A 120,155-nucleotide genomic window follows, 5' to 3' on the forward strand; every position below is an offset into this window, starting at 1 on the left:
AATGTGGCTCCCCTGATCATGAGAGCAATTGTCAGCGAAGTATTATTTCAGGAAGAAGTTGTAAGCTGCGTAGCATCTGCTTACATTGATGTAATTTTTGTAAACGAAGACGTGGTGCCCGCGACCCATGTAAGAGAACACCTAGCACAGTTTGAGTTGGAATGCAAGAACCCGGAGCGGTTGAAGGACGGTGCATGGGTGCTGGGATTGACGGTCTGGATGGAACACAGTGAACTATGGTGGAAGCGACGATTTCTGGTGGTTTTGGTATGATGTGTCGTCGATTGCATCGGATTATTGCCCCTTCTTCTTTGTTCTGTAGAATATAGGAACGTATTGTGTTTGCTGTTCCAACTTCTGGTTTGGAAGGTTGGGGTTTTTGGCCCATACTGGTGTGCCATTTTCGAGTGGTTTTAGCTCTAAGCTTTATGTGATAGGCAGTGCGTGAGTCGTTGTTGGACCTTCTGGTTCTTTTCCCTCTGTTTAAAACTCTCAAGATCTGGCCATCTTGCGTTTAATAGACCCGGGTGAGTCGGGACATTTGTCCTTGGCCGTCGGCCATTAACAGTTCGCTGTGGCTAAACCCACAGTCCATTGGTGTTGTTCTGTGTGCAAGCAAAGAAAAATATGGGCGTTTTGCTTTTGTTAGCATTCTTTTCATTGTTTTTGCACAAGCTTCTGCAGTTCAATTGCTTTGGGAGTAGCGAGGGCTGTTTGGCAAAGTCTTTTGAGGTGTATTGGTTCCCTGGGTCTGTTCTTAGGATGACAGGTACTCCATGTCTGGCAAAAATAGGTTTGAAGCTCTTTATTATTGCACTAGAGTCATTGATGTAAGCATGGCAATAATGGTCAGTCTCAGCAGTGATGGGATTATGATCCATGTGCCATACATCAATAGTCTATTCTCATATGTGATGCTACCGGGGTAGGCCCAATAGGGTTTAATTGATGCTGGGACATGATCCATTGATAGCCAGCCGTTTCTTACATATTGTAATATGTAGTTGCTGATGTCATCAGTTTTAGTGGCTTCCTCCAACTCTTTTAGACATTTTTGTGTGGCAGGTAAAGACGCTATCATGGTGTGGACGAACGATGTTGCTAACTCTTCTAGGTCCTTATCTTGTTTGGTGGGCCCATTGCCGGATACCGCTCTTGACAGAGCATCAGCTGTATATAGTTCCTTACTAGGAACATAGCGAATTGTGTATGCATACCTCATTAAATGTATTCGAAACCTCTGTGTCCTTTCTAGAGGTTCACTGAGGTCCTTGGTACCTAGTAGTGGCATCAGTGGTTTGTGATCTGTCTCCACTGTGAAGTGTAGACCAACAAGATAGTCTGAAAGGCGTTCACAAGCGCATGTTTTTATTAAGGCCTCCTTTTCTATTTGGGCATAACGAGTTTCAGTTTCTAACATGGCTCGTGAAGCGTAGGCGATGGGGTGTAATTTTGTGTCATCCTGTCGTTGTAATAATACTACTCCCAGCCTGTTAGATCAAGTGTCGCTGGAAACCAGTCTAATTTGATGGGTTGTACAGGCATAACATATGGCTCCAATTTTGGTCTCTACTACTTGTGACATGCGCCTCTGGTAGGTCTCACTCGCTGATGAAATACCAAACGGGAGGCAGTTGAGTTGACATCGTCCAAATGGAGTTATGAACATTGTCAGCGAACGGGATTCTGATGAAAGTGGAATCTGCCAATATCCTCTGTTGGCGTCAAATTTGCTCATGATTTTTACTTCCACTAACTGGGCCAAAAGGTAGTCGACCGTAAGGAGCATGTGGAGTTCACGCTTTATGCACTTATTGAGATTTGTGAGATCTACACATATCCTAATAGTTCCGTTTGCTTTTTGTACTACCATCATGGGGGAACACTATTCGGTGGGTGGGTCAATCTTACTTATGACCCCCAGCTTTTCCATCCTCTGGAGCTCTGCCTGTGTTTTCTCCATTAAGGGTAGTGGTATGCGTCGTGGGGTGGATACTGGATATGGACTCGCATCCGGATGTAAGAGTATGGTACATTCTTCTCCAAATGTGCCTGTGAATAGGTCTGGCATTTCTTTTTTGGGGTCGATTGGTCGTTTTTGACTGCTGATGGTATTTGGGTTGGGGTGGACAGTTGCGAGGTTAAATGCTTTGACAGCTGGCCTTCCTAACAACGGCTCCTCGAGTTTGGGAATAATAAATACCCGCTGTTCTCTTGAAAGCTCTTCATGAAAGACAGTTGCAGTGACCACTCCAGTCACTTTGAATGGAATACGTCTTGGACCATGAAGAATTTTGTAGGTATTCAAGAGATCAGGTAGCTCCCCTCCTTAACTTGTATATGTGCTCTGGAATTGTGGTCACATCTGCCCCAGAGTCCAGCTTGAATTTCAGTGGCACTCCATTGATGACGATATTGGTTCGCCAAAGTTTACTCATGCTGATCTCTGATATCGTCAGAACATGAAGGTACGCATTCTGATCACTTTGACAGTCATCCGAGCTTTAATTTCATGTAATCTTCTCGTGCAGCAGCACTGGGCATAGTGGCCAATCCTACCACAATTGTGGAAGGTGGCTGAAATGGCACGACACATGCGTCTCTGATGTTGGGTTTTGTTACCACAGCGATGGCACTCTGCTTCTGCTCTATGCTACTGCATGCGCTCATTTTTTTTTTGTCGATTCTCATAGTGCAGTTCTCGCCCAGGTCTTGCTATGAGTTTTACTTGACCTTGTCTGCGAATTCTGTTGTCATTACCGTAGTGGACTGCAATATTATTGTCAGCCGGATCTTCACCAACGATGTGTTCGAGACCACTGGAGATGCTTTTGTGATTTTATTGTTTCACTCTGTCGTGCACCTCTTATGCCCTCGTCCAAGGTGATGTCTGACATCATTTGCAGACTTAGTGATAGCTTAGGATCTGTGTAGCCAATTACAGTTCTGTAATGAATTAATTCCTCCTGAAGGTCTCGGAAATTGCAATTTTTAGCTAGTGTGTGGAGATTAGTGATGAATGAATCAATGGACTCACCTTCATCTTGACACCTTCTGTTGAATCTGGCCTCGGCCCTCGACAAACCCGACAGGCTGCAAAATCCCACACCCACACTGTAGAGATCCCTAGATGTAAAAGATCTTTCTACTCCAATAGTTTCTTCCCCAGAACTGCTAGACTTTGGAATTTCATTCCAGGTCCCTGCTTCCCCAACAGTACTGACGTGCAGAAGTTCAAGTGTAACGTGAACCGACATCTTGCTGCCCAAATCCCTACATAGTACCCCAGTAGTTGTTGCCCCTGATAGTACCAAAGTGGCAATTTTCCTTGTTTGGGGTGAAAATGTAATAAAAAAATTAAAAAAAATAAATATTTGTAAATTATGTTTGTGTCGCCTTTGAAATGGTCATTGAACTTTGTTACCACTATATTGAAGTTCTGGGCTTCCTCGGGTGCAATTTTGAATGTGGCAAAAATGTCTTCGGTTTTATCGCCTATACAATATATTAAGGTGTCCACCTGACAAGGACTTGGTTTTTCGTCGTCTGGATACTGTCCAGTAACGGTTGAACTGGCGTATCCATTTTTTTTCCATAACTTGGGTTGTTTGAATGGAAAGGGTTCTGATGGGCTCATATGGCTATTCATTCGGGGGGGGGGGTCTTATGGAATTTCACATTTTTTTAACGACTCTTAGGCTCGGTATTTAATATAAATCTTTCCCCGTATTTTGCTCACATTTGTTTGGTAAATACTTCTGACACCATGTTTTGTTACGTTTCTATTAATAACAAAAGGACAAGGATATATCATCGTTCAGACCAACATGACCGACTGACAAAGTCTCGTTTATTCACGTTTATGTCCAAGAGTTTACATTACAAAACATTGAACAACGGGGGACAACTCCCACCGATCCAAGGGACATAACAACAGGAATTTATTAAAAAAAAATGATATTTAGATGTTTTTTTTTTTTATAGAATCACTTCCGCGTAATCTTATAAATAAAATGACAAACAAATAAAAAATAATTCGAAATGATAAAAATGAAACGATATTAAAATTGACAATAGTAGAAAACAATTTTTTTGACAAACAAAAAATAATTAGAAATATTAATGAAATGATATTTAAACTTGCATTTTCGATTTTTTGAAGATCTAATTAATGTTTTTTTTTATTTTAAAATAAATTAAAATGGTTCACTATAAATAGGCACTAGAATTGTGTTATTTAAATGACTTTAACTTTTTAAAAATTCTTTTACAATAATTAGTTTTATTACTTTTTCTATACTAATATTTCAATTATTAAATACTTAGTAATGAAATTCTTTTACAATAATTATTTTTATTACTTTTTCTATAATAATATTTTAATTATTAAATAGCTAGTAATGAAATTCTTTTACAAATGTTCAATCTTAGAAAACAAACCTGGTTTTCGTATCTTCATATTTTCTTTAAAAATAAATTGTATAAACAAATGAATTTTACAAAATAAATATTTTCATACATTTTTTTATTTTTTAATAAATTGTATAATAAAAAAATAATTTTACAAAACAAATCGAAATAAACCTTAAGTATTGACAAATAAATTGTATTTCAAAAAATGAATTTTACGAAATAAATCTTCAAATTTTTAATTTTTTAATAAACTGTATTAAAAAAAGTGTATCAAATGACTTGCAACAAACCTTAAGTATTGACAAAAATAATCTCAACTTGATAGAAAAACAATTGGGCACACTTAACTAATAAACGGACATTTTTACACGAGGAACGAAATAATGATTACACCGTCTTATGATTTCCTCAATTTTCCATTGTTCCTTAGAAGTTGATTTTCTTTTTAAATAATTTCACGTTTAAATCGTGTTTTTCATCTTTTAATTTCGATTCTTTTATATTTTCATATATTTTATTTCTTAATGAATTGGACACACAAAACAAAAATTGTATCAATTTACTAAAGAAATCTTAACAAACAAAACAAATTTTCTGTTTTGAACACAAAAGAAAAAAACGAATTCATCCCAATTTTTTTAATTTATTTTTTGAATTCCTTGAATGAAAGGTAAGGTTTTCTTTTACTTTTTAACAATTTAAAAATTCAATAACTTTTAAAATAATTTTGAACATTAAACAAACATTCGGTAAATATCCAGATCCGCTACTACAGAACATCGACCACTCTAATTTGTTTTTTTATAGGTAATTGAGGTCGCTGACAACGAATCTGATAGTCAAAGTTTGGGGCAAATTTACCGTTTGCATGGTATTTACCCCTGAACCCACGAACTACTTTCCACCATTTTGCAGCTTCCGTTTACGCTACGCGCTAGGTGTATCAGAATTTTGGGGGAATTTTTGACACCCCTAACAGAAAACTGCGAATAAAATATAGAAAACTCGTAATTTCTCTTTCTAAAGTGGGTTATTTATTTTCTTTATAGAATATACTTCCAAAATAAACTATTTAAGTTGTTTAAAAAAATAATAGAAATATTATTTTTCATTTTTTAAAAAACAGTGTTTACAAAGTGCGTGCGTGCGCTCAGGCAGCCATTTTGTTACGTAGTGAAATCAATTGATTTTTATGAGATGAATATTTTTCAATTTTTAAACTTTAAAAATCTATCAAATTTTCCTATTCGTTCGATTGTTACGTTTTTTTCAGGGTGAATGTAAAATTTTATGCTCTTTCCGATAAACTGAATATAATATTTTAGACAAACGTTGTTTTATAAATTCACCCCCCCCCAATTTTGAAATGTCTATGAGAATTTTAATAATTAATTTTGGTTCACACGTTTTATATATCACAAATTGAAGATAAAACATCAATAAATAAAATACTCAAATTTAAAACAAACAAACAAAAAAATATCACTTATCTGTAAATTTACCGGTAAAGTCCAAAATGTAAATCCTTCTTTTTTCGATAACCACGTGTTTTTTTTTTTGTTTTTTTTAGTGGAAGCTTAATTTTTGTTTAGAATTTTCCAGTCAATATTTTTCGGTCAGTGTATATTTTTATATTTAATTCCTGGTTTCCTTTTTTTCGATATAAAAAAAAAAGACGATACCCTATAATGCAGATTTATAGTATAATAAATAAAAAATTCAGGTATTTCTTTAAGATATTAAAATAAAAAAATTGCATTTCATATGCTCGTTATTCCGTAATCCGTGTAAATCCAAAAATAAAAGATCCCAGTTTTCATGTACGATAGCGTAAACGCGCCAACATTAAAAAAAAGGACGATAAGTTATCTCCCTTTGGTATTTATAAGTCGGACAGAACCATAAGCATTCTTTTAAGCAGACTTATTTACTGTTCATTGCAATGTGGCCATAAAGTGGGTGCCCATTTGACGTCACATCATTATAGAAAAGTGACCCCCCCCCACTTTGTGACCATTTGTAAAATTTCTTATCTTGGAAACTACTAGTTTCGTTTGCCGCATATATAAATGGTTATTTTCGTTTTCAGCGCCCCCGAAAACCTTTAAAAGTGGAAAATTTGTAGGAATATAATCCCATAACGTTTCTGAATTAGTGTTTTTTTACACTTATAGGCTTCCGTAGATAACAAAGTGAGAATCTTAACATTCGGTTTCTTTAAACTTTCTTTAAAGACACGAGTTGTCGCGATATGTGTTGGAAAAATCCTTCCATTTAAAAAATACATAGATTATAATACATAAATATGAATAAATTCTCATATAGGAAGATTAAAAGAAAGCATATCTTACTCATGTGGACCACTGGACCAGGTAAGTGATATTTTGCCAGTTAAAATAAATAGCGTAAGATTCAACTAGTGTTATTTGTTCGACATTCCATGAAATGTTAAGTGAAGAAATCCAAGGAAAAATAAATAAAATTGTTTATTTCTCTATTAAAGCTTTTATGATATTAAAATTTGGTCTTTGCTCGTTTTATTGAAATAAAATTTACGGGTTTAAATTACGTTTTCATATTGTTATAATCTGATAGACGGATAGGTGTCTATTCAAACAAATGTTTCTTATGGCGACTCGGCTGAAAATTCTGATACTGCTAACTACGCGCATGCACGCTGTAGCATAAACGACGGCTTCACCAAACAAACTAAGTTGGAGGAGGGGATTTTTTTTTTTTCCAGGACATAGAATTTTCTAATTTTCCAAAAATACATTATAGCACTTTTTGTGTGGAAAATTTAAAATTAGCTGAAAAAGAAATAAAACAAGAAAAGGAAAGCACTCCAAGTTGGAGTGGGGGGGGGGTAATTTATCTGTTTTTTTTTACCTGGAACATAGAATTTTCAAATTTTCAAAAAGTAACGCACCGACATTTACCAATTAGAACACCATTTAACATTTTCTGAAGATTTTACTGTTTACATTGGGCGCGCGTGGCCCAACATTACATCTGCCCCCCCCCCCCGCTCGTGTCCCCAATGTAAACAGTAAAATCTTCGGAAAATGTTAAATGGTGTTCTATTTCATAAATTTCGGTGCGTTACTTACGGAAAAACGTTTAACTAAACTGCAAAAGCACCTATTAAGCCACATAAGTTCTATAATTGAATCCCCCTCCCGCAAAAAAAGAATGAAAAACATAAAGATGTTTGGTGCTTATGTTTTTGTAAACCACATAAAAACTACGTGAGATAAAAAAAAAAAGTCCCCCAATTTGTTGTACTTTTCTTTAACTGTAAGTCATTAAAAAAATGTCAGTCCGTAATTTTTGGATTGGTACGCCATGTGAGAAGGCAGTTTGTTAGGTGAAGCAAGCCGTCATTCATGCTGCAGCGCATGCGCGTAGCGTAAACGGAAGCTGCAAAATGGTGGAAAGTTATTTGTGGGTTCGGGGGTTAATACCATGCAAACGGTAAATTTGCCCCAAACTTTGACTATCAGATTCGTTGTCAGCGACCTCAATTATCTATAAAAAAACAAATTAGAGTGGTCGGTGTTCTGTAGTAGCGTATCTGGATATTTACCAAACATTTTTATTGCAGTCCAATTAAAAATATGAAAAAATTATGAACACTCATCGAATTGAACAACTGTATTTTTAGTAAAAAAAAAAACAAGCATACAAAAAAGTCTATCACTATAGACTACAAATGTTGGTTTAATGTAAACTTTGCGTTCCCAGTGTGTTAACTCTTCATTGTCTACTCTATGACATCTAAGAAAAATGCAATTTTACCTAACTTTCCGAAAAAGTTACTTTTATCTATAAATAACTTTCGAAAATAAATAAATAAATAAATAATGAAATTAGAGTTAAGTATGTAATAATATTTTTGCTTAAAAAGCCATATGTTTAGAAAACGATCTATCGACTCTATTTTTAAGAAACATAAAACATCTCCTATTATTTAACCTGACATTCAGATTTTTAATTTTTACTTACCAGAACTCGATGTGGAGGGGTGAAGCAAAAAATTCTGTGTGGCAGTCGTTCAAAAAAAAAAAAAGTTTTAAAAATGCTTGGTCGACTGATTTTATAATAGTGTTGGTTTGTTGTCCACTTACGTGACAATATTTGCAAAGAATCGACTAGTTATAAAAACACCCCTATCGTCGATATATGTTGTTGGTCTTTTGTTTAGTCCAGTTATACGTTTCGTAGTAACTTTTACGATCTGTCGTTGTAAGCAACGAGGCAATTCATTGCAACTCAAGTTAACCGAGAAAAGCCGTGAAGGATTCACCACGCGAGGTAAGAGTTTCATTGTTTTTTTTCTTTCTACGTCGAGTTCAGTTTAAAAACGTTGACTTGCATAAACGTCTGCCCCCCCCTCCCACTTTAGTTGGTTAAAAATGTGAGACTATATATATATTTGTCTACATTGCCTATTATTTCGTTGTAGAATTCCTTTCAGTTTTTTTATGTTTTCTCCAATATTTTAAATGTTAGAATGGGGATCACTTTGTTTTATAAAATTTACATAAATGAACAGATTTATTAGACATCACCAACTAGCATAAACTTAATATAGAAAAAATAGTTGTAAAAGCTTACAATCCAACCCAGCGTAGTTTACTCCTTTAAAAAAAAAAGTTGACTTTATTTTGGCACCTACGTTTTACCAGCTTTAAAATATCCGCGAAAAGAATAAAATAATAAATATCTAATTTTTTAAGGTGGGTAATCACTTTCGTATATAAATTTAACGTAAAATGATCACCCATTTCATGACCAGTCAGCAATCAACAATATCTGTATTTTTTTTGTTTGAGGGGACGAGAGTGGAAATCACACATTAAGTTATCTATGATACAGAGCTTTCTCTGAACAATTCATATAAATCACACATTAAGTTATCTAATATACCAAGCTTTCCTCTGAACAATTCATATAAATCACACATTAAGTTATCTAATATACCAAGCTTTCCTCTGAACAATTCATATAAATCACACATTAAGTTATCTAATATACCAAGCTTTTCTCTGAACAATTCATATAAATCACACATTAAGTTATCTAATATACCAAGCTTTCCTCTGAACAATTCATATAAATCACACATTAAGTTATCTAATATACCAAGCTTTTCTCTGAACAATTCATATAAATCACACATTAAGTTATCTAATATACCAAGCTTTCCTCTGAACAATTCATATAAATCACACATTAAGTTATCTAATATACCAAGCTTTTCTCTGAACAATTCATATAAATCACACATTAAGTTATCTAATATACCAAGCTTTCCTCTGAACAATTCATATAAATCACACATTAAGTTATCTAATATACCAAGCTTTTCTCTGAACAATTCATATAAATCACACATTAAGTTATCTAATATACCAAGCTTTCCTCTGAACAATTCATATAAATCACACATTAAGTTATCTAATATACCAAGCTTTTCTCTGAACAATTCATATAAATCACACATTAAGTTATCTAATATACCAAGCTTTCCTCTGAACAATTCATATAAATCACACATTAAGTTATCTATGATACTAAGCTTTTCTCTGAACAATTCATGTAAATCACACATGAAGTTATTGATGACACCGAGCTTTTCTCTGAACAGTTCATATAAATCACACATTAAGTTATCTATGATACTGAGCTTTTCTCTGAACAATTCATGTAAATCACACATGAAGTTATCTATGATACCGAGCTTTTCTCTGAACAATTCATATTAATCACAAATAAGGTTATTTATGATACCGAGCTTTTCTCTGAACAATCATATAAATCACAAATAAGGTTATTTATGATACCGAGCTTTTCTCTGAACAATTCATGTTAATCCCACATGAAGTTATCTATGATACTGAGCTTTTCTCTGAACAATTCATATAAATCACACATGAAGTTATCTATGATACTAAGCTTTTCTCTGAACAATTCATATAAATCACACATTAAGTTATCTATGATACTGAGCTTTTCTCTGAACAAGTCATATAAATCACACATTAAGTTATCTATGATACTGAGCTTTTCTCTTAACAATTCATATAAATCACACATTAAGTTATCTATGATACCAAGCTTTTCTCTGAACAATTCATATAAACCACAAACAAAATTTATAGTGGTAGCTCAAAAGTGTTTATCCAAATTACAATACATGAATAGGAAATAGTCTTGATACAACACCTAAACAAATGTTGATGAGACACAAAAGACCGAGTTGTCGAAACTGTTTTTGTCAGATTAGGGTTGATGGATCAGACAGATAAACTCTACAAAATACCAATCACCAGGTATGTTTCCATCATTCAAACTCACCTTATTTTTAGGGCCAGTCGATTTTGCAGGTGACGTGTTACAAATTGTTTAAAAATTTAATAGATTATCTATGATACTGAGCTTTACTCTGAACAATTAATATTCAACGTCATACCATCATAGTGTGCATGTAATAAAGCACATATAATAATATCCAAGTAATCTCATTATAATACATAATAATATTCAATTTATCTCTTTATATTAATATTCAAATTTTCCCATTATAATAATATTCAAGGTATCTCTTTATAATAATATTCAAGTTATCTCATTATAATATTATTAAACGTATCTCATTATAATATTTTTAAAGTTATCTCATTATAATGATATTCAAGTTATCTTATTATAATATTATTCAAGTTATCTCATTATAATGATATTCAAGTTATCTTATTTTAATATTATTCAAGTTATCTTATTATAATGATATTCAAGGTATCTTATTATAATGATATTCAAGTTATCTCATTATAATGATATTTATTTCTAGTGATCTAGTTGTATTCCTTAATTCACCATCTTCCAGCAATTCGTTGCTCAAAAACAATATGCAATTCGTACTGTTTTTATTCTCCATGGTCTATTAAAATAAAATAAGTATATTCTGCGTTTGTAAATTATAGATTGTAGATTAAAATAAATAAGTATATTCTGCGTTTGTAAATTACAGATTGTAAATTAAAATAAATACGTATATGCTGCCTTTGTAAATTAAAGATTGTAGATTAAAATAAATAAGTATATGCTGCCTTTGTAAATTAAAGATTGTAGATTATAATAAATAAGTATACGCTGCCTTTGTAAATTAAAGATTGTAGATTAAAATAAATAAGTATATGCTTCGTTAGTAAATTAAAGATTGTGGATTAAAATAAATAAGTATATGCTGCCTTTGTAAATTAAAGATTGTGGATTAAAATAAATAATTATATGTTGCCTTTGTAAATTAAAGACTAGATTGAAATAAATAAGTTTATGCTTCGTTAGTAAATTAGAGATTGTAGGTGAAAATAAATAAGTATATGCTGCCTTTGTAAATTAAAGATTGTGGATTAAAATAAATAAGTATATGCTGCCTTTGTAAATTAAAGATTGTAGATTATAATAAATAAGTATATGCTGTCTTTGTAAATTAAAGATTTTGGATTAAAATAAATAAGTATATGCTTCGTTAGTAAATTAAAGATTGTAGGTTAAAATAAATAAGTGTATGTTGCCTTTGTAAATTAAAGATTTTGGATTAAAATTAATAAGTATTTTCTGCCTTTGTAAATTAAAGATTTTGGATTAAAATAAATAAGTATCTGCTGCCTTTGTAAATTAAAGATTTTGGATCAAAATAAATAAGTATATACTGCCTTTGTAAATTAAAGATTTTGGATTAAAATAAATAAGTATATGCTGCCTTTGTAAATTAAAGATTTTGGATTAAAATAAATAAGTATATGCTGCCTTTGTAAATTAAAGATTTTAGATTAAAATAAATAAGTATATACTGCCTTTGTAAATTAAATATTGTAGCTTAAAATAAGTAAGTATATGCTGCCTTTGTAAATTAAAGGTTTTGGATTAAAATAAATAAGTATATGCTGCCTTTGTAAATTAAACATTGTAGCTTAAAATAAATAAGTATATGCTTCGTTAGTAAATTAAAGATTGTAGGTTAAAATAAATAAGTGTATGTTGCCTTTGTAAATTAAAGATTTTGGATTAAAATAAATAAGTATTTTCTGCCTTTGTAAATTAAAGATTTTGGATTAAAATAAATAAGTATATGCTGCCTTTGTAAATTAAAGATTGTAGATTAAAATAAATAAGTATATGCTTCGTTAGTAAATTAAAGATTGTGGATTAAAATAAATAAGTATATGCTGCCTTTGTAAATTAAAGATTTTTGATTAAAATAAATTAGTATATACTGCCTTTGTAAATTAAATATTGTAGCTTAAAATAAATAAGTATATGTTGCGTTTGTAAATTAAAGATTGTTGATTAAAATAAATAAGTATATGCTGCCTTTGTAAATTAAAGATTGTTGATTAAAATAAATAAGTATATGCTGCCTTTGTAAATTAAAGATTTTGGATTAAAATAAATAAGTATATGCTGCCTTTGTAAATTAAAGATTTTGGATTAAAATAAATAAGTATATGCTGCCTTTGTAAATTAAAGATTTTGGATTAAAATAAATAAGTATATGCTGCCTTTGTAAATTAAAGATTTTGGATTAAAATAAATAAGTATATGCTGCCTTTGTAAATTAAAGATTTTGGATTAAAATAAATAAGTATATACTGCCTTTGTAAATTAAATATTGTAGCTTAAAATAAATAAGTATATGTTGCGTTTGTAAATTAAAGATTGTTGATTAAAATAAATAAGTATATGCTTCCTTTGTAAATTAAAGATTTTGGATTAAAACAAATAAGTATATGTTGCGTTTGTAAATTAAAGATTGTTGATTAAAATAAATAAGTATATGCTGCCTTTGTAAATTAAAGATTTTGGATTAAAATAAATAAGTATTTGTTGCGTTTGTAAATTAAAGATTGTTGATTAAAATAAATAAGTATATGCTTCCTTTGTAAATTAAAGATTTTGGATTAAAATAAATAAGTATATGCTTCATTTGTAAATTAAAGATTTTGGATTAAAATAAATAAGTATCTGCTGCCTTTGTAAATTAAAGATTTTGGATTAAAATAAATAAGTATATGTTGCGTTTGTAAATTAAAGATCGTAGATTAAAATAAATAAGTATATGCTGCCTTTGTAAATTAAAGATTTTGGATTAAAATAAATAAGTATATGCTGCCTTTGTAAATTAAACATTGTAGCTTAAAATAAATAAGTATATGCTGCCTTTGTAAATTAAAGATTTTGGATTAAAACAAATAAGTATATGTTGCGTTTGTAAATTAAAGATCGTAGATGAAAATAAATAAGTATATGCTGCCTTTGTAAATTAAAGATTTTGGATTAAAATAAATAAGTATATGCTGCCTTTGTAAATTAAAGATTTTGGATTAAAATAAATAAGTATTTTCTGCCTTTGTAAATTAAAGATTGTAGATTAAAATAAGTAAGTATATGCTGCCTTTGTAAATTACAGATTTTGGATTAAAAAAAAAGTATATGCTTTGGTAGTAAATTAAAGATTGTTGATTAAAATAAATAAGTATATGCTGCCTTTGTAAATTAAAGATTGTAGATTAAAATAAATATGTATATGCTGCCTTTGTAAATTAAAGAATGTGGATTAAAATAAATAAGTATATGCTTCGGTAGTAAATTAAAGATTATGGATTAAAATAAATAAGTATATGCTGCCTTTGTAAATTAAAGATTGTTGATTTAAATAAATAAGTATTTTCTGCCTTTGTAAATTAAAGATTTTTGATTAAAATAAATAAGTATATGCTGCCTTTATAAATTAAAGATTGTAGATTAAAATAAATTGATTCTCTCTCCTCGTAGCTCGAGCGCGTGGTTCAGTGGGGAAAGACGTGGCTGGTTTCCTTTAATGCATCCAAAACCAAACTCCTGTCCTTACATCATCAACGCTCTGCTCCCCATCTGGCATCAATTGGGATGGATGGCTCTCGTCTGGGTTAGGCCCCGTGTTTTTACAAGCTTCTGGGTTTGACCTTTACTCCTGATCTGAAATGGAACACGTACATCGTCTGTTGCTAAGGTCGCTGGAAAGATGAAGGGATCCTTCTACCGCTCCAGAAGATATCTCACTACTGATGCGATTCTCTGTCTATATAAAAGTCAAGGATGGAATACTGTTGCCATATCTGGGCAGGAGCTGCTGAAAACAGCCTATCCTGCCTTGACAGAGTACAAAATAGACATCGTGGCTTAGTGGGAGATGCCCACGTTGCCAGCCTATCCTTGTTTTATCATTATTACTTCATGTTTTCATTATCATACATTATAATAATATTCAATTTATCTCTTTATAATAATATTCAAGTAATCTCATTATAATATATTCAAGTTATCTCATTAAAATATATTCAAGTTATCTCATTAAAATATATTCAAGTTATCTCATTATAATGATATTCAAGTTATCTCATTATAATTATATTCAAGTTATCTCATTATAATGATATTCAAGTTATCTCATAATGATATTCAAGTTATCTCATTATAATAATATTCAAGTTATCTCATTATAATAATATTCAAGTTATCTCATTATAATAATATTCAAGTTATCTCATTATAATAATATTCAAGTTATCTCATTATAATAATATTCAAGTTATCTCATTATAATAATATTCAAGTTATCTCATTATAATAATATTCAAGTTATCTCATTATAATAATATTCAAGTTATCTCATTATAATAATATTCAAGTTATCTCATTATAATAATATTCAAGTTATCTCATTATAATTATATTCAAGTTATCTCATTTTATTAATATTCAAGTTATCTCATTTTTATAATATTCAAGTAATCTCAATATAATATATAATATTCACGTTATCTCGTCATAATATATAATAATATTCAGGTTATCTCATTATAATATATAATAATATTCGTTATCTCATTATAATACATAATAAAATTCGTTATCTCATTATAATACATAATAATATTCAAGTAATCTCATTATAATATATAATAATATTCATCATCTCATTATAATACATAATAATATTCAAGTAATCTCAGTATAATACATAATAATATTCAAGTAATCTCATTATAATATATAATAATATTCGTTATCTCATTATAATATATAATGATATTCGTTATCTCATTATAATACATAATAATATTCAAGTAATCTCATTGTAATATATAATAATTCCTAGTTATCTCATTATAATACATAATAATATCCAAGTTATCTCATTATAATACATAATGATATTCAAGTTATCTCATTATAATACATAATAATGTTCAAGTTATCTCATTATAATACGTAATAATATTCAAGTTATCTCATTATAATATATAATAATATTCAAGTTATCTCATTATAATATATAATAATATTCAAGTTATCTCATTGTAATACATAATAATATTTAAGTTATCTCGTTATAATATATAATAATATTCAAGTAATTTCATTATAATGTATAATGATATTCAAGTTATTTCATTATAATAGTATTCAAGTTATCTCATTATAATAATATTCAAGTTAAATCATTATAATGTTATCTCAATATAATATATATCATTCACGTTATCTCGTCATAATATATAATAATATTCAGGTTATCTCATTATAATATATGATAATATTCAAGTTATTTCATTATAATATATAACAATATTCGTTATCTCATTATAATACATAATAATATTCAAGTAATCTCATTATAATACATAATAATATTCAATTTATCTCTTTATAATAATATTCAAGTTATCTCATTATAATAATATTCAAGTTATCTCATCATAATACAGAATAATATTCAAGTAATCTCATTATAATACATAATATTCAAGTAATCTCATTATAATACATAATTATATTCAAGTTATCTCATTATAATGCATAATAATATTCAATTTATCTCTTTATAATAATATTTAAGTTATCTCATTATAATAATATTCAAGTTATCTCATTATAATAATATTCGTTATCTCATTATAATACATAATAATATCCAAGTAATCTCATTATAATACATAATAATATCCAAGTTATCTCATTATAATACATAATAATATCCACGTTATCTCATTATAATAATATTCAAGTTATCTCATTATAATGTATAATAATAGACAATTTATTTCATTATAATATATAATTATATTCAAGTTGTCTCATCATAATATATGATAATCAAGTTATCTCATTATAATATATGATAATCAAGTTATCTCATTATAATGTATAATGATATTCAAGTTATCTCATTATAATATATAATAATACTCAAATTATCTCATTATAATGTATAATAATATTCCAGCTATTTCATAATATATAATAATATTCAAGTTATCCATTATAATATATAATATTCAGGTACCTTCTTTGTCAAAACAGTATGCTTGAAAAACTCTATTCAAACAAGAAATTGATAGCTGAAAACTGTTAAGGGACCTTGTCTAATATAATGCACACTTCATAGTGTATTCTTATTACTATAAGAGGAAAATAGTCCTCATACAACAGTTTTGATAAAACGCCTAACAAATGATGGGACACAAAAAATGTCAAAACTGTTCCTGTCAGATTAGTGTTATCGTTGATCTAGTTGTATTCCTCAATTCACTGTTCAGTTATCTCGTTATAATGCATCACCATCTTCCAGCAATTCGTTTCTCAAAACAATAGGCAATTCATACTGTTTTTATTATCAATGGATTAAAATAAAATAAGTATATGCTGTGTTTTAAATTAAAGATTGTGGATTAAAATAAAATAAGTATATGCTGCCTTGGTATTCTATTATATTTAGTTCATGTTAATACTTTTTATATAAAGTAGCTTTGTATATATTCTATAGCGACTTCTATATAAATGATTGAGTATTTACTAATTCTATTGAAGCAATTTTAAATAAGTATTTGCTGCTTTTGTGTTCAATCATATTTTGTTCTTGTTAATAATTCTTATATAAAGTAGCTTCGTATCTAGTCTCTAGTGACTTCTATGTAAACAATTGACAATTAAATTAATGTTATATGTTGCAAAAATACGCAATGCACATGCAAATGTAGACGTCCAGAAGTAATTTTCTTGCAAAGTAGAAGAAAGAACACCTTCTTTCAAGAAATCTTTCTAAAGTTCTGAAATGACTTGACAATTAGTAAACTAAAAATTTGCTCATGCCAATATTTAAAGGCAGATGAAACATTAACAGTTAAACGATTTTAGTTACAAATAATTGTTTATGTTACGATGAATTAGCGATATATTCCCTCAAATGTAGATAGAATAATAGGATGGACAAATATAAGAAAAAAAGAATATCACTTTTCAACTTTTTCAACCTAATTTTTGTCTATTTTGGGTACAAAACAACCAAACATGAAAATATTTAAATATTTTTGATAATTTTGCATATTTATTGTATAATTATAATTATATTTTTATAATAAATATTTATTGTATAATTATAATTATAATTATATTTTTATAATAAATATTTATTGTATAATTATAATTATATTTTTATAATAAATATTTATTGTATAATTATAATTATATTTTTATAATAAATATTTATTGTATAATTATAATTATAATTTTATGATAAATATTTATTGTATAATTATAATGATAATTATATTTTTATAATAAATATTTATTGTATAATTATAATTATATTTTATATAATAAATATTTATTGTATAATTATAATTATAATTTTATGATAAATATTTATTGTATAGTTATAATTATAATTATAATTTTATAATAAATATTTATTGTATAATTATATTTTTATAATAAATATTGTATAATTATAATTATATTTTTATAATAAATATTGTATAATTATAATTATATTTTTATAATAAATATTTATTGTATAATTATAATTATATTTTTATAATAAATATTTATTGTATAATTATAATTATATTTTATATAATAAATATTTATTGTATAATTATAATTATATTTTATATAATAAGTATTTATTGTATAATTATAATTATATTTTATATAATAAGTATTTATTGTATAATTATAATTATATTTTTATAATAAATATTTTTGTATAATTATAATTATATTTTTATAATAAATATTTATTGTATAATTATAATTATATTTTATCATATGTACGTAAGAAGGCAAAAACGTGTATGCAATAAATACTTTCTTGGATGGGCATATGGTAATTTACTTTCATTGTTACATTAAGGTCTATATATATATATATATATATATATATATATATATATATATATTGAAGTATTGTATATATAAATATATTTCTTCTCACTATGATAATAATAAAAGATGAAATATTATTTCCACGAATATGGTATATCTTGTAATATTGTATATATAAATCTATCTCTTCTCACTATGATGAAAACCATAACAAAACTCTAAATATTATATAATATAAATAAATCTAGATGTTGTGGTTCAATCTAATAATAAACAATAAACAGAATACTAATATGTGAATGCAAAGACTAAAAATATTGAATTTCATTATTTTTTACAGATGTTCCTGATTGAACCCTATTTCAATTTTAATGGAGGATCATGATCTTCAAACATTAAGCTGTAAACATTTTATTACTTTATTTGGAACACTTCAACGGCATCTGAACAATACTATTTAATGAATTTTGCTAAACATTGGTGAAAACATAAAACGACATGAAGGTAGTATAAATGATTGTAAAACTATGTGTAATGCTCAAATATAATCAGAAAAGTATATGACTTTTAACAAATCCTAATTTTCTGTAATACCGAAAACTATAGTTCTAAAAATATCTTTTAGAAAAGTAACACCTTATAAACGCTAAATTCTTTAAAAAGATATCTTGGTTAAAATATATGAAGAAGTAGGTAGATGTTTGTCATCTGTATAGTGCAACATCCTCAGCCTGAATAATTAATAAGATACTTAAAATAAAAAAAAGAACGTGTGGATAGAATCGTTTTGTCAGATATGATTGCGTAAAACATAGGAAAAAAGACACATTTTTTGTAAATTTTGTGTATCATAAACTTTAGTGAAAATTCTGACTAATATGAGAACTCACACTGAGGAAAAGCCACATTCTTGTGATGTGTGTGGATATTCTTGTTCTGCAAAAGCAACGTTAGTGAAACATTTGAGAACTCACACTGGGGAAAAGCCATATTCTTGTCAAGTGTGTGAATATTCTTGCTCTCAGAAATCGAATTTAATGAGCCATATGAAATCTCATTCTGGGGAAAAGCCATACTCATGTGATGTATGTGGATATTCTTGCTCTGTAAAATCAACGATAGTGATCCATATGAGAACTCACACTGGGGAAAAGCCACATTCTTGTAAAGTGTGTGGATATTCTTGTGCTAAAAAATCAAACTTAGTTAACCATATGAGAACTCATACTGGGGAAAAGCCACATTCTTGTGATGTGTGTGAATATTCTTGCTCTGCAAAATCAACGTTAGTTAACCATATGAGAACTCACACTGGAGTAAAGCCACATTCTTGTGAAGTGTGTGGATATTCTTGTGCTCAAAAGTCAACGTTAGTGAACCATAAGAGAACTCATTCTGGGGAAAAGCCATATTCTTGTCAAGTGTGTGAATATACTTGTTCTCAAAAATCGAATTTAGTGAGCCATATGAAAACTCATTTTGGGGGAAAGCTACATACTTGTAAAGTGTGTGGATATTCTTGTGCTAAAAAATCAAATTTAGTGAAGCATATAAGAACTCACGCTGAGGAAAAGCCACATTCGTGTGAAGTTTGTGGATATTCTTTTTTTGCAAAATCAACGTTAGTAAACCATATGAGAACTCATACTGGGGAGAAGCCATATTCTTGCCAAGTGTGTGAATATTCTTGCTCTCAAATATCGACTTTAGTGAGCCATGTGAGAACTCATTCTGGGGAAAAGCCACACTCTTGTCAAGTGTGTGAATATTCTTGCTCTAAAAAATCGCATTTAGTGAGTCATATGAAAACTCATTCTGGGGAAAAGCCACATTCTTGTAAAGTGTGTGGATATTCTTGTTCTGCAAAATCAACATTAGTGAGACATATGAGAACCCATACTGGAGAAAAGCCATATTCTTGCCAAGTGTGTGAATATTCTTGTTCTCACAAATCAACTTTAATGGTACATATGAGAAGACATACTGGAGAAAAACCATATGCTTGTCAAGTTTGTAAATATTCTTCCACTTCAAAATCAGACTTAGTGAGACATATCAGAACTCACACTAGGGAAAAGCCACATGATTGTCAAGTGTGTCAATATTCTTGTTCTGAAAAATCAAATTTAGTGCAACATATGAGAACGCATACTAGTGAAAATGATGAGGAGACCAGATGAAGATAGGAGGTGGTATGGGAAAGGGAATATAGGTGGACATTGATGTGAGCAACTGAATATGCAAAACTAAAACATCAAAGACAAAAGAATTGAACAGCAAACTGGAAGGAGATCTTTTTTCATTTTTAATCTGGAAAAGCCAACATCCCTACAGGAAAAATAACGCAGCATTATAACAACCTCAAAATGTTCACCACAAGAGAACTAGACTACATGTCTTCAAAAATAACAGCTTTTTTTGGTGAGCAACAGATGTCTCCTGGAAACCCCAATAAAAATTCCTACAATAGACCTACTCCAACACGTCAAACCACAACCGCCAACCTAACCATCAGAACCCATCCAGCAGGTCCAGCACATGCCCAGCTCTCCTTGAACTTCTGTGCCTCTGGAGTCGCTGACTGACATAACACCTGTTCTCACAAACTCTCTGCAGGGAACCCCACATCCACCGACCCAGAAATCTACATCACCAAACAGGACACCGCTACAATAACCTAGCCCATCAACATCATCAGTTGTACTCCCAGAAGCAGATGTTGAACAGTTAGCTTTTGAGGAGGAGCTCAGCAACACGATTGAGGAGGTGAGGTATATGAGAATGAAGGATAGACCACATTTGTCCAAGATCCAAGCTGCTGGAAGAGCAAAGACTGTTATAGCCAAAGTAACCATTGCTCTCAAGGGGCTAATACCAACAATAGTAACGCTCACAGAACTCAACCATATCACATAGGCAGTTGGCCTTTACATCGACAAAAATGAATCCCTAGACATTCAACCACAATCATCGAATAAGGCCCTGAGTCTCCAGACACACACCTCACTGGAAGACCAAGTTACAAAAACAGCTGAACCTCTGCAGTAAAGAACTAAGCCAAATAAAACAGTTCCTTGCAAATCCCTCGGTACAGGGTCGACTTAAAACTACCATAAAAACTCTGTACCAAATACCAACATGAGAAAATTGAGGGGTTACATAATACAGTTAGGGAGTTGGAGGGAAAAATACCAGCACTTTCCCAGAGAATTAAAAACCAGGAGACCAAGGTCGATTCTCAGACTCAAAACAGGCAGTTTAAAACAAACCAAATGACTTTTTACAGGCAACTTATAAGGGACACCATTATTGTAGATAGTCCGCCTGCAGAGGATGACCTGTAAAACTACTGCAGGACTCTATTTGAAACAGAAGGCAAATATAATCAAAAAGCCCAGTGGATTAAAGATATTATTAGACTAAACGAAACCAAGCCTCAGATGCCAGAACAAGTCATAACTCCTGGAGCGGTAACAAAAAAACTGGCACAATTATCCAACCACAAAGCACCTGGCATCGACAATGTCCAAAACTTTTGGCTGAAACAATTGACTGCACTTCATCACCACTACACTGATTGCTTCATCAGGATGCTAAAAGGTGAAGAAGCAACACCACCCTGGCTGACAGAGGGGGGCACCAGCCTCATACCTAAACCAAGGACAAGGAGACACGATGCCCAAATAAATACAGGGTAATATACTGCCTAACAACTACCTACAAGCTTTTCATCGGTCTGGTAGCTGACTATATTATCACCTATCCTCTGGGACCTACCTTGAAAAAGAGCAGACAGGGTGCAGAAGAAAATGCCTTCGTACCAAAGACCAGCTTTCGATCAACAAGACCATCTTAGAAAACTGTAGGAAGAGGCAAAGAACCTGAGCATGGCATGGATTAACAAAAGGCTTTTGACAGTATGCCACATTCATGGTTACTTCGGTGCCTTGATATATACAAGATCCACCCAGTAATTAGACAAACACTGGCGGCTCACCTTCAGATGTGCAAAACCACAATATCATTAAATCACAATGGAGAAAAGACCATCATTCCTGAAGTAGAAATCAAGAGGAGAGTATTCAAGGTCCAAGGTGACAGTCTATCTCCCTTACTTTTCTGTATGACAATAGATCCAGTCAGCAAGCTCCTGAATAACAATCCGAGCACCTAAAATTTGAGTCAGGTACGCCATCAAGACCCAAGCAAGAGAGTAAACCATCTGCTGTTCATGGATGACCTTAAGTTGTATGCCAGCACTGACACGGATTTGCATCAGCTTCTGCAGGTAGTACACACATTCTCCAATGACATCAGAATGAAGTTTGGCCTGGATAAATGTGCCAAGTGTACACACAGAAAATATGCAGCTTAATGAAAGCATCGACATCAGGGATCTAGAAGAGCATAAGCCTTGTAATTATTTATTATGGCATTGAGGAAAACGAGAACATACAACATTCCAAGATGAGGGAGAAGATTAGTAAAGAATATGTACGCCATGTGAGGAAGATATGCAAAACTCAGCTCACCAATAAAAATAAAATAACTGCCATCAACCAGCTTGCCATGCCAGTAATAACATACAGCTTTGGTATCATCGACTGGCCACAAAAATACATCAACCAGCTAGATGTAAAAACACGGAAGCTACTAATGCTTCATAAATTAATATAAATAAATCCGTATCTACGAAGACTGTATTTGCTCGGGAGAAGAGGGCCTGGGACTCTCAGAGATCAATCAGCGTACCAAGTATTGTCTGGATGAAGAAGGTTCCATAGACTGAAAAGAGGATTGTTCCACTACGACCTTGATATTATTATAATGGATGCTCAAGATCAAAATTTTAAAAAACATGAGTGGTCTAAGCAATGACAGCAAGTGTTTGTTCTCACACAAGTAAAGAGTGTGATCCACCTGACATCCAACTGTAAGGTTCTGCTGGGGATGACTATTGTACGACCCCACACAATGGTGCATGTAAATATCTCCACTGGACGATCTATAAAAAGTTTAATATCGAATGCAACAGCAAATCATGGGAACATATACCAGAAAATACAGTCGGAAATAAGTCATTCACCATCCACTATGACTATTCAATTCCTACATCTTGAAAACGGAGCCTAAAAAGCAGGCTTAGTGATATGAATCAAAAAAGTAAACCTTACGCAAACAGGTCGAATTTGAATGTCTACTAGATACCAACCTTTATTGTTTAATATTCACGATTATTGGTCGTTGACGTCCCTCTTTAAAAGAATTTTACTGAACAAATACGCTTGAGGATACTTTCCCCTACTGACTGAATATTCACGATTACATAATAATCACAGTCGGTGAAAGATTTACCCTATGTAACAAGAGAAAGCTTGATACTCCACTAGACTAAATGAATTCTTGTCTTTGAGTTTCTTAAAACAAAGTAATCACATGGAATTTAAGCTTCTTAAAGCTATGTAAACCTATACTGGTTACAAACAAGTGAATTAAAAATGATTTGTTTTATGATATCTTTTTTTTACATCAATTATAAATTTGTGGTATTATATATTTCAGTTTTAATATTATTTTTAGTCTGATCTTATAATTTCAATTCCGACATCTTGAAAACGGAGCCTAAAAAACTTGACATAGTGATGAGACAAAAAGTAGAAAGAGGCAACCTTAGTAGAAGGTAATGTTCACAATGATGTTAGGTTAAGCAGATGAAATGGAAAACAATGAAATACCAAGGTCTTTTGTATGACATGAAAAGAAACTAGAATCTTAAAACGATCTCTCGGTTGGAGTCTTTGAGGTAGAAGGTGAATGTTTGGCATCTGATAGGATGCTTCATCCACAGCTTGAATAAACTGACAAAAAATTTGTATAAACTGGTAGAACTTGATTGTCTACTAGATACTATCCTCTATTGTTTGTCTAAAAGAACATGCTTGAGGATAGTTTTCCCTACAATAACACGAAGTTGGATACTCCACCAGATTAGATGAATTCTTTTCTTGGAGTTTGTTAAGACAAAGTGACCACAAGAAGTGTGAGCTTTTTAAAACTATGGAAACCTGTACTGGTTACAAACAATAAAATTGAAATGCTTTGTTTTCTGATATTTTTTTACATCAACAATACATTTGTGGTATTATATATTTCAGTTTTGATATCATTTTTCGTCTGCTTTTATTTTTAATTTTCATGACAATTTTCCATTTCTTATTTTCTAATTAATAAAAAGTTAACCACGTTATTTTATTTAAACCAGATTTTGCGTTTATGTCTTAGAAAACAAAATAAAGATTTATTTTGTAAAAGTTGACTTTGTTTTCTGATATTTTTTATATCAACAACAAATTTGTGGTATTATATATTTCAGTTTTAATATCATTTTAGTCTGCTCTTAAAATTTCAAAAATTTTACTTATATTTTCGCTCAGAGTATTTTTAATAATTTCAAAATTTTTACTCATATTTGTGGTGTTATATATTTCAGTTTTAATATTTTTTTAGTCTGCTTTTATAATTTCAAAAGTTTTTACTTGTATTTGTCGTATTATATGTTTCAGTTTAAATATCATAATTTCAAAATTTTTACTTATATTTTCACTCAGAATATTTTAACAATTATTTTCTTTAAAATAAATTCTATCATCTTCATAATTAAATTTTTTAATTTCATGAAATAATTTTCCATTTCTTATTTTCTAATTAATAACATGTGAACCTCAAACAAAATTATACTTTGTTTTTCGCAATTTAAAAAAAATTGTAAAATTTATTGTTTTTTTTTAACAGATTTAATATTTTATATTATTTCGTTTGGACATAATGGTTAGACGAACGTTTTCTTTGATTGATTTGAATTGTGTGATGTCAACAAACACACAACGACAATCTTATGGTTTTGAGTGTTTTTTTTTGCCTTGGAAACCAAATGAAGACTTGCCATTTAAGAGTTTACTTTTAGGTGTATTTCGGTCTGTTACGGATTACCGAATAGAGAAATAGAAACAACGCAATGGAGTTTCATTATATAATAAACAACTTTATTTGTCATTTTCGTTAGTAGTTTTAATTTTATTCATGCTAGTAGTCGTGAAAAGAGTTCATTGAAAGAGAAAATTAATATCATGCCGGCTGGTTGAAGAAGAGAACAGTTCAGTTCCGTTTACACGTGTTTATAGATAGTAGCCGTCGGTACAAAGGAAGCCAGTTATAAGAGAAAGAAAGGACAAAGACTTCAGTGTATTTACGTATGCAAGAGCATGTGTGCATCCAATAGTAGAGACAGGGCAAAGGGGTAGTGTCTCGTGGTAAGAAACAGGTGTGTGTGTGTGTGTGTCCGTGTATAGGTTTTAGCATGACAAAGAATGTTCCTTTGGGTACAGCACGTTGAAATAAATGGTAGAAGTGAGCCATTGTTAGCTTGTAGTACTCACGTTCGACCGAGGGCTGAAGTCCTTGGCAATGTGTGCTGCTTGGCAGAGCCACAAGAAAAAGATTGAGTCGTTCAGATTTCGCCTTTTATACACTTTGTCACATGATAGAGAGTTGGCTTCTGATTGGACAAGCCAAAAGGAAATGGATTTCAAATCTCGAATCGTGAGAATAAGCTTCTGTCTGTGATGTAGCGAGTGTTGGCTGCTACAACACTCTCTGTTGATCGGATCCCTTGACGCAACAAGCTTTTATAACCTTTTGTCTATCAAATAATTTATGCCGCTAAACTACACATTTACCATACATTGTTTATTACTATCTTTTCTGGAAGTCGAGGTAACAAAACTACATAGATTTATCTTTATTACGTTAGGATACATCTAGGGGGAATAACTCATATTATTAAACCTTAGCGATGCCTTAGTTATTAACAAATAATCAACCTCCCTATCAAAGTAGGTGGTAATGCATGGGATGATGATGTAACTCATGAGATTGCGTCGAACAATACATCATTCAATTAAGCAAAATCTGGCAGAATAATGAAAAGAGGAAATATTGCTGGTATGAGAATATAAAACAAGAACAGATACTACACTTTCATTTCACTGTATTGTATCCAGATAAAACATACAGTGAAAAAATAAAATAAAAATAATTTGATCACAAATAACTTTTATTAATTTAAGATTTTGCAAAAATTTAACACAAAGTCATTTAATATGAAAAAGACCAACTTATCCAAACTGAGAAAAACAATGGACGAGATGTTCACGTTGAAAATGACAGTGTAGCGACACCTTGCCATTGACAATTAGCTACTTCCCATCAAAAGAAAGATGGCTGCAGCTTAGATAAGTAGGTCCCACAGACCAGTCTCGTTCTGGCACTCGGAAAAGTTAGGTTAACAACTGGTGAAGCTACCGAAAATTAACCCTTTTAAATGAAGATGAATATAAACAATATTTTTAAAATTATTTTTTAAAATTTTACTTTAAAGCAAAATGTAAACATATATAAACAAAATATTTCAGAAAATAATTTCTTAATTTTAAATAAAAATGATTTTAAAGAAAATGTTTTGAAAATAAATATTGAAAAATATTACAAAGCGTTTACATTTGGGATAATCGGCGACTCAAACACCCCTTCAAAATAAGTCAACAAACGAAAAAAGCTTTAATATTTTTACTATTTTCAAGCGTTTTTTTTTTTTTTAAATTTGAAACACAAGTAGTGGCTAGTTGTTATCTTAGAACAACTGTCGGAAATTTAGCGTGCAGAAAGAATAAAAGAATGGAATAAAAACGAGGGGGGGGGGTAAAGAATAAAATAGAATATCATACAAGGCGAATAGTAACTTAGATCGCTAAAATTATTTGAAACAAATTCATTTGAAAATTATTTGAAATAACAAAGCAATTCATTTGAAAATTATTTGAAATAACAAAGCAATTCATTTGAAAATTATTTGAAATAACAAAGCACTTCACTTCATTTGAAAATTATTTGAAATAACAAAGCAATTCATTTGAAAATTATTTGAAATAACAAAGCAATTCATTTGAAAATTATTTGAAATAACAAAGCAATTCATTTGAAAAGTATTCTGAAATAACAAAGCACTTCATTTGAAAATTATTTGAAATAACAAAGCACTTCATTTGAAAATTATTTGAAATAACAAAGCACTTCATTTGAAAATTATTTGAAATAACAAAGCAATTCATTTGAAAATTATTTGAAATAACAAAGCAATTCATTTGAAAAGTATTCTGAAATAACAAAGCACTTCATTTGAAAATTATTTGAAATAACAAAGCACTTCATTTGAAAATTATTTGAAATAACAAAGCAATTCATTTGAAAATTATTTGAAATAACAAAGCAATTCATTTGAAAATTATTCGAAATAACAAAGCAATTCATTTGAAAAGTATTCTGAAATAAGGGAACAGAAAATTTCTAAAATGTTTTTAAATAAAAGCAGAAAATTTACAAAATACTTTTAAATATGGGGAAAAATTCCAAAATGTTGGTAATTTATCCTTTCAGATAAATTCAATGCGAAACAACTAGCCTGCAGGAAAAAAAAATAAAAGAATGAAATATAAACGAGGGGGGGGGTAAAGAATAAAATGAAAAAGTCTTGTTTTTAAAACGAAGAGGAGATTTTATTCACAAAATGTTGCAAATTTTTCACTTTGCAGACATTAAATACAAAAACAAAGAACGCACAAGTAACAAAATATAATAAAAAAAAACGCTAGTTTTTATATTGAAATCCTCATCTACAACAGGCAATGAATTCACGCCCAATCTTCTCGCCGCATGGATATAAAAGAGGCCGATTTTCGCACTGGGATTAGTAACATCATCATCATAGAGCTAGCCCAGCCCTTTTATTCAAATTAAAGGAGTTTCGCACAAACCCAAAATATAAGAAACTATGTTCCATAAAAGATACGAAATACGGCAATCAAATATAAGAACCAGAACCAAAATATAATAGATATATACAGGTGGATGCACAATTATTGGTACAAAAATTCCAACATGGATGACACCTGTAACTTTTAAAATAAATTTTACTTAGATATACATATACTACAGGATGGACGGTCAGAAGATCTCTAGGAAACACATACGAGAACAAAAAAAAAAAAAGAAAATTTCAAATAAGATTAATCTATAAAAATTCACATGATAACATTCATGTTTTTTTAGGTTTGAACAGAGGAGTACCCAACCAGATTCATAAATTTAAAAACTAATGATCAGATTCAAGGTCGCAACAGAAGTTTGAATGGAGAATATTCCACCAGATAATTGAATATTTACATATAAAAGAGTATAAAAGTCTTGAGAAGTTCACATAATCTACCATCCAACCTCCTCATCCTTATTGAATCTCTGGCAAACACCAAAATATCTCAGCTCCCTCATAACTACAAGAACCCAGTGAGATCAACACCGGTCTACAAGAGGGACAAGTCCACTCAACCCTATGCTTGGATAAGTTCTCCAACTATATAAGGAATTAAATAAATCTGAATCTTGCGCAAAGTATGCAAGGCAATCACAGTTTTAAACGTTTGTATACATATATATATATATATATATATATATATATATATATATATATATATATATATATATATATATATATAGTGTTATAATGGAATAATTCCAGAGGAAATCCGGGTATGAGAGCTCAGTGTGGTAAACAGAGCAATAACATAAAAATATAGCACGGAAATTACATAATTGTCGATGCAATAATTTATTTCAATCTTATGGTATTTTCAAGCATCTAAACTAGACAATTACATTTTTGATACTGAAAGAAAGAAAGAAAAAATCGGGCTTCGACCGTCAAAAAACCAGAGGGGGTGGTAGTAGCAATCCACTTAATACATTTTATAGAGAGGGTATATATATATATATATATATATATATATATATATATATATATATATATATATATATATATATTCTGGAAAATCTACAACAGTGTAGTAAATAATAGACAATCAACAATTCCCCCACTAACCAACAATCACAAGGTTTTTTTGCTCAGCAACCGAGAAGGCTATCATGCTTGCCAGTCGGTTTGCCTCAAACTCCACACTGGACCCTCTCAACAACCCCTACCTGACTTTTCTATGCGGACAGACGCCACGCTAGACGATCTGAAAATCACCCCTGCTCAGGTGCATGCTATCATAAAAAACTTGACACTTCAAAAGCATGTGGACCCCTTCTCATCCCAGCCGTGATATTAAAAAAGTGCTCAGCAAAAGTAGCTCCAGTTCTCTCCAAACTTTACAAATGCCTTAATGAATCTTGCTTTCCGGGCTGTTGGAAAATTCCTTCTATGGCACCAGTATTCAAGAATTCTGGCAAAAGAACGGACCCATTAAATTATCGCCCCATTAGCCTCCTCCCACTTTTTGCCAAAATATTTGAGACCTTACAGATGCTAAACTTCTGACTGACAAACAATATGGATTTAGACAAGCCCGTTCCACAGCAGACTCCTAACTATAATCTCTGAACGTATATACCATGCACTGGACAAAGCCGGGGAGGGTAGAGCGGTAGCACTAGATATATCTAAGGCTTTTGACGGAGTATGGCATGAGCGTCTCCTCAGAAAAATTAGATCATATGGTATCACTGGTAGAATACTAGACACAATCAAGTCCTTCTTAGATAAGAGAAACATCCAAGTTGTCCTCAACGGTCGTACATCTAAACAATATGATATAAATGCGGGAGTGCCCCAGGGATCTATCCTTGGACTTCTGTTGTTCCTAATATTCATAAATGACCTCCCCGACAAAATTGCCTCCGAGATGGGTATATATGCTGATGACACCACACTCTATAACAGGCACGACAGGAAAACCAATGCACACATATCTAAAGAAATGTCAGAAACACTAGAGGATGACCTCGAATCTGTAGTGGAATTGAGACAAAAATGGATGGTCACATTCAATGCCACAAGACTAAACAAGTTTCCTTCAATAATTACAAGAAACCTTCTCTACCACCAATAGCAATGGCCAACGACTCTTTATCTGAGAGTACATCTTTCAAGCTCCTTGGCCTAACGTTCACAGGAAACATTAGTTGGAACAATTATATTGAAAGCATTGCCAGGGCCGCTGCAAAAAAGGTAGGCTCTCTCTACCGTGCTAGAAAACTACTAACACCCGAACGTATCATGTACATCTATAAGGCCACCATTCGCCCATGTATGGAGTATTACTGTCATATTTGGGCTGGTGCATCTGCTACTAGTCTCTCGCTCCTAGATAGTTCAAAGGAGAGTCGTCAATCTGATAGGTCCTGAACTGGCATCTAAGCTCCAGCCTCTGTCCTATCGAGGAAATTTTGCATAATTCTGCCTGTTCTACAAGTATTTTAATGGAGAATGCTCTGACGAACTGCAAGGATTGTGCCCCCACGACATAAACACCCTCAACAAACCCGACTGGCAGCTAAATCCCACCCGCACACAGTAGAAATCCCTAGATGTAAGAGAGCCTTCTACTCTAGTGGTTTCTTCCCCAGAACTACTAGGCTTTGGAATCCCATTCCAGGTCCCTGCTTCCCCAACTCTACTGACGTGCATAAGTTCAAGTGTAACGTGAACCAACATCTCGCTGCCCAAATCCCTACATAGTACTCCAGTAGTTGTTGCTCCTGATAGTAACCCGCTACACCAAAGTGGCAATGTGCCTTATTTGGAGTGAAAGTGTAATAATATATATATATGATAAAACCAAACAAAGTTGTGTGTAGGTGTCAGAAACTCTCCTTTAAAATACGTGCAAAATGTAATATATATATATATATATATATATATATATATATATATATATATATATACATATATATATATATATATATACATATATATATATATACATATATATATATATATATATATATATATATATATATATATTGATAAAGCCAAATAAAGTTGTGTGTAGGTGTCAGAAACTCTCCTTTAAAATACGTGCAAATGTAAAAAAATATATATATAGATAGATAATGTGCCATTATCGAGGATGTCAATAGGTTGAATAAGACATAACGACAGATCAGCTTCTATAAAAATGGCGTCTTTATTTACATCTCCCAAACATGAGTACACCGGTAAGGGGGCGTAACTCCAGCCGGTTAAAACTCTTGTTCAGTCCCTCATGCAACATCTTCCCTTTTCTCAATAATAAAAACAGAAGATAAAGACAAGCAAATAAATAAATAAATAAATAAACACAACAAAAAGTCTGATAAGAATTAAAACAGTCTACAAAACACAGTGATCTAGGCATTCCTTGGACTGACTACCCTCCTACCTAACAGGGATTATTCTGCCCTTTCACTTATGTTGTGAAATCCTTGAATCTCACAGGATCTCTTATTATTCTTCCTGACCGCGTTGTCTGCAACCTTTCCGGACTTGGTTTTGTTGGGGATGGGGTCGGGTTGAGGTTTTCTCTTATTTCACCTTCATGGTTCTGAGTTACATATCTCTTCTGTACTCTGCCCTGTATTCTTGGGTAACTCGCTCTGCACTTCATATGGCTGGTGTATTCCTGATGTGAGTGGGGGTGTCTCTGTAGTTTTCTTCAAATCTACTCTATTCCGTCGATATAAGTCCCCATTCACTTTTACATGGTATGATCGCTCATCCAGTCTCCTCCATACAACAGCTTTCCTCCACTCTTTTGGACCATTTATGTGTGGTTTCATCCGTACTACATCTCCAGGATACAATGGTTTAAGTGGTTTTACTTTCTGGTTGAAAGAATGTTCTTGCCTACTGCGGTCTTGCTTCACTGATTTTCTCAGATTTTTGGGCAATTCTGGCTTGAGTAAATCCTCCCTGGTTGGGAGAAGTGTTTTTGTTCTCCTTGACATCAGCTTTTGAGCTGGTGATAAGAGACCTTTGGCTGGCGTATTCCTGTGATCCAACATTGCTAGGTATGGATCAGCCTTATCGTCCATCGCTTTCCGGAAAAGGTTCTTTGCCATCTTTACCGCAGATTCCACTTTGCCATTTGCCTTGCTATTGTATGGACTGACTTTTTTGCAAAGGTAGAAAATTCCTGGCTACTAAACTGAGGCCCATTATCAGTTACGACCTGATCTGGTATTCCATGTCGTGCAAAATGGTGTTTAAGTTTAGTTATCACTGTCTTTGCTTGTGTATTGAGAAGATGATCGATTTCCCAGAAGTTGCTCATATAATCAACTGTGCACAGATAGTCTCTATCTGCAAACCTAAAGAGATCTCCTCCCACTTTCGCCCAGGGTCTGTCAGGAACTTCATGGACCATTAATGGTTCTGCCGGGTTGGCCACTTCATATTTTCTACATGTGGGGCACTTTGACACATAGTCTTTGATGTCACTGTTCATATTTGGCCAATACAAGCATTCTCTTGCTCTTCTGCAACATCCTTCTACTCCCAGGTGTGTGGAATGCAGCTTTTCTTTCAACACCGCCCGCTGTGTCAGTGGAACCACTACCCGGTTTCCTCTGAAAATTAAACCATCTTGCACCGTCATTTCATTCCGCATGTTAAAATATGGTCTCACCTCTGGGTCAAGATGTATTTTTTCTTTTGGCCATCCTTCCAGAATTACTTGCTGTAACTGCTGCATGCTTCTGTCTTCCTTCGTGGCTGAGCGCAGTTCAAGCAGCCTTCTCTCTGTTACAGGAATATATTCTACTTCCTTGACATCATCTTCATCGTCCATATCTTCACTGCTCAATGCATAAATGTATGCTCTTGATAGCGTGTCTGCAAGGAACATTTTCTTACCTGGATGGTACAGAACTGTAGCATCGTAAGCCTGTAGTCGCATCAGCATGTTTTGAAGTCGTTTTGGGCATTTCACCAATTCTTTTTTCATAATCGCCTCCAGTGGCTTATGATCGGTTAGCACTGTTATCTGTCGACCAAACGTATATTGATGAAACCGTTCACATGTGTAGACTACTGCTAGTAGTTCCTTTTCAATCGGTGCATACCGAGTTTCTGTGTCGGTCAGTGCACGGGCTGCACGGCTGGTATAGGCTAGGGGTTGACTTTCTTGTAGTAGTGCAGCTCCCATGCCCTTCTCACTTGCATCGCATTGGATGACCAAAGATTTCTTGGGGTCATAGTACATCAACACTGGTGCCTCACTCACTAACTCTTTAATTTTCCCAAAAGCCTCTTCATGGATTTGGGACCATGTCCATGGCACATCTTCCTTCACTAAATTTCGAATTGGGGCCATCACATCAGATATGTGTGGTAGAAATTTTGCCAGGTAATTCACAAATCCAACCAATCGTTGCACTCCTTTCACATCTGTTGGACACGGCATCTCTTTTATGGCTCTTACCTTCCCAGGATCAGGAAGTAAACCATCACTGGTTATTATGTGTCCCAGGAAAGATATAGACGTTTGTCGTAAGTTCAATTTTCCAGCATTCAATCGCATCCCGCGATCACGACATCTCTGCAACAGTTTCCTGAGTTTTAGGTCATGATCAATTGTTGCTTCTTCCATCGTTTTACCCTTTCCAATCACCAGAAGATCATCCGCTTTGTTAACCACCCCCTCCAAATCAGACACATTGTTAAAAAGGGTCTTTTGAAATATCTCTGGAGCTGGAGAAATACCGAAAGGTAAAACCTTCCACCGGAACCTACCGTATGGTGTAGCAAATGTTGTTAAGCGACTGCTGACTTCGTAAAAAAAATCAGAACTTTTTAAGATATCAGAATTGGTATCGAAAAAATGTGTCTATTTTCTGATGTCACAAACGATTCTTTTTATTGTTTTTTTTGTTTGATTTTATTTAAAACTTGATTTTCCACAGCTCGTAAATGATAATTATTTATTGATTTTAAACTATCAGTAAAACTAAAATCTATAGATTAACCCAACAAATGTATTCTTACGTTTGTAATAATATATGCACACATTACACAGGTTTTAAAATAAACCTCCTCCACTAAAAAAAAAAATTAAAGAATCAGAATTAGAATCACTAATTGACTCGGAATCGGGAAATATATTTGAATCATCCCATCACTACTAAATACCCAATACTGGTAATTTTAGTAGTTATTTGAACCATGTAAACAAACATTAATCCCAACTTTTGGTGGATTTACAAACAAAATAAAAACAAAATAAACAGTAAATGTTTTTCTATTATATATATATATATATATATATATATATATATATATATATATATATATATATATATATATATATATAGAGAGAGAGAGAGAGAGAGAGAGAGAGAGAGAGAGAGAGAGATTACTGCAACTTGTCAGTTACTATTTTATTATCTTTTAAGAAGGATAATATTTTATAGTAAGGGACAAAAGGTGTGGAGTTGTTTTCTTTTCTTGATTTATTTATATTAGTCATCCTTCCTTCCACTTCGTCGACTGTTTTTACTTTTACGATCAAACTTGTTATAATTAATTTGTTTGTAATATTTATGATTACCCCCCCTTTTCTTCCGGTCCAAAATAAAACCTGGTTGCCAAAGAGCAATGCTACTTCATTCTAAATAATAAGTGACCATACAATTCTCTATCTATATAAAAACCAAGTACGGTCAAGGATGGAGTACTGCTGCCACATCTGGGCAGGAGCTGCTAAAAACAGCCTATCCTGCCTAGACAGAGTACAAAATAGACTCCGTGGTTTAGTTGAGGATGCCCTTTTCTCTTCCCTGCAACTTCTCTCCCATACAAGAGACTTGCGAGCCTGTCTTTGTTTTATCGTTATTTCCGGGAAGTGCTCGTCTGAGCTTCAATCTCTGCCCCCCTCACCAATCTTTCACGATAAACACCCATCTAGCTGAAACCACAGTCAATAATTTTCCACACTCTTTATCTGTGCCTAAATCAAAACGTAGATTCCATGAGCAAAGCTTCTTTCTCAGAAGTGCACGACTGTGGAACTCTCTTCCGTTTGCCTGTTTCCCACTTGACTACAACTTGGATGTCTTCAAGTCCAACAGAAACAAATTCCTGATGAACCACCTCCTTAAGTAAGACTTTATCAAGTCTCCAATACTAACGATTACTACGATACTATCACATTGATTACTGTACACTCAATAACCCTTATCCCTTAGTGGCCTCTGGGCCTTGATAAGTGGTGACCACCATGTAAAAAAATTAAAAAAAAAAAAAAAAAAAACATGCCAGAATCCATCTCGTAGATCCAGGGTAGAAAATACCTTGCTGTCAGCCAGTTCTGGTAGTAAATCGTCCAGTGTAGGTAACTGAAAATTTTCCCTCTTCAGAGCCTTATTCAGTGGTCTTGGGTCTATACATATCCGCAGGCTTCCATTTTTCTTAGTTACCAGTGCTAACGCACTTACCCATGGTGTTGGGTCACTCACTGGTTCAATAACATTCTTCTTAACCAGTTTTTCCAACTCGACTTTTAGCTTGTCTTTAAGTGCCACTGGTATTCTCCGTGTTGCTGCAACATTTGGTGTTACTCCTGGATCCACCTGCAAATGTACCTCTCCTGGTAATTGACCCAATTCTTCCTTGAATACATCTCTGAAGTCATTGATAATGCTGTCCGAGTACTGGGTGCTGGATTCATTCATTTGGGAAACTTTAGCGACCATTTTGAATTTGTCGTTATTGATTGTGACGAGTTCCATTTTCTGGATTGCATTTGCTCCCAGTAAGGGATGGAAATCCTCTTTCACAATGACAAACTTAACTGCATATTTCTGTCCAGTTTTGGGGTTTATCATTTTAACTCGACACTCTCCTAACGGCTTCACTTCTGCTCCATTCCACATGACAAGGGTCTTATTTGAATGTTCCAGTGTTTTTCCAATCACGTGTTTCACATTCAATATGTTCACGGACGCTCCACTATCGAGCTGAAAAGCAATTAGTTTTCCTTTCACCATCATTTCCGCCTTTATCACCTCTTGACTCACAGCATTCACCTTTTCCTTAATCGTTATGTTGTCTACCTGTCCATAGTTTGAACTACTACTGTCGTTTTCCTGGTCCTCATATTGGGTTTTGACAGCCTGCACCTTCTTTTTCCTTGATACTTTGCATTTCGCGGCAAAGTGATTTTTCCCATTACATTGATAACAGGTCTTGCCAAATGCAGGACATAACTCTTTTCTCGATCCATGCCGCAGTGCACACGCCCAGCAATCTCTGTCAGTTTGTGCCGATGTCTTTCTCCTCGGTTTAAAATCAACCTTATTCACTCCTTCAGGCCTTAGGATTCTGGACTGGACCGTGGCATTTTCAGACAGCTTACAAATGTCAATACATTTTTGTAAATCTAACTGTCTTATTTTCAATAATTCAGCTTGTGTCTGGGGGTTGTGTATTCCCAGCACTACCTGATCTCTGAGTACTGATGAAACGCAATTGTCACAAAAAGCCCGAACACTTTTAATTAAAAAAAAAGTTTGGCATATTGTATATTTTTGTCTGCTTAAATCGCATTTAAAAGTGTGTGAATTTTTTTTTTAAGGTGGAGATTTTATTTACAAGAACACGTTACACTTTTTACTAATAATAAAAAGAAAACATTTGTAAACAAGCCTCTTAAAAAAAAATAAATAAGCGAAAACGCGCAAACACCGCGTTTGGAACTGCGAAAACTACAGTTCCAAATTGGCTCATATCGGCCGTTCTAGATCGGGCATGCGCAGAAGCGAACTTCACTAAGAATGTGTAACTGTGAATTTCGGAGCTCCAAGCAAAGTTTTGCTTTTATGCTTATATGAGTATGGGGACAATTATCGACATCAATCTTCAGGATTATATATATATATATATATATATATATATATATATATATATATATATATATATATATATGTATATATATATATATATATGTATATATATATATATATATATATGTATATATATATATATATATGTATATATATATATATATATGTATATATATATATATATATATATAATTAATATGATATATTATCACATAGAAAGAAAAAAAATAAAGGTATTCTTTTTAACGTGTATCGATAATAATGGGTAGAAATGACTTGGGGGTGCTGCTGCAGTTCCACAGCTCCAGGCACGAGCCGCCACTGGCTATAACTTTACCTGCCTTCACAGGCGATGTTCGAGTTTGGTTTGCTGAACTCGAGTCGTATTTTGTGGCAAACAACATCACAGAGCAACGACAACTGCTCATATCTTTTACGCATTCCTTGCTTAGTTAACACCAGTTATCAATATTTTTGATAACTGACATCCATTTACATGCCACCTACGATACGAGGTTCTGCTCCGGACGTCTGCGTCGGCAGAAAAACGTTTCCAGACATTAGTCCATGACGAGCTTTTGGGGGACCACATGCCAACTGATTTGCTTCGGAGAATGAGGAAGTTAGCAGAAGACGTTTCCGTTGAGAGTGCCCTTATAAAGCAGCTCTTCTTTTCGAGGCTGCCTCCGCAAGTAAAGGCGATTTTGGCACCCATGCTGGAGAAGCATCCCATTTATGTCATAGTGCAGTCGACAAATAAAGTGATGGACTTCACTAAGGGGCCTATTACCGCCTCCATCTCCCACCCACAGGCCGCAGATTCTGCAACTGCAAAGGATACAAGTCGAGGCACCACGTCTGTGGCTATACGCAACGCTGTTATGCGTCTCACCAAGGAGGTTATACAGCTAAATGCGGCTAGGTCACATTCGCCCAGCCGCCACTACAAAGGTGATCGCCTTCTCCATTTAAACATGCTAGCACTATGTTTTTACCATAGTCGTTATGGCGCTGAGGCACGGAAATGCAAAAGGCCCTGTTTGTTTATGAATCAAGGAAACTAAGGTCTGGGGAGCTGAGCACGCAGGCTCTACACGGGATATTTCCAACAACCGTGCCTATTTCATCACACTCCCTATCCCAAGCACGTTGCTTCGTTTATACCAGAGCTGCTTGAAGTATGTGGCCACTGAAACGCCTCACCGAGAAGCCTCCAGTGTCACTCATCACACTGCAAGCGGTAAATCCCTCTCTAATCCCCAAGTACGGTCAAATTTTTCGTTCTTTGGACTTGGAATAATGGGAGACTTTACATGAGTCTTTACTATAGCGGATTTACCCTACCTCATACTAGGTGCGGATTTCATGCACCACTTCAACTTGATAGTGGATATGCGCAGATGTCGACTGATAGATTCGAATACAGAACTTTCCATCTCTGGTGTAAAAACAAACACCACCTCTATAAGCCCAGTATTCTCCATTGCTTCTTCCGATAACCCATATCAGACTGTCTTACACTCCTACGCGGAGTTAGCAAATTTTAATTTTTTGTGAGCAAACCTATGCACACAAAAAAAAAATCACATTGAGACCACAGGTACTTCTGCGTTCTCATGCCCTCGCCGCCTCCCTGCTAATAAACTTAATGCAGCAAAGGCAGGATTCAACAATATGCTGTAGTTGGGAATAATACGCTCCTCGTCCAGACCATGGGCATCCCCTTTGCATATGGTCCCGAAACGTGACAGAGATTGGCGTCCAACTGGGGACTTTCTGTTGAAAATGAGTGGAAGTCATTTAAAAAAAATGTGGGGACACATACCTCATCACCGGAGCCTGCGACATCCAGAAAGGTTTTAAAAATTACTATGAACACATTTTGTTTGACGAAATACTAAGACGCATACAATGTGTGTGTATTTTATTTACAACATGGAGAACTGAAGAGTTACAATAAAAGGGGAGATAATCCCCACACTAAAAGGGTTTTGGAAAGGGGCAGATAACCCTATAGCAATTGAATATATATCAACACTATCGACGACTCAATGGCAGTATCTAATCGTTATCCAATCCCACGTATACAAGAATTTGCTTCCCCTCTGCAGGGTTGTAAGACCTTCTCCAAATTAGATCTAGTTAAGGCTTACCATCAGATCTCAGTGAATCCGTCCAACATACCCAAGACTGTGGTACTGACTCCATTCAGAGTGTTTGAATTTTTAACTATGCCCTTTGGTTTACGAAACGTGGCTAGTACCCCCCAGCGCTTTATGGACGAAGTAGTGCGAGGCTTGGACTTCGTCTATAACTATATAGACGACATTCTCGTGGAGAGTGACCCGAAGAACATGTCACTCACCTTTGCCTACTGTTCGAACAATTTCAGCAATACCAGGTGAAGATTAACCCTGGTAAATGTGTTTTCAGTGCTTCGTCACTAGTTTTCCTGGGCCACATTATCAGCCCAGATGGTATATCTCCGTTACCAGCAAAGGTGAAGGCTCTACAAGCCCTTCAACCACCCACTTCACTTTGCCAACTAAGGCACTTTCTCGGTCTGTTAAACTATTACAGACGCTTTATCCCACACTGTGCGGATCTTCTATCTCGTCTTTCCGACCTGTTACCATTAAATTTGTTTCACAATTTACCAGCGATATCCGACATATATCAGATGAGCAGCATGCAGCGACAGAGGCCTTGTCCCGCCTTTCCATTAATTCTCGGTCCTCATCACCAGATACGACTTACAGCAGCTGGCCTTAGACAGCCAAGTCTGGACACGTTGGATCCATCGTCACCTGAATTTGCAACTTGCAAATTCACATACCTGCCTATGCCTACCTCGAACAGGCACATTAACAGATTCACCTCGACCGTTTGTTCCATTGTCTCACTGTAGAGTTGTTTTTTACACCCTACACAATCTGACACACTCTGGATACAAAGCCACAGTAAAGCTGATTAAAGTTATATTTTTCTGCATTCAGCATCCCATACGCTCGGTTGCGCCATGTTCATGTTGACCTGGTTGGACCATTTATTTATCTCCTGACTTGCATAGACCGTTTCACACGGTGGCCTGAAGCCATTCCCCTCACAGACATTTCGGCTAAGTCCGTAGCGCGAGCCATAATATCAGGCTCGATATCGCATTATGGAGTTCCAACCACCATCACCTCTGATCGTGGCGTACAGTTTGAATCCCACCTGTTTCAGGAACTTTCTAGGATTCTAGGGATCCAACGTATTAATACTATAACCTATTGTCCTGCTTCTAACGGGATGATAGAAAGCATCCATCGCCAATTGAAAGCAGCATTACCTGCTTACCCTGACCAACACCGATGGAGCAGTTGTCCTTCTTAGCTGTCGTGTATCAATCAAGGAGAACCTGGGATACTCTCCAGCCGAACTTATCTATGGAGTACCTCTATCATTGCCAAATTAGATGCTGACCCCGATAGATGGTTCACAAACTAATTCAGCTCTGTATGTAAACAGGCCAAATGTTGACCCCAATAGAGTTAACAACGAATTCAGCTCTGTATGTCGACAGACTGCAAGCTTATTTTAGTAAGCTCCCACTGACGCACACTAGGGAACAGACCATAAGATCATCGGCCCTAAACGACATTTCATCTTGGACTCACATTTTTCTCAGAAAGGACGCTGTGAAAGCCCCCCTAACTTCACCTTATACTGGCCCTTCTTGCGTACTTTAACGTACTAATAAACTTTTTTCCCTAGATATTAGTGGTAAAAGAGAATCTGCCTCAATTGGCAGAGGAAAAAGGCCTTTCTTGACACAAAAACACACGAGCCACACATTCCCCCTACTTACACACAGCATCAAAATACACATACACCTGAATGAGTACTCCCCCCCCAAAGACAATTATGTGATCACCACACGTAGTGGTTGTAGAGTACATTTGCCAAAGAAATTATGTAAGACTCTACATTTAATATCCCTTTGTCCAATTTCTGTTTGGATTTAAAAAAAAAATGTAAACAGAACTTTGACATGATAGACATTTTTCCCCCCAAAAGAAATAACATTTTTCTTCTTCTCCAGGAAAATTAGCTTTTCACAGAAAAGCAAGAACATTTTTTCACATAAAAATTGTAAAATAATTGTACTATTTATTTTCTTCTCTGTCAGCTTTCAGCATAAGCAGGGGGTGATGTAGCAGTCACAGAGAACTATTTTCTCTGGTGAATCAATGTCCCCTCTGACCTATCAGCTAACAAGGTACATTGATTCATCTGCTCCCTAAAAAGTTTTGAGGAAATGTCAATCAGAACCGGACCTCCAGCCTAGCAAAACCTGTCGTCTCTTGTAACCTGTCAACCAGACATCTCGTTTTAGCATTGACAGCCTCCACCTGGAGCCAACTGCTATTGACTGGAGACGACACCATACTGGCTGACCGACGACGACTGGAAAAGAACTTTTTTCCTTCTTCCTTTTTCACAGTCCGACCTGCCAATTCCTGCTACAAATAAAATATTCTTCATTGTTATTGTTAAAAAGAGATAAAACAATTATCTCCACTTAAGATCAACTCCTTGTAAATAGAACAATACTAGAAGACTGCAGAAGAAGACAAATAAATCTGTCAATTGCCTGGATTGATAACAAAAAGGCCTTTGACAGGTTACCTCATTCCTGGATACTTCGCTGTTCGGAGTTATATAATGTGCACACAAAATTACATAATTCCTTCAGAAGTACACGACCAAATTACGCTACAGACCCCAAACATTATGATTCAGCAATATTCCAGGGAGACAGCCTTTCACCGCTTCTTTTCTACCACACAATGGATCCATTAAGTAAGCTACCAAACGATCCAATGCTGGATACAATATCAGAATGGACAGAAAGGAAGAGGAAAATAAAAGAGTTACTTTGTATTGACAATCTGAAGCTCTATGCAGAATCTGAGAAAACTTATAAATCATTGGCAAAAAATTATACAGAGGATCATATACTGCATCAAGTTTGGATTCGATAAATGCGCTAAGTGCACCATAAAGAAAGGAAGAAAGACAGCATAAGAATATCTTATTATGGACAATGGCTATATTAAAGACCTAGAAGAAAATGCTGCCTATAAATACAAAAAAGCTTAACCGAAGAAAAAGTCTTGGAAAAAATCTTGTATTATACCTAACAATGTACAATTTAAAAAGTAAGACATTCATCTTTTTTGGTGAAAAAAAGAAAAAATGTTGATATTTTGAAAGAAAGACATAAATAAAAGAAATAAAAAAAATTCAGTTCTTTTAAAGTAGGTTTTTATTGTTTGTATTTTTATATTTCCCCGTTTTTGTTATTTTGAAATTACTCTGCATCTATTACGATGCTCGGCTGAAACCGATAATTCTGGTCTCACCCAATCCATGCTTGATGGAAATTCCTGAGAATTCGGACCAGATTATGCAGAAGTACCTTCATATCGTTTTATTTTTATGGATATGGTACATCCTAGCATCTGCTAGAAAATTACTCACCATTTCAATCATTCAAATTGAGAGATCTTTTTATGTTGTTAAAAGATGAAACACATACTTGACAAGAATAACTAGAAAATTAAAATTGTTGATCTTTTTATGTTGTTACAAAAAGCACACATTTGACAAGAATAACTAGTAAATTCAAATTGTGGATCAAAACAAGTGGAGAAAAGTAATCACAGAAAAACTCAGATAGTTTGGGGAAAATCGTGTTAAAAGTAAAATATATTCGCAGTTTTTACCGTTGTTCAACAAAAAGTTAAATGTACAATATGTGGCAGGTTTCTTCTGTTTAACGCTGTTTTTTTTTCAGGGAAAGGTGAAATCATACAATGTTAGATAAGACCAACAATTTTATAAGAATGTGCTGCCACCCAGACGACCAATGTATTGCCGTAATATCCATGGGTTGATGTGTAAATCTGCAAGTGGTTTAACAAGACACTGAACGGTGCATGATAAAGTACCTCTACAAGCACCAACAAATACTGGCGAGTTCACTGACATATTTACGAATGATTATGCAAGAGTACAGCTGGGCTGAAAAGCCATCTACGTGCACCTGGACTCCAGACTTAAACTTGAATAGATCGAAAGCTTCTGTCAAAAAGTGGAAATTTTCACGCATGTATGTATGTACGTACGTGTGTCTGTTACATGAGTCAATGTTGGATCTTTGATGTTCAGCCATTATTATGTTGGTTTCTTGGATGTTCTTGTCAGGCAGAGTTCAACCTAACTTTAGACGGAGAAAAGTAAATACTAGCACTAAAAGGCCCATTTTAGAAATCAAATTTAGATTCCGAAACACTGGATAATTGATTCATCGTTCAATCTGAAGTATTGACATAAGAATACAATTTTTTCTTATAGTTTCGTCTTTAGAGGTCATGTTACTGAATAGTGACGCTGAACATCTATTTCTTATATCAAACCATAGAATGAATGTTTTGTTTGTAAGGAAAGAAACTATATATGAAAATGTTGGAATGTTTAGTTTCTCGTCAAACTACAGAGCCACAAACTCGGAAGTGCGTCTTTAAAGTGAAGATACGATGGGGTGGGAAGGTGAAATCTGTGGAAGGAGTAAGCATGGTGTGTGTTGTTCTAACTGGAAAAAGAAAAGGTCTGGAAGGCAATTGATGGCTTTTTTTCTAAATTTAAAGTCTTTTAAAATAACTATCCTTCATAATACGTGCAAACCAGAACCATGTAAATAAAGTTTTCAGAAGTTTTCCTCGTTGCGACCAAGTATTCTTTGTCGGGTTCTACTTCTTTGAAGGAAAGGATCAGGAAATGTCATTTCTTCTCCAGGCAATGAATTCACGTCCAATATCCTAGCCGCTGAAATAAAAAAAGAGGCGTATTGTCTGCATAGAGACTAGTGACGTCATCACCAGGGAGCGAGCATTGCCCTTTTATTTAAATTAAAGGAGTTTCATATTAACCCAAAATATACGAAACTAAGATCCATAACAGATACGAAATAGAGAAAATCAAATAAAGAACCAGAATAAAAATATAATAAATGTATACAGATGGATGCACAGTTATTGGTACAAGTACAAAAAAATTCCAACACTTTTTATTGGTTTTGTTATTGCAATATATCTTATTCATAATATGTTTTGTTATTGCAATATATCTTATTCATAATATGTTTTGTTATTGCAATATATCTTATTCATAATATGTTTTGTTATTGCAATATATCTTATTCATAATATGTTTTGTTATTGCAATATATCTTATTCATAATATGTTTTGTTATTGCAATATATCTTATTCATAATATGTCGTATTTATTAATTGAGCAGATAATCAAAATTATTGATGAAGAGACTTGTAATACAACAGTAGAAGGAGTAAGCTTGGTGTGTGTTGTTCTGACTGGAAAAGGAAAAGTCTGGAAGGCAATTTTGTAATCTTTTACTCAGTTTGAGTGTGAGATTGCCTCTGACTGGGCAAGTAATGATGAACCTTACATGCTTGAACCGATCCATGTCGTATTTAGTAATTGAGCATATCTTCAAAATCGTAATAGCGGTTTATTGATGGAGAGACATGACTTGTAATACAACAGTAGAAGGGCACGAAGGTAAATTGCAAGTGACATGTTCATGTGGATTACATTCCAGAGTATTATTTAGTTATATGGTAAAATAAATGATAAAAAATATCTGGAGTTGCATTCAGACATCATAAAGTAAACAAAAATACTAATATTCTAATTCTGTGTATGTCATTAAAATAAAGATTTTATTTTTTAATTAAAATATACTTTTGTATGAATGTGATTTGTCTTGTGTATGTCTTTGCATATGTTGCAACATATTTTCCTTCCGTGAAAAAAACGAGCCACATTCTTCACAAGTATATTGTTTCTCTCCTGTATGTGTTCGCATATGTCGCAACATATGTGATTTATGTGCAAAAGAAGAACCACATACTACACAAGAATGTGGTTTTTCTCCTGTATGTGTTAGTATATGAGTTAACAAATTTGACTTTTCTGTAAAAGAAGAGCCACATATTTCACAAGAATGCGGTTTTTCTCCTGTGTGTGTTCGCATATGTTTCAACAAATTTGACTTCTGGGTAAAAGAAGAACCACATACTTCACAAGAATGTTGTTTATCTCCTGTATGGGTAAACATGTGTCGCAGCAAAGTTGACTTACATGTAAAAGAAGAACCACATACTTCACAGGAATGTGGTTTGTCTTCTTTATGTGTAAACCTATGTCTCAACAAAGATGACTTCCGTGTAAAAGAAGAACCACATACTTCACAAGAATGTGATTTGTCTCCTGTATGTGTTAACATATGTTGCAACAAAGTGTACTTCCGTGTAAAAGAAGCACCACATACTTCACAAGAATGTGGTTTTTCTCCCGTATGTGTGAACATATGTCGCACCAAATGTGACTTACATGTAAAATAAGAACCACATACTTCACAAGAATGTTGTTTGTTTCCCATGTGTGTTTGCATATGTTGCAACATATTATACTTCCGTGCAAAGAACGAGCCACATTCTTCACAAGAATATGGTTTTTCTCCTGTATGTGTTTTCATATGTTGCAACAAAGATGACTTCCGTGCAAAAGAAGAGCCACATACTTCACAAGAATGTGGTTTTTCTCCTGTATGCGTTTTTATATGATTCAACAAAGTTGATTTGTCTGCAAAAGAAGAACCACATACTTCACAAGAATATGGTTTGTCTCCTGTATGTGTTCGCATATGACTCAATAAATGTGACTTCCGTGTAAAAGAAGACCCACATACTTCACAAGTATGTGGTTTGTCTCCTGTATGTGTAAACATATGTCGCAACAAATATGACTTCTGTGTAAAAGAAGAACCACATACTTCACAAGAATGTGGTTTGTTTCCCGTGTGAGTTTGCATGTGTTGCAATAAATCTGACTTACGTGTAAAAGAAGAACCACATACTTTACAAGAATGTAGTTTGTTTTCCATATTACTTTGCATAAAGAAAACACACAATCAAAAACAGACTGAAATCAATGAGAAAGAAAACACACAATCAAAAGTAATTTGTCAATAGTACGTGTTCAAATCTTGCACAATAAAAACGACTTTTCACTAATAAAAACAACCTACATTTATTAAAGAATTTTTTCTTTTCACTTTGCTACTATTTTGGTCTTTGATACAACAGATTTTTACAGAAGTATGTTTCTTGTTTCGCCTTAGACTTCAAGTTTTCTTTTATAAACGTATGATTTTTTGCATGATTATTTTTCATGCATTTTTCCATTTTAAGTTTTTTTTGCAAAAACCAAACTCTTAAACATTAACATTTTTTCACCTTTGTTAGTAAAATATGCTTTCATTTTATCAACTCTAATTTGTACTGATTTTAGTTTTAGCAGATGTTTATTCTGTTAAAATTTTACTTTTCTTGAACATTATAGAGGTAGGATTATTTTTGTATTTTCCATGCATTTTTTACATTGATGGTAATGCAATGTAAAAGAATTAATACACATAACAAGAACAATGTTTTGAACTTCTTTGCATCAAATTTGATGTCACGTGTTTCATAAGTCTATGATTTCTTTGCTTTCTGATATTTTCACAAAATTTATATGTAGACATTTCCAAATATGTTATGAATTTCTCATATCATCAACGGAAAATGAAGATCTATTCTAATCAAATAATTGATTTCTGTTGATTGCTGCAAACTCTGAAAATATAAAATAAATATATATATAAAATAGATTTCATGCGATATTATTTAATTTTTTACATATTCTTATAAAAATGTCAACAAATTAGTTATTGGTAAAAAACAAAATATAATTAGTATTTCTTCATGTAATATTTCTTTGTAAACAAAATAGATTTACAATTCTAAATTCTTGAGATGAGATGTGAATGCTTGTGTTATTTTGACTATTGTTCTTATCTGAGGTGTTATTAGCACAACGTTTCAGTCACTTCATCAGGTGTTGAATGCTTTTTTCTCTACGAATGAAAAGAGGCTCTGCATTACAAAATTTCAAACTGGGGTCGGCAAATCATAAAGAAAGTTTAATCTTTATTATTGTTGATTCTGAATTCTTCTTAACAATCAGCGTTCTATTTCTTCTTCAAACTTTTCTTTATGTCCTCTTCCAAACAGCAAGCTCATTTCTTTTTTTTTTAATCTGACAGATTTTAGGTTTTAATGCAAGCACATCTCTACAGAGGACATGTGCCAACCATTATCGTTTATTGCTGTGGTTCTGCACACTGTTATTACACCCTGCATCTTTGTGATAGTCATTTTTCTTGAATACTCCGTTGCAGAAGTGGGGTTTCCTAGGCAGCATGTGCTTCCACTTCTGCCTTGTGACAATCGTCTGACTCCATTACAATGTCGTCATATATTAACCGCTCTGACCACAACTGGCCCACACTACAATATCAGATGCAACTGGCCCACTACACGCATATGCAACTGGCCCAAGATACTCAACAAGATGCAACATTTTGTATTGCATTTTCATCTAAAACAAGGTACAGTGCTACTTTCGTAGGGGCTACTAACTGAGCCATAAATTGCAAAGTTACTATATAGGGGGTTGAGCAGCAAGATATGTTTTCATTACACTTTAACTTCCGCATGTCAGTACAGTTGGGAATACATACACCTGGAACGGAATTCCAAAGTCTAACAATTCTGGGTTAGAAACTATTACAGTAGAAGGCTTTTTTGCATCTGACGATCTATTTTGTCTAAGGGTAGGATTTAGCTGCTTGTCAGGTTTGTCAGAGGTATTTATGTTGAGGGGGTACAAAGGCTTGTAATTCCTCAGAGCATCTACCATTAATTTTTTAAAACAGGCAGAGGGATGAAACATTTCTTCAATGACGCAGCAGTTGTGGCCTAGCTGATAGGTTTGCAATTTTATTTGAAATCAGGAGTGAGAGATTGCTCATAGATGAGCAAGCCTAAATGTAACAATATTACTCCATACATGAGTGACTGGTGGCCTTGTAGAGGCATAGGATACTTTTAGGAGTAAGTAACTTTCTAGCACGGTAGAGACAGCCAACCTTTCTTGCAGCAGATGTGGCAATGCCCTCACTGTATCTGTAACAGCTTCTGTAAGTTTGAACAATGTGGTTTCAGGTAATGTAAGATAGTTTATGATGGTTGGGAAGGTTCCTTGTAATAATTATTCATTAGGATACTTTCAGGTGTAACTTTCTAGCACGGTAGAGACAGCCCACCTTCCTTGCAGGAGATATATATCTTCCAGCTTATGTTCTCTGTGACCGTTGAGCCAATGTAATGTATCATTAGCTACTGGTGGTTGGGAATGTTTCTTGTAGTTATTAAAAGAAACAAGCTTAGTCTGGCACCATTGAATGTAACTATCCATGTTATCCCCATTCAATTACAAACTAGAGATCTTCATCTATGGTTTCCACCATTGACTTGGCTATGTGTTCATTTATTTTCCTTGTTGTGTCGTCAGCAAATATATCCATCTCAGAGATAATTTATCAGGAACGTCATTTTTGAATATCAGAAATAATAAAGATCCTAGAATCAACTCCTGAGGTACATCCACATTTATATATTATTTTGAGGTATGACCATCGAGAACAACCTTGATATTTTTCTTATTTAAGAAGGATTTTATTATGTTAAGTATTCATCCAGTAATAACATAAGATCTGATTTTCATAAGACCATTGTGTCATACCCTGTCAAAAGCCTTAGATATATCTAGGGCTACTGCCTTACCTTCCCTGCCTTATCCAGTGCATGGTATATACATTCAGAGATTACAGTTAGAATACCTGCAATAAAATGGGCTTGCCTACATCCATTTTGTTATTTCGACAGAAATTTACCAACTGTAAGATGCAATACGAAAGCTTGCTAAATTATGAACTCAAATATTATGGTGAAAAAAGAGAGGCTCATGGAGTGATAATTTTATGGGTCAGGTCTTTCGTTAGAATTATTGTAAACTTGTACCACATAAGCAATTTTCCAGCAGTCAGAAAAGCTAGATTTGTTAACGCATTTGTTAAAAAGTTTAGAAAGAACTGGAGCAACCTCAGCAGAGCATTTGTTTAATAACACAACCGGGATGAGATCAGGTACACATGCTTTTGAGGTGTCTGGGGTTTTATGATATCATTCACTTGAGAAGGGGTGATTTTCAGATCATATGTGTGGTTTCTGTCTGCAAAGAAAAATCAGAGAGGCAAGCACGGCAATCTTGGTTGCCATGCAAACACCTCAATATTGTTAGATAGTGGGGGAATTGTTAATTACCAATTATTTACTACACTGTTTTAGATTTTCTAGAATTGACTTTTGCTCCTAATTTCTGTGGTTCAGTGCGTTTTCTGGTGGCTTCGCTATATTCTTTCTTAGCTGTTGCTATTCTTTCTTACAATTACTTTTAGCTTCTTTAAAGTTTTGAACTTATGCTGGCTAAATCTGCAGTATGCTGTCTGTTAGTAATGGAAGCTGCACAAATAGAAATAAACCGTTGTGAGAGTGGAGTTTGTTATAAAACTTGTGGGAATATAACCTTTTATGTCGGATAAATCTGCAGAGTTAATAAAGGAAGATGCAGAAATAGAAGTAAACCGTTAGCTGAGTTGGGTTTGTTATAGAACTTCTGGGAACATGTGCTTAAATCGTCACTTTGAACAATTCAGCGATCTCATTTGCACTTTGTTCCAGGTTGGTGATCTCTGATGGCATGCCAGTCAGCCTTATTGAAGTACCTTGTCATTTTGAGCAATGGCTCTTAAACTTGGAGTGGAGAGTTTAGAGTTATATTTATCATTGTCGTAGCATGAAAAGCATTTGCAAATGTATGACACAACACTTGTTTCTTTTCTATTTGTTTCTGTTTGTTCTTCTTTGTGGCATCATGTGACTCGTGGACAAACTGAGAGGGAAAGTGCTTAATTCTTTAAAAGCATGCAATGTATGGCAATAAGAATTTAAGATGAGCTGGCAAAATATAATTAAACACTTATTATCGATCGCTACCCCCCTTACAACATTGGTAATTGATTTTTAATGACGATTGAACTGAATAATCCTCTTTTGGCAACCATCAACTTGGTGAACTCAAAAAGGAGGCGATTGAATTGGTATCTTTCAAACGAGCTGATGAAGATAGTGATAGTGTGAGAGTCACTGCTAGTATCGAATTTTGCTTCGTCTAGTTGAGCTAAAAATGTGGTCAAGATGTTTTTCACTTTTGTTCAGTTTAGTTTACTGGTAGAAACGTATTCTGGTATAGGAACTACAACCATGTGTAATAGAGTAAGTGAAACATAATAGTTATCTAACTTTGCAGCTATTCATCTATCTTTCGATCTAGCTATCTATCCATCTCGATATATCTAACTGGAGAGAAAAACAAGAGATGGATATAAAGAATGTTTCCATAAAAACTGTCATAATATAATAAAACAATATCATAGACAAGTTTACTGGAAGATCTAAAAATATCAGACATAAAATATGTGTGAGTTGCATGGATAATGTTAGCTGTAAATCACACAGAGTTGATCTGGGGACATCAGCAGGGGAATATCGTCTGAAAATGATCTCCTCTTGAGAAGGGCTGGAGAAGCGTCTCAGACGTGCAACGTGTAAGAACTGCACCCCTCCCAGGTAAAGATTGTTGATTGCTCATCTGCCCAGAGTAATACTTGGGAGAAAAAAAAGAAATATAAAAACCAACCCCTCATCTTGAGTTAATCGCAAGGGTCTTCTTATCAAGAGAATCAATTCCCTCAAGATGAGAGAAGGATCTCCCAAAGGCTGACAGAATTCAGGTGTGTCTTTGAATACATGTATTTATGCAATACACTGTTGATCAAAAATTTAAACTTTTTTAAACTCTTCCGACTTAAATATAAGACCAGAGACAAAAATTTTATTAAATTGTACAAAAAGTGTATGAAAAGTGTATAAAAACATTCAACAATTAAACTTAATAATGAGTTCTACCTGCACTGGTTTTGATCACTTTAAAAATTCTTTGGGGCATGCTAGAAATAAGGGTTTCCATAAAGGTGTGGTGGATACTGCTCCAGTTTCTGAAGATGGCTTCACGAAGTTCATTTTTTTGTTGGATATTGTTTGCCATTTCGATAAACCTCTCTTGTCATCTATCCCCAAACATTTTCAATTGGGTTCAAGTCTGGTGAGCATGCAGGATGTCCCAAGAGATGGACTCTATTTTCTTGTAGAAAGCTCAAGGTCTGTTTTGCAGTGTGGATTGTAGCATGATTCTCTTGGAGTAACCATCCATCCCCACACAAACGATGACCGTCCATCATCAAAGATGCCTTTTGTAGCATGCTAACATAACCAGCTGCTGTCTGACGACCCTGCCCCACCTGGAGCTCCATTGTCCCTCTGTAAGAAAAGCACCTCATACGATTACGGACCCACCACCACTATGACGTATGGAAAAAATATCAAGGGGCATGGTTTTGCCATGCCAATATCGCTGGAAGCAATCAGGACCATCTAAATTGAATTTTTTCTCATCAAAAAACAGGAAATTCTCCCACTTCTCAACGCCCCAGGTTTGGTATTCACAACCAAATCTTAAGCTGTTCACTTTGTGGTGTGAAAGCAATCAAGGAATTTGTTTACGCTTTTTATTTACCATGCCTTTTTGTTGTGTCATCTGATGGACTGCAATCAGCATCTGTAATCGCCTTAATTTGACTAGAAGAAAGCCCTCTGTCATTCATAACAACCCGTCTGATTCTCCTACTCAATGCAAGAGAAATTTGCTTTTCCATAATTCTCAGTGTTCTTTAAAAAGTTGCAAATAACAGTTTTACTGCAATTTACCTTAGCTGCTATCGCTCACTGTGACAAACCTTGGTTATGGAATCCTAGAATTCGAGAGCGCTCAACTTTGGTTAGTTTTCTTGCTTTAGGCATGGAAACACCTTTGCACAGTGATTGCTAATCTCTAACTGAACTAAAAACATTAGAATTCCCATAAATTTATACCCTTCGTCTTATAATTTTGATCATGTGTAAAAAGCCTAATTTATTAAAAATGCAAATTTTTAAATAAAATTTTTTTGGAATGTACCTTTTTGTTTCCATAACCTTTGAAATTGTAGTATTAATAACCTTAAGCCGGAAAAGTTTAAAATCTATTCTTAAAAAATTTGTGATCTGCTGTGTATGTTGACACCCACACACAATAAAAGAGAATTAAGAAATAAGAATATGGTAAGATCATACACCTAGATGATCACAGAACATAAATAGACGAGCACGGGTTCAGAAAGTATACAAGCACTAAAGGCATTAGTTAAACATTTAGTGACACTTCACACAACACGTAATACACAGATTGAGATGAACTGTCACAAGTATATATCGCTGTATAGTGATATGGTACTACACAAGATGACCCTTTTCGATGTTGTCATGTTAGTATTATGTAACATTACATTCAAGTCATATTACGTTCTATTACATTCAAGTTATTTTACATTTTATTGCATTCAAGTCATATTACATTCTATTACGTTCTATTATGTTCAAATCATTCAAGTAATATTATGTTCAATCATATTGTTCTATTATGTTCAAGTAATATTATAGTCTATTACATTCAAGTCATATTATATTCTATTACGTTCAAGTCATATTACGTTCTATTATGTTCAAGTCATATTACGTTCTATTACGTTCAAGTCATATTACATTCTATTACGTTCAAGTCATATTACATTCTATTACGTTCAAGTCATATTACATTCTATTACGTTCAAGTCATATATTCTATTACGTTCGAGTCATACTATGTTCTATTACATTCAAGTCATATTATGTTCTATTACATTCAAGTCATATTACGTTCTATTACATTCAAGTCATATTACGTTCTATTACGTTCAAGTCATATTACGTTCTATTACGTTCAAGTCATATTACGTTCTATTACGTTCAAGTCATATTACGTTCTATTACGTTCAAGTCATATTACGTTCTATTACGTTCAAGTCATATTACGTTCTATTACGTTCAAGTCATATTACGTTCTATTACGTTCAAGTCATATTACATTCTATTACGTTCAAGTCATATTACGTTCTATTATGTTCTCTTGTCAAAGGCTGTGTTAATTTATCTAATTTTGGGAAAACAATGTCTTCAATGTTTGCTAAATTGTTAAATAAAATCATGTCTATAAAATAGTTTACAATGCGCTATCCTTATATTTAAAATAAATTTATAAAGAATAAATTTATTATTTAGAAAAACATTCGAACATGTGGAGGGGATTTGTAATAATATTTTTGGAGGATTTGTAGAAAAGAAAACATTTCAAGTAATAATAAATATATTTGAAATTAAAATAAAATTCAAAGTTCTACTAAGAGAAATCACATAAAAAAAATTATGCAACGAACTGATTTTCACAATAAACTGTTGATTGCTGAACCATTTCTTGTCTGAAGCTGCAATTCTCTGTCATTATATAATTTTAACCAAACTAATTGTATACAAGTAGTTTAGAATTTTAGAAATTAAAAAAATAGTTGACGGTGTGTCCCTCTAAAATAATTGTACCATCATAGAAGTAGATCAAATAAAAATTGTTTATTGAAAATACGCCCCTCCCACGCACACAGAATACAAAAAAATAAAAATAAAACCAAAAATATTCTATCTAACCCAGCATAATTTTCTCCCTAAATGTTCAATCTGTACTTTTTGGAGGCTTTTATATTTCAACAGTGGCATAGCTAGAGTAAATGTTACCCGGGGCAGTCTGCTTAAATGTCACCCCACTGACATTGTATCACCCCTCCTTTGCTGTCACAGGGACTGTCCCCTCCCTTAGATACGACATTATTAATATATATATATACTAGCATATATATATGTACTAGCAGTTCAGCCCAGATTTGCTTGGGCCCTATTTACTGTTCATAACTTGCCTTGTGTGTGAATACCCTTTATGAAAAATTTCAAACGTTTAGACCAAGAATTGTCTGAGTAATTTGGTAGAGACTGCAGAGACAATTTTTTTTTACTTTGATCCAATTTTGACCTTTAACATTTATTGTCTTTGTCTCAAATCAAAATGAACAGTTTGACCAATCTCCAAGTTACCTACATCTAAAAATTCAAATGGGCAGACCCAAAATTGGCGGAGGAGTTTGGTAAAATTTGTAAAGGTCAACTCTTTACAATTTGACTTTTGCCAGCGAGATTTTCACCTCCAAACCAATTAAAATGCTTGTCGCATGTCTGATTACCCATTATGTAAATTTTAAATGTTTAGACTAACAATTGGCTGAATAGTTTGCTAGAGACTGCACAGGTCAAATCTTTGACCCATGGGAAGCTCAAATTTTGAGTCTTTTATATTTCAATGGCCTTAATATATATGCACTGAAGTAATTAGATATATCTAAGGCTTTTGACAGGGTATGGCATGAGGGTCTCCTAAGGAAAATCAGATCATACGGTATCACTGGTAGAATACTTAACATAATTAAATCCTTCTTAGATAAGAGAAAAATCCAGGTTGTCCTCGACGGTCGTACATCTAAACAATATGATATAAATGCGGGGGTGCCCCAGGGTTCTATCCTTGGACCTCTATTGTTCCTGATATTCATAAATGACCTCCCCGACAAAATTGCCTCTGAGATGGGTATACATGCTGATGACACTACACTCTATGGCAGGCACGACAGGAAGACGAATGAACACATTTCTAAAGAAATGGCAGAAACACTAGAGGAAGACCTCCAATCTGTAGTGGAATGGGGACAAAGGTGGTTGGTCGTGTTCAATGCTGCCAAGACTAAACTAGTTTCATTCAATAATTACAAGAAACCCTCTCTACCACCCATAGCAATGGCCAACGACTCTTTATCTGAGATTCCATCTTTCAAACTCCTTGGCCTAACGTTCACAGGAAACATGAGTTGGAACAATTACATTGAAGGCTTTGCCAGGGCCGCTGCAAGAAAGGTGGGCTCTCTCTACCATGCTAGAAAACTACTAACACCCAAAAGTATCCTGTACCTCTATAAGGCCACCATTCGCCCATGTATGGAGTATTGCTGCCACATCTGGGCTGGTGCATCTGCTACTAGTCTCTCGCTCCTTGACAAGGTTCAAAAGAGAGTCGCAAACCTGATAGGCCCTGAACTGGCATCTAAGCTTCAGCCTCTGTCCCATCGACGAAATGTTGCATCCCTCTGCCTTTTCTACAAGTATTTTAGTGGTGAATGCTCTGACGAACTGCAATCACTTGTGCCCCCACGACGTGAGCACCCTCGACAAACCCGACAGGCTGCTAAATCCCACCCCCACACTGTAGAGATCCCTAGATGTAAAAGATCTTTTTACTCCAATAGTTTCTTCCCCAGAACCGCTAGACTCTGGAATTCTATTCCAGGTCCCTGCTTCCCCAACAGTACTGACGTGCAGAAGTTCAAGTGTAACGTGAACCGACATCTTGCTGCCCAAATCCCTACATAGTACCCCAGTAGTTGTTGCCCCTGATAGTAGCCCCCTACACCAAAGTGGCAATGTGCCTTGTTTGGGGTGAAAATGTAATAAAAAAAAAAAATTAAAAAGTAATATTTTAGATTTTAGAGTAGGAGACCACTTTCCTATATAAATTAAACATAAATGAGCACTTACTTCATGACTAGTCATGCATGTAATTAGTTGCAATTTCTAATTTTTGCAGCAGTGAAGAGGGGGCTAATATATATTTCGGCTTTCTTACGTTTTTTTTATGTTGTCAGAACATATACTACACTTTACTCCTTGCCAAAAAGCTAAGGAATGTACAGTAACAATATTTTTGTTGGCTTTCTTAAATGGAAATATTCAAAATAATATTTGATATTTTTTAAAAAGTGCCTTTTTATTTTGTTTGTTTTACATTCTATAAAAATAAAGGGGGTAAAATTTCAATTTTAAATTCGGGGACATATTTTATGCATTCTTCTTTTTGTTCTGTATTAAATAAAAAGGATATTTTCACCAGTAATTTAATAAACAAAAGATACTGTAAAAATATTGTTGTTGGCTTTTTTAAATGTTAATATTCAAATTTATATTTGATATTTAAAACAAGTGCCATCTTATCCATTTATTTTTTAATTTACATTCTATAAAAATGAAGGAAGTTTAATTTAAAATTTTAAATCCGGGGAGGGGACATTAATTTTTTTTTAAAAAGACACCTCCACTTACCAATAATAATGGTATTATTTAGAAAGCTATTCTTAACATGAGAAAGGGGGTCCTTGCTAACTAATTATAATTTCACCTAGCAACTGAAAAAAATAAATAGGCATTTTAGACAAAAAATAAAAAAGGGGTCAAAATCAAATACATCACCAATGATTATTACCAAAGGCAACATATGTAACTCTTCCACCTATTTGAATAAGTTTGTTTTGTGTTTTAACTTATTTTGAAACGTTTATTTACTTGAAATAATTTGTGCTGAATCTTACATGAAAGTCTCGATAATCATTTAAAAATCAATAATAAAACAAACTACTGGTAGGAAACCACTAAATAAATGTCACAATGACAATTTTTACGGTATCTTTGGTTTATTAAATTGTTAAGTGAAAGTACAGAATAGTTAACAACATATAGGATATAATCGCCATCGAAAAAACACGTAAGAAAGCAAAAACTGATATGAACTTCTTTTCCTCCAACAACAACAAAAAATGCAGATACAGCGAAATAATATATATTTTATTAAATTATTTACTAATCGTAAAAAAAAAAAAAAACACGTAAGAAAGCAAACACTGATATGAGCTCAACTCAACTCTCTTCCTCTCCAACAACAACAACAACAAAAATACAAATATTATTGACTGCTAATTGGTCATGAAGTGGGTGCTCATTTTACGTTAAATTTATATAGGAAATTGATCACCCTCCTTAAAAACTTAAATATTTATTATTTTAATCTTTTTGCGGATATTTTCAAGCTGTTAAAACGTAGTCGCCAAAATAAATCAAATTTTTCAAGGAGTAAACAAGGCTGGGTTAGATTGTAAAGTTTTAGAACTATTTTATATATATATATATATATATATATATATGTTTTTTTCTAGTTGGTGATAGCCAATGAATGCGTTCATTTTATGTAAATTTGTAAAAGAAAGTGATCCCCATGCTAAAATTTAAAATATTGGAGAAAACATTAAAAATCCAAAGGAATTAGCCAGCGAAATAATATTTTGATAAATATTAAATGTCAGATTGAATAATATAATTTTATGAGATTTTTGGTCGATAGAGTCGATAGATCGATTTTTTAAAAATTATGTCATTTTAAGCAAAAACATTATTACATACATAACATTGCGAAAATAGTAATATTTTTAAAAATTATGAAATATATAAAGCAGCCATCTAGGAAGTCCCGATAATCATTCAAAAATCAATAATAAAACAAACTACTGGTAGGAAACCACCAAATAAATGTCACATTGACACTTTTTCATGGTATCTTTTGTTTATTAAATTGTTAAGTGGATGTACAGAATAGTTAACAACATATAGGATATAATCGCCATCGAAAAAAAACACGTAAGAAAGCAAAAACTGATATGAGGTCCACTCTCGTCCCCTCAAACAACAACAAAAAATACAGATATTATTGACTGCTAACTGGTCATGAAGTGGGTGATCATTTTACTTTAAATTTATATAGGAAATTGATTACCCACTTAAAAAACTTAAATATTTGTTATTTTATTCTTTTTGCGGATATTTTAAAGCTTTTAAAACGTAGGTGCCAAAATAAAGTCAACTTTTTTTTTTTTTTTTAAAGGAGTAAACTACGCTGGGTTAGATTGTAAGCTTTTACAACTATTTTTTCTATATTAAGTTTATGCTAGTTGGTGATGTCTAATAAATCTGTTCATTTATGTAAATTTTATAAAACAAAGTGATCCCCATTCTAAAATTTAAAATATTGGAGAAAACAAAAAATCGAAAGGAATTCTACAACGAAATAATAGGTAATGTAGACAAAAAATATATATAGTGTCGAATTTTTAACCAACTAAAGTGGGAGGGGGAGGCAGACGTTTCTGCAAGTCAATGTTTTTACCCTGAACTCGACGTAGAAAAAAAAACAAAAAAACAATGAAACTCTTACCTTGCGTGGTGCATCCTTCACGGCTTTTCTCAGTTAACTGGAGTTGCAATGAATTGCCTCATTGCTTACAAAGATCATAAAAGTTACTACGAAACGTATAACTGGACTAAACAAAAGACCAACAACATATATCGATGATAGGGGGTGTTTTTATAACTAGTCGATTCTTTGCAAATATTGTCACGTGAGTGGACAACAAACCAACACTATTATAAAATCAGTCGACCAAGCATTTTGAAAAAAATTTTTTTTTTTTTTGAACGACTGCCACACAGAATTTTTTGCTTCACCCCTCCACATCGAGTTCTGGTAAGTAAAAATAAAAAATCTAAATGTCAGGTTAAATAATATAATTTTAGGAGATGTTTTATGTTTCCTAAAAATAGAGTTGATGGATCGTTTTTTAAACATATGGCGTTTTAAGCAAAAAGATTAGGTATTATTATACAAACACCGTGACAGCGAATTAGTAAAATCTTTTACGTAGTATTCTGTTACGTTTCGGTGTGGGTGTGCTGAACACGAATCTGAAAACTGGGTTAGGGTTAGGGTACATTTTTGTCTACTAATTCGCTGTCACGGTATTTGTATAAATTTACCAAAGATTATTACATACTTAACTGTAATTTCGAAAATAGTAATATTTTTAAAATTACGAAAATTCATCGAGTGGAAAGTTATTTATAGGTAAAAGTAACTTTTTCGAAAAGTTAGGTAAAATTGCAATTTGCATAGTGTAGACAATGAAGATTAAACACACCTGGAACGCAACGCAAAGTTTAGATTAAACCAACATTTGTAGTCTATAGTGATAGTTTTAAAAATACAATAGCAGTTGTTCAATTCGATGAGTTTCCATAATTTTTTCATATTTTAAACAGGATTGCAATAAAAATATTTGTTTAATGTTCAAAATTATTTTAAAAGTTATTGAATTTTTAAATTGCTAAAAAGTAAAAGAAAAACTTACCTTTCATTCAAGGAATTCAAAAAATAAATAAAAAAAATCGGGATGAATTCGTTTTTTTCTTTTGTGTTCAAAACAGAAAATTTGTTAGGATTTCTTTAGTAAATTGATACAATTTTTGTTTTGTGTGTTCAATTCGTTAAGAAACAAAATATATGAAAATATAAAAGAATCAAAATTAAAAGATGAAAAACACGATTTAAACGTGGAATTATTTAAAAAGAAAATCAATTGCTAAAGAACAAAGGATTTTAGTCATCATAAGACGGTGTAATCATTATTTTGTTCCGCGTGTAAAAATGTCCGTTTATTAGTTAAGTGCCGAATTGTTCTTCTATCAAGTTTAGATTATTTTTGTCAATACTTAAGGTTTGTTGCAATTCATTTGGTAAAATTTATTTTTTTAAAAATACAATTTATTTAAAAAATTAAAAATATGAAGATTTATTTTGTAAAATTCATTTTTCTTAAATACAATTTATTTGTCAATACTTAAGGTTTATTTCGATTTGTTTTGTAAAATTATTGTTTTTATTATACAATTTATTACAAATTTTTAAAAAAATATATGAAGATATGAATTCATTTTTATATACTATTTAGTAAAAAAATTTTTTTTAAATATGAAATTATAAAAACCATGTTTGTTTTCTAAGATTGAACATTTCGACCCTCTTGCAGTTTAAGGAAACTAAAATGTGAAGAAAAAATGTGACATAAGTCGTATGACACCGGTAACAAGAATGTCACTTGATTGTATAGTGAAATTGGCGTCATTTTTTAAATAAAATGAAATATCGAAATTGACAATATTAGAAAACAATATATTTTTAAAAAATAATTTTTATTAAATACAGGATTTAGAAAAAATGATTTTTAGCAGTGTAGATCTTTCATTTCGAATCACTTCCGGTAATTTTTATAAATAGAATGACAAATTAATAAAGGTAATGATATTAATGAAACGATACTGAAATACATATAAAAGAAAAAATGTTAAAATCATATGTAAATAGCACAATTCGATTGGTCATTAAAAGTGAACATTGTATTTTTTAATTAAAAAATAATTAGATCTCCAGTTATTACTATAAAATATTGATAGAATTTAAAAATTGAAATTATTGTAAAAGAATTTAATTACTAAGTATTTAATAAAATATTAGTATAAAAAAGTAATAAAAATAATTATTGTAAAATAATTTAATTACTAAGTATTTAATAATTAAAATATTAGTATAAAAAAGTAATAAAAATAATTATTATAAAAGAATTTAATTACTAAGTATTTAATAATTAAAATATTAGTGTAAAAAAGTAATAAAAATAATTATTGTAAAAGAATTTAATTACTAAGTATTTAATAATTAAAATATTAGTATAAAAAAGTAATAAAAATAATTATTGTAAAAGAATTTTTTTAAAAGTTACATTTAAGTAACACAATTCGATTGCCTATTTATAGTGAACCATTTTACTTTATTTTAAGATTTAAAAAATTAATTAGATCTCAAAAAAAAAAAAAAAAAGTCGAAAATGCAAGGAAGTCGACAACAAATTGCTGATCAGGTATTAATGCATGACGTAAAAATTAAATTTTTTTGTCAAAAAAAAAAAAAAAAAAAATTACGACGTACACCAACGTATTATAAATACACATAGATTCGAAAAAGTTGTTTATTCAGCTCGAAAAACATGGTTTACCGATGTATTTGAAAATTGCAAATGGCGGGGCACTCTCTGGTAAACACGGTAAGCTTGGGAAAATGAGTTAAAACTAAAAAATTAACAAAAATATTGTTAGAAACTCGTTCAATATATGTTACCGTGACATAGACTGACATATATTCGGTGGGTTTTTAACAGTATTCTGCGTATTTTTTTAGTTTTAACTCGTTTTCCCAAACTTACCGTGTTTACCAGAGAATGCCCTGCCCCGCCATTTGCAATTTTCAAATACATCGGTAAACATTGTATGTTTTTCGAGCTGATAAACATGTTACATTAAATAAAAACACTAAAACATTATCCAGTTAGGTAGAAAAGTAACTTATCTTGCCTTCCATAACATTTATTTGTTATATATTTGTTTTTTGACAACTTTTTCGGATCTATGTGTACAGTAATACTAACCCAAATACCCCAACCTCCCCATATTAAGAACGGCTTTCAGAATAAACACCTCGAAAAATAACCTCGAAAGCCGTTCTTAACATGGGGAGGTTAGGTGGTGTTTATTCTGAAAGCCATTCTTAACGTGAGGTGATTGAGGGTGTTTATACTACGCTGGGGCAGGTATTAAAAAATTACGAAAAAAAACCCCAACTATTTACTATTGTCAGTTTAAATATCGTTTCATTAATATTTCTAATTATTTTTTATTTGTTTGTAAAAAAAAAATGTGTTTTTCCGACTATTGTCAATTTCAATACTGTTTCATTATTTTCATTTCTACTTATCTTTATTTGTTTGTCATTTTATTTATAAAATTACGCGGAAGTGATTCAATAACAAAACTTCTAAACTGCTATAAATATTTTTTAAAATAAATTCCTGTTGTTATGTCGCTTGGATCGGTTGGAGTTGCCCCCCCCTTTGTTCAGTGTTTGTAATGTAAACTCTCGGACATAAACGTGAATAAACGAGACTTTGTCAGTCGGCCATGTTGGTCTGAACGATGATATATCCTTGTCCTTTTGTTATTAATAAAAACGTAAAAAAACATGGTGTCAGAAGTGGGATTTACAAACAAATGTGAGCAAAATACGGGGAAAGATTTATATTAAATACCGAGCCTAAAAGCCGTTAAAAAAATGTGAAATTCCATAAGACCCCCCCCCCCCCCGAATGAATAGCCACATGAGCCTATCAGAACCCTTTCCATTCAACCAACCCGAGTTATGGAAAAAATGGATACGACAGTTCAACCGTTACCGGACAGTATCCAGACGACGAAAAACCAAGTCCTTGTCAGGTGGACACCTTAATATATTGTATGGGCGATAAGCCAAAGACATTTTCGCCACATTCAAAATTGCACCCGAGGAAGCCCAGAACTTCAATATAGTGGTAGCAAAGTTCAATGACCATTTCAAAGGCGATATGAACATAATTTACGAACGGACCAGATTCAACCAAAGGTGTATTCATTAATCACTAATTTCCACACACTAGCTAAAAACTGGAATTTCCGAGACCTGCACGAGGAATTAATTCGTTACAGAATTGTAGTTGGGTGAACAGATCCTAAGCTATCACTAAGTCTGCAAATGATTTCAGACATCACCTTGAACGAGGTCATCAGACACGCACGACAGAGTGAAACAATAAAATCACAACAGCATCTCCAGTGGTCTCGAACACATCATTGGTGAAGATCCGGCTGACAATAATATTGCAGTCCACTACGGTAATGACAACGGAATTTGCAGACAAGGTCAAGTAAAACTCATGGCAAGACCTGGGCGAGAACTGCACTATGAGAATCGACAAAAAAATGAGCGCATGCAGCAGCATAGAGCAGAAGCAGAGTGCCATCGCTGTGGTAACAAAACCCAACATCAGAGACGCATGTGTCGTGCCATTTCAGCCACCTTCCACAATTGTGGTAGGATTGGCCACTATGCCCAGTGCTGCCGCACACGAAGGCTGCATGAAATTAAACCTAGCTCAGATGACTGTGAAAGCGATCAGAATGCGTACCTTCATGTTCTGACGATATCAGAGATCAGCATGAGTAAACTTTGGCGAACCAATATCGCCATCAATGGAGTGCCACTGAAATTCAAGCTGGACTCTGGGGCAGATGTGACCGCAATTCCAGAACACATATACAAGTTAAGGAAAGACCTACCAGATCTCTCGGATACCCACAAAATTCTTCATGGTCCAAGACATATTCCATTCAAAGTGACTGGAGTGGTCACTGCAACTGTCTCGCATGAAGAGCTGTCAACAGAACAGCGGATATTTATTATCCCCAAACTTGAGGAGCCGTTGTTAGGAAGGCCAGCCATCAAAGCACTTAACCTCATAACGGTCCACCCCAACCCGGATACCATCAGCAGCGAGAAACGCCCATTCGACCCCCCCAAAAAATGGCAGACCTATTCACAGGCCTAGGCACATTTGGGGGAGAATGTGCCATACTCTTACATCTGGATGCGAGTCCATACCCAGTATCCACCCCATGACGCGTACCACTACCCTTGACGGAGAAAACACAGGCAGAGCTCCAGAGGATGGAAAAGCTGGGGGTCATAAGTAAGATTGACCCACCCACCGAATAGTGTTCCCCCATGATGGTAGTACAAAAAGCAAATGGAACGATTAGGATATGTGTAGATCTTACATGCTATTTACGGTCGACTACCTTTTGGCCCAGTTAATGGAAGTAAAAATCATGAGAGAATTTGATGCCAACAGAGGATATTGGCAGATTCCACTTTCATCAGAATCCCGTTCGCTGACAACGTTCATAACTCCATTTGGACGATACCAATTCAACTGCCTCCCGTTTGGTATTTCATCAGCGAGTGAGATCTACCAGAGGCGCATGTCACAAGTACTAGAGATCGAAATTGGAGCCATATGCATGCAAGATGACTTAGTGTTAGAATATGGAGAAAAAACAACACGAACATGATGCCTGACTGACAAGCACACAACAAAAAATTCAGGCTGCTGGTATTACACTCAATTCCAAAAAATGTGAAATATCCAAGTCATCAATAAAATTTCTTGGACATATACTCAGTACTGATGGCCTGCGACCAGATCCGGAAAGGCCTACTGGTGTCTTCAAATTCTGAACACCAAGGAACATGACGGAAACCCACCGGTTCATAGGGATGGTGAATCAATAAGGAAAATTAATCCCAAACCTAGCAAACCTAAACCATTAAGGGATTTATTGAGTCAGAAATACGCGTTTGTTTGGGACAATGCACAACGGGATGCATTCAGCTCCATCAAGAAAGCATTGTGTTTAGCACCTGTGTTATGCCTGTACAACCTACCAAATTAGACTGTGGTTTCCAATGACACTTGATCTAATAGGCTGGGAGCAGTATTATTACAACGACAGGGTGACACAAACTTACACCCCATCGCCTAAGCTTCACGAGCCATGTCAGAAACTGAAACTCGTTATGGCTAAATAGAAAAGGGGGCCCTAGCAATAACATGGGCTTGTGAACGCTTTTCAGACTATCTTGTTGGACTACACTTCACAGTGGAGACAGATCACAAACCACTGGTGTCACTACTAGGTACCAAGGACCTCAGTGAACCCCCAACAAGAATACAAAGGTTTCGAATACATTTAATGAGGTATGGATACACAAATCGTTATGCTCCTGGTAAGGAACTATATACAGCTGATGCTTTGTCAAGAGCGGTATCCAGCAATGGACCCCCCTCCCCAAACAAGACAAGGACCTAGAAGAGTTAGCAACGGCATTCGTCCACACCATGATGGAATCTTTACCTGCCACAGAAAAACGTCTGAAAGAGTTGGAGGAAGCCACTAAAACTGATGAAACCAGCAACTACATATTACACTATGTAAGAAACGACTGGCTATCAAAGGACCATGTTCCAGCATCAAGTAAACCATATTGGGCCTACCCCGGTATCATCACATATGAGAATAGACTATCATAATTCCATCACTGGTGAGACTGGCCATCATCGCCAAAATCGACTCTGGTCATCAGGAACTTACTAGGTGCAGACCAAGAGCTCGCCAATCCATATCAAATCAAAAGGACTGTGGTAAACTGCCCAAGATGCGCCGAGCTAAGACACTAACCGCGCGAACCCCTCATGGCAAATGAGCTTCTGACAGGACCATGCCACACTCTAGCCTCTGATGTGTTTGAGTTTAAAGGCAGCAGTTATGTCATAGTTGTCGACTACTTTTCTCGATATACAGAGATCGCCATGCTTACATCAATGACTTCCAGTGCAATACTAAAGAGCTTTAAAGCTATTTTTACCAGGCATGGAATACCGGTCATCCTAAGAACAGACGACGGAAGCCAATACACTTCAAAAGACTTTGCCAAACTCGCAAACGACTGGGGATTTCAGCATGTTACAAACAGCTCTTGCTACTCCCAAGGCAATGGAGCTGCAGAGGCCTGTGTAAAAACAATGAAAAGAATGCTAACAAAAGCAAAACGCCCATATCTTTCTTTGCTTGCACACAGAACAACATCAATGGACTGTGAACTTTTAATGGCCGACGCCTGAAGACAATTGTCTCGTGACACGCGGGTCTATTAACCATCAGATGGCGCGATCTTGAGAGTTTTAGACAGAGGAAAAAGAACCAGAAGGCCCAACAATGACTCACGCACTGCTTATCACATAAAGCTAAGAGCTAAAATCACTCGAAAATGGCACACCAGTATGGGCCAGAAGCTCCAACCTTCCAAACCAAGAAGTTGGAACAGCAAACACACCACGTTCCTATATTCTACAGAACAAAGAAGGGGCAATAATCCGACGCAATCGACGACACATTGTACCAAAACCACCAGAAATCGTTGAGGTTCACAAATCGGAATCCTATGATGACAGTCCTCATACACCAAGGGAAGAAACCGGCAGAACAACATGCCTTACCCTCACGTCTCAAGAGTATGCAACAACCTGATCTGGACGTCAGTCAAGACCACCTATCAAGCTAGACCTATAATATATATATATATATATATATATATATATATATATAAAGCTGAACGCGCGTGTGTGTGTGTGTGTGTGTGTGTGTGTGTGGTCACGAATAGGCTCCTATATGGTTGACTATTATAGAAAACTGATCACATATAATGATAGAAGATGTATCGAGACACAGGAATGGGTATGTTTGATCTGGCAGAACGGTGGTTCATAAAAATTGTGGGGTCTGCGTTCCCGCCTGGTACACAAAGTAGGGAAATAAAAAATTTAAAAATGAAAAAAAAACAAAAACGTTTACAAGTGTTTTGATATAAATGTACATAATAATACTTTGATAAGTATGTTTTAACTTAAATAGGAATGGTATAATAAAATTGTGGGGGTGTGCGTTCGCGCCTGACCTCCATAGAATGGAAATGGGCACAAACTTTAATAAAGACTTTTCATATCTATCTGCGTTAGTATACTTTGATAATTATGTTTCAGTTTAAAGAAATATGGTATAATAAAATTATGGGGTGTTCGTTCGCACCTGACCTCCATAGAATGGAAATATGTGACGAAGTTTAACAAGTTTTTTAATATAGATCCACAGAATATTGTGATAAGTGTTTCAGTGTGAACAGGTATGGTATAATAAATTATGGGGTTTATCTATTTTATTTTTACTTTCATCATATTTTGCTTTGGTTTGATACCCCCGAATTCGAAGCTATCACTTTACATTTTCATAACCTATCATACTTTCATAAATCAGAGTCCATTTTCTGTAGGCTGTTTTTGAACCCAGTCAATGACGGGTACTTTTGCTAGTATATATATATATATATATATATATATATATATATATATATATATATATATATATATATATATATATATATATATATAAAATGTTTTAAAAATATATATTATATAAAAAAAGAGATCATATAGCTTAAATACTGAAGGACATTAAACATTATTAAATGGAAAAAAAGAGAAATTTTGTGTCACTTGCATCGGTGGGAGTTACCCTCCCCCTCTGTTCAATGTTTAAAATGTAAACTCTCGTACATAAACGAGAATAAACGAGACTCGGTCGCCCATTTTGGGTCTCAACGATGATTTGTCTTGTGTCCTGTTGTTTACGATAGAAACGTAACAACACAATTTTGTTCAAATTTCAAAAAAATAAATATGGGGAACGCAATAAAAAAATATTTCCATTGATATATTTTGTGGAAACAGCATTTTATATGTAATCTCATTCTAAAATGAATAAGTATCGAAAATTTAACGAAAATCTGACCATTAGTTGACTTTTGCTAGATTTATTAAACATGGGTATGTTTTCACGTTCGAAATGCTTACTACACGTGAACGTCATTTTAAAGCGCTAATTATGTAAACACGTATTTCTTCTCGCAATTTCATTTTTTAAAATTATTACTAGTTTATTTTGCCCTTCTTCTTTTAAAGGTTACAAATGTTATATCGATAATATTAACTTATAATAAAGTTACATCGTTTTACATGGGGGGGGTAATTCTGTGGTGAATTTTGGAGGTGTCTAGAAATCATAAGGGAAGTTGAACTGAATGTTGTTTGATAACAATAAGTTGCAAGTTTCATAATGTAATCATGTGATTATAGTTTAATTTCGGCAGTCTTGCAGTTAAGCCCAGCAAAGTCAAAAGTAGGAATCACCCCAGCATTACCCCCCCCCGCCCGCTCCCCAACATAAACAGAATTTTTGTGAAATGGTAAATGTCGGCGTGTTACTTACGGAAAAATGGTTAATTACACTGTAGAAGTACCTGTTAAACTACACAAGCCCTATAATTGAATACCTCTACCCCCAAAAATGAACGAAAAATATTAAAATATGTTTGGTGGTTATGTTTTTGTAAACCTGTTGTGAAAACCTTTTTTTAGATGAATTAAAAAGCATTAAAACTACGTAAGATAAAATAAATAAATAAACCACTTTAAAAAAACAAACAAACTTTATTTGAAATGACCGCTTGAAGATTCCGGCATGCCAGGATGCCTACGCGATGTGATAAGTGACACTTCACTACACCCGTTCGCACGTAAATGTATCATGTAAGAAAAACACTACCAAAGGCGGTGGTGAAATGGCACAAAATAATCCCAAGGTCCAGGGGGCTCATACCATGAAAACGGTAAATTATCAGATTTGTTGTCAGCGACCTCGAATACCCCTAAAAAAACAACTTTATTTACTATTGGGAAAGTATATATAGAGAAAGTTCGTTTGTGTGGCAGAAGAGAAAGTTCGTGAATGTGTGTGAGAAAAGTCAACGCAAAGAGAGAAATCCACAAAAGGAGAATGTTCATTTGGTTTGTACTTATCGGTTTAGGTGGAGACAAAGTTGGTTTGAATTTACTTCGGTGTCTTCCTTTTCTGGTTGTGTGAATTAGGCAGCATTTAGTATTTGAAGCCATACATGAGAACGTAACCGGCTTCAGTTAACTGGTGCCTCCCCCCCCTTTTTTTCTTCATTATATCTCTTAAGGTTTGGTGACAGAATCCGTCCGTACATTTACTGATGTGGCAGGGCGAATTCCCTTTTCCTCATCTCTTTGGGTTGTAACGATGTTATCGTTTTGTTTCGTTACAATCCTAGTTTTGTAACAACGTTATCATTTCGTTTCATGACAATCCTTGTTTTGTAACAACCACGCATGCGCATTGGAAATAAAGTGCTCCATGTTTTATATTTAAAACTAACAACACGCGTCTTTTCGTTTCTCTCTATTAATCAACCACACAACACAAGCTAACACAGCTTGACATGGTGACAGCGGCGAGATAAAGGGAAAAATAAAATAAAACAACGATAAAAGTAAGACATTATATATATATATATTTTTTTCTCTTTTCTTTTCGAACCAAAACTTCGTAAAACACACACACATGCGCTCGTTGAAGCTCGCAACAACACTACTACTACTATGGCTAATATATCCATACCAGTTCCCATTCTCGACTGGGACTCGCCTAACACTGCAGAGTCATTCAAGATATTCCAACAACGTTTGGAACTTTATTTCACAGCGAAGGGAACTAAAGAAGAAGAGAAAGTGCCTATCATTCTACTCACAACTGGCGAGGAAGGAATTCGTAGATACAACAGTTGGTCTATGTCAAACGAAGACCGGAGAGACGCCAACAAAATTTTCAACGCATTTTTGGAGCAGCTGGAACCGGCAACCAACCACCGTATATGTAGGCTCGAACTCAGTAGATACCAACAAAAACCTACCGAGACGACCGACATATTTCTAAACAGGTGTCGCTTACAGGCGAAGAGATGCGATTTCACAGCCCATGAAATGAACGAACGTTTAGTAGAAATACTGATAGCCAACACGCCCATACCGGACTTACAAAAAGAACTGTTGAACAAGCCGAAGGGCTACACAATAGAAGAGGCTGTGAAATTAGCACGCACATATGAGGCTTCAGCCGTGTATATAAACAAAATACACCAACTACATGGCCTGTCGCAGATAGACACCATAAATTGCGGTGGTCGCAAACGCCAGGAAGGCAACAGAAATACCAGCAACTTGTGTAAAAACTGTGGACAGGACCACCGTTTTGGCAAGGAGCATTGCCCTGCCAAGAACGACATATGCAGCTCCTGCGGGGAAAATGGGCCATTGGGCCAAATCGTGCTTCTCAGCGAGACTCAGACCCAGGAAACAAGAAAAACCCTGGCACAAAAGCCACAGCCAGCCAAGGCACAGACAACATGGAACAGGCCGAAAAGTCAACAGCGTTGCTGAACATGACAACTGAGCCACAACAAAACTACATGCGGCGATGGAGCACCTCACATTCAGCACTATTAACAGTGAACATCCACTGCACAAACAAAAAACAACACAAAATGAAGCGTTTGTCATTATCAACGTTATATTGACAGACCACCCAGGTACGCACAGCCTAAAACTGAAGGTAGACACGGGTGCACAGGCAAACACACTACCTTTACGCATATTCCGCAGTATGTGCCCCTCCGCCATAAACGAAGACGGAAACCCAATACCTGGATCACTAAACCCAACGAAATGCATACTGACAGCATACAACAACACTGAAATAAAATGTCATGGCACCACAAACATCAGGTGCAAATACAAGGACTCTTTATGGCTCAACACTCAATTTTATGTGGTCAACACTCCAGGACCAGCTATACTGGGCCTGCCAACATCTGTAGCCTTCAACGTTGTGACAATGAACTGTGCCATATCCGTTCAGCAACAACCTATCAACAGCATAGATGATCTGATGCGTTTATACCCCGACAGATTCGACCGCATTGGCGAGTTCAAGAAAACACACAAGCTCACTGTCAACCCTAACACTCCATGCCACATAGACGCACCAAGAAGAACGCCAATAGCCATGCGGGAGAAGATCAAGGCTGAACTAGACAAGATGGAGTCACAGAATGTCATTTGTCGTATTGAGGAGCCAACTGACTGGGTAAGCTCCCTTACATATGTAACCAAACGCGACAACACAATAAGGGTCTGCTTAGATCCAAGGGCACTAAACAAAGCCCTAATGCGGCCGTATCATCAAATCCCAACAGTTGAGGAACTCAATCACCGGTTTGCAGGTGCAAAATACTTCTCAAAACTGGATGCTAAGGCAGGATACTGGTCTATAAAGCTTGACCAGGAAAGCTAGATCCTGACCACTTTTCAAACACCATTTGGAAGGTACTGCTTCCAACGACTTCCATTTGGTTTAAACGTGAGCCAAGACATCTACCAGCTCGAGATGGACAGAATACTTAAGAAGTTCACAGGAGCATGCAGTATAGCGGATGATATTGTTGTATATGGCTCAACAGAACGTGAACATGACAACAACCTAAGGCACCTCATGGAAGTCGCCACACAAGAGGGCCTCACAATGAATTCCAAGAAATGCGAGAGAAAACGCCAGGAAATCTCCTTCTTCGGAAATATATACACCCATTCTGGAATGAAACCTGACCCAGCAAAGGTACGCGACCTACAAGAAATGCCAGAACCACGCAATAAAACAGAACTGCAACAGTTTCTAGGTGTAATGACATACCTATCCCGCTTTATTAAGGATTTCAGCTCAAAAACCACTGTATTACGTGACTTACTTCACAAAGAGTCAAAATTCCAATGGGAGCCACACCACCAGACGGTTTTCCAAAAACCTGAAGAGTGAAGTGTCTGAAACGTCCCTGCTTCACTACTTTGACCCCAAGCGCCCAATCTACTTACACTGTGACGCAAGTCTTCATGGAATAGGAGCAGCGCTTCTACAACCAGACTCAGCTGGCAATTTAATGCCTGTCTTATACGCAAACAAGAGTCTGACACAAACAGAGCAACGATACGCATGTATCGAGCGGGAACTACTGGCAATCGTGTTTGGCACACATAGATTCCACACATATTTATACGGTCATGGTTTCCAAATTGTCACTGACCACAAACCTCTTGTCATGATCATTGACAAACCTCTCACCTCAGCTCCAGCTCGACTACAACGAATGCTCATCCAGCTACAGGGATATAATTTCAGATTATCCTACAACAAGGGATCCGAAAACATATTGGCTGATGGGTTATCACGCCTGCCATCACCTGGTAATTCGGACCCTATCGATCTGGATGTTCGAGTTGACACCATTCGTTTCTCTGCTGACCACATTGAAAAACTGAGAGACTGCACAACAGCTGACCCTCTGCTTAACCAGCTAAGAGATACCATTGTCATGGGATGGCCTGAGACAATCAAGCAACTGCCTACCGATATCAGAGAATTCTGGAGCCTAAGAGATCAGCTATCATTTGATGACGGCCTTATCCTTAAAGGACAACAAATTGTCATTCCTCAGGCCCTCCAAGAAGATATCCTAAAGCAACTCCACACCGCTCACTTAGGAAGGAGAAAACCAAACTCCTAGCCAAAGACACTGTCTATTGGAAAAATATAAACAGAGACATCGAACAATTCACAAGCTCATGTAGCATCTGTCAACAACATCAGCCATCACAAATGTCAGAGCCTCTTCTGCAGCACGACATTCCGACAAAGCCATGGGACGTAGTTGGAACAGACCTTTTCGAGCTCCATGGACATCAATGGCTGATCATAGCAGACTACTACTCCAAGTACCCTGTTATCAAACAGTTACCTGCCCACTCACCAAGCAATGTTGTCATAAAAATAATGCAACAAACCTTCGCGGAGTTTGGCATACCATCAAAAGTGGTTAGTGACAACGGGCCACACTTCTCAAGCGCCCTTTACCACGAATTTGCCACAGAATGGGGTTTCAACCACCTCACCTCAAAGACCACAGGGAAATGGTTTCATAGAGCGCCAGATAAGGACCATCAAGACCATCCTCAAAAAGGCCAAGCAATCTAGGACAACACCCGAAATTGCATTATTGCACTGGCGCTGCACACCTATCTCAAATGGTATACCCAGCCCCGCACAGCTACTCCTGGGTAGACGAATCCAATCCCCAATTGCAACAAAAATAGAAAACAACCACCAAGATCAGGATCAAATATATGATGCTTTTAAACAAAGGCAACACAAGCAAAAGAAATATTTTGACCAGCATGCGCTCAAGGAAGACCTACCACCTTTATATCCTGGCCAGAGGGTAAGAGCACAAAACCTTACACACCGAAACTCGGACTTAGCAACCGTAGCTTCTCAAGCAGATGGTCCCCGATCATATCTCCTACAAACTGCAAACGGATATATGCTACGGAGAAACCGGCAGCATATTAGGAGTGCTCCAATAAGGCCAACACCACCACAAACGCCAAAGCATGTAACATTTGCAGAACCACCTGCATGTACAACTCAGTCTCCACAAAGAGACTCCCAACAATACACTCGCAGTGGCAGGATGGTACGACCACCATCAAAAATGAACTTGTGAACATTTTCTAGAGAAGTATAGCAAGCAATTCATGGAGCAGAATAATCCCCTGCTAACCTGCTTCGCTGTAGCTATTCAGGCAGTCTACCCTGAATTAGCCCTTACCTTTTATCATATATTGAATATGCTCAATATCATAATCTTCATATTGGTCAAGAGGGGATGTAACGATGTTATCGTTTCGTTTCGTTACAATCCTAGTTTTGTAACAACGTTATCATTTCGTTTCATGACAATCCTTGTTTTGTAACAACCACGCATGCGCACTGGAAATAAAGTGCTCCATGTTTTATATTTTTACTAACAACACGCGTCTTTTCGTTTCTACCACACAACACGAGCTAACACAGCTTGACATGGGTTGGGTGACAAATTTCGTCCGTACGTTCATTGGCGCACAGCGCAGCGGGGCGAATCCTCTTCTCAAATTTTCTTTTCTCCCACCGGAAGTCCCGCGCTTTCTTCCGGTGCGCACGAGAACTTCGTCTCTGACTGCTGACTTCAACACTTCCGTTTTGTAGTCAACTCCTACCAATTCCCACAAGCGTAAGGTAACATTTAGCATATTTTTTTTAATTTTATGCTTGAAAACTTTAATAATTCGTAATATCGTGATTTTAACGGTGTAAATACTGATTCGACCCTTCTAGAGTTGTCGAACTTTGCCAGGCTTAACTGCAAGACTGTCTTAATTTCTTGTTTCAAATCTAATTTATTTCATTTCATGATTTTGTCGTTTGTGCAATTCCTTTCTTTTATTTGAGTTGTTTTTGTGAAATGTTCAGTTTTTGAAATTTTTATGTGACGATTATTTGGATTATTCGAAATTGAGATGTTAACATTAGTTCGACCAATTTAAATAATAATGAAATGTCCATTGTTCAATCTAAAAAAAAAAATGATTTTATATCTTCATAAATAAACATAATTTTTATATCTTCATAAATGAACATAATTTTTATATCTTCATGAATAAACATAATTTTTATATCTTCATAAATAAACATAATTTTTATATCTTCATAAATAAACATAATTTTTATATCTTCATAAATAATCATAATTTTTATATCTTCATAAATAAACATAATTTTTATATCTTCATAAATAAACATAATTTTATATCTTCATAAATAAACATAATTTTATATCTTCATAAATAAACATAATTTTTATATCTTCATAAATAAACATAATTTTTATATCTTCATAAATAAACATAATTTTATATCTTCATAAATAAACATAATTTTATATCTTCATAAATAAACATTTTTATATCTTCATAAATAATCATAATTTTTATATCTTCATAAATGAACATAATTTTTATATCTTCATAAATAAACATAATTTTTATATCTTCATAAATAAACATAATTTTTATATCTTCATAAATAAACATAATTTTTATATCTTCGTAAATAAACATAATTTTTATATCTTAATAAATATAATTTTTATATCTTCATAAATAAATATAATTTTTATATCTTCATAAATAAACATGATTTTTATATCTTCATAAATAAACATGATTTTTATATCTGCATAAATGAACATAATTTGTATATCTTCATAAATAAACTGATTTTTATATCTTCATAAATAAACAATTTTTATATCTTCATAAATAAACATAATTTTTATATCTGCATAAATAAACTGGTTTTTATATCTTCATAAATAAACCTGATTTTTATATCTTCATAAATAAACATAATCTTTATATCTTCATAAATGAACATGATTTTTATATCTTCATAAATAAACTTGATTTTTATATCTTCATAAATAATCATAATTTTTATATCTTCATAAATAAACATAATCTTTATATCTTCATAAATAAACATGATTTTTATATCTTAATAAATAAACATAATCTTGATATCTTCATAAATAAACATAATCTTTATATCTCCATAAATAAACATGATTTTTATATCTTCATAAATAAACTTGATTTTTATATCTTCATAAATAATCATAATTTTTATATCTTCATAAATAATCATAATTTTTATATCTTCATAAATAATCATAATTTTTATATCTTCATAAATAAACATGATTTTATATCTTCATAAATAAACATAATTTTTATATCTTCATAAATAATCATAATTTTTATATCTTCATAAATAATCATAATTTTTATATCTTCATAAATAAACCTAATTTTTATATCTTCATAAATACACATAATTTTTATATCTTCATAAATGAACATAATTTTTATATCTTCATAAATGAACATAATTTTTATATCTTCATAAATGAACATAATTTTTATATCTTCATAAATGAACATAATTTTTATATCTGCATAAATGAACATAATTTTTATATCTTCATAAATAAATTGATTTTTATATCTTCATAAATAAACTGATTTTTATATCTTCATAAATGAACATTATTTTTATATCTTCATAAATAAACATAATTTTTATATCTTAATAAATAAACATAATTTTTATATCTTCATAAATAAAGATAATTTTTATATATTCATAAATAAACTGATTTTTATATCTTCATAAATAAACATGATTTTTATATCTTCATAAATTAACTGATTTTTATATCTTCATAAATAAACATAATTTTTATATCTTCATAAATAAACATAATTTTTATATCTTCATAAATAAACATAATTTTTATATCTTCATAAATAAACATTATTTTTATATCTTCATAAATAAACATGATTTTTATATCTTCGTATATAAACATAATTTTTTATATCTTCTTAAATAAACCTAATTTCTTATCTTCATAAATAAACCTAATTTTTATATCTTCATAAATAAACCTAATTTTTATATCTTCATAAATAAACCTAATTTTTATATCTTCATAAATAAACATAATTTTTATATCTTCATAAATAAACATTATTTTTATATCTTCATAAATAAACATAATTTTTATATCTTCATAAATAAACATAATTTTTATATCTTCATAAATAATCATAATTTTTATATCTGCATAAATAAACATAATCTTTATATCTTCATAAATAAACATGATTTTTATATCTTCATAAATAAACATAATCTTTATATCTTCATAAATAAACATAATCTTTATATCTCCATAAATAAACATGATTTTTATATCTTCATAAATAAACTTGATTTTTATATCTTCATAAATAATCATAATTTTTATATCTTCATAAAGAATCATAATTTTTATATCTTCATAAATAAACATGATTTTATATCTTCATAAATAAACATAATTTTTATATCTTCATAAATAATCATAATTTTTATATCTTCATAAATAATCATAATTTTTATATCTTCATAAATAATCATAATTTTTATATCTTCATAAATAAACATGATTTTTATATCTTCATAAATGAACATAATTTTTATATCTTCATAAATGAACATAATTTTTATATCTTCATAAATGAACATAATTTTTATATCTTCATAAATGAACATAATTTTTATATCTGCATAAATGAACATAATTTTTATATCTTCATAAATAAATTGATTTTTATATCTTCATAAATAAACTGATTTTTATATCTTTATAAATGAACATTTTTTTTATATCTTCATAAATAAACATAATTTTTATATCTTAATAAATAAACATAATTTTTATATCTTCATAAATAAAGATAATTTTTATATCTTCATAAATAAACTGATTTTTATATCTTCATAAATAAACATGATTTTTATATCTTCATAAATTAACTGATTTTTATATCTTCATAAATAAACATATTTTGTTATCTTCATAAATAAACATAATTTTTATATCTTCATAAATAAACTTAATTTTTATATCTTCATAAATAAACATAATTTTTATATCTTCATAAATAAACATGATTTTTATATCTTCATAAATAAACATGATTTTTATATCTTCGTATATAAACATAATTTTTTTATATCTTCTTAAATAAACCTAATTTTTATCTTCATAAATAAACCTAATTTTTATATCTTCATAAATAAACCTAATTTTTATATCTTCATAAATAAACCTAATTTTTATATCTTCATAAATAAACATGATTTTTATATCTTCATAAATAAACATGATTTTTATATCTTCATAAATAAACTTGATTTTTATATCTTCATAAATAATCATAATTTTTATATCTTCATAAATAATCATAATTTTTATATCTTCATAAATAATCATAATTTTTATATCTTCATAAATAAACATGATTTTTATATCTTGATAAATAAACATAATTTTTATATCTTCATAAATAAACATAATTTTTATATCTTCATAAATAATCATAATTTTTATATCTTCATAAATAAACATGATTTTTATATCTTCATAAATAAACATAATTTTTATATCTTCATAAATAAACATAATTTTTATATCTTCATAAATGAACATAATTTTTATATCTTCATAAATGAACATAATTTTTATATCTGCATAAATGAACATAATTTTTATATCTTCATAAATAAACCTAATTTTTATATCTTCATAAATAAACCTAATTTTTATATCTTCATAAATAAACATGATTTTTATATCTTCATAAATAAACATGATTTTTATATCTTCATAAATAAACTTGATTTTTATATCTTCATAAATAATCATAATTTTTATATCTTCATAAATAATCATAATTTTTATATCTTCATAAATAAACATGATTTTTATATCTTGATAAATAAACATAATTTTTATATCTTCATAAATAAACATAATTTTTATATCTTCATAAATAATCATAATTTTTATATCTTCATAAATGAACATAATTTTTATATCTTCATAAATAAACATAATTTTTATATCTTCATAAATAAACATAATTTTTATATCTTCATAAATAAACATAATTTTTATATCTTCGTAAATAAACATAATTTTTATATCTTAATAAATATAATTTTTATATCTTCATAAATAAATATAATTTTTATATCTTCATAAATAAACATGATTTTTATATCTTCATAAATAAACATGATTTTTATATCTGCATAAATGAACATAATTTGTATATCTTCATAAATAAACTGATTTTTATATCTTCATAAATAAACAATTTTTATATCTTCATAAATAAACAAAATTTTTATATCTGCATAAATAAACTGGTTTTTATATCTTCATAAATAAACCTGATTTTTATATCTTCATAAATAAACATAATCTTTATATCTTCATAAATGAACATGATTTTTATATCTTCATAAATAAACTTGATTTTTATATCTTCATAAATAATCATAATTTTTATATCTTCATAAATAAACATAATCTTTATATCTTCATAAATAAACATGATTTTTATATCTTAATAAATAAACATAATCTTGATATCTTCATAAATAAACATAATCTTTATATCTCCATAAATAAACATGATTTTTATATCTTCATAAATAAACTTGATTTTTATATCTTCATAAATAATCATAATTTTTATATCTTCATAAATAATCATAATTTTTATATCTTCATAAATAAACATGATTTTATATCTTCATAAATAAACATAATTTTTATATCTTCATAAATAATCATAATTTTTATATCTTCATAAATAATCATAATTTTTATATCTTCATAAATAAACCTAATTTTTATATCTTCATAAATACACATAATTTTTATATCTTCATAAATGAACATAATTTTTATATCTTCATAAATGAACATAATTTTTATATCTTCATAAATGAACATAATTTTTATATCTTCATAAATGAACATAATTTTTATATCTTCATAAATGAACATAATTTTTATATCTGCATAAATGAACATAATTTTTATATCTTCATAAATAAATTGATTTTTATATCTTCATAAATAAACTGATTTTTATATCTTCATAAATGAACATTATTTTTATATCTTCATAAATAAACATAATTTTTATATCTTAATAAATAAACATAATTTTTATATCTTCATAAATAAAGATAATTTTTATATATTCATAAATAAACTGATTTTTATATCTTCATAAATAAACATGATTTTTATATCTTCATAAATTAACTGATTTTTATATCTTCATAAATAAACATAATTTTTATATCTTCATAAATAAACATAATTTTTATATCTTCATAAATAAACATAATTTTTATATCTTCATAAATAAACATTATTTTTATATCTTCATAAATAAACATGATTTTTATATCTTCGTATATAAACATAATTTTTTATATCTTCTTAAATAAACCTAATTTCTTATCTTCATAAATAAACCTAATTTTTATATCTTCATAAATAAACCTAATTTTTATATCTTCATAAATAAACCTAATTTTTATATCTTCATAAATAAACATAATTTTTATATCTTCATAAATAAACATAATTTTTATATCTTCATAAATAAACATAATTTTTATATCTTCATAAATAAACATAATTTTTATATCTTCATAAATAATCATAATTTTTATATCTTCATAAATAAACATAATCTTTATATCTTCATAAATAAACATGATTTTTATATCTTCATAAATAAACATAATCTTTATATCTTCATAAATAAACATAATCTTTATATCTCCATAAATAAACATGATTTTTATATCTTCATAAATAAACTTGATTTTTATATCTTCATAAATAATCATAATTTTTATATCTTCATAAAGAATCATAATTTTTATATCTTCATAAATAAACATGATTTTATATCTTCATAAATAAACATAATTTTTATATCTTCATAAATAATCATAATTTTTATATCTTCATAAATAATCATAATTTTTATATCTTCATAAATAATCATAATTTTTATATCTTCATAAATAAACATGATTTTTATATCTTCATAAATGAACATAATTTTTATATCTTCATAAATGAACATAATTTTTATATCTTCATAAATGAACATAATTTTTATATCTTCATAAATGAACATAATTTTTATATCTGCATAAATGAACATAATTTTTATATCTTCATAAATAAATTGATTTTTATATCTTCATAAATAAACTGATTTTTATATCTTTATAAATGAACATTTTTTTTATATCTTCATAAATAAACATAATTTTTATATCTTAATAAATAAACATAATTTTTATATCTTCATAAATAAAGATAATTTTTATATCTTCATAAATAAACTGATTTTTATATCTTCATAAATAAACATGATTTTTATATCTTCATAAATTAACTGATTTTTATATCTTCATAAATAAACATAATTTTGTTATCTTCATAAATAAACATAATTTTTATATCTTCATAAATAAACTTAATTTTTATATCTTCATAAATAAACATAATTTTTATATCTTCATAAATAAACATGATTTTTATATCTTCATAAATAAACATGATTTTTATATCTTCGTATATAAACATAATTTTTTTATATCTTCTTAAATAAACCTAATTTTTATCTTCATAAATAAACCTAATTTTTATATCTTCATAAATAAACCTAATTTTTATATCTTCATAAATAAACCTAATTTTTATATCTTCATAAATAAACATGATTTTTATATCTTCATAAATAAACATGATTTTTATATCTTCATAAATAAACTTGATTTTTATATCTTCATAAATAATCATAATTTTTATATCTTCATAAATAATCATAATTTTTATATCTTCATAAATAAACATGATTTTTATATCTTGATAAATAAACATAATTTTTATATCTTCATAAATAAACATAATTTTTATATCTTCATAAATAATCATAATTTTTATATCTTCATAAATAAACATGATTTTTATATCTTCATAAATAAACATAATTTTTATATCTTCATAAATAAACATAATTTTTATATCTTCATAAATGAACATAATTTTTATATCTTCATAAATGAACATAATTTTTATATCTTCATAAATGAACATAATTTTTATATCTGCATAAATGAACATAATTTTTATATCTTCATAAATAAACACAATTTTTATATCTTCATAAATAAACATAATTTTTATATCTTCATAAATGAACATAATTTTTATATCTTCATAAATAAACTGATTTTTATATCTTCATAAATAAACATGATTTTTATATCTTCATAAATTAACTGATTTTTATATCTTCATAAATAAACATAATTTTTATATCTTCATAAATAAACATAATTTTTATATCTTCATAAATAAACATTATTTTTATATCTTCATAAATAAACATGATTTTTATATCTTCGTATATAAACATAATTTTTTATATCTTCTTAAATAAACCTAATTTTTATCTTCATAAATAAACCGCATTTTTATATCTTCATAAATAAACCTAATTTTTATATCTTCATAAATAAACCTAATTTTTATATCTTCATAAATAAACATGATTTTATATCTTCATAAATAAACTTGATTTTTATATCTTCATAAATAATCATAATTTTTATATCTTCATAAATAATCATAATTTTTATATCTTCATAAATAAACATGATTTTTATATCTTGATAAATAAACATAATTTTTTATATCTTCATAAATAAACATAATTTTTATATCTTCATAAATAATCATAATTTTTATATCTTCATAAATAAACATGATTTTTATATCTTCATAAATAAACATAATTTTTATATCTTCATAAATAAACATAATTTTTATATCTTCATAAATGAACATAATTTTTATATCTTCATAAATGAACATAATTTTTATATCTGCATAAATGAACATAATTTTTATATCTTCATAAATGAACATAATTTTTATATCTTCATAAATGAACATAATTTTTATATCTTCATAAATTAACTGATTTTTATATCTTAATAAATAAACATAATTTTTATATCTTCATAAATAAAGATAATTTTTATATCTTCATAAATAAACTGATTTTTATATCTTCATAAATAAACATGATTTTTATATCTTCATAAATTAACTGATTTTTATATCTTCATAAATAAACATAATTTTTATATCTTCATAAATGAACATAATTTTTATATCTTCATAAATAAACATAATTTTTATATCTGCATAAATGAACATAATTTTTATATCTGCATAAATGAACATAATTTTTATATCTGCATAAATGAACATAATTTTTATATCTGCATAAATGAACATAATTTTTATATCTGCATAAATGAACATAATTTTTATATCTGCATAAATGAACATAATTTTTATATCTGCATAAATGAACATAATTTTTATATCTTCATAAATTAACTGATTTTTATATCTTCATAAATGAACATAATTTTTATATCTGCATAAATGAACATAATTTTTATATCTGCATAAATGAACATAATTTTTATATCTGCATAAATGAACATAATTTTTATATCTTCATAAATAAACTGGTTTTTATATCTTCATAAATAAACATAATTTTTATATCTTCATAAATAAACATAATTTTTATATCTTCATAAATAAACATAATTTTTATATCTTCATAAATGAACATAATTTTTATATCTTCATAAATGAACATAATTTTTATATCTTCATAAATGAACATAATTTTTATATCTTCATAAATGAACATAATTTTTATATCTTCATAAATTAACTGATTTTTATATCTTCATAAATAAATTGATTTTTATATCTTCATAAATAAACTGATTTTTATATCTTCATAAATAAAGATAATTTTTATATCTTCATAAATAAACTGATTTTTATATCTTCATAAATAAACATGATTTTTATATCTTCATAAATTAACTGATTTTTATATCTTCATAAATAAACATAATTTTTATATCTTCATAAATGAACATAATTTTTATATCTTCATAAATGAACATAATTTTTATATCTTCATAAATTAACTGATTTTTATATCTTCATAAATGAACATGATTTTTATATCTTCATAAATTAACTGATTTTTATATCTTCATAAATGAACATAATTTTTATATCTTCATAAATTAACTGATTTTTATATCTTCATAAATGAACATAATTTTTATATCTTCATAAATTAACTGATTTTTATATCTTAATAAATAAACATAATTTTTATATCTTCATAAATAAAGATAATTTTTATATCTTCATAAATAAACTGATTTTTATATCTTCATAAATAAACATGATTTTTATATCTTCATAAATTAACTGATTTTTATATCTTCATAAATAAACATAATTTTTATATCTTCATAAATGAACATAATTTTTATATCTTCATAAATGAACATAATTTTTATATCTTCATAAATGAACATAATTTTTATATCTGCATAAATGAACATAATTTTTATATCTTCATAAATAAACTGGTTTTTATATCTTCATAAATAAACTGATTTTTATATCTTCATAAATGAACATTATTTTTATATCTTCATAAATAAACATAATTTTTATATCTTAATAAATAAACATAATTTTTATATCTTCATAAATAAAGATAATTTTTATATATTCATAAATAAACTGATTTTTATATCTTCATAAATAAACATGATTTTTATATCTTCATAAATTAACTGATTTTTATATCTTCATAAATAAACATAATTTTTATATCTTCATAAATAAACATAATTTTTATATCTTCATAAATAAACATAATTTTTATATATTCATAAATAAACATTATTTTTATATCTTCATAAATAAACATGATTTTTATATCTTCGTATATAAACATAATTTTTTTATATCTTCTTAAATAAACATAATTTTTTATCTTCATAAGTAAACCTAATTTTTATATCTTCATAAATAAACCTAATTTTTATATCTTCATAAATGAAACTAATTTTTATATCTTCATAAATAAACTTAATTTTCATATCTTCATAAATAAACATGATTTTTATATCTTCATAAATAAACTTGATTTTTATATCTTCATAAATAAACATAATTTTTATATCTTTATAAATAAACATCATTTTTATATCTTTATAAATAAACTTGATTTTTATATCTCTATTCATCTTTACTAAAGAAATCTAAACAAACCTTAATCATTGACAAAAATAATCTAAACTTGATAGAAAAACAATTCGTCACATTTAACTAATAAAGGAACATATTTACACGAGGAACGAAATAATGATGACACCGTTTTATGATGACCGAAAGTCATTGTTCATTTTAGGAGTTGATTTTCTTTTTAAATAATTCCACGTTTACATCGTGTTTTTTTTTATCTTTTAATTTTGATTCTTTTATATATTTTATTTCTTAATGAATTGAACACACAAAACAAAAGTTGTATCAATTTACTAAAGAAATCCTAACAAACAAAACAAATTTTCTGTTTTGAACACAGCAGAAAAAAAAAACAAAAAAAAAAACGAATTCACCCCGATTTTTTTTTAATGATTTCTAGGAATGAAAGGCAAGTTTTTTTCTTTTCCTTTTTAACAATTTAAAAATTCAATAACTTTAAAAATAATTTTGAACATTAAACGCATTTATTTTTACTGCAATCTAATAAAATATATTGATTTTGACGTGAATAAAAATGATATGAATCTGAGATTCATTGAATCTCCGATTTTAACATAGAGAGTCGACGGATTGATTTTAAAAAAATTGTCGGTATAAGCATGTCGAAAATATTAATATATTAAACAATTACGAAAACTCATCAAGTTGAACAACTGCTATTGTATTTTTAGTAAAAAAAAAAAAAAAAAAAAAAATTAAAAAATCTATCACAATAGACTACAGATGTTGGTTTACTCTAAACTTTACGACCCGGGTGTATTAAATCTTCATTGTCTATTCTATAACATCTAAGAAAAAAAATGAAATTTTACCCAATTTTCCGAAAAAGTTACTTTTACCTATAAATAAATTTCTACTCGATGAAATTTCGTAATTTTTTAAAATATTATTTTCGAGATTACAGTTGAGTACGTAATAATGTTTTTGCTTAAAATGACATATTTTTTTAAATCAATCTATCGACTCTATTTTAAACAAACACCAAAAAATCCTAAATTATATTATTCAATCTGACATTTAGATTTTAGTAAAAAATATTTTTTGCTGTCCATATATTATCTCGTTGGAGAATTCCGTTTGATTTTTATGTTTTCTCCAATATTTAAAATTTTAGAATTAAAATCACTTTCATTTATAAAGTTTACATAAAATGAACATTTATTTATTGGCTATTACCAATAAGAATTAACTTGATATAGAAAAAATAGTTGTAAAACGTTACAATCCAACCCAGCGTAGTTTACTCCTTAAAAAATATTAATAAAAAAAAAATGACTTTATTCTGACTAATACATTTCAACAGCTGTAAAATATCCGCAAAATTAATAAAATAAATATAAAGATTTTTTTTAGAGTGGAAAATCACTTTCCTATATAAATTTAATGTAAAATGAGCACCCACTTCATGACCATTTAGCAGTCAATAATATCTGTAAATTTTGTTGGAGGGGAAGAGAGAGGGTCCATATCAGGTTTTGCTTTCTTACGTTTTTTTTATGGGGATTAGATCCCATGTGTTGTTAACTATTCTGTACTTCCACTTAACAATTTAATAAACCAACGATACGATAAAAATCATTGGGCATAAAAAAAAAACTTTTAAAAAAATGTCACCGTGACATTCTTTTGGTGATTTTTTATCAGGGTTTTATTTGATTATCGATTTTTGAATGATTATCGGGACTTACTAGATGACTTTTATATCAGCCATTTTTTTCTAATTCTAATTCTAACCTAAGACTCAGATGCTTACAGATGTTTACCTCTCAGAAGAGGCTTAGCTTGTGACTCTGACTCAACACCAATCATCACCATCATCACCATCAACACTATCATCATCATCATCATCATCATCATCATCATCATCATCATCTTTATTTGGACAGTTGACGATGTTGATGTGTGGATGGATGCGTGTCTTTTAATTATATTTCTAATCATTGCTTTTTTAATAAATTATCCAATCCTTTTGTAAACTCAAGTACTGTTTGACTTTTTATAACTGATTCAGGTAACACATTCCACGTGTCACAATCACTCGGCACGGGAAAGAGTTATTTCTCTTGTTGAGTCTTGATTAATGCTTGAATAACTTCTTGGAATGTCCTTTTGTCACACTGTGTTTCCTCTCCACAAACATGTTCTCAGTACAATGTGTATCATATATCAAGAACTATTCCTATTTTATTCATACAATCAATCCAATAACATTTTGACTTGCTGTATTTTTCCCGATTATCTCACTTCCCTCAATATTGTATTCTTACAAAGTTCTTTCATGTCTCATATGTTTTGGGTTACTTTTTATTTTTTTTATTCCATTTTCATCCCAAATAAGGCAGTGCCACTTTAATGTAGGGGGCTACTATCGGGGACATAAATTGCAGGGGTACTATGGAGGGAATTGAGCAGCAAGATGTCCGTTCACATTATACTTGAACTTCTGCATGTCAGTACAGTTGGGAAAGCAGGAACTATGAACGAAGTTCCAAAGTCTAGCAGTTCTGGGGAAGAAACTATTAGAGTAGAAGGCTTTCTTACATCTGGGGATTTATATTGTGAAGGGGTGGGACTTTGCTGCTTGTCAGGTTTGTTAAGAGTATTTATGTTGAGGGGGTACAAGCGCTTGTAATTCGTCAGAGCATTCACCATTAAAATACTTGTAGAACAAGCAGAGGGATGCAACATTACGCCCAAGGTTGAAACTTTGATGATCGTTAAGGACATATCAAGTTGGCGACTCTCTTTTGAGACTAGTAGATGCATCAGCCCAAATGTGACAACAGTACTCCATACATGGGCGAATGGTTGCCTTGTAGACATACAGGATACTTTCAGGCATAATTAGCTTTGTAGCATGGTAGAGAGAGCCCACCTTCTTGACAGTGGCCTTGGCAATGCGCTCAATGTATCTGCTCCAACTCATGTTCCCTGTAAACATTAGGCCGAAGAGTTTGTTCACATTGCATTTAAAATATTGCATTTCGGTACAGTCAGGAAAGCAGAAAACAGGGAGGGAATACCAGAGTCTCGCAGAACAAGGGAAAGAACTATTAAAGTAAAAGGTTTTTCTTTTATAGACATCAACAGTGAAGGTGTGGGATTTTGCTGTTAGGTTTATTTTAAATGTTACGTCGATGATGGTTTTTTTTTTGTTTTTGTTTTTTTTTTTACATAGGCATCACCACATTATCAAGGCCCAGAGGCCACTCAAGGATAAGGGTTAAAGAGTGTACAGTAGAAATTGGACAATATAGTAATCATTAGTAATGAAAATTTGGTAAATTTGATAACTTATATGGAACGGCTCATCAAGAACTTATTTACTTGAAGACAACCATATTGTAGTCAGCCGGAAAGCAGGAAAACGGAAGACAATTCCACAGGCGTGCAGTTCTAAGAAAGAAGCTTTGTTCATGGAATCTACGTTTAGGTTTAGGCACAGATAAAGAGTGGGGGAAATTATTGATAGTGTTTACAGCTAGACGAGTGTTTCTTGTGAAAGTTTGGCGAGGGGGGACCATAGATTGAAGCTCAGTTGAACACTTTCCATGAAAATAACGATACATCAGAGACAAACTCGCGACATCTCTTCTGTGAGATAGAGGTTGCAAGGAGGAGAAAAGGACATCTCCTACGAGGCTACAAAGTCTATTTTGAACTCTATCAAGGCAGGACAAGTCCTTTCTAGCAGCTCCTGCCCAGATGTGGCAACAGTATTCCATCCTTGGACGTACCTGGCTCTTATATAGATAGAGAATAGCATCAGCAGTGAGATATCTACCGGATCGATAGAAAGATCCCACCATTTTTCCAGCGGCCTTGGCAACAGATTTGATATACGTGTTCCATTTAAGATCAGGAGTAATGGTCAAGCCCAGAATCTTGTCAAAACTTGAGGCCTCCTGAAGACGAGAGCCATTCATTTCAATTGATGACAAATATGGATTAGAATGTTGATGATGTAAAGAGAGAAGCTTGGTTTTAGATGCATTAAAAGTAATCAGCCACTCCTTTCCCCATTGTACTACGTGCTCAAGATCAGAGGAGAGAGAATTGGAGAGAACTTGGTCGTTTACTGTCTTAGATGTGGTACCATAAATGGTAGTGTCGTCAGCATAAATGTCTACAAATGATGTAAGGATATGATTTGGAAGATCATTAATGTAGATCAGGAAAAGAGTTGGGCCCAGGATGGATCCCTGAGGGACACCGGCATTAATACTGTGAGCTTCTGATTTTTGCCCCTCAACTACTACTCTTATGAACCTATCAGAAAGAAATGATTTAATAATTGAGAAGACTTTTCCAGCTATACCATAGCTAGCGATCTTATGAAGTAAACCTTTATGCCATACCCTATCAAAGGCTTTAGATATGTCAAGAGCAATTGCCCTAGAAAGATTGCCACCGTCGAGAGATTTGCTAATCCTATGCGATATAACTGTAAGCACATCTGCTGTAGATCTAGCAGAACGGAAACCATATTGAGTGTCACTAAGAAGGTTATTTTTGTTGAGATGGTTGATTACTTCTGTATTTAACACAGATTCTAGCAACTTACTCATGACGCACAGGAGACTTATTGGCCTGTACTGAGAGGGGGATGAGCGATCACCTGAATTCTTAAATACAGGGCATACTGATGAGATTTTCCAGGGAGATGGGAAACTATTCTCCTTAAGACAACGTTTAAACAGTTTTGTAAGTATGGGCGCTAGTTCAGGTTGAAGTTTTTTGAGTACTATAATTGGAATACCGTCAGGGCCAGTTGCTTTACTGGAATCAAGGTTTTTGATTAGCTTCGCAACATCACGTACAGATATACGTATATCACATAGCTTGTTTTCTGATACAGGAGGAAATATTGGGGGTTGGCGGCCTTGGTCGCAAAGGGTAGAATTAGCTGCAAAGTTCTTGACAAAGAGTTTGGCTTTGTCTGATGCTGACGAGATTACCTCAGGTCCATTGATAATAGTTGGGATGGAGCACACACTTCTGTTCAGGATTCTGTTTGCTATTTGCCAAAACTGGTGGGAACCAAGCCGCTGCTCAGCTACTTTGGACTTAACAGATTGAGCATACAACTCTCTTGCGTTCCTTATTACTTTCTTACAATGGTTGCTGGCAGTCCTGAAAACGGCTTTAGTTTCCATACATCTATTACGTTTGAAGCAATGGAAAAAGTGATTTCTGTGCGCAATGGCAGCAGCACATTCTGGAGAGAACCATGGCTGGCTGTTAGGTTTTTGCTGAAACTTTTTAGAGGGTATGAAATGGTCAATACCTACAATTAACCATTCAGTCAGGTAGTGAAGCTTAAACATATGGGCGGAACCTATTAGATTAAAGACTCTTTTTAAGCCTTTTGTCTAAGATGATTGTTATGGTATTTGCAGCCACATATATGCTGCAACAATACTTAATGCATCTGCAAATGTAGATGTCCAGATAGTCACAGTCTAAAGTAATTTTCTAGCAGAAAACCCACCTTCTTTCGAGTTATATGATGAACCAGCAACATAGATTGCAAGAAAAAAGAGAAAGAAATACACCGAAATCGAGATAGACACAAGAAAATAAGGATGGGAACAACATAAAAGAGCAGGAAAGTTCCTAGAGGAGCTTAAACAGGAATATATAGACAAAGATGCTTCAATCCAATGGCTCAAGAGCGGGAGACTTCCATTTGATGAGGAAAGACTCATTGTAGCCAGTCAAGATCAGGGCTTACTCACAAATGGATTAAAAAAAATGACTGACCTACAAGCAAATGGCCAATGCCGGTTTTGCCACTCAGCAATTGAGATCCCAAGCCACCTAATGTCTGCATGTCCAATCTTATTGGCAGATGGCCTTTACACTGCCCGTCACAACAAAGTATGTAAGTACGTCCATTGGAAGATCTGTGGAGAGATGCAACTTGACAGAGCAACGAACATCTGGGAACATGAACCACCACCGATAACATCAAACGGAAAAGTGAGCATGTTCTATGACAAAAACATACAGGCGGACAGATACATAAAAGACAAGGTCATCAAGCCAGATATTTTAATATTGAACAAGCTTTAAGCTCATTATCGTTGTCACTGTCCCAAATGATTTTGGCCTTAATAGAGCTAAATGGGAAAAGATAACAAAATATCAGGACCTAAAAATCATCTAAAACCACATGGTCTCTGAAATAAACATTATACCGGTTGTGATAGGAGAAAATGGCTTAATAAAAAAAGAATCTTCCGAAATACTTAGACGCAATACCTGGAAGCTCAAGCTGCAACAAAATACAAATAGCAGTTATAAAGGGAACAACATCTATTCTTAAAAAAGTCCTCGGATATGAATTTAAATCATAACAGAATCAAGTGTTAGCTTGTTGATCTTTTAAAACTGACTGAAGTTAAATAAAAAAAGAAGTATTCTTTCACTTCAAAATCCGATTTAGTGAGACATAACAGTACTCACAATGGGGAAAATAAAATACCAAAAACTCACAGACAGTTGTAAGGAATGGCAAAAGATTTTTAAGCACCACTGCCCAAACAAGAAGTGGATTGAGAAGGAAAAGTTAACATGCCAGAAATATAATTTTCTGAGAAACAAGGTCTTTTCTGGTGAGCAAATATCCCAGCTAAAAAAAGATGTCCATGCAATGACTCAACATTTGCCCAATCAGCAATCCCCTCCCTATACCCAAGACCTGCCTAACCAAACAAGAGGACACTACAACAAATTCTCACCTGACACAGCTCTCTGAGATAGTACCAAAAAGTCCAAAGCTTAGATGTCTACCAAAACAAAAGCAGAAATATACCCGACATGTCACTCCATCAAATAATGTAACATCTCAGGAATCACTCCCAACAGACCCAACACAATTTAAACATGAGCAGATATACCAACAGTATGTCCAACCTTTACATGTGACATTTGACACGGACCAGTTGGAACTAGAGGAAGAGCTGGCAAACAGAATAGAAATAGCACGATGTCTAGCTGTTGAAGATCGGCCCAGACTGGTAAAAATTAGTATGAATAAAGCCTTCAAGGTGCTTGTTTCAAAAGTCAACGATGCCCTGGAAAGAATCACTCCGATTAACGCAGTATTGAGTGAAATAAATCATACAACATACGGGGCAGCATGGTTTATCCAATTAAAACTCTTACCCAAACACCAGGAGAGTAAAAGAGAAAACATGAAGGCTAAATCATTTAACCCAGGCTGGAAACGTAAACTCCAACAGAAAATAGACAGACTCCGAAAGGAAACTGCCCAGATATATGCATTCCTATCCTGTGAAACCCCAGGCAAAAAAATTAGTAAGAAGGTGAATAAGTTGAAAACTTATTATTCCCTCCAAAACCAAGCACAGCTAAGAGCTAAGTTGGCAGAACATCAGGCTGAGATAAAAGCCTTAGCTGCACAAATAAAAAATAAAATCAAAAACTTTGAAGCAAAAAGGATAAATAAACTTTTTGCAACAAACCCAAGAATTGTCTATAGGAGCCTCGTTAAAGAAGAAATAAAGGTGAGCTCCCCACCAACACAAGAAGAAGTTGAAAACTTCTGGAGGCTAATCTATGAGGACACTAAAGTACATAAAGAAAACAACTGGATAAATACCATCAAAGAGGAGAACAAGGAGAAAGAAAAGATGCCAGCTCTAAAAATTACCAAGGAGGCTGTCTGCAGGAAGGTAGCTCAATGCAGCAACTTCAAGATCCCAGGAATTGACCAAATACCAAATTTCTGGTTAAAAAAACTGAGCGCACTTCATCATCACTATGCCAAGGCATTCAATAGAATCATCAGTGGAGATGAAGAGCCGCCTGAGTGGCTTACTGTAGGCAGTACATCACTTATTCCCAAAAATGAGGACACCCACATGGCTAGCAAATATAGATCAATCTGCTGCCTCACAACAACATACAAGTTCTTAACAGGGATAATCACCGATGCAACATACGACCATCTCATTGCTGGTGATTACCTTGAAAGTGAGCAGAGGGGGTGTACGAGGAAAAAGCTAGGCACAAAAGACCAACTCCTTGTAAACAGAACCATATTAGAAGACTGCAGGAGACGACAAAGAAATCTGTCAATGGCCTGGATTGATTACAAAAAGGCCTTTGACAGTATACCTCATTCCTGGATACTTCAATGTTTGGAGTTGTACAATGTGCACACTGGTATTACATCATTCCTTTAAAAACAAATGGTCAGATGGTGCACCTCAATTACATTACAGCACACGGAAGGAAGGATACAAACCCCAAACATAAAGATCAAGCGAGGAATATTCCAGGGAGACAGCCTCTCACCGCTCCTTTTCTGCCTCACAATGTATCCATTAAGTAAGATACTTAAACAATCCGATGCTGGATACAATCTCAGCATGGGCAGAAAGAAGGAAGAAAATAAAAGAGTAAACCATCTACTCTTTATGGACGATTTGAAACTCTATGCAGAATCTGAGAAACAACTTGTCTCTCTTATAGGCATTGTTAAAAATTATACAGAGGACATCTGCATGGAGTTTGGATTCCACAAATGCGCTAAGTGCACCATAAAGAAAGGAAGAAAGACATCATCAGAACATCTTTATCTTGACAATGGCTCTATTGAAGACCTTGAAGAGGATGCTGTCTATAAATACCTGGGAGTGGAGGAGAATAAGACACTTGAACATGGAAAGATGAGAGAAAAAGTACAGGGAGAATACTTCAAGCGACTTAAAAAAATTCTCTCATCAGAACTATCAGCAAAAAACAAAATTACTGCCATCAATCAATTGACAATACCTGTTGTCTCTTATGGATTTGGCATCATTAATTGGTCACAAAACTGTATCAATAACCTTGGCGTAAAAACGTGGAAAATGCTGGCCCTTCATAAAGTCATTTACAAACATCTGTGCATGGACAGGCTGTACTTACCACAGAGAGAAGGTGGTTCAGGCCTCACTGAAATAAACCATGCATACCGAGCTTCAGTGGTAAGCATAGGCCAATACATCAAATGTTCTTCTGAGTCCAAAATAAAAATGGTGAATGAACATCACACGAAATGTTTGCCCCAGCAGACGTCAACTACAAAGCTCGGTGAAAATTTAAGTGGTAACACACTGGACAACACAGTAGAAGAATATGATAACCCAGCAACCCTAATCGCCCGAAAGAAGAGAAAGGAGTATACTAAAAGGGAACTGAAGACAAGACTAGAAGGATGGCAACAACATAAGAGAGCAGGCAGGTTGATGGAAGAACTGAACCAGAGCTACATTGATAAGGAGGCCTCACTACAATGGCTTAAAAGTGACAAATTTCCATTTGATGAAGAACGATTAATCATAGCTGCACAAGACCAAGGCTTACTCACAAATGGATTTAAGAAAATGGCTGGTCTGCAAAAAACCGACCAATGCAGATTCTGTCACTCAGCTGTTGAAAGCCCAAGTCACCTAATGTCTGGATGCAAGATCCTTCTAGCCAATGGTCATTACACTGCTCGCCATAACAAAGTATGTAGATACTTACATTTGAAGATCTGTGGAAAGATGCAACTAGATAGGTCATCGAACATCTGGGAACATGAACCACCACCAATAACATCAAATGGAAAAGTGGCAGTGTTCTACGACAAAGACATATAGGCAGGCAGATACATAAAAGACAAGGCCATCAAGCCAGATATAGTAATATGGAACAAGCCAGAAAGGACTGCACTCATTATCGATGTCACAGTTCCAAACGACTTTGGCCTTAATAGAGCAAAACGGGAAAAGATAACAAAATATCAGGACCTAAAAAATGATCTAAAAACGACATGGTCTCTGAAAGAAATAAACATCAGACCAGTTGTGACAGGAGCAACTGGCCTAATAAAGAAGAACCTTCATAAATACTTAGAAGCAATCCCTGGAAAACCAAGCTGTAAGGAAATACAGATAGCAGCCATAAAGGGAACAGTGTCTATTCTTAAAAGAGCCCTTGGATATAAATTTAAATTATAATAGAATCAAGTGTTAATCCCAGGAAGGAGCCCCTTGATCTCTTCAAACTAACAAAAGTAAAATAAAATAAAAAAGGGAAAAGCCACATACTTTTCAGAAGTCAGACTTTATAAAACAAGAAAACTGATACAGTCTGTGAATATTCTTGCTTTACAAAATCAGGTTTAGTGATCCATATGAGAACTCATGCTAGGGAGAATTTATATTCTCGTTAATGTGTTTATATTTTTCTATAAAGTTACATTTAATTGAGCTATCTGAGAACTCACACTGGCTCAGAAAAGTGACTGTGTTCTATGACAAAGACCTACAGGCGGGCAGATACATAAAAGACAAGGCCAGCAAACCAGATATTTTAATATGGAACATTATTGTTGTCACTATCTCAAATGATTTTGGCTGAATGGAAAAAGATAACAAACTATCAGGACCTAAAAATTATCTAAAAACGACATGGTTTCTGAAAGAAATAAACATACCGGTTGTGATAGGAGCAACTGGCATAATAAAAAAAAAGAATCTTCAGAAATACTTAGAAGCGATCCCTTGAAGCTCAAGCTGCAACGAAATACAAATAGCATTTATAAAGGGAACAACATCTATTCTTAAAAGAGTCCTCGGATATGAATTTAAATCATAACAGAATCAAGTGTTAGCTTGTTGATCTCTTAAAATTTACTGAAGTTAAATAAAAAAAGGTGAATGTCTACTGGTGAGAACTTGAATGCCTACTAGACACTATCCTCGGGTGTCTAAGATCTCTCTGTACAGGGGTTTGACGGAACAATCTGGCATGAGGATACTTTTTCCATAGAAATAAACCCCAACCAAATATTCTAAATCACATAGCTTTTGCGAGGAATGGTGCACCTTCTCCAAGTGATGTTACCTCGAATAATAGCATGAAGCTGGATACTTCACCGGACTAGATAAATTCTTGTCCTGGAATCCAGTAAGACCAGGACACCAAAACGAAAGACATACTACAACATAAAAATGGTTAATTGGGGAGAGGAAAATTATGTTCTCCATTTCGTTACTAATTCATTCTTTTAGAGATAAAGAACTTAAATTGAACATTCGAATATCTATATATCTCATGCAGAATTCAAGTGTTAGCTCCAGGTTGTGGGCCCCTTCATTTCTGAGAACTTTGACTGAAGTAAAATAAAACAAAAAGGTACAAACAACATTTCAGTCGAGTGTGTGGATATTTTTTCTCTAAAATAAAATTCAGTGAAACCTGAGAACTCATACTGGGGAAATTCTATTCAAGCACTGGTTGAAGAAGCTAACATCACTCCATAGCAACTACTCTTGATGTTTCACTAATCCTTTGATTTGTAAGGAGGCTTCAAAAACATGACTAATAAAAGCCAATACAATTTTCATATCCCATAACAGTCAGGCAATGTGTCTTAGAAAATACAAACGAATATAAAAGCTCTTCACTCAGCTTGTTACACACAACATCTATGAACAATTATTGTCTCAAGTGTAGCTTGAAAAATAACAAGCAGAATGAAAGAGGAAGTGTTTTCCCACCAGTTGATTAACAAGATCATCAATGAAGGTTGTACAAAACAGCAGAGAATTCTTATCTTTGCTTCGATTGATTACCAATGAGAATTCACACTAAACAAAATAATCAAGAGTATTAGTGAACCTTAGACATACGTCTAAATTATGAAAACAAGGGTGAAATGCCAGAGCCAAGAATAACGTCTGGAATGTAAAAGTTGGATCGATTCTAGTATTGCAAATTTCCGACATAGACTGCCTATCAGTCTTCTGACTGAATAAACTCATATCATTCTATAGCAAAAACGAATAAGACACTACGCTATTGAACAATACAGATGAATATACTGTCTCTTTACCAAACGTTGTTTAATTTTCTGACTCCCGGACAGCGGCGATTGAGAAGAATTTTAAAAAAATAACAGTTGAAATTTAGTTCATAAAAATAAACAAAGGACGTGTGAATGAAAGTTAATCAAAATAAAATTGTCAGTTTTTAAAGCTGGGGAAAGACAATCGTAACAAAACAGATGTCAATTCGTCTTTTGTTAAAAGAACTGTCTTACATACGTTATTTGTTGCGGTTGTGAATAGTATTTATATGTGTATACACCCGCATACAGAAAACAGTCGATCATATGGAATAACAAAACAAGAAAACATTATACATACATCAAAAAACACATTTACATGAACACGGTTATATAGATGCTATACAACCTGTCACACACATATATATGCACGTTACATATATGTATATATGTTGCATACTGGGTGTTATATTAATAGGGATGCCATATGTATTTGTTGTTCGTGTTAGAGTGTTCATGTTGGTTTGCAGATATATCGAATATATATAAAGAGACAAGATAATATCTTTTACTGTTCTGGAACTCGCGGCAGTTATTCCTCAGAATCTTGCTTTCAGGTACCAACAATACCGTCTAGCAGTCAAACTTTAGAAAGCGTGCATTGGGCAGACAGATAAACTCAAATTAACATAACGAAAACAACTATTACGTTGAAAATGCTTTATTAATTAGGTAAAAAAATCTGAAACAAAAACAAAACAAATAGTTAAAAGGAGAAAACATAATTAAACAAAGAGAAATAATATATGAAAATAATTATGTTTTGGACAGGCTTCCAAATTAACAGATTCTGGGATATCTTATCTTTTTCAATCAACTGTTAGGTGAAAGTCCGTAACAGTTAGAAAAATATCTTTTTCTTTTTATTAAATCGTTAGGTGAAAGTATGGAGCGGTTAGAAAACGTCTTTTTCTTTTTATTAAATCATTAGGTGAAAGTATGGAGCGGTTAGAAAATGTCTTTTTCTTTTTATTAAATCGTTAGGTGAAAGTATGGAACAGTTATGTCTCTTTTTTTACAAAGGTTGTTATTCTAGTGCGGCGTATAAACTACCCAAGCGCCCATGAAATAAAAATAAGAATAGAAGTCTGAGAAAAGATATAATACAGGAGAACCGACGGCATGTAAGACCCAACAAGAGGAGATTTAGATATATAGATAGATAGACCGAGAGATTGATAGTGATATTGACATTTATAGTGTTTGACAGTTCTGTGAATGGGAGTGTTTCCATAAACATATCTTTCTTTACCTATTTTTGAGATGATGATTTTCACAAAGTTCTTATAATATTGTGTAAAAGAGATTTAGAAGGCTGTCACAATGCGAGGAATGAATTATAGTCGCCGTTGGTAAGAGGAGACGAGAACAAGTGGCGATTTACAAATCAATAAGTACATACATACATATATATATTTTTTTTTATATATATATTTATTCAGTTGTATGATAAAATGTCTTACTTGTAAGTCTATGTGACGTATTCCATTATTAATTTCGGAAAAATTTTCCCTTTTCAAATGGTGTGTGTAACAGGTCGATTCAAAGCATGCTGGATGAAGGGCCATCAAAACCAAGAAAAATATGCACATCCTCCCTAGTTATTAATAATTAATTATTTTTATGTTAGTTTATTAAGTGTTTATATAAAGCAATGTTGTAATTTTTGTTCATTTAGTCATTTAAATTGAATAGTTATTAATGAATAATTATTTTTATCTTAGTTTATTTAGTGTTTATATAAAGCAAAGCTATAATGTCTTTGTTCATTCATTTAAATTTAATAGTTATGAATAAATAATTATTTTTATATTAGTTTATTAAGTGTTTCTAATTTTTTGTCCATTTATTCTTTTAAATTTAATGGTGTTGTGAGGGAACCACTCTCTTAATGGGCTCGACCACCGTCCATATATACTAGAACTTTCACGATCCCAATAAAGGCTCTAATTCCGGAGTTAACCTCACGTTCATTCTGTGGAATGCAAAACTCCTTTTCATTCTGTAACCGTTTATTTGTCTTTTATTAATGCACGCCTTGACTTACACAATTGTTTTGTTTTTATTGTGACTAATTCAGAGCCATAACACTGGCGACAGAAGGATTCGAGAATACGTACTCACACTGAAACTTTAATGCCTTAATAGTCCAGCAGCAATAAACCAGTGTTCCCATAACACTGGCCACAGAGGATTCGAATTTTTTCACACGATAGCCCCAAACGAACAAAATGTCATCTGACGTACTACTACTACTACTACTACTACTACTACTTATGCTTAAAATAATAACAACAATAATAATAAAAACAACAACAACAACAACAACAACAACAATAATAATAATAATGTCATCTGACATAAAAAAAATTAAAATATCACAGAAAGATCCATTGGCATTATCGAGTAACAGTGCCTTGCCTTGCCTCAGTTATTGACTATTAGCTACCTCATTCTGAAAGGAGGAGTTAATGCCTGGGATGATGAAACTCATAAGATTGAGCTGAAGTTACCTCATTCCAACAAGACATGCCTCTAACTCGCCAGAATGATGATAGCAATAAACATGGCTGATATGAAAAAATAGGAACAGCTACTACACTTTCGATAGGTGCTGATTGAATGTTTAACAAGCTTATTAGCAAGTTTTGGTCTGAAATCATAATGAAAGTTTAACTGAATGTGATTTGATAAGAATAAGTTTCAATTTTCATGATGTAATCATGTGTTTATAGTTTATTTTCCTGTTTCAAATCTAATTTATTTCATTTCATGATTTTGTCGTTTTGTTAAATTTATTTCTTTTATTTGAGTTGTTTTGTGAAATGTTCAGTTATGAAATTTTTTTATGTGACGATTATTAGTTTTGAACTTTTAATCGGAATTACGATATTAACATTAGTTCGACTAATTAAAATAACAATGAAATGTTCATTGTTCAGTCTAAAAAAAAACTTCGTAAATAAACATGATTTTTATATCTTTATAAATAAATCTGATTTTTATATCTTCGTAAATAAACTGGATTTTTATATCTTCATAAATATTACTTTGGAATAATAATACACGCAAAATATAAATTTATGAAAAAAAGAAATCCAAAACAAGCCTTAAATATTGACAAAAATAATCTACATTTGATAGAAAAACAATTCGGCACACTTTTTTACACGAGGAACGAAATAATGATTACACCGTTTTATGATGACTTTAAAGCATTGTTCTTTAGCAGTTAATTTTCTTTTTAAATAATTTCACGTTTAAATCGTGTTTTTCATCTTTTAATTTTGATTCTTTTATATTTTCATATATTTTATTTTTTAATGAATTGAACACACAAAACAAAAGTTGTATCAATTTACTAAGAAATCCTAACAAACAAAACAGATTTTCTGTTTTGAACACAAAGAAAATAACGACAAAAGAAAAAACGAATTCATCCCGATATTTTTTTATTTATTGAATTCCTTGAATGAAAGGTAAGTTTTTTCTTTTACTTTTTAACAATTTAAAAAGCCAATAACTTTAAAATAATTTTAAACATTAAAAACATTTTTATTGCAATCCAATAAAAAAAATATTCATTCTGCAATGCTTTATAACAATTAAAAAAAAATCATTGCTAGAGTCGAGTGATCGATTTTTTAAAAATATTTTGTAGTAAGCATGTCGAAAATATGGTAAATATCCAGATACGCTACTACAAAAAAAAAAAAAAAAGAAAAAATTTAAAATGTTAGGTGAAAGTACAGAATACGTTAAATATCCAGATACGCTACTACAGAACACCGACCACTCTAATTTATTTTTTTTTATAGGTAATTGAGGTCGCTGACAACGAATCTGATAGTCACACTTGGGGCAAATTTACCGTTTGCATGGTATTTACCCCTGAACCCACGAACTACTTTCCACCATTTTGCAGCTTCCGTTTATGCTACGCGCATGCACGCTGTAGCATAAACGACAGCTTCACCAAGCAAACTACGTTGGGGGGAGGGGATTTTTTTTTTCCAGTACATAGAATTTTCTAATTTTCAAAAATACATAATAGCACTTTTTGGGTGGAAAATTTAAATTAGCTGAAAAAGAAATAAAACAAGAAAAGGAAAGCACTCCAAGTTGGAGTAGGGGGGGGGGTAATTTATCTGTTTTTTTTTTCTTTTATTTTTTGACCTGGAACATAGAATTTTCAAATTTTCAAAAAGTAACGCACCGACATTTACCAATTAGAACACCATTTAACATTTTCCGAAGATTTTACTGTGTACATTGGGGGCGCGAGGGGCATCCGCCTCGCGCCCCCAATGTACACAGTAAAATCTTCGGAAAATGTTAAATGGTGTTCTAATTGGTAAATGTCGGTGCGTTACTTACGGAAAAACGTTTAACTAAACTGCAAAAGCACCTATTAAGCCACATAAGTTCTATAATTGAATCCCCCTCCCGCAAAAAAAAAGAATGAAAGACAAAGATGTTTGGTGCTTATATTTTTGTAAACCACATTAAAAACTACGCGAGACAAAAACAAAAAGTCCCCTAATTTGTTGTACTTTTCTTTAACTGTAAGTCATTAAAAAAATGTCAGTCCGTAATTTTTTGATTGGTACGCCATGTGAGAAGGCAGTTTGCTAGGTAAAGCAAGCCGCCATTCATGCTGCAGTGCATGCGCGTAGCGTAAATGGAAGCTGCAAAATGGTGGAAAGTTATTCGTGGGTTCGGGGGTTAATACCATGCAAACGGTAAATTTGCCCCAAGTTTGACTATCAGATTCGTTGTCAGCGACCTTAATTACCTATAAAAAAACAAATTAGAGTGGTCGGTGTTCTGTAGTAGCGTATCTGGATATTTTCTGAAAATATTAACATTATAAGCATGTCGAAAATATTAACATATTCAAAAATTACGAAAACTCATTGAGTTGAACAATAAATAACTACTATTGTGGCACAATGACGTAGCCCCTTTTAAGGGAGCTGGGGGCTGCTACATTAATAACCCCTATATCTAGCTTCTAACCTTGTGCCTGACTTTGTGGTGCAGTTATAAACGTTTCATGCAGGTGTTTTTTGGGTTTGGGAACGTTAGATCATGTCGGTTGGGTTTGAGTGACAGGTGTTATGAAACTTTTAAAGGTCAGATTTACACGCGGATATCTGAAGTTGAAAACTAAAAAATTGTGTGAAAAGCATACTTCTCTCTCTCTCTCATTCTCTCACTCTTTCTTTCTCTATTTCTCTCATTGACTTCCTTTCTCTCTCTTTCTTCATTGAAAGAGAGAAATGAAATATAATTTGATTGTTGTAAAGACAGTTGAGATTTGCTCGCCGTACGCGATGGGTCGACTAAATATGTTTCCTAACTTGTTAACTGTTTAATAAATTATATATATTTTTATAAAATGTATCTTGTTGCTGTTTTTATACAAGTGTTCGATTTCAGCATACCATTAATGCCGACGACAGAAAGCTGCACTGAACACGCAACAAGCGACGATGGGAAGATGCCTGCAATGACCACACATAATGCGACCCGTACCAAACAGTTATAGCCGACGACGGATCGACCCGTTATCGTTGTGTTTCCAGCATGTGCCTATCGTTTAGATATTGTTGGATATCGTTCATTCCCCGTGGAGCTGGTTGCATTCCCAAGACGTTCATCAACCAAGTAACCCTTCTGGGGAGCGATAGTACTACACTATAGTAAAAAATGTCTATCACTATAGACTACAAATAATTTGATCTAAACTTTGCGTTCGGAGTGTGTTAAATCATCATTGTCTACTCTATGATATCTTAGAAAAATGCAATTTTACCCAATTTTCCGAAAAAGGTACTTTTACCTATAAATATCTTACTACTCGATGAATTTTCGTAATTTTTTAAAATATTACTATTTTAAAATTACAGCTATCTGATGATTTTGCTTAAAACGACATATTTTTTAAAAAAATATTCATAGATCAACTCTATTTAAAACAAGCATAAAACATTTCCTAAAATTATTTTTTTTTAATCTGACATTTTTTTTCTGTCTCATATCAAGTTTTGTTTTCCTTGTTTTTTTTGGGGGGGGGATTAGATCCTGTGTGTTGTTAACTATTCTGTACTTTCTCTTAACAATTTTATAAATAAAAAATATCATAAAAATCGTTGGACATAAACAAAACAGCAAAAAGTGTCATCGTGATATTTATTTGGTAGTTTTCTACCAGTGTTTTGTTTAATTATCGATTTTTGAATGATTATCGGGACTTCCTATATGACTGTTTTATATCGGTCAATTTTTTCTAATTCTAACATAAGGCATGGTACGAATTTTTTAAAAGTAAATAAATGCTTCAATATAAGTTAAAACACAGAACAATGTGATCCAAGTAGGTAGAAGAGTTACTTAAGTTGCTTTTCGTAACAATCATTGGTTATATATTTGATCTTGGACCACGGTTTTTGTCTAAAACGCCCATTTAATTTATTAAATTATTAGGTGAAAGTACAAATTAGCAATGGATCCCCTTTCTCGTGTTAAGAATAGCTTTCTAAATAATACCATTATTATTAGTAAGTGGAGGTGTCCTTTAAAAAAAATAGAATATATGAGTAAAGAAATGTCTCCTCTCCGAATTTGAAATTAAACTTCCTTCATTTTTACAGAATATTAAAAATAAATAGATGGAATTTTATTTGTTAATATCAAATATGAATTTGAATATTAACATTTAAAAAAGTCACAACAAAAATTTTTTGTTGATTAAATAAGTTGGTTAAAATGTCAAATATTCAAGAACACGTGGGCTTTTATTCGACTTTAAGAAACATAAGAAAGCCAAAACATGTGCCCCCACTAATTGCTGCAAAGATTAGAAACTATGATCAATTAAATGCTTGGTTGACTGCTAACTGGTCATGAAGTAAGTGCTCCTATTATGTTAATTTATATAGGAAACTGAGCTCCTATTTTAAAATCTAAAAAATTTGTTTTAATTTCTTCAGTGCATATGTTTTAAGGGATGTTAAAATGTAAAAGCCTAAAAAGTACATTTTGCACATTTAGGGGGAAAACTGTGCTGCGTTCGGTGGGTGTAACGTGTGTTTGTGACGTATTTGTGTTTGTGACGTATTTACGTTATTGAATGGCACCAAATTAATATATGTTGTGTTGTTGTTATCTATGTCATGCTTATATTTTCTTGTTACTTAATGGACCATATAAATGTATCTTGTACATTGTTTTGTATAACGGACTGTTGTCTTCATATCCTTAATGTCTATCTTATGATCCATGATTCGTCTATGTGTTGGTGCATGCATGTCAGAACATAATACACATAACATATACATGACGACGTACCTGTTTCTGCTGTTGATTTCTGGGAGCTTCTTCAACCATCCTTGGAGAAGCTGAAATCAGTTTAAAAGAACACTCAAGACACGAATAGTTAACAATACGTGGGCTCTTAACCCTCCTTAAGAAATGTAATAAAGCAGAAACATATATTAACCCTCTCCTCACTAATTGCCAATTGGAAACTGTGACTAATTACAGGCCAGGTTGATGGTTATCTGCCATGAAGTAGGTTGTCATTTATGTTTAGTTTATATAGAAAAGTAATCTCCTTGAAAATCTAAAATTAGAAACTGTGACCAATTACATGCCTGGGTAATCTCTAACTGATCATGAGGTAGGTGCTCATATTATGTTATTTTATATAGGAAAGTGATCTCTATTTTAAGTGATATTATGTTATTTTGTATAGGAAAGTGATCTTCTATTTTAAAATCTAAAATATTTATTATAATTTTTAATTCTTTTAGTGCATATATTTTAAGAGCTGTTGAAATATAAAAGCCTAAAAACGAACATTTTAAACTATGCTGGATTAGATAATAAAGATTTAACAAAATATTTTTTATTTCGATTTTTTGTTTAACAGAAACGTGGTGTATGTGGGAAGGGCGTATTTTATGAACAACTTTTATTTGATCTATTTTTATGATGGCATCAATTTTGTATTGACTATTCTTTTTTAATTTCTAAAATTCTAAACTACTTGTACAGCATCATGTATATAATTAGTTTAATTACAATCGTGCAATGACAAAGAATTGCAGCTTCAGATTAAAAAATGGTTCAGCAGTCAACAGTTAATTGCGAAAATCAGTTTCCTGCATGTTTAACACATCTAAAAGTCTAGATCAACAGGTCAATTTTTTAATATGATTTCTCTTACTAGAACTTTGAATTTTATTTTAATTGCAATTAATGAAATGTTTTCCTTCTTATGAATCATCAAAAATATTATTTTTTAGTTTGCAATTAACTCATGCCATCTATCATTCCCTTTCTTTCTCTCCAAATATTTACTTAAATATAAAAGAATTACGTATACCACACATTTCTTTTTTAGCATAAAACTTAAATGGAAAGTTTTTAGCGTTCGATTAGCAAATACAAATTCTGTAAGTTTTAGCGTTTCAAGATTACTACTTTATCTATCATTTGAATTAATAGAATGTTGCTTCAAATATTTTCTTTATCATATCATTTGAATTAATAGAATGTTGCTTCAAATATTTTATTTATCATATCATTTTAATTAATAGAATGTTGCTTCAAATATTTTATTTATCATATCATTTGAATTAATTGAATCTTGCTTCAAATATTTTATTTATCATCATTTGAATTAATAGAATGTTGCTTCAAATATTTTATTTATCATATCATTTGAATTAATAGAATGTTGCTTCAAATATTTTATTTATCATCATTTGAATTAATAGAATGTTGCTTCAAATATTTTATTTATCATATTTAAATTAATAGAATGTTTCTTCAAATATTTTATTTATCATATCATTTGAATTAATAGAATGTTGCTTCAAATATTTTATTTATCATCATTTGAATTAATAGAATGTTGCTTCAGATTTATTATTTATCATATCATTTGAATTAATAGAATGTTGCTTCAAATATTTTATTTATCATATCATTTAAATTAATAGAATGTTGCTTCAAATATTTTATTTATCCTATCATTTGAATTAATAGAATGTTGCTTCAAATATGTTATTTATCATATCATTTGAATTAATAGAATGTTGCTTCAAATATTTTATTTATCATATCATTTGAATTAATAGAATATTGCTTCAAATATTTTATTTATCCTATCATTTGAATTAATAGAATGTTGCTTCAAATATTTTATTTATCATATCATTTGAATTATTAGACTGTTTCTTCAAATATTTTATTTAGCATATCATTTGAATTAATAGAATGTTGCTTCAAATATTGTATTGATCATATCATTTGAATTAATAGAATGTTGCTTCAAATATTTTATTTATCATATCATTTGAATTAGTAGACTGTTTCTTCAAATATTTTATTTATCATATCATTTGAATTAGTAGACTGTTTCTTCAAATATTTTCTTTATCCTATCATCTGAATTAATAGAATGTTGCTTCAAATATTTTATTTATCATATCATTTGAATTAATAGAATGTTGCTTCAAATATTTTGTTTATCATATCATTTGAATTATTAGAATGTTGCTTCAAATATTTTCTTTATCCTATCATCTGAATTAATAGAATGTTGCTTCAAATATTTTATTTATCATATCATCTGAATTAGTAGAATGTTGCTTCGAATATTTTATTTATCATATCAATTAAATTAATAGAATGTTACTTCAAATTTTTATCTATCATATCATTTGAATTAATAGAATGTTGCTTCAAATATTTTATTTATCATATCATTTAAATTAATAGAATGTTGCTTCAAATATTTTGTGTATCATATGATTTGAATTAATAGAATGTTGCTTCAAATATTTTATTTATCATATCATTTGAATTAGTAGACTGTTTCTTCAAATATTTTCTTTATCCTCTCATCTGAATTAATAGAATGTTGCTTCAAATATTTTATTTATCATATAAATTAAATTAATAGAATGTTGCTTCAAATATTTTATTTATCATATCATTTAAATTAATAGAATGTTGCTTCAAATATTTTATTCATCATATAATTTGAATAAATAGAATGTTGCTTCAAACATTTTCTGGAAAATATAAAACGTCTTTATGCAGCATAAAACACCTTGGAAAATTTTGAAAAACATTTTGGGAATTTAATTAGAGTCTATTTTATAGATTATAAAAACGTTTATGCAAGTTTTAAAAAAGTTTCAGTTTTATGTATATTTTTAGTTCATAATTAAACGATCATCCGTTGAATAAATTCACAAAATAAATTGTAAACAGGAGCAGATATGCAGGAATATATGATAGGAAATAACATCGGTCAAACATTGATGTGTAAAATTCCAAACATTAAATTAATAATCTCACAATAATATATCAATTTTTAACTTGTCTTAAATATGCTAAAATGTATTGACTATTGTTTTCTTCACCATTCTTAAAGATCCTGACAACTTGGACCATAAATTTAATTCCAGCAATATTTTTCCGCATTTCCTTAAGACATGATATGTGAAACACATACAATTCTTATTAGCATAACCTCAATTTAATGTTTTCTGACTAAAGTATTCTGTAAAACAACAAAGAGGATAATTAATGGCAATATGGGTTATCAGTTCTTGTTGAATAATGACAGTGTTGATGAGACCATCTTGTGATATGGCAGCAACACTTTTATCCAAAACATTGGAAACTATCCTTAAAAAAACTTGTGCTCTACATCTAATTAAATGACTTCATACGTTCAAGGCTACACCTTATCCACCACAGGCAAAATGAAGTGGCAGCTACACAAGAAAAACTTATGACCCACTTCTAATTTGACGTTCATATCAATTAAATGAACAGATATTTAACGATAAAATGTTCAACACGGTGATAAATTACAAACATGCTATTAAAAATATTTTTAACATTTTAACTTTTTAACACTTTAAAAATTCAATACCTTTGAAAATAATTGATTTTTATTGCAATCCAATAAAAAATATTGATTCTGAAATGCTTTATAACAAATGTGAATAAAAATATTATGCATCATGATCTGACTGTAAAATACAAATGTGACCTTTCTAGAGTTGTTGAGCTTACTTTCGACTTTGCCGGGCATAAGTGCAAGACTGGCCTTATTTTTAACTAAAACATGCAACCTGTCATGGTCTAATGGTGGAACATTTTAGGCCAATGTGAGATTTTCACTTTATATCGGTTTTTACTTGCACGGAAACGGTTCTTCTTCCATTACGCCAAATAATTTTACTAAAGAAATGTAAACAAGCCTTAAACATTGACAAAAATAATCTAAACTTGATAGGAAAACAATTCGGCACAATTAAGCTTTTACACAAGGAACGAAATAACGATTACATTGTTTTATGATGATGTTGAATTCTTTGTTCTTCTGCAGTTGATTTTCTTTTTAAATAATTTCACGTTTAAATCCTGTTTTTAATTTACTGGCCTTAATTTTTACTAAAACATGCATCCCCTCGTGACTGATTAAAAAAAAATCATATCAAGTCGACAGATCAATCTTTTTAAATATTTCGTTGAGTTTGTCTTACAATACATAGACATTCAAAAAAGTGGCCAAAAAATAAAATATACAACAAATAAATGTTACCAGTGACTATTAAAGTTACTTTGCAACCTATATGCAGCATTTGTTGGTGTTTTGAAACATTATTTCATTTCAAATAAGGCTTTACGAGTCCTAATAACTCAAATTCCGGTCATTTTTTGTGATGTGTCTTATATAAACTTTTTTTAGATGAAATAAATGTAGATGTGGTTCAATCCAATAATATTGACAACAATTAACGAATGGAATACTAATATTGCACTTCTATGTTTTACAGATGTTTTGATTGGACACAAAGACCGAGTTCTTGCAACTGTTTCTCTTGATGAGTCAGACAGATTGACTCTACGAAATAGCAATTATTCAATATCTTTCCATCATTTCTACCCACCACTTTTTAAGGGCCAGCCGATTTAGCAGGTGAGTTGTTACAAATTTGTTACACATTAAATAAATTATCCATGATACTGAGCTTTTCTCTGAACAATTCATATTCCACTGATAATATGATGACGTCATACCATTCCAGTCTGCATCTAATTAAGCACATGTAAAATTGTTAACAGCATATCAGAACTGTCTCAATGTCATGGCCATGTGCATGTATTATGAACATTAGGTTTAGCAACATTCACAACTAGTGTGCCTAATTGTATTAACCAAACTCTTCTGTTTTAAAAAGAGTCACGAGAAATACATGAATCATGTATTCCACAGTTTAAAAACCATGCTCACAATTGATTGTAACAGCTCAAAACTGTATAATCCAATGTACAATACATATTGTATTATTATTATGTGAAAAGGAAATAGTCAAATGTTTATATCGAAACTGTTTTTGGCAAGACTCGTTCAAGTTATCTTGTCATAATACATCATAATATTTTAGTGCTTTCTTTGCCAAAACTGCATTTTTGTAAAAGTCTATCCATACCTCCGAAACCTTATAAATCGCATACAAAATAGTGACGGCTCAAAACTCTTAGGGAACCTTGTCTAATCTAATGATCACTTCACAATGTTTTCTTATTACGTGAAGAGAAAAATAGTCTTCATACAATAGTATTGATAAAACGTCTAACAAATGATGGGGCATAAAAGAATGTGTTGTCAAAACTATTCCTGTCAGATTAGCGTTATCGTTAATCTAATTGTATTCCTCAATTCACTGTTCAGTTATCTCGTTATAATGCATCATCTTTCAGCAAAACAATAGGGAATTCCTACTGTTATTTTCTTTTCTATAACTTTGATTAAAGATAAATACTCATATGCTGCCTTTCTGTTTTATCATATTTAGTTCTTGTTAATAGTTCTTTTATCAAGTAGCTTTGTACATCGTCTCTAGGGACTTCTATAAAAGCAATTATTTAATAAATCAATGTTATATGTTGCAACAATACTCAATGCAAATGTAGACGTTTAGAATAGTCACAGTCCAAAGTAATTTTCTTGCAGAATTGAAAAAACCCAATAAATTTTTCTAATGTTCGGCAGCTTTTTTTAACCAATTTTGTGTCCTTTGGGTACAAAGCAACATTAAAAAAATGTTTCAATATATTTGATAATTTTGCATATTTATATATCAGTTATACTTACGTGCTTGAAGGAAGTAAAAATGTGTATGCAATAAATACTTTTTGGATGGACATATGGTAATTTACTTTCATTGTTACATTAAGATACATGTATATATATGGTAGTATTGTATATATAAATACAAATATATCTCTTCTCACTATGATGAAAATCATAACAAAACATTTTTGGAATGTTTCTTATGTGTTTTATATGAATGAAATCTAGATGTTGTGGATTTAATCTAATAATATTTACAAGAATAAAAAAGCGAATACTAATATGTTAATGTAAATACTAAAAATATTGAATTTCATTATTTTTTACAGATGTTCCTGATTGAACCCTATTTCAATTTTAATGGAGGATCATGATCTTTAAACATTAAGCTGTAAACATTTTATTACTTTATTTAGAACATTACTGCCACACCTGTGAGAAAATTTATTATATTGTACAATCTTTTTAATGAATTTTGCTAAACAGTTGTGAAAACATGACACCAATTAAATGTTTGTAAAAATATTCAAATATAAGAAATCAGAAAAGTATGTGACTTTTAAAAAATCCATATTTTCTTTAATATCGGAAACTATAACTCTAAAAATATCTTTTAGAAAATTTGCAACTTATAAACGCTAAATTCTTTGAAATAGCATTTAAAAAAGATATCTCGGTTGAAATATATGAAGTAAGAAAAAGATGTTTGTCATCTGTATAGTGCCGCATCCTCATCTTGAAAAATGAATAAGATAATTTAAATAAAAAAGAACGTGTGTGTGTGTGTAGATATAATCGTTTTGTTAGATACGATTGAGTAAAACATATAGGAACTCACACTGGAAAAAAACATTTTTGTAAATTGTAAAGTGTGTGGATATTCATAAACTTTAGTGACCAATATGAGAACTCACACTGGGGAAAAGCCACATTCTTGTGATGTGTGTGGATATTCTTGTTCTGCAAAATCAAACTTAGTGAACCATATGAGAACTCATACTGGGGAAAAGCCACATTCTTGTGATGTGTGTGGATATTCTTGCTCTGCAAAATCAACGTTAGTGAACCATATGAGAACTCATACTGGGGAAAAGCCATATTCTTGCCAAATATGTGAATATTCTTGTTCTCAAAAATCGAGTTTAGTGAGCCATGTGAGAATTCATTCTGGGGAAAAGCCATATTCTTGTCAAGTGTGTGAATATTCTTGTTCTCAAAAATCGAATTTAATGACCCATATGAAAACTCATTCTGGAGAAAAGCCACATTCTTGTAAAGTGTGTGAATATTCTTGTTACCAAAAATCGAATTTAGTGAGCCATATGAAAACTCATTCTGGGGAAAAGTCACATTCTTGTGATGTGTGTGGATATTCTTGTGCTAAAAAATCAAATTTAGTGAAGCATATAAGAAATCATACTGGGGAAAAGCCACATTCTTGTGAAGTGTGTGGATATTCTTGTTTTGAAAAATCAACGTTAGTGAACCATATGAGAACTCATACTGGGGAAAAGCCATATTCTTGCCAAATTTGTGAATATTCTTGCTCTCAAAAATCGAGTTTAGTGAGCCATATGAGAATTCATTCTGGGGAAAAGCCATATTCTTGTCAAGTGTGTGAATATTCGTGTTCTCAAAAATCGAATTTAGTGAGCCATATGAAAACTCATTCTGGAGAAAAGCCACATTCTTGTAAAATGTGTGGATATTCTTGTTCTGCACAATCAACGTTAGTGATACATATGAGAACTCACACTGGGGAAAAGCCATATTCTTGCCAAGTGTGTGAATATTCTTGTTCTCACAAATCAACCTTAGTGGAACATATGAGAAGACATACGGGAGAAAAGCCATATGCTTGTCAAGTTTGTAAATATTCTTCCACTTCAAAATCAGACTTAGTGAGACATATCAGAACTCACACTGGGGAAAAGCCACATACTTGTCAAGTGTGTCAATATTCTTGTTCGGAAAAATCAAATTTAGTGCAACATATGCGAACTCATACTGATAGAGAGTTGCAACCTTGATTGAAGTGAGTGTCCCTAATGATGGAGGACTTAACAGAGCTGAAAGAGAGAACAGACCAACTACCAATGATATGAAAAGAAACTGGAATCTTAGAGAGATACCAGTTATCATAGGTGCTACAGGTCTTATGAAGGAGAACCTGAAGCCCTACCTAACTAATATTCCTGCTGAACAAAGTGAAAAAGAGATCCAGACAATTGTATTTAAAGGAACAGCAAGAATACTAAAAAGATCTTTCAGTTGGTTTCAATAAAAAGCAGGACAATGTTAGCAGCTGGCTTGGCTGCCCTATACCCAGCATTACAATCTTCAAAGGAAGAAAATTTAAAAAAAAGGAAAAAGCCACATAGTTTAGTGAAACATTGAATGAATACTAGACACTATCCTCGAGTCTTTAAGGTCTTTCTGTACAAGGGTTTGCCAGAACAACCTGGCATGAGGATATTTTTCCCTAGAAGTAAACCCTGACTAAATATTCAAAATCACATTTTGTATTCGCTGTCCAAATAAGATCTCCTCACTATGGCTAACCCACATTAGCTTTTCCGAGGAATGGGGCACCTTCTCCAAGTGATGTTACCTCAAATAATAGCACAAAGCCGGATACTCCACCAGACTAGATAAATTCTTGTTCTGAAATTCAGTAAAACTAAGACACAAAAATGGAAGATATACAACATATGAAAATGGTTAAATGGGGAGAGGAAGATTATGTTCTCAATTTTTTTTATTAACTCGGTGTTTGAGAGATAGTTTAATGGAACATTCAAATATCTATGTATCTCATATAGACTTCAAGTGTTAGCCCCAGGCTGTGGGCCCCTTGATTTATGAGAACTTCGACTGAAGTAAAATAAAACAAAAAAGGGAAAGCCACATTAAAGCAGAGGGAAACTGAATGCAAAAAAGAAATATTACAACGATTTCTCGGTTTAAATATATAAAATCGCAGGAGAATGTTTGCTATCTGGTAAGATTCCTCATCCTGACTTAAACAAAATGATAAGAATAGAAAAAAGAAGAAAAGCCCACATTCTTGTCAATGTCTTTGGAGATATTAAACTTGACAGATCGTTGAACATCTGTGAACATGAACCACATCAAACAGAAAAATGACATTGTTCTATGATAAAGAAATACAACCGGGCAGATACATGAAGGAAAGGGCCATCAAGTCAGACAATGTAATATTGAAGAAGCCTGGACAGGAAAAGATAACAAAATATCTAAAAATGACTTAAAAACGACAAATTGTCATTTAAAGAAATTAATATATCGGTTGTGATAGGATGAACTGGCCAAATAAAAAAGAATCTTCAGAAACAGAAACAATCACTGTTAGACTGAGCTGTAACAAAATACATATAGCAGCCTGATTGTTGAAACTAGTCTTAATGAATATTATCATAATAGAGTGAAAAAGAAGAATATAATACAAGAAAATATAAAATCATTTAAAAAAAGTCTCTAAAAGTATAAGCATTATATCGATTGTTTTGTGAGCAAATAAACTAATAAAAATCTAAAGAAATGCAATTCTTTTAAAGAGTAAACTGTTGCAAAAACAGATAAAAGTTATAAAAGCGACAAGGTTTATACTAAAACGTCTAGTATTTATTTATATCGTAATGTCTGACAATTCCTATTGGCAGATAGTCAAAACAGATTATGTAAATGCCTTAGTTGAAATGTCTGTTGAGAAATGCAGCTAGAAAGATGGTCAAACATCTACAAACATGAACCACCACCAAATACATCAAATGAAAAGGTGGCAGCGTTATATGACAAATTCATCCAGGCAGATACATAATAGACAAGACCATTAAGCCAGACATTGTAATTTTAAAAAACACTGCATTATTGATTGATTCGGTCTAAATGATTATGCTTTTAATAGCAAAATATTAGAAGGATTGTAAACGACAATCAAATAAACATTGTCTGAACAAATTGTTATGAAATCAAATGTAAACTACAGAAGGAAGCACCTTGGTCTTGTTAATTGAAGTAAATTTTTTTAAAATAACGGAATATCTGGTAGATATATATGGTAAACAAGTTGCGAATATTTTAAAATAATTGTGATTAACGGGAAATTATAGAATTTTTTAAATGTCTCGGTTGGGATATTTAAGATAATAGGATAATACTTGGCACTGATTAGAAAATAATACAATTAAACAAGAAACCAAATAGATATTTAATATATCTCAATATAACAAAAACAAATCTAAATGCCTCATCATCACAGCTAGATGAAAATGATTAGAAAATAAACAAGAAACCAAATAGATATTGAATATATCTCAACAAAAACAAATCTAAATGCCTCATCATCACAGCTAGACGAAAATGATTAGAAAATAAAACAGTTAAGCAAGAAACCAAATAGATATCTAATATATCTCAATATAACAAAAACAAATCTAAATGCCTCATCATTACAGCTAGACGAAAATGATTAGAAAACAAAACAAAATTAAACAAGAGACCAAGTAGATATTTAATAATGATATTGATCTAGTTATACATAAGCCAAAACTGCATAAATCCTAAACAGCTGTGACCCTCATGCCACGTGAGGTTCCTGTGCGATTGTTGCAAATCCTCGCTTATTATTCTTCAACTTTAATCGAACTAATTATCTACTCATCGTAGATTATTACTCAAAGTACCCCTTCATCCACAGACCCAGAAAATTCTCCAGCATGAAAGTCATTAACTTTTTTCAAGCAAATATTTGTTGAGCAAGGAGTCCCAGAAAGGCTCGTTAGTGATAATGGCTCACATTTTAGCTCCCAGCATTTCTAAGAATTTGCTAAAGCATGGGATTTTGTGCACGTCACTTCTCCCGGATACACCCAATCGAGCTGCATGGCAGAATGCTGTGTACAGACCGTCAAATCAGCCATGAAGAAATCCATGTTTAGCAATCGAGACATAAACATAAACCTATTGTGTCTCCAATAGATCATGTTATCTCATCCTTGGGAGAATTGTTTTTTAATTGCAAAGTGAGTGAACCAAAATGTCTATGAGGAGGAAATCCAGGGTTGTCTATTACAAAGACAGTTGTCGCAAATGAGACAACATGACAAACATGCAAAGTACCTCCCTAATCTTAGCGCAGGACAACGAGTGCAGATACACGACACGATACAAGACACAAGTAGATGGACTTCAGTTGTTGTCAGACAAGCCTGTGCTGAACTGCATTCCCACATTGTCGATACACCACCATGTCAGATTCTTCAACGAAACCAGATACATTTCAAGAAAGTTGCTCACACCTCACATACAACACAGTCATACATAATACACCATCGCATCATATTCATCTTATATCACCCAACATTTCAGACATATATTCTGCAGAAACTCCCAATAAACATCTGCACGCCATCTGCAGAAACATACAGCTGCACACATAACACAGTTCAGTATTAATAAACGATCTAGAACAATCACAAGATTGGGTCGTGTTGTAAAACCCTTCAAAAGATACGATTGTAGAATAGGTTCATATCCGAAAACTCTTCTAGTAATCCTGCTTGATGATTTCCTTTATGAAAGAGGGATGTCGGGATATGGATTGTCTCATCCTGTTTCGTATTTTTAACTGTACGAGTTACGTCTCTTGGAATATAATAAAAACTGGCTTTTTGTACCTTAAAGACGTCTCGTCGTTATCTCTCCTTTATGTTTACTTATTCATCCTAACAAATATTCAACGGAATAATACAACAACGATATCAATATATAATCTGACTATTCACGCCTTGAACTGAATAAAAAAAATGCTACGAAATCACATTTTCATGTTAGATTAGTCAACAACGAGAAGCAAAAGAAAACGTTAAAATATGTTGTTCAAATATTAACCCAATAAAGAAGTTACACTGTTTTTCTTTGGATTTTTTTAGATTTCGTGAGGCATTATTTAATTTTGTAAACACTTTTATTTTTTGTTGTTTTCTATTGATTTAATCATCGCAGACATGAGCAAATCCCCAACTCGAGCAAAACTAGAAAAAATCAAAGGACTTTAGATCCATGCACAGATATGATGCTCTTACACACACACACACACACACACACACACACACACAATTAATACGTTAAAAAAAGTAAATACGCCCTAAAATATGTGGACGAAGAAAAATGTAAACATAATGGCAAATAACTGCTTTCTTATACTATAAACGTTCAGGGAGCGAGGTAATAAGAAAGAAATTAATTGCTAATAAAAATAAATAAAAATTCAACAATGTATATATATATATATATATATATATATATATATATATATATATTCTTATTTATTGTAATGGATTCTATATTTTTCAATAATAATGTGGGTTTCTCAACGTCTGAAGAGAGGCCTTTCTTGTGAATATTTGCAAAGGATATAAGGTTCAAAATTTTCCGAATGGTCGCAGAACAAAACAAACAAAATAAACTACTTGTTGCAATCAATCCAACCTTTGTTGTCTTGATTTTGTGAAAACAATATATATATATATATATATATATATATATATATATATATATATATATATTATTTTCACAAAATCAAGAATAATGCCCTCATGAACATGAAAATGGGACATAAGTCGTGTTTCACCGGAAGTAAGAATGCCACTTATAAATAAAATGAAATATTGGAATCAATAATATTAGAAAACAATATTTTTTTTTATTGAATACAGGAATTTTTTAAAATAATTTTTACTGGTTAAGATTTTTTTTATTGAATCACTCCAGCGTAATTTTATAAATAAAATGACAAAGATATTGAAATTGACAAAATTAGAAAACAGGATTTTATGTTGTTTTTTTTACAAACGAATAAAGATAATTATAAATTGCATTAATGAAACGATATTGAAATTGACAATAGTAGGAAACAGGTTTTTTTCATTATATGTTTTGTTTTTCATTATACGTCATACATTGCCTGCGGCGTTAATACCTGATCAGCAATTTATCGTCGACTTCCTTGCATTTTCGATTTTTTTTAGATTTAATTATTAATTTTTATTTAAAATAAACTATGTTTTACTTTTAATAGCCAATCAATTTGTGTTATTTAAATATGACTGACTTTATAAAAATTCTCTTACAATATATATATATATATATTGTGTGTGTGTGTATGTATATATATATATATATATATATATATATATATATATATATTTATATATATATTTATATATACCCGTTCACATACACTTTTCACGATAAAGCTAGAACCCAGAATTAGATAGAATCGAGCAATTGCATCAACAATGGACATAATATGTGTAGAAGAAGCAGTTCATCCTTCATAGGGACGTGATGTCCCTCAACAAATAGGTTGTTCTGAAATCGTGTCTGGGGAGTCAGGTAATTTCAGTTAATGTTTGTAGATGTGATATCTACCGCCTGCATATCAGCAGTAACTATCTTATTTGTATGTGATGCGTTGCTTGTCACATCGTAGAATGTAGAATTGAATAAAAATATTAGAATTTAAAAAATCGAGGCATAGCCAATAGATTGCGCTGTGGCCCATATGGTTAGGTCGTCAGTATTGCACACTTCATGCGTGCGACGACCTGGGTTTACACCTATGTCGGAGCATGTCACTAATGAGACGCAGTACATCGAAACCCACTTTGGGTCTGGCGTTTTCTGTTGTCGATGCAATTGCTCAATTCTATCTAATTCTGGGTTCTAGCTTTATCGTGAAAAGTGTATGTGAATGGATATTTATATTTGTTCTTAATGTCTAATATATATATATATATATATATATATATATATATATATATATATAATCGAGCCAGAGATGTCTCATGGTGTGGAGTTCGAATCGTTCAGCTGGTGTTAATCGCGACACCCTGCACTGAAGAATCCCGAAAGGATGAAAAACCAATGTCTGTAGGTATTTAATTATCATAGTAAAAAATAATTATGACAGCCCCTTTAAGAAATTCATTTCTTATCGTTGAGTACTTTCAGTTGAATTAAAGTCGGTCAATTTAGCTCTTACGTATAATGATAGGATCACTCTCTGACCGACGTAATGTACATTTAAAATATTTAAAATTCAACGCTATTTCACGTGGTTAATGGTAGCCGAATGGATACGATCTCCGCTAATTGAGCCAAAGATGTCTCGTGGTGCGGGGTTCGAATCGTTCGGCTGGTGTTAATCATGACACCCTGCACTGAAGAATCCCGAAAGGTTGAATCACTAGTGTCTGTAGGTATTTAATTATTATAGTAAAAAAATAATTAGGACAGCCCCTTTAAGAAATTCATTTCTTATCGTTGAGCACTTTCAGTTGAATTAAAGTCGGTTAATTTAGCTCTTATGCATAGATCATCGTATAACGATAGGATCACTCTCTGACTGACGTAATGAACATTTAAAATGTTTAAAATTCAATGCTATTTCACGCGGTTAATGGTAGCCGAATTGATACGATCTCCGCTAATCGAGCCAGAGATGTCTCGTGGTGTGGGGTTCGAATCGTTCGGCTGGTGTTAATCGTGACACCCTGCACTGAAGAATCTCGAAAGGATGAAACACTAGTGTCTGTAAGTATTTAATTATTATAGTAAAAAATAATAATAATATATATATATATATATATATATATATATATATATATATATATATTATAAAAAAGTGAACCATATCGTAAATTCAATCAACTAAAAAATGGAAACCAGGGTGAGGAAAAGAAAAAAAATATATATATATAATGGGGCAAATTATATGTACAATTAAATAAAATAAATAAGTCGATTTTTTCTTTTCCTCACCCCGGTTTCCATTTTTTAGTTGATTGAATTTACGATATGGTTCACTTTTTTATAATTATTCTAAAATTTTGCCAATCGAATAAAGATATATATATATATATATATATATATATAAATTAATTAAGAAAAACAAAGGAATGTAGTGTTTACCTGATATACGCAATGGTAAACTTCAAACTAATATAAATAACAGTATTTATATATAGAAAATGTAATGCCAACTGATTTAAAAAAATCTCAATACGCAATAGAGGGTAGTATAAGAGAAAGAAAATTAAAATTTTAAGTTGAAATTTACAAAAAGAATTTATTGTTCGACTGAATACTCCAAAAAACAATTTACAAAGTCCTTATTCCGTGGAGATTCAAAGAATGCTATTCTTATTATTATTCTCATCAGAGGACATAAAGAAATCAGCAAATTATATTTGTAGCAATGCTAGAATTTGCTAGTTAAGGCATTAAGTTAAACCGCAATTGATTGTAGTTATAAATTAAAAAAAAAAACATTTGAAAAAATGCTGTATGTGTAACAAACTAATATAAAAACAAACCGCGCCTTGAAGAAAACTCCTCTCATGTTGATCCAAAATGCCAAATAATTCTTTAGATAGAATGTATTCCAAAATAAGTCCAGCGTGACAATGCATATAATCCGATTGGAAAGTTTTCAAAAAGGCCTTTTTCTAAGTAAGCCGATGATGAAGATTGTCATATTTCTCTTTTTTTAGGTTCCATTTGACTATGGACAGATTTCTCTTTAGACTACTGCACTGCCCGGAAAAAAACAATTTTCATTATTTCAGTTTTTTTGAAAAGTTTCCAATCGGATTATATGCATTATCACTGTTGTATTGTGTTTCGTATGGATACGAAACTTCCCAATAACACTCTCCCTGACGAAGCGCTAGCTCTGTATACTACTCCAGTAATGTCCGCCATGTTACTTTATAGTGATGACGTGGGATCCGACTTATCGTTCTTTTGTACTAATAAAAACCTTATTTAAAGGGGACACAGTATTTGTTTTACTTACAACAGTCACGCTGGACTTATTTTGGAATACATTCTATCTAAAGAACTATTTTGGATCAACTTGAGAGCAGTTTCATTCAAGCTGAAATATTATGCGCGGTTTGTTTTACCTCATATTCTTTTCTTATAAAAGGGGTCATATAACACACAAACTAATAATACCACAGAAAGATCCATTGACATCGAGTAGCAGCGCCTCAGTTATTGACTATTGGCTACTTCATTCTGAAAGGAGGAGTTAATGCCTGGGATGATGAAACTGATAAGGTTTGAGCTGAAGCTATCTCATTTCAACAAGACTTGCCTCTCTAACTCTCCAGAATGATAATATTGCAAGGTATGAAGAAACAGAAACTGAAACTACACTTTAATCGTTTAATTTATTTCTTTGTTCAAATTTAATTTTGTAATTAAACTGACTTTGTCGTTTATGCAATTCGTTCCTCTTATTTGAGTTGTTTATGTGAAATATTAAATTTTGCATTTTTTTTATTTGACGATTGTTTGGATTATTCAGACTTTGGATGTTAACCTTAGTTCGAAATAACAATGAAATGTTCAGTCTTAAAAAATGAACCTGATTTTTATATCTTCATATAATTTAGTTTTGAATGATAATACACGTATAAAATAAATTTACCAAAGAAATCCGAACAAGCCTTAAACATTGACAAAAAAAAAAAAAAATCTAAACATTTATGGTAGCACATCTAAGACAGTAAACGACCAAGTTCTCTCCAATTCTCTCTCCTCTGATCTTGAGCATGTAGCACAATGGGGAAAGGAGTGGCTGGTTACTTTTAATGCATCTAAAACCAAGCTTCTCTCTTTACATCATCAACATTCTGATCCCCATCTGCCATCAATTGAAATAAATGGCTCTCGTCTTCAGGAGGCCTCAAGTTTTGACAAGCTTCTGGGCTTGACCATTACTCCTGATCTTAAATGGAACACGTACA

The 120,155-nt window shown here is 32.0% G+C and overlaps 2 protein-coding genes and 1 long non-coding RNA gene across 4 annotated transcripts; all 3 read left to right on the forward strand.

The window, feature by feature from the left end:
* The first annotated feature begins 63,056 nt into the window (after nt 1-63,056).
* On the forward strand, nt 63,057-63,728 carry LOC145248754 (uncharacterized). The gene has a single exon (XM_080110397.1). It carries the CDS (start codon nt 63,057-63,059, stop codon nt 63,726-63,728), a length of 672 nt encoding a protein of 223 aa, XP_079966523.1.
* A 7,369-nt stretch (nt 63,729-71,097) lies between these two features.
* Nucleotides 71,098-71,523, forward strand: LOC145248756 (uncharacterized). Its single transcript, XM_080110398.1, has one exon. The coding sequence runs from the start codon at nt 71,098-71,100 to the stop codon at nt 71,521-71,523; it is 426 nt and encodes a 141-aa protein (XP_079966524.1).
* A 2,067-nt stretch (nt 71,524-73,590) lies between these two features.
* On the forward strand, nt 73,591-115,599 carry LOC145249041 (uncharacterized). 2 transcript variants are annotated; one of them, XR_013863452.1, is made up of 3 exons: nt 73,591-73,815; nt 108,014-108,156; nt 109,644-115,599. It is a non-coding gene; the product is annotated as an uncharacterized LOC145249041 (long non-coding RNA). The 2 variants fall into 2 exon arrangements; XR_013863453.1 differs by lacking the exon at nt 73,591-73,815 and adding an exon at nt 99,358-99,622.
* Nucleotides 115,600-120,155: the final 4,556 nt, after the last annotated feature.

This window comes from Euprymna scolopes, chromosome 27, assembly GCF_053919585.1.
Source record: "Euprymna scolopes isolate OS-2025 chromosome 27, ASM5391958v1, whole genome shotgun sequence".
Lineage (NCBI taxonomy): Eukaryota > Metazoa > Mollusca > Cephalopoda > Sepiida > Sepiolidae > Euprymna > Euprymna scolopes.

Coding starts and splice junctions, on each gene's coding strand:
- LOC145248754 (XM_080110397.1), top strand. CDS start 63,057: ATGGCAAGACCTGGGCGAGAACTGCACTATGAGAATCGACAAAAAAAT.
- LOC145248756 (XM_080110398.1), top strand. CDS start 71,098: ATGGACAGAATACTTAAGAAGTTCACAGGAGCATGCAGTATAGCGGAT.